General features: G+C 37.5%; 2 protein-coding genes across 3 annotated transcripts; one reads left to right on the top strand and one right to left on the bottom strand.

Annotated features, from left to right (window-relative positions):
- Window positions 1–31,942: 31,942 nt before the first annotated feature.
- UTP23 (UTP23 small subunit processome component) lies at window positions 31,943–39,845 on the bottom strand. The gene is made up of 3 exons (XM_068526167.1): window positions 39,578–39,845; window positions 35,605–35,779; window positions 31,943–34,322 (listed from the first exon to the last, which is right to left on the bottom strand). The coding sequence occupies exons 1-3, from the start codon at window positions 39,763–39,765 to the stop codon at window positions 33,942–33,944; spliced, it is 744 nt and encodes a 247-aa protein (XP_068382268.1). The 5' UTR covers window positions 39,766–39,845; the 3' UTR covers window positions 31,943–33,941.
- A 13,764-nt stretch (window positions 39,846–53,609) lies between these two features.
- Window positions 53,610–140,027, top strand: EIF3H (eukaryotic translation initiation factor 3 subunit H). 2 transcript variants are annotated; one of them, XM_068525864.1, is made up of 8 exons: window positions 53,610–53,776; window positions 72,905–73,061; window positions 125,338–125,505; window positions 127,043–127,142; window positions 128,374–128,523; window positions 135,801–135,918; window positions 137,927–138,059; window positions 139,804–140,027. In XM_068525864.1, the coding sequence occupies exons 1-8, from the start codon at window positions 53,645–53,647 to the stop codon at window positions 139,899–139,901; spliced, it is 1,056 nt and encodes a 351-aa protein (XP_068381965.1). In that variant the 5' UTR covers window positions 53,610–53,644; the 3' UTR covers window positions 139,902–140,027. The 2 variants fall into 2 exon arrangements, with proteins under 2 accessions (XP_068381965.1, XP_068381964.1); XM_068525863.1 differs by having other exon boundaries at window positions 135,798–135,918.
- The last annotated feature ends 4,152 nt before the right edge of the window (window positions 140,028–144,179 follow it).

The following is a 144,179-nucleotide window of genomic DNA, read 5'->3' as shown; positions in this document are numbered from 1 at the left end:
AATATATTAAGCAAATACTAACAGATCTGAAGGGAAAAAATAGACAATAATAGCAGGGAACTTCAATACCCCACCCTCAACAATGGACAGATCATCCTGACAGAAAATCAACAAGGAAATGTTGAATTTGAACCATACATTAGACCAAGTGGACCTAAGAGACATTTATAGAACATTCCATCCCACAGAAGCAGAATACACATTCTTCTCTAGTGCACATGGAACAAGCCCCAGGATATGATATAATAGACCACAAAACAAGTCTCAGCAAATTTAAGAAGACTGAAATCATACCAAGTATCTTTTCTGACCACAATAGTATAAAACTTGAAATAAGTAACAAGAGAAAATCTGAAAAATCTACAAAAATGTAGAGATTAAATAACACACTATTGAACAACCAATGGGTCAAAAAAGAAATCAAAGGGAAATCAAAAACTATCTCAAAGCAAATGAAAATGAAAACACAATATACCAAAACCTATGGGATGCTGCAAAAGCAGTTCTGAAAGTTTATAGCAATAAATGCATGTATTAAGAAAATGGAAATCTCAAACAACCTAACTTTACATCATAAGGAACTAGAAAAAGAAAAAAAAACTAAGTCCAAAGTAAGCAGAAGGAAGAAAATAACTAAAATAACTAATATCTGAGCAGAAATAAATGAAATAGAGACCAGCAAGACAAGTTTAAAAAATCAACAAAACCAAGAGCTGTTTTTTCAAAAAAGAAAAATGGACAAACCTTTACCTACTCTTCCTAAGAAAAAGACTCAAATAAAACGAGAAATGAAAAAGGAGACACTACAACTGATACTACACAAATACAAAGGATCATAAGAGACTACTGTGAATAATTAAATGCCAACAAATCAGATAACCCAGTGAAATGGATAAATTTCTAGAAACATACAACTTATGAAGCCTAAATCATGAAGAAATAGAAAATCTGAAGAGACAATAACCAGTAAGGAGATTAAATCTGTAATCAAAACCCCCCAATACAGAAAACCCCAGGACCAGATGGTTTCACTGGTGAATTCTATTAAACATTTAAAGAAGAATTAATGGCAATCATTCACAAACTCTTTCAAAAAACAGAAGAGAAGGGAACATTGCAAACTCATTTTAGGAGGACAGCACTTGAGATAAGGACAGCACAAGAAAACTATAGTCTAAAATCTCTGATGAATATAGTGTCAATGAAAAATTAATCAGCCAACTGATGAAAGAAATAAAAAATGTTATTCGAGCCAAATTGAGGATTATAACCTGGGAACAGCCTCTCAGAAAGCTCTGAGAACTCTTCTGTCCATTAGAAGTCAAAGCACAGTTATATAAGTTTTTTGAGACAGAGGGCTGTACATTAAATAATGTATTATTGACAGTTTACACAAGTACAAAGTGGTGGGTCATGTGACCCCTTACAAGATTAAAAAGGAATGTTATCTTTTAAGGAGTTGTCTTGTTGATGCTAGGAAAATGTTCTTCTTTATGGTTGAGAAGGTATTGCCAACGGGGAGGTTTGGTTGATGCACGATGCAGATACACAATGCAAAGTAGGGGAAGAGAGGAGGCCAGAGGGCAGAGAAAATTTTTTATGTTTAAATTTTTCTTGTCTTGCCATAAAATAAAAATTTTATTTCACAATAGGTACAAAAATTCTCAACAAAATATTAGCAAACTGAATTCAACAACACACGGAAAAAATTATACATCATGACCAAGTGAGATTTATCCATGGGATGAAAATAATTCAACATACATGAATCAATAAATGTGATGTACCACATTAATAGAATGAAAGATGAAAATTACACGAACATCTCAATATGCATAAAAAGCATGATAAAATACAATATACTTTTATGATAAAAACACTCAACAAATTGGGCATATAAGGCACATACCTCAACATAATAAAGGTCATATATGACAAGCTCACAGCCAGCATCATACTCAACAGTGAAAGGTCGAAAAACTTTCCTCCAGGATCAGGAAGACAAGAGTGCCCACTCTCACCACTCTTATTCAACACAGTACCTGAAGTCATAGCTAGAGCAATTAAGCAAGATAAAGAAATAAAAGGCACCCAAATCAGAAAGGAAGAAGTAATATTGTGTAATATTGTGTTCATGAATCAGAGGAATGAATACTGTTCAAATGTATATACTACCCAAAGCCATCTACAGATTCAGTGCAATCTGTGTAAAAATTCCCATAGCATTTTTCACAGAAATAGAAAAAGCAATCCTAAAATTTGTATGGAAACACAGAAGACCCCAAATAGGCAACTCAATCATGAAAAAGAATAACAAAGCTAAAGGTATCACACTTCCTTATTTCAAACCAGATTACAAAAATGTATCAAAATAGTATGGTATTGGCTAATAGACACATAGACCAATGTAACAGAGTCAAAAGCACAGAAATAAACCCTTGAATTTACAGTCAACTAATATTTGACAAGGAAGCTAAGAATGGGGAAAGGATAGTCTCTTCAATAGTTGTGTTGGGAAAACTGGATAAGCACATGCAGGAGAATGAAATCCAACCCCTGTCTTATACCACTCACAAAATTAACTCAAAATGTATTAAAGACACAAACAAAGACCTGATACTGCAAAACACCTACAAGAAAAATAGGAAAGAAGTTCTTTGACATTGGTCTTGGCAGTTATTTTTTTAGATACAACACTGAAAGCACAAGCAACAAAAGCATAAATTAGTAAGTGGTATACATCAAACTAAAAAGCTTCTGCACAGTAAAAGAAACAACCAAAAAATGAAAAGGCAATGTACAAAATGAGAGAAAATATTTGCTAACCATTTCGGAGCAGGTGTTAATATCCAAAATACATAAAGAATTCACACCCTTAGCAAAAATAATATGATTTAAAAATTGGCAAAGGAAATAGACATTTTTCCAAAGACAATATCCAAATGGCCATGAGGTACATAAAAAGGTGCTCAACATCACTAACTATCAAAGAAATGCAAATCTAAACCACAATGAGATATCACCTCACACCTGTTAGAATGGCTATCATCACGAAGACAAAAGGTAACAAGTGTTGAGCAAGGGTGTAGAGAAAAGGGAACCCTTGTGTACTGTTGATGGAAATGCAAGTTGGTTCAGCCATCGTGGAACACATTATGGATGTTCCTCAAAAAATTAAATATAGAACTACCATATGATCCAGCAATTCCACTTATGGGTACGTATTCAAAGAAAATGAGAACAGGATATCAAAGAGATATCTGCACTCCCATGTTTAGTGCAGCATTACTCAAAATAGCCAAGATATGCAAACAACCTAAGCATCTGTCAATGTCAGATGACAGATGAATAGGTAAGGGAGATGAGAAACATATATGACATATACAGACACACACACACAGTTGACCCTTGAACAATGAAAGGGTTTAGGGGCACTAACACACCACCCCCAGGTCAAAAATCCATGTATAGGGGCTTCCCTGGTGGCGCAGTGGTTGAGAGTCTGCCTGCTAATGCAGGGGACACGGGTTCGAGCCCTGGTCTGGGAAGATCCCACATGCCGCGGAGCAACTAGGCCCGTGAGCCACAATTACTGAGCCTGCGTGTCTGGAGCTTGTGCTCCGCAACAAGAGAGGCCGCGATAGTGAGAGGCCTGCGCAGCGTGATGAAGAGTGGCCCCCACTTGCCGCAACTAGAGAAAGCCCTCGCACAGAAACGAAGACCCAACACAGCCACAAATAAATTAATTAATTAAAAAAAAAATCCATGTATAACTTTACAGTCATCCCTCCGTAGCCATAATTCTGCATCTACGAATTCAACCAACTACAGACTGTGTAGTACTGTAGTATATATTTATTGGAAAAAAACCTTGTATAAGTGGACCCATGTAGGTCAAATCCATCTTGTTCAAGGGTCAACTATACATGGAATATTGTTCAGCCACGAGAAAGAAGGAAATCCTACCATTTGTGACAACGTGGATGGACCTGAAGGCATTATGCTAAGGGAGATAAGTCAGACAGAGAAAGACAAATACTATATGATATCACTTATCTATGGAATCCAAAAAAGCCAAACTCATAGAAGCAGAGAGTAGAATGGTGTTACCAGGGATTAGGGATATGGGAACTGGGGAGATGTTGGTCAATGGGTACAAACTTCCAGTTAGAAGATGAATAAGTCTCGGAGATCTAATGCACAGCATTGTGATTATAGTTAACAATAATGTATTATGTACCTAAAATTCCCCATATTATATAATCATTTCTAATAATAAAACCACATCAGAGTTCCTTGTTTGGGGTTTTTTATTAAAAAAAATTAATACCTACATGTTTAAAATTCTTTGCAATAGACTTTCTTAAAAGGACTGGAAAGAAAGTGAATTTTCAAGATTTTTTTCTATAATGTAATCCTAAAGAAAAGCATCTGTCATCGTAATTCCCCAAATTATACACATGTCCTACAATTTTACCGAGGGATCAAAGGAAGGAAAAGAGAATGAGCAGCAGTGAGTGAAGTTGCAAAGTTCTTAATTTTGATGGTGAGTATGGTCTTCACATGATGATGATAATACAAGACCCAGTTGATCATACTGTGGGTTGACAGTAAGTTATACCATATTTTTATGCAAACTCTGATGAGAATTAAAAAATTAAATAATCCTAGTAAAGATTCAATTAAACTCTAACGCGCAGATAGCAGTAGTGGCCATTTGTTCCTTACGTGTCAGCATTCACTCATCCCTTTTTTTTTTTTTTAAATAAATAAATAAAAACATCACTCACCCTTCTTCTGATAGCAGTGCTGCAGTTTTCCTAGGGGAAACAACGCTTAGATATTCTCTGTCCATGTGATTCAGATGGAGTTCATTCCCAGAGCCAGAGCTGGGCATGTAACCAAGAGGTAGTCATCAACTGTGTACTCTCGGGCTCCACTATTGGTTCAGGGATGTGCACATTCTTGGATCTTTTGCTGGAGCACGTAAGAGAGAGGTGATTTCTTTTCTGCTCCAGCTGAAGATTCTGGGAAGCCACCAGGTAGAGAACACTTTCCTGAGAGTAAAACCAAAACAAAGAAAAGAAGAAGTGAAAGATGGAGTAGGAGAGTGGTCTGAACGAAGTCAAGTACCTGGATCCAGCTGAGACAAGCTAAATGTATCCCTGGACTTTTCAGTTGTGTGACCCAATAAACTTTGTCTTTTTTTTTTTTGGCCACGCCACGTGGCTTGTGGGATCTTAGTTACCCAACCAGGGATCGAACCTGGGCCCTCGGCAGTGAAAGCACGGAGTCCTAACCACTGGACCATCAAGAAATTCCCAAACTCTGCCTTTTAAAAGTCAGTTTTCTGTTACTTGCAACCATAAGTATCCAGCCTAGTGTAACTTACATTTTTCACCAGCTCTAAGTCTGTGGATTGCTCCTCTTCTAGGACCAGTCATCCTAAACCTAGTTTTTTCTTTTTCAACCTAAACACAAACTATGACTAAAATGATGGTATGCTCCTAAATTACATGGCTTCATTCCCCGCCGTCATGGGAATAGAATTTATTTATACAGTTACAGGATTTCATCAGACTGAGGTTCACCCAGGTTGTCCCAACTTAGTAATTGACAATATAATTCTTTTAATTCTTCAGGTTAAAAACCTTGAAGTTGTCCTTGCCTCCCCTCTTTCCTTCACCTTACATCAAGCCCTTCAGCAAATTCTGTTAGCTCTTCTTCCAAATATGTTCAGAATCTCACCACCTCTAACTTACTGCAACCTATGATTGGCTCTTGCTTGTATTGTTCCAATATCTTCTCAAATGCTCCCCCATCTTCCATTTTGTATTGTTAGGGTTGTTTTCCACACAAGTCTCCAGAGAGATCCTTCTAATGTGCAGTTAAATCACTTTATTATTCTATCCTAAAACTCATAAGGGTTTCCTATCCCCCTTAGTTCATCCACATGGCTTCATTTTTAATAAGATTAGTACATTTTAAAGTACTAAATTCATGATTAGCTGAATAAACTTCACTTCCGCTAACTAGACGTTTTATGGGCAAATCAAATGGCAGACTACCCTGAAGTGAAATTCAATTTGACCTCTGAATAGATGGTAGATAGAACATGATAAGATGCATAAACTTGCAACTGATGGTTATTATGGATGCTTAAAAAAGGGAGAAATTTTGCAATATGAACAAGAATACCCAACGATAATTGGGTTTGGACGCAGCACAGGGTCATAAAATGATACCACAAAGACATCAGATTTCTTCTTTGATGATGTGAAAGAGCTCTGGACATTTTGGAGAGTTTTGGTGCTGGAAATATGGGAACTAGTCATTGAAACAGTTTCCAAATAGCCACAGAAGATGATTATCAGTAAAGCACTGGTATGTCTGCCTTTCTTTCTTCTTTGACAAACAAATATTTATTGTGTGTCTACTACACGCAATAGGGACAAGTGCTTAGGCAGTAGGGATTCGGCAGGGAACAGAACAGAGAAAATCTCTTGAATTTAAAGAGTTCACAGATCCTAAATTCAAAAAAAAAATAAGAGTATTATAGTGAGATAACTGAATAATTTAATGGAAATATAGCCAATGCACGCTGTGGGATATTGAAAGGAATGATCAACTCTGCTTAAGGGGATGGATGCTCATAGAAGTCTTTATAAGGGTTGGCCTTGAAGGATTTTAGAAAAGACCTTTAGGAAAATTCACTGTAATGGGCCTGGGACCCTCCTCCACCCCGCCTTTATCACCACTACCACCCCCTCAATACATCAAAATTTTTCCTTCTACTGGAAATTAGATGTGATTTTCAGACCACAACTACTGTGTGGTCTCTTGGAATTCCCTACCATCACCATCACTTCTGGTACCTTCAAAATGATGTAATTTAGTGGTTAAGACCATGGCTCTAGGTTCAGATCCTGGTTTCACCATCTGCTAGCTAAAAGAGCTTGGGGAAGATACTGAAGCAAAGTGTCTAACTCTAACGGTTGATGCACTCTTTTCAAAAGGATAAGTTGTATATCTGGAGAGAGAAGATTTTGTAATTCCCACCAATCCTCTGCTTGAAGCCCTTTGATTAAAAAATCTTGCTTGCTTATTCATTTGAAATATATATTTCCTTAAGTCAGAGTGCCTGTCATCTTGCATCCAAATAGGCTGATGAAAGTTGAGACTGGGATTCTCCATGGACCTATCATTTATGTACCAGGAAAGGCACTAAAAGTAGTTCAAAACCCCAACCATCATCATCACCAGGAATGCCTTAGAGAACATGTAATGATGTAGTGATTGTTCCATAGACTCTAGGTACAAATCCTGGCTCACCACTTGCAGTTGAGAGACCTTAATCAAGTCACCCAACCTCTCTGCTAAGTTTTCTCATCTGTAAAGTGAGGACCTTCTCCATGGACTTGTAAGGAATAAATGAGATAACAGACATAAAGGGCTTAAACCACTGCAAAGCAACATTGTAAACTATCAGAATAATAGCTGTTATTGTTGATTATTTGATGGAACAACCACAAGGTTGGCTAAACAGAGGTTTAACTGTAGAATGGAACATACCCTGCCCTGTACCTACTCCCATCACAAAGAACTCTATATCAGCTGGGACAGAATGGGACAAATGATTTTAAAGTCTCACCTTCTGGCAAAGAGATGAAAGCAGTATATTGCTTGGCTTTTGATAGGGAGTAAAGGGAAAGTGAATCCCTTTACTTGCAATTGCAATCAAAAGAATCAAAGTATTGATATGATCTAGTGCAGAAAGATGTGACATCTCTGTTTTTGGCAGATCCCCAAATGGGATATTGCTTTTAGGATGCCTGTCCACCTTTCTCTAACACCAACCTATTCTCAGATCTACACAGGGTGAAATGCAAGCACTTTTTCACAGGACCAGTGGATTTTAAGCTCTATTGAGATTGGAGAGTTTGGTCCCTACAGTATCCAGATAGCCTATAAGAGCAAGTGGCATGTGATAACTCTCAATCAGCATTTGTTTAATGAGTGAATATAAACATTTCCCTCCTACACAGCTGATTAGACCAAGAGTGAATTATTTCAGACCCTGGGGCCAATCAGATTCCCTCTTGCAAAAATTGCATTCAGGTTCTGGAGAATATGGATTTATGAGCAGTCAGCTCTGGCTTTATGATGTGATATAAACTCTTTGAGGCTAAAGGCACCATTGAATGAAGGAGGAGGTGGGCAAAGCAGGAAAGAGGCAACTGGCCATCTTGGAAGGGAAGAAAGCAAAGCAAATGCACAGAGAAGATCCAGAGACAAGAGACCTTACCACCCTAGAGGGAAAGAGATGGAGCTGGAGAGAGTAGCTACCTTGGATTTGTATTGCTGATTCTGATTGCTGATTTCTGGTCTTCATGAAACTCAACTTCACACCCTTCTCTAGGTTTGGGGACATATTCCTGTGTCCTTCCACTGAATCCACCCTTGTTTTCATCATTTTGAACTGGTTTCAGTTTGTACAATCAATCCCTAAAACAACAGTAACTTACCAAGGTGTGCAAAGAAAGATGAAAATGTTTGACACTATCTCAAAGCCAGGAACATTCAGTAACTTTCAACTGAAATATTATAATGGCTTGGGTTCCTACACCTAATTTACACAATGAGGTAAATGTTTATATAGATTCATCCCTTAAGAGTCATCTCTGCCTTTCCAAAGGCTTCAGAAGCCTTTTATAGATTTTCAGAGTTTTTTCTCCCCTGTGTCTAAACTACCTGTGCACTAAAGGTGAATTTGCAAAAAAAAAATGCTTCTGACAAAAGTGAAATGCAACATTTCAAACTTCCAATTAACTTAAATAATTTAAAAGTTTTTATTCGGGGGGCTGAGTAACTTTTCTGAATCCATAATGTGATGTTCCTACGAGACCAGTTACTCTCAGGGTTATTTTGCTGTCATCTGTATACATTTACATGAAGGCAGTTCTCCTCTCTTTTCAGCTGTGGGACAGTAAGATGACTGACTATATGGGTATGACTTGGAATACTTCGGAAATATTGACCTTCTACCCAAAACCTGCTCCATCTGCAGCCTTCCCCATTTAGCCCGATGGCAACTGTACCCCTCCAGTTGCTCAGGTCAAAACCCTTAGTTATTTTCAACCCTACTCTTTTTCTTCCACTTTGGGTGAATCATGGGTTGAATCATGTTCCCCCAAAAGATGTGTTGAAGTCCTAACCCCCCAGTACCTCAGAATGTGACACTATTTGGAAACAGGGTCATAACAGCTGTAGTGAGTTAAACTGAGATGAGGTCATACTGCAGTAGGGTGGGCCCTTAATCTAATATGACTGGTTTCCTTATAAGAAGAGGAAAAGAGACACAGGCACATGAGGAGAGAGCACTGTGTGACGATGGAGGGCTGCAGCCGCAAGCCAAGGATCACCAAGGATTGCTTGCTGGCAAACCATCAGAAGCTAGGAATGGGCAAGGAAGAATTACCCCCTACAGGTTTCAGAGGAAACATGGTCCTGCCAACGCCTTGATTTCAGACTTCTAACCTCCAGAACTCTGAGATAACACATTTCTGTTGTTTTAAACTACCCAGTTTGTAGTACATTTTTGTGGCCACTCTAGCAGACTGATGCAACCTTACTTCCAACTGGTGAGCAAATCTTCTTGGCTCTACCTTCAGCATACATCCAGAATGAGACACTTCTCACCACATCCAAACTGGTCTCCCAGCTGGAGTCTATTCACAACATGGAAGCCAGGGTGATATTACTTTAACACCTAAATCAAATGATGTCACTTTCTGCTCTGCCTGCAGTGGCTCTCCATTTCCTCTGAGTAAAATCCGGAATCCTCACAATATTCTATGAGGTCTGTCTTCCCTTGTTTTGCCAACACTCTCCTGTGACCTCTCCTTCTACCTAGAGTCAGTCAGTCTCTCTCCTCCCTCTCCCCTCCCCCATCTTCCCCGCCTCCCTTTCTCCCTCCTCCCTCCCCCTCCCTCCCTCTCCTTAGCTCTCCCACCCTCTCTCCCTCTCCCATTTAGCCACACTGACCTCCCTGCAGTTCCTTGAACTAGCCATGCGGCCTCACACCTCAGAGCCTTTGCACCAGCTGCCCCCTCTATCTAGAACACTCCTGCCCTAGATATCCAGAAGTCTTGCTTCCCTTCACCTCCTTCAAATCTCTGCTCAAACGTCATCTTCTCAGAGCGGTCCACTCTGACCATCTCATCTAAAATTACAACCTCTCCTACATTCTCAACGGCCCTTATCCTTGTATATTTCTATTTTTTGTAGCACTTATCAGCTTCTAGTATATTATATAATTCATTTGTTATATGTTTATTTTTTATCTTCTATCTCCACCCTCCCCAAAGAATTTGTCCCACAAGCATAGGAATCTTCGTCTTTTTTTTCCTCTAATGTATCCCAAGCACCAAAACAGTAGGTGCTCAATAAATACCTGTCTGTTGGATGAATTAATATCAAAAGGAGCTGTCAGCTACAGGCTCGGGTCAGTTCTGCACCAGTGGTATGCTGGAGCCTGTTCACACCACCTTGCAGCTCCTCCCAGGTTCTTGTTTGGTGACATCACATTGGTAGTTTGGAACCAGCCATGGTGGGAGTATTCATACCACAGAAATTGGCAAGGTCTACAAATCAGGGCTTTTTTTTCCAGGAGAGCTGGATGGTAAACATTTACCAGCATGCCACCTCTGCCTAACATTATGAAAGACATTACAAGAATAGCTAAGTTTTAGCTGTGAGACCAACTGATAAATCAGAACTTAGCTCATCTGGCCTGCTTTGCTCCTCAGAAGCTAAATACCACTGAACATAAATGCCGTGCTCTGGTCAGGGTTGATGTGACAGTGTTTATCCATTATGATCACTACCAAGAAGAGCAGTGGATAAAACATGGTCACAATCTAACAATGCATGTGGTCTGCTGCTCAATCTATATTGAGGATACAAACAAACATGGGTAGGTTCTCCACTCAAATAATTCCTCAGTTTAACTCTATTGCTGAATTTTGTAGCATAATCGTTAACTTGGTATTAGGCTTCAGTGTAACTGAAGAAATGCTTGACAAGGCTCAAGCACTGTGATAAGAAATGATGATACTAAGGTTAATAAGACCTGTCCTTTGTCCTCAAGGTGCCCACAGTCTAGTGGAGAGAATGACACAGATAATGCTAGGATACTTCAAGATACAGAGACACACAATTATTAAAATGATTTATTCTTGCCACCATCTGCAATTTTTTTGCTTTAAAAAAAAATCAACATAAGACAGTAAAACACAAGCCTGATGATGACCATTTGGATATAATGCAAATGGTCATTGGATACTGCCTTTTGCCCATCCCCTGAAAGGGGTCAGGCTAATATTCATATCGTCTGGTGGTGATGGAGGAATGGAGGGGAAGAAAAAGTAGGGAAGGACCAGGAAGTAGAACCACCCCACCTCAGGTGGCAAGGAGGCAGAAGATGGATCCTCATGACTCTGGCTCCATGTTTCAGAATTAGACCAAAGGAAGCAAGCATCAACTAACCAGGAGATTCCTGGAAGTTCAGCCAAATGCAGGACACAGAATGAGAGTGACCATATGCTCCAGTTTGCTTGGGACCATCCTGGTTTATCCCTGTCACCCTAGTATTGGTGTAGTTTAGCATTTGTCCCAGATAAAAGTCAGTCAGTTTAGATAACAACTGTCCTGAGAGATATTAGGACAGAGCAGACATAAACCATCACGTGGCACCACATGATGAAATAGCACCCTGGGACGCCAAGCCAGCTAGCCTAGTCATTTCTTTAACTCTGCAGCAACATGATGCTATGTTTTATACCATTTTATGCTGATCCAAAGCCTCATCTATTGTGGAAATTTGGGACGTATAACAGAGGTCCTTTTTTGGTAATTTGTGTTTTCCTGCCAAGTCTCTTTCATCCTTCTCTTGATAATAACACCTCTCTTCTGTGTGAGAAATACATTCACGCATGCCCACTGTGAACCCAGCCCCAGAAGTGGCACCTGACCGAGGACTGGCCAGCATCCTCAACTCTAGGTCTTTTTTCCATAAGCCTGAAAATGCTGGACCATTTTTCTGGCCTTATCTGGAGACCCTGCCTGAGAATGAAGCCAATAAAAAGCTATGAGGCAGGATGCAAGGTCATGAAACAAAGAGACAGTGGTGATGAATGAACTACAGAAGTAAGCTGGAGCCAGCTGACAATTTAGCTTTTAAATCATGTTTTTTTAAAAAAATGAACCTTATCCAAGGTCCTACATCCTCCTCAGAATTTTATCCTGAGGAAATTACTACATAGCTCTCATAATTGTCCCTCGCATCCCCATGGCTACTGCCTCTCATTTCAGGCCACCATTATATCTCAACCAGACTTTTGCAACAGTTTCCTAAATGGTCTACGCTTCCCCACTGTCCACCCCCTACCTCTTACCCTACATGCCCCACCCCCCTCAGAGTTACCAAAGTGATTTACTCAAAATTCAGATACAGATCTTCCTTGACTTATAATAGAGTTACATCCTGATAAATGCATCATAAATTGAAAATATCATTAAGTCAAAAATGGATTTAGGGACGTCCCTGGGGGCACAGTGGTTAAGAATCTGCTTGCCAATGCAGGGGACACAGGTTCAATCCCTGGTCCAGGGAGATCCCACATGCTGTGGAACAACTAAGCCCGTGCGCCACAACTACTGAGCCTGTGCTCTAGAGCCCACGAGCCACAACTACTGAGCCCATGCGCCACAACTACTGAAGCCCATGTGCTCTAGGGCACACGTGCCACAACTACTGAGCCCACGTGCCACAACAACTGAAGCCCACGAGCCTAGAGCCTATGCTCCGCAACAAGAGAAGCCATCGCATGAGAACCCGGCGCACTGCAACTAGAGAAAGCCCGCGTACAGCAACAAAGACCCGATGCAGCCAAAAATAAATAAATAAATTTATTTTTAAAATAAATTAATTAATTTAAAAAATAAAGTTAAAAAAATGCATTTAATAGGGAACTATACTCAATATTTTGTAATAACCTATAAAGGAAATAATCTGAAAAGAAATATATATATGTATGTATAACTGAATCACTGTACTGTACACCTGAAACTAACACAATATTGTAAATCAACTATACTTCAATAAAAAAAAATAAAAAATTTAAAAATGCATTTAATACACCTAACCTTCCAAACATCATAGCTTAGCCCAGCCTACCTTAACATGCTCAGAATACTTATATTAGCCGACAGTTGGACAAAATCATCTAACACAAAGCCTATTTTATAATAAAATGTTGAATATCTCGTGTAATTTATTGAGTACAGTACTGAAAGTGAAAAACAGAATGGTCGTATGGGTACAGAATGGTTGTAAGTGCATGGGTTGTTTACCCCTGTGATCACATGGATGACTGGGGGCCTCTGCTCAATGCCACTGCCCAGCATCACAACAGAGTATCAGAATGCATACTGCTTGCTTGGGAAAAGATCAAAATTCAAAGGACGGTTTCTATGTAATGTGTATTGCTTTTGAACTATTACAGAGTCGAAAAATCATTAGGTTGAGCCATCATAAGTTGGGGGCCATCTGTATATACCACTTTCCACACTGGCTCTCCATTGCCTGTAGGAGAAAGTGGAGGTGAAAATCTACAGGGACTCACAGAGCTGCCTCCTGCCCATCTCCCCAAATACACCAACCTCTTCTATAGCCACACCCCACCTGTTCTCCAAACCTCAACCCCACACAACTGTCTACCCTGGAGCCTTCCCTACTTCCCCACCCTGCTCAACTACTTCAGCTACAAGGAACACTCACTCCTCTCTCTATTTCTTGCCTCAGTTTTAGAATTTCCTCTTCACATAAGCCATGTGACCTCCAAGGCCCCCTGAGATGGAATTTGAGATGTCTGTCTGGGACTTCCCTGGTGATGCAGTGGTTAAGACTCCGCCTGCCAATGCAGGGGACACAGGTTCGAGCCCTGGCCTGGGAAGATCCCACATGCCGTGGAGCAACTAAGCCCATGCACCACAACTACCGAGCCCACATGCCGCAACTACTGAAGCCCATGCACGCGCCTAGAGCCCACGCTCCACAACGAGAAGCCACCACAAGGAGAAGCCCACGCACCACAACGAAGAGTAGCCCCCGCTCGCCACAACTAGAGAAAGCCCACAGACAGCAACAAAGACCCAACGCAGCCAAAAATAAATAATAATAATAAAAAGATATCTGTTCACTTGTTACACTTTATTGCCTTATTTGTCAGTGTGTCTTTCTCTAGAGTTAGACCTCAGCCTTTTGAGGATATGCCCCTCCCTGAGACGAACTTTCTTCCTTTACCTCCTTCATCCCCTCAGCCCACCCTTAACATCTCTTATCTCCACTCAGGTGGATCTATTTCTTCACACCATGGTGTCCTCAGCCCTCCCTCAGGAAAATCTTTGGTTCTCATATTTAGTAAGCCTAGGTGGTAATGAAAGTAAAGCATAGCATCTTCAGTCTGTGAGAGAGCTATTATTAATCTTTTCTTTTACCAGAACAGAACAATTACTCTTGTAGAATTTTCTCATATCATTTCCATTGCCCCAGGATATGCCATTTTACATTAAGAAAACAATTCCTTTTAGCCCTTCAATACCCAGTGTACTGTAACCTGAGTCACTATTAAACAAGGCTGAGAGAGAAGCATTTTCCTAAATGGGTTTATCTGTTTCGCGCTGAGCAACTGCAGATATGGGACTAAAATTAAAAATGTAAAAGTAATTAATTATTTGAAGCTAGATTTAATTCTAGGCTATTTATGAATTTTTGACTAGAAATAACTGACTTTGCTATTTTCTTAATAATAGATAGTTTCAAACACCAATTTAAATCAATCACTTTTTCCTCCTGAGTTTTATCAAATTTGTATTGCTTATTTTTTGATAAAAGAAACAGTATTTTTCACAGGCATAGAAAACAAACTTATGGTTACCAAAGGGGAAAGTAGAGGCAGGGGGGGAGGGATAAATTGGGAATTTGGGATGAACTGATACACACTACTATATATAAAATAGATAAACAACAAGGACCTACTGTATAGCACAGGGAACTATACTCAATATTTTGTAATACTCTATAAGGGAAAAGAAATCTGAAAAAGAATATATATATATATATATAACTGAATCACTGTGCTGTACACCTGAAACTAACACGATATTGTAAATCAACTATACTTCAATTTTAAAAAAAGATTTAAAAAAGGAATTTTTTGGGGGGTCAGGTTTGTTGAGATGTAATTTATATACTGTATAATTCACCACATTTAGGTGTACAGTTCTGTGAAAGATGACAATGAATACAATTCTGTAACTACTACCACAATCAAGATAAAGAATATTTCCCTTATTTCAAAATGTTCCCTTATGCTCTTTTACCATTGATCTTCTTCTCTCCCTCCAAGCCCCCTATCAACGACTAATTGGTTTCTGTCCCTATAATTTTGCTTTTTCCAAAATGTCATATAAATGAAATTTCATAGCTTGTAGCCTTTTGATTCTTTTTTCACTCAGCATAATTATTCTGAGATTTATTCATCTTGCTGCATGTTCTTCAGTAATTCCTTTCTTTTTGTCGTTGAGTAGTATTCCATTGTATGGCTATAACAGAATTTCTTCATCCGTTCTCCTATAGATGGACACTTTGATTGTTTTCAGTTTTTAGTGACTATGAATAAAGATGCTATAAATATTTGCATACAGGTTTTCGTGTGGACATATGCCTGCATTTCTCCTTGGTAAACACTTAAGAGTGGGATTACTGAGTTTTATGGTAAGTGAATGTTTACAGGCAACTGCCAAACTGTTTTCCAAAGTTGCTGTACCATTTTGCATTTCCACCAGCAATCTACGAGAGTTCCAATTGTGCTATATCCTTGCTACCATTTGTCTGTTTGTTTTTTCAATCTGATCATTTTAATAGGCTCATAGTGGTACCTCGTTGTGGTTTTGAATTTTATTAGTTTTAATCCCTTGATTTGAATACTATTGAAGTCAATGAGTCAAGTCTAGAGATTTAGAGAGAATACTGCTATTTATACAAAAAAAATGTTTCTCAGTCAGTTGTAATTGTGGGACCTGCAATAAGCACTTACAATGCCAAGCAAAGTTGAATCTCTGAATTTTAAAAAACACATTTTTCTTATTTTATTATTGAGAATAGCTACTCTTTTCTCCCATAAAAAATTAAGAACCACTGTTTCACGGCATGTAAAAAATTTAAAATAAAAGTAACAAATATTTATTGCATCCATACTCTGAACAAGGCTATATGTACAAATTATTGTCTTGTCCCGAATATCCATTCTTCTTCTTTAGTAACAGTTGCCCTGATTTACCTGGGTATGTGGCTAATTGGAATAAAGTTATATTTTCAGTCTCCCCTGCAACCAACAGTGGCCACATGTTGTAGAAGTGTCATGTGACAACTTCTAGGAACCTCCCTTAAATGATGGTTGGCCTGTGCCCTTTGTTCCCGTTCTTCTTTGTCCCTTCCTCCTACCTGATACAGAGCTAAAGAAGCCACCTTAATCCATGAGTTAACCTTGACAATGAGGCCATGCTCAGAGGAGCAATAAGACAGAAGCAGGAAATTCCCTGGTGGTTCAGTGGTTGGGACTCCATGCTTCCACTGCCGGGAGCCTGGGTTTGATCCCTGGTTGGGGAGCTAAGCTCCTGCAAGCCCCGCGGCCAAAAAAAAAGATAGAAGCAGCCTGAGTTCCTGAGAATTTTGCCAACCTTTGGATTTTTAGATAAAAGAAATAAATTTGTCTTGTTGTGGTAGATTAAACAATTACCCCTAATTCTTCACTCCTCCTTATACGCACATCCTTTCCATGGCCTCATCATGGGCAGAGAGTATTCTCCACCCTCTGACTGTGGGCTCAACATGTGATTTCTTCGTAGGTAGAAAAAACAGTGTGCTGGTTCTCAGACTGGGCCTTATGGGGCCTGCTTGCTACCTTGTGCCTCTTCTTTTACCAGAAGAATAGCCCTGGTTAGCCTGGCCCCCCACCCCAATCCAAGGATGAAGGAGGCCATCCCAGTGAAACCACAGACCTCAGTGAGGAGCAGAGTTGCCTCAGCTGCCACAACCTGAGAACTATCCAGTCAAGTTCAGCCTAGATCGGCCAAACCACAGCCAACAGCTGTAGAGGATTACTGGTTTAAGCCAGTGAGTTTGGCATGGTTTGTTATTTAGGAACACCTAATTGATACACTTATTCAAACTACTGTCATTTTTGCCTCGCTATTATTCAGAGCCAAGCCAAATCCTAATTAATTCAGATACAAAAGAGTATAAGACAAAGTCCAAGTCTTCCAGGAGTGTGCAATCAAAAAGGAAAATAGGCAATCCCTAACAAAATACCAGTGGCAGTTTTCACAGAACTAGAACAATTTGTAAAATTTGTGTGGAAACACAAGAGACTCCAAACTGCCAAAGCAATCTTGAGAAAGAACAGAGCTGGATGTACCACACTTCCTGACTTCAGACTATGCCAAAGCTACAGTAATCAAAACAGTATGGTGCTGGCACTAAAACAGACACATAGATCAATGGAACAGAATAGAGAATCCAGAAATAAACACACACACTCACAGTCAGTTAATCTACAACACAGGAGGTAAGAATATACAGTGGGGAAAAGACAGTCTATTCAATCAGTGGTGCTGGGAAAACTGGACAGCTACCTATAAAAGAATGAAATTAGAACATTCTCTAACACCTTATACAAAAATAAACTCAAAATGGAATAAAGACCTAAATGTAAGACCTGAAACCATAAAAAAAAAACCATAAAGAAAACAGAGACAGAACACTTTTTGAAATAAATTGTAGCAATATTTTTTTGATCTCCTAAGGCAAAGGAAACAAAAGCAAAAATAAACAAATGAGACCTAGTTACACTTAAAAGCTTTTGCACAGCAAAGGAATCCATCAACAAAACAAAAAGACAACCTACTGAATGGGAGAAAATATTCATAAATGATGTGCCTGATAAGGGGTTAATATCCAAAATATATAAACAGCTCATACAACTCTATCAAAAAAAAACCAAACAACCTGACTTTAAAATGGGCAGAAGACCCGAATAGACATTTTTTCCAAAGAAACCACAATGAGCTATCACCTCACACCTGTCAGAATGCCTATCATCAAAAAGACCACAAATAACAAACCTTGGTGAGGATGTGAAGAAAAGAGAACCTCTGTACACTGTTGGCGGGAATGTAAACTGGTGCAGCCATTATGGAAAACAGTATGGATATGCTCAAAAAATTAAAAACAGAATTACCATATGATCCAGCAATTCCAGTCCTGGGTATATATATCCAAAGAAAATGAAAATACTAATTCAAAAAGATACATGCACCCCAAAAAGATACATACAGCATTATTTACAACATCTAAGACATGGAAGAAACCTAAGTGTCCATCAACAGACGAATGGATAAGTAAGATGTGGTGCATATATATACAGCACTCAGCCATAAAAAAGAATGAAATTTTGCCATTTGCAACAACATGGATGGGTATTATGCTTAGTGAAATAAGTCAGACAGAGAAAGACAAATACTGTATATTACCATTTATATGTGGAATCTAAAAAGTACAGACAAACGAGTGAATTTAATAACAAAACAAACAGATTCACAGATACAGAGAACAAACTAGTGGTTACTGGTGGGGAGAGGGAAGGGAGGAGGGGTAAAATAGGGGTAGGAGATTAAGAGGTACAAACTACTAGATATAAAATAAATAAAATACAAGGAAATATTGTACAGCACAGGGAATATAGCAAATATTTTACAATAATTTTAAACGGAGTATAATCTATAAAAGCTTTGAATCACTATGTTATATACCTGAAACTAATATAATATGGTAAATCAACTATACCTCAATAAAAGGAAAAACTGCTAACTGAAAAAAAAAATGGGAAAATAGCAGTCAAGTTAATTTAATGAGGAAAGTCTTTTTTTAAAAGGCTGCTTTCTAGGGCATGAGCTTTGATGTAACCTGGCCAATGGGGCCTGAGGGGAAGTCTGCTGGGGATTTTGAGGAAAGTTTTCTCCCTGATTAAAAAAATAAAATACACATGCACAAGAAGGACCCTCTTTCCCCCTACTTTTTGTTTTTGGATAAGGCCTTATAGTGATGTGATACCTGGAGCAGTCACAGCCTTCTTGAGACTATGAGGACACAAACCTGAGGATGAAGTTGAATACTCTAAAACACTCTAAAAATGGTTAAAAGGAAAAGTGGTCCTTAATGACATCTTTGAACTTCTGCACCTCAAGACTTAGAACAGTGCCTGGTTCATATTAGGCACTTAACAAACATCTATTGAATGAATAAATGAATTATTTTAACTTTTCAAAATTTGTCTTCATAAAAAATACAAGAAATATCTACCAAAGCTTAATCTTCATCTACCTCTGACCCAGCAATTCCACTCCTGGATATATATATAAAAGTGTTGTGTGTCCACAATAGACATGTGAAACAGTGTTCATGGTAGCTCCAAACTGGAAACAACTCAAATGTCTATCAACAGGAGAACAGACAAATAAATGTTGTAATATTCATGCTTTGGAATACTATACAGCAACATAAAAGAGCAAACTGTTAATACAATGGCATGAATGAATCTCACGGACACACTACTGAGCAAAAGACAATATACACACAAGTACATACTATGTGCTTGCATTAAATAAAGTTCAAGAACAGAAAAAACTAATCCACAGTGATAGAACTATCAGTGGTTACCTCTGGGAAGGGTGGATAATTACTGAGGAGCAGGGACATAAGAGAATCTCTTGAGGTGATGGAAATGTTCTACATCTTGATCTGAATTGTGGTTATATGAGTTTATACACATAAAAAATTAATCTGTACACTTAAAATGTGTATACCTTACTGTATATGTTATACCTCAGTTTTTTTAAAGGGCAAAAGAAGTTTTTGTTTTTGTTTTTTTTTTAAAGGAGGTATAGGAAACATTTTTTACTCAGTCTTTATTTAGGGAAGGTATTAAGTGCCTTACAAAATAATCTTCATAATCACACTATCAAGTAGGCATTGCTATCTTGCAGATGTGAGACTCAGAGAGATTAAGTTATTTTCCAAGGTCACACAGCTAATCAGTGTCAAAGCTGAGATTTGAATACAAATTTATCAGACTCCGCAACCCATGATCCTTTCTCTGTGTTACTATAAAACAGGTAGGCACCTGCATAGCCTACTTTACCAAGGTCATGGAAAGAATGATCACTGTGACCCAGGAATATTCTTCCGGAGTGTGGATTTTTCTATAGAAATTGCCTAAGTAGAACAGAAAAGGCTTTATGTACAAAGATAGTCATTGCAGAATTTATAATAAAAACTGGAAACAACCTAATTATTCAACAGCATATAATTAAGCAAATTATAATGCATATATTCAATAAAATATTATGCAGCCATTAAAAATTATGCTCAAGAAAGCTTATGCTATAATGTTCATTGGGGTAAACCGGAATAGAAATTGCATTTACCTTAAGAATACAACCATGAAAAACAAAAAAATTTAAACTTATGCCTATAGAGGAAAAAGCCTGCGAGTGTTTGCATGAAAAGAGCATAAACAATGTCTGTCTCTGAAGAATATGATTTGGCAAGGTGGTTGTAGGAGTTGGGGTGGGGGACGGTTAGGGAGAGGACAGGAACTTTCATTTTTTACTTTATAAACTCTGTATTTGATTTTTTTTTTTTTTTTTTTTTACAATGAAGATGCATTTTATGACAAAATTTTAATTCAGTAAAAACAACTGGAAGGGTCTTCCCTCGTGGCGCAGTGGTTGAGAATCTGCCTGCCAATGCAGGGGACACGGGTTCGAGCCCTGGTCTGCGAAGATCCCACATGCCGCGGAGCGACTGGGCCCGTGAGCCACAACTACTGAGCATGCGCGTCTGGAGCCTGTGCTCCGCAACGAGAGGCCGCGATAGTGAGAGGCCCGCGCACCGCGATGAAGAGTGGCCCCCGCTTGCCGCAACTAGAGAAAGCCCTCGCACAGAAATGAAGACCCAACACAGCCAAAAATAAATAATAATTAAAAAAAAAAAAAAAACAACAACTGGAAGGAAATTTGTAAAAAAAAAAAAAAAAGGCTGCTTTAACAACTACATGTACCTACATAGAAAAAAAATAAAATTTGATCCATAAGTCATTCCAAACACAAAAATTAACTTGAGATGGCCAGTATACCTGAGACAGGCTGGGACCTGGGCCCTTTTGCTGCAGTGCTTGCACCTGGGTACACGTCGAGCAACAAAATACAAGGAAACTATGTGGGACTAAAAATAACTGCATGCATGCAGCAGTTAGGGCAAATTCTGGACAAAAGATAGAAAGAGACCAAAAAACCCAACTGCTACTTTTCAAGAGCTCGGAGCAAAACACGAGGTCAGCAGCAAAAGCAGGGTCCTGCGCATGCCCCCTGCACACACCACCACCTAAGGGGTGGGCAAAGCCCCTGAGCCACCCTCCAGCCCGACCCCTGGACACACCCCTACCCTCACCGCATATAAGGAACAAGCTTGCCCCCCCTCGGGGAGCAAGCAAGCAAGAGAACCTATTGTTTGATCTCGCTCCCCGCTGCTGCAGCAGGGGTCCCAATAAAGCCTTGCCTGAATTTCTCGTCTGGCCTCTGATCAATTTCTATTGCCTAAGGAGGCAAAGAACCCTGGTCAGTAACACACCTAACCATAAAACCCAGTGTTGAAATAAATTTCTAGGCCCAAGATGGAGTGGCTCCTCCCCAGGGTGCCACGTCAGCAAACCAAAGCTTAGATAATTTTTGTGTCCCTGTAAATGCTCTGCTTGACCAGAAACGCAGTATATCCAATCAGCCAAACCGCAACTCCAAGCCAACTCTGGGCTCTATACGTATTTCCTTGTTCCTTCTCACCCCAAACAAGGTCGACTAAGCGGTCCCAGCCAATCAGATGTTTTCTATTTTTTTCTTCCTTGTTCCTTATTCTTTATCCTATAAATGTTTTCTGCCTTTCACCCCATTTTGCAGTTCTCCAAAAGGGGACTGTCCACTTCATGAGGTGTTAAAGTTTGTATCACCTAAATTATTTTCTTTAAACGTTTAACACCAGAAACATAAAGCACAAAGGTTATATTTCCTAATATAATTAAACTGATTGCCCCAATGCTACTTAAATAAAAAATAATTCATATAACTCACTAAATACTCATGTGCCAGACACTCACTGAAGAACACTTGTGCCTGCATCATTTTGTTTCATCCTCAAAAACAAACGCCATAATTCCATATTCCCCTCCATATTTGTAGGGGATGGCTATGTTTTTATCTAACATTTGTTCCCCTTGGTTTGGCAATGTCACCAGAGTTTCCTTAGAAGACCCACTTCTCCCTTATACTTACTCCTTGTGCTTTCTCTGGCTCTAGCCTCAGACTCCGGTTCCCAGGTTGGACATTTGAAGTCTTGGTGACCTTCCCAGATTCCTGGTGGAGACCTTCGTCTTGCTTTGGCATCCTCTCCTCATCTAATGCGTGGTTCCTAAAGTTTACCATGGGTTAGGATCACCTGGAGAGCTTGTTACAGAGATTCTTAGACCCCACCCCCAGAGATTCTGATTGGTAGTTCTGGGGTAGGGCTCTTCAATTTTCATTTCTAACAAGCTCCCAGCTGATGCTGATTCTCCTGGTCTTAGGAGTCGAGAGTTTGTTTAAAATGCAGATTCTGAGCCCTACCCCAGACCTACTGAATCAGACTCTCTGAGATTAAGACCCAGAAATCTGAGTTCTAGTAAAATCTCCAAATGAGTCTTATGCACACCAGAGTTTGAGATCCACTGTTCCATTAAGTGCTTTTGAACCCTGATTTCATATTAGAATCACTTGGGGAGCTTTTAAAATATTCAGAAGCCCAGGCACCTCCCTTAGAGATTCTCATTTGATTTTCTGAAAGATCTCATGAGAAAACAATTTGCAACCAAGAGATGAGAAAGACTGCTCTGAATTGTGTTGTCCTTAGGAGGGAAGGTAGGACCTAGGCATGTACCTGCAGAAGTTGGCAGTGCAGGGAAAGAGAGAGGATGGGGGCAAGGGAACAAACATTTGTTTTCTTGGATCATTAAGTAGCCGTCGAAAATACGAGTTTTATTGGCTGCATGGTATTCCATTGTAAGCTGTGCACTGTTTATCGAACATATACTTAGGGCCAGACACTATCTTATTTACAATCCATATTTACCCTATTTTACCCATTAAAAAAACTGAGGCTGAGAGAAGCCCCATTTGATTGGACCTAGAATTGCCTGACTCCCAAACCCAAGTTCTTTTTTATGCCAGAGGTTCTCAATCTGGCTGCACATTAGAAACACGTGAGGAACATTTAATTTACACAAATGCTTGGATCTCTCACCTGACTAAAGGAATCTAAATCTCTCGGGTGGGATTTGGGCATCTTTCATTGTTTTTACTATTCCCCATGATTCTGATGCACAGTCAGAGCTAAGAACCACTGCCCCGCAGCATTCTGCTTCTCGTCCTGATTGTGTATATACATATTTCTGAATTCCCTTTTCCTTTTCCAGTTTTAGCGAAGTCACTTTCTTCTGCTCCTTTTGTTACTTCTCCAATGTCACCCCCAAAATCTCAGGTGGTCCAGAGTGTGTTTAGCCAGAACATGGTAGGGACCAGGTAACAATACATGATGAAAGGACATTACATCCAAAGAGACTAAAGTACTTTCTCACTGCAGTGAGAAATAATGAGGGATGGTACGAAATTGTCTTTTCAGGATGTCAGAGCAGAGTGTGTTTCAGTGCAAAAGATAATGACAGAGTAGGAAGGACACTGAATCAGACAGCACCTTTGAATGCGGTTAGATGAATGCTCCCTTACAATCGGCTTTTCTTTTGGTTGACAGAGATGGAAAAGAAAGATATAGTGTATCTCTGTCCTCTGGGAATTAGCGATGTCCTCTAAGAAACAGAGCTTCAGAATCGATGAATGGGCCCCATAGGTAGCCGTGCACTATAACTGCACTTGTTCTAACAAAGAATGTGTCTTATGTGCAACAAAGTGCGCACACTCAATGCGCCCCAGACACATACATTGTCACTTTAGAATAATTCATAACAGAGTGATGGGAAAAGTAGTCAATAACTTTTAGAGTTATATGAAATTAACAATATTTCAGTTAGGATACACGATATTTTGCCAAACATATTTCTAAATATTTCTTCCTTTTCACCAAAATGTTAGATTCTTTATTCTAACTACTGGTTATTTCCAAATACCAAAGTGCTCAATGGAGCACTGTATGTGCTATATTGGCAAGTAAAGGTAGATGGGCCCTATTTTGTCACATGTAAAAGAAACAACGTGATACTGACAGTCATGAGTCAGGAAGGCTAGAGACCCTGGAATACAGGTGATAATAATAGAATTCATTTCATCCAATTCGATTCATTCATTCATTCACTCACTCACTCATTCAACATTTAGTAAGCACCTAGGTGCCAGAAATGACATCAAGTACTGCTAGAAAACAAGGGTAAAATACGATCATTTTCTTTGAACTTCAACCAAAGAAAAGCCTAGGGATAGCTCTACGTGTCTAAATGTATTGTTTGAGGGAATGATGATGAGACGTAAGAACCTGGAATTCTTCAGGATCAGGGATGCTATCTACCTGCCCAGCTGTTTGGGCTCACCACCATTTTAAGGGACACCATTGGGGACAGTACATGCTAACAACAAACATGGCTCTTCTAAACGTCCATGCCACTCCTGGACAGTTTCCTTTCATGCCCTGCTCTTTCTGAATGTAGAAAACTCTCTTAAGTGCCATTATGAACATTATTACATCATACAGCTAAACGGCACCATGCCCGTGTTGCTCACCATGTAAAATACTGACATTTGCTAATTCAGTTTTGGAGATTAAAAATATTTCATTACATGGGGATTGTCATTTTCACATCAAGTTGAACTAAATATCTTTGTACAATAATGTGCAAAGTGATGAGCATTTGGAAGATGTACCTTTTCAGCATTTACTACCTGTGGAAAGGTTTAGATAATCTGTAACATCTTGGCAACTAAAGGGCACGATGGCATCTTTCTGAATACGTCAGGGAGTGGACAGTGGGCATGAGCAAGCTGGCAGAGAGCCACTAGGGGTTAATTCACCGGAGAAAAAGAAATGAAATATCAGCACCCAGAGAGCTTGTCAGTAATTTTTTTTTCCTTTAAAGAAATTGGAAACAATTCGTACATTTTCTTTTTTTCTTTAACTGCCCCTTAAAAACATCTAGAGTGCAGAAGTATATTTTGTTCAATCCACTTGGTTGTATGACTAATTCATGAATAAGTATGTATTGTATACCTACGGTGTATATATACTTTAACAGCTTTATTGAGATATAATTTACATAACACAATTCACCCATTTAAAGTGTACAGATTCAATCGTTTAATATATTCACATTATTGTACACCTAATCACCATAGTCAACTGTAGAATATTTCATTACTCTAAAAGAAACCTTGCACCCCTCACCCCCTATCCGCCTGTCATCTCTTCTAGCCCCTAGGTATCCACTTTCTGTCTCTATAGATTTGCCCATTTTAAACATTTCATATAAATGGAATCACACAATATATGATACTTTGTGACTGGTTTCTTTCACTTAGCATATTTCCAAGATTCATTCATGTCGTAGTATGTATTGGTATTTCATTTCTTTTTATTGCCAGATAAATTATATGGGTATACCACATTTTATTTATCCATTCATCACTTAATGGATATTTGGATTGTCTCCACTTTTTGGTATTATAAATAATGCTGCTATGAATTTTTGTGTTCAGATTTTGTGTGGACATATGCTTTCATTTCTCTTGGGTATATACCTAGGAAAGGAATTGCTGGATAATACAGTAATTTTATGTTTAAGCATTTGAGGAACTGCCAGACTGTTTACCAAAGCAGCTGCACCATTTTACACTCCCACCAGCAATGTATGTGGGTTCCAATTTCTCTGCATCCTTGACAACACTTGTTATTTCTTGTCTATTTAATTATAACCCATCCTAGTGGGTATGAAATGGCATGTAATTTCCATTTGTCTTTTCACCTTCACAATAATTTTATTTGGGCGGTTTTTGTAGGGGAGAAAAAGGTTGTGAAAACTTCTTCTTTTATAATCTTTAAAGATTATGTTAATGCTTAGATGTGATTTTTTTGCCTGATCCCTTCTCACCTCTCTTTATAATAGTACCCCATTTTTTTCTTTGATAAGGACTATCCCTTATCCACTCTCAGTCTATATAATTTGAGTAGAGCTGACCTCCTCCCCCCTAGTGCCAGAATGAACACCTGAATCAGGCCTGGCTAATTGGAAACGTTGTATTAGAACAGGGCCTAGTCGGGGGCGGAAAACCACACCAGTCATGTGAAAGAGATAATGTAATATAAACATGTATTAATTAAGTATCAAGTTGTTAACCAGGACCCTAAATAGCTAGAAAGAGAACCCTAAAGCTCCTGGAGGTATAGCAACTGCAGGAAGCAGCTTCTGCCCTTAAAGCAAGGGGATAAAATGGAAGAGGTGAGAATTACTAAAACAGAAGTGTGGAGAAGCAGCCCTTGGAGTTGAAACCTCGGAGAAGGCAAACTCCAATCCATTGGTGCAGACGTCTCTCAGCTCAGAGGAGGGGCCCCATGCATCTGGTACCCACACACATCTCAGCAGAATGGGCTCCAGCCCCTTAGTGCTGGTGTCTGGCTCTCTGGTGGGGGGACAGGGGTGGATGCAATAAAGCTGTTTCTGCAAGTGTTGCAAATTGGATTCAGGGACCGTGTTAGTAAGAAACTGCAGCTGCTAGAGTGAAGAAGTGACACTCGCAAGAACCCCAAGCAGTCAGGGAGTCTACAGTAAGCTCACAAGAAGAAGCATGTCCTTTCTTCTTCCCTCCTCTTTCCAGGTCCTGCCTTAGTGCCCCTCAGTGGCAGAATCTACAAAAAAGCTGCCACCAGAGAATTGTGGTTTGCAGAGTTCCAGCTCCAGTGCCACAACATAGAGCAGAGAAAGGTGGGCTTGGAGCTGGCACAGTCCACCCCTTTGGCTACTCAGCATCCGTATGCACCCTTCTTTACACATTTAAACTTTCAAACAATTAACTCCCTGTTTCACCTAACATGATGCAACTGTCCTTCATACAAATGAAGGTATTCTCACACTCTTCACAAAATGAGAAGATGCAAAATCCTAATGGTCATTGTAGCTGTCTTTAGGTTATGTTAATTACCCCTCAATTTCAATCTCAGTGCCAGCTGAAATTCTGTTTCTGAAGACCAAATGGTAAAGTTAACCGCAGATAAAAAACACTTGTAGGCGGTGGGGGAGGGATGGACTGGGAGTTTGGGATTAGTAGATGCAAACTGTTATGTATAGAATGATAAACAACAAGGTCCTACTGTATAGCACAGGGAACTATATTCAATATACTGGGATAAACCATAGTGGAAAAGAATATAAAAAAGAATGTATATGTGTGTATAACAGAGTCACTTTGCTATACAGCAGGAATTAATACAACATTGTAAATCAACTATACTTCAAAAAAAAAAAAATTAAAAAAACACTTGGGGCTTCCCTGGTGGCACAGTGGTTAAGAATCCGCCTGCCAATGCAGGGGACATGGGTTCGAGCCCTGGTCCGGGAAGATCCCACATGCCGTGGAGCAGCTAAGCCTGTGAGCCACAACTACTGAGCCCATGTGCTACAACTACTGAAGCCCGCGCACCTAGAGCCTGCACTCCACAACAAGAGAAGCCACTGCAATGAGAAGCCCGCGCACCGCAAGGAAGAGTAGTCCCCGCTCGCCGCAACTACAGAAAGCCTGCACGCAGCAACGAAGACCCAATGCAGCCAAAAAGAAAACAAAAAAAAAAAACCTCTTGTATAAAATAATTAGGGAAAGGAGGAGAAAAAAAGAAAATAGTATATATGTGTGAGTGTATGATTCTTTTATACATAATATATATTGTATATGTACATATAATGTATATGCACATATATTTATATATGTATAACATTTACATAATATATGTGTACATATGTATACTATATATACATATATGCATATAGCTATAGATACATATACACATAACTAGGAAGAAAATATTCATAGCTGTTAGAGGCATAATTTATGTAATTGGTCACAAGGTCATATTTGATATTTTAAACTTTTCCATTATTGTATTAGTGGTATTGCTGCATAACAAATTACTGCAAAACTTAGTTGCTTACAACAACAAACATTTATCTCACATGGTTTCCATGGGTCAGGAATTCAGGAGTGACTTACCTGAGTGGTTCTGCCTCCCACGAAATCACAGTCAAGATGTTGGCTGGGTTGCAGTCATCAGAAGGCTTGAGCAGGGTTAGCGGATCCACTTCCAAGATGGCTCACTCACATTGCAAGTAAGATGATGTGGGCTGTTGGCAGTAGGCTTCCTTTCCTCTCCACGTGGAATTCTTCATAGAGCTACTTAAATAGCCTCATGACATGGGAGCTGGCTTCCCCCAAGAACAAGTGATCCAAAAGAGAGCAAGATGGAAGCTCCTTTTTTTTAGGACCTAGCTTCAGAAGGTACATGCCATCATTTCCATAGTATTAGTATTCTATTTGTTATATGGACCTAGCTTCAGAAGGTACATGCCATCATTTCCATAGTATTAGTATTCTATTTGTTATATGGACCTAGCTTCAGAAGGTACATGCCATCATTTCCATAGTATTAGTATTCTATTTGTTATATGGACCTAGCTTCAGAAGGTACATGCCATCATTTCCATAGTATTAGTATTCTATTTGTTATATGGGTCAGCTCGATCAAGTGTGGAAGAGGACACACAAACTTATGAATACCAGGAGGTGAGAATTTGGGGGCACCATCTTGGAGGCTGGCTATTGCAACTATGTGTTCCATGTTTCTTTTGACATCAGCCAGAACCTCAATTTGTTCTTTAATTGGTGAGGCAACACAAACCTTCATTCCTGAAGTGTTTGAATACACCGTGGTTCTGCCTCTCTTTGTTTGTAGTAGTTTTTAATTAACATTTACTATCAGATATAGAAGTAATAAGAGGTATCTTAGAGACTCTCCTCAGTTCCAGAAATAGTCCTCCCTACTCTCATCCTGTAGCAGGAATCCAATTTGCTCTTTGAAATTGGGATCAATTATCCCAGCCAGTAGAGTAACTCTCTTCTTTGCCTGTTGGTTCAGAGGCATGAGAAAAAACCCCCAAATGACCTGGTGGCAGTCTCATCTTCGAAATGAATGGAATTATTGTTGCACCCTTGGTAGGAGCATTTCACCCTTAGAAACAAGACCTCCAAGCCAGCAGAGCTCAAAGTTGTGTGGGGAGGAAGCAAAAATTCTCTGAGTGGGTAACAAAATGTAATAGTGAGAGGAGCTCCTCCCATTTCTATCCTTTAATTCCTGGACCCATGTATTCTAGGTACGGAAGAGACACACCATATATTGACCTCTGGTTTAAAGTTTATATTGCATCTTGTAAGAGAATATCCATCCTTTCAAGGTGTTGTCTCCAAACTGGCATTACTTACATAATGATGTATTATAGCAAGACCATTTAATACCACAAATTCCTTGATTAGAAGCAGTATTGGCAGAATACCATGATGGCAAACAGGCATTTTGTTAAGTGATACTGACAGAAGCATTATGGGAAAGAAAAGAAAACTCATATACAGAATAGGCTCTGTTCCATTAAGGATAAATTTCTATTCCCTCCGTGATGGAAAGGATCCAGTGTAATCAACCTGCCAGCAGGTGGCTGATGGGTTCCTTTCCCCTCCCCACCAGAATGGTGCCATACTGTGGGCTCAGTGTTGTTCTCAGCAGTAGTGATAACTAGGTCAGGTATGCTGTTGAAGCCCATACATAGTCTCCATTCTGTCACCATAGCCACTTTTTTCATGGGCCCAGTGAACAAGCACTCAGCGGCGGGAAAAGACATCTAACTGACATCTATAGAAAGTGCCATTCTGTTCACCTGATTTTTGAGAGCCTCCTCTGCAGTGAATGCCTATTGATGGATTTTCACATGGGACACAATTATCTTCATACTTTGTGCCCATTCTAAAAGATCCATCTATATACTTCTTCACCAGACATCTTTCTCACAAATCTTCCAATCCTATTCTTTCCAAGTCCCTAACTTGACTAACATGGTTGTAGTACTTGCACCTTCCTGCTCATCAGATTCAACCTGCGAAATCCCATCATTGTAGTGGGTCAGTGTGACATTGTGTGGAATATCAAGATGCTCATGATCTCCACATACTATACTATGGCTGAAGGCAAATGAGCTGACTTAGCATGAAACAAGACTGTAAAGGTATACTATTGACCCTGTCAAGGAAAAGCAAACTGATTTTTGGTGGTGGTCCTAGCAAATTGTTAAAAATTGAAGGAGAAAAAAAAAAAAAGGATTTTCCACATGAGGTGCCAGGAGCTGTGTTGATTTGTTCCAGCAAAGATATTACACCTGGAAGAGGTCCTGCAAATGAGTTACCCTCTGATTAACATTAAAATAATCTAGTCATGCTTCAAGATCCATCTGCCTTCTGCACAGACCAAATAGATGTGTTAAATGGAGATGAAATAAGAATCAACATTTCTGCATCATTCAAGTATTTGGTGATGGTAGTAATCCCTGCAATTCCTCCAAAGATGTCTTATTCTTTTGGTTTACTATCCTGGCAGGGAGGAGAAATTCCAATAGCTTCCCTTTGACCCTTCATACCCTAATGACCCTTAGTTCATAAATGAGAGCGCTAATACAGGGACACAATCAGTTGCCTAGTATGTCTTTAAGTTACACATTCTGGAACTGGAGAAAAAACACAGGGTGGGCTCATGGACCTACTGTGATTCAAACTTGGCATGTAACTCAATTTATCACCTGACCACCATAAACCTCCATTTTGAATGTTGGACCAGTTGCATTTTGAAACCCTAGCAGTCAGCATCAATTCAGAGTCAGGGTGTAGTAATCTCCAAAAGTTCTAGATATTTTTATTCCCCAAAGCACATTCACTCTAGAAAAAGGCCACAGGTCCCTTTGGGGAAGGCTTCATGCGGACTTCAGTAGTTGTGGCTCACGGGCTCTAGAGCGCAGGCTTAGTAGTTGTGGCGCACAGGCCTATTTGCTCCGCGGCATGTGGGATCTTCCTGCACCAGGGCTCAAGCCCATGTCCCGTGCATTCTTAACCACTGCGCCACCAGGAAAGTCCTTGAATTTTATTTTTTATATTTTAACTTAAAAATTACTATTTTATAAAAGTGAGTTGACTTTTCCAGCTCTCCAGTTTGGACTCTAATAATAGGCAATCAGATGGCACTGAATAAACATAAACCTTGTTAAAAATACCTAAAATTTGTGCATTTGAGGATATTGAAACAAGTATCATCAGTGTACATTTCATTTGCTTTATCACTTCATCTACATTTGATTTGCTAATCTTAACTCTTGTCATTATTGACAAATGTTACTTCTCCTCACAAGAACTACAGAACTATATTCACTTTTTTCCAGTACCTTTGCTTTCCTTTTAAAAAAGTATTCCTACCATTAAGAATTTAAACCAGAATCATGAAATGACAATAGAAAACACTCATCTGGCTTGACAGGTAATATAGCCTTTGTGGTCCTCCTGGTGTAAAGCTAAAATTCCACTTTCCACCAAAAAAGCACCTCTGAATTCAACTGAGAATGACATTTCTATAGGAATAAATTTGAATTTTCTCATATTTAAGAAAAGTTATTTATTTTAGCCTAAATAAGAACTTATTCATGAAGTACTTCATACATGATCATGATATTCTAAGGATACAGATTAGAACAACTATTTGAAGGTATCACAGGCAGCTCAAAGTCAGGAGCTACTGATCAATCTGACAACTTTATACTTCAAACTTACAGTGCAAAAATACTTTAATTTTGAATGGGAACATATTGTATAGGTATAACTGATTCACTTTGTTATAAAGCAGAAGCTAACACACCATTGTAAGGCAATTATACTTCAATAAAGATGTTTAAAAAGAAAAAACTTTAATTTTCGCCTGAAGGATGATTAAACAATTGGGGAGGGGGCCGAAAAAGCAAAGCTTGATTATTCAATTCCTAATTGAATTAACCCTTTAGACATTTTTTTAAATTTTTATTTTATTTATTTTTGGCTGCGTTGGGTCTTCGTTGCTGTGTGCAGGCTTTCTCTAGTTGCGGCGAGGGGGGCTACTCTTCATTGCAGTGTGCGGGCTTCTCATTGCAGTGGCTTCTCTCATTGCGGAGCATGAGCTCTAGGCGAGCAAGCTTCAGTAGTTGTGGCACGTGGGCTCAGCAGGTGTTGCTCACGAGCTCTAGAGCGCAGGCTCAGTAGTTGTGGTGCATGGGCTTAGTTGCTCCGCAGCATGTGGGATCTTCCCTCACCAGGGATCGAACCCGTGTCCCCTACGTTGGCAGGTGGATTCTTAACCACTGTGCCACCAGGTAAGCCACCCTTTAGACATTTTTAAAGTAACATTTAAAGCCAACCTGAAAGAGTATTATTTTGGAATTTTTGCCATTTAAGATAACATTTACATCTAAAAGAAAATCATCTTCCAGAACTCAAAAAAAGTAAAGGGATGTTTTTTCCCCCCTAGGATCTTATAAAAAATTAAGAAGTTCTCAAGAAAAACTGAGAGAAATGATTTTTCAACAAAGAATTCTTTATCTTGCTAGATTATCAGTGCAACAAATATAGGTTTAGACACACTGGTTGAGCCTCAAAAAATGTACCTCCTACACACTCTACGCTCCACCACAGCAGAAGAGGAAATCAAGAACGAGCAGAATGAAGAATCTAGGCTACAGAAGTGACAAAGTAGATTCTCTGGATAAGGACAGGAAATGCCTGGGTGATAGCTGAGCAACATGCTTGGCAGAAAACCTTTCCACATTGGAGGACAGAGGGCTGGCTCCAGAAGTATTCCAGGGGTAAGAAATGACCCGATATTATATTGAAAATTATGAGATCCTTTCCAGAGTTACTGGAGAATATGGCAAGATCAAGTCAGATGCTAGAAGAAAATGAGGCCATTATTAACTTCTAGAATAACAAAAAAGTAACATAAAAACCAAATTCAACCATAGCATGCTACTTGGTTTAGTAGTAAACAGAGTTTGTAGTCATCAAAATGAAAATACTGAATTTGGGATGTATAAAGATTGAAATATTAATATATTAGAAAAATGGTGGAGTAAAATAAGTAAGCAAAATTTCTACTCTTTCTAGTAGGAAGTCAATAAATAATGGGCAGATCCAAAGGTAGCAGCAGATTCATATTATTTGGAAATATACAGGTAAATTCTACAACCACTACATGAGTTGAAAGAGAAAGTTTCCTCTGTGAATGTGAAAAAGGGATTATCTCTTTTTTGTCACAAGTGTTTTGGTACTATACGATTTTTTTAAACTATCTGCATATAATGTTGGAGGGTGGGGGACAGCAGTAAGACAGAAAGAGACAACAGTTTACATTAAAAAACAACCTCCAAATTCTCTAAGAAAAGTGAACATGATCACACCTAAATCCATCCACTCTGTTTTTTTTTTTTTTTTAAACAAATAATTTTAAACAAAGGCTTGTGGGTCAATATTCATTTACAAAAATAAGTTTAGTCTTTTAACAAAAGTACTTCCACAGTTTCAAAAAGAAATTCATTTTCATATTTGCATGTCTTTAAAAGTATCCAAAGGACTCATTATCCTGCATTCTGCTTTTCAGAAAGTACTTTTGAGGTAGATCTGTTTCGGATTCTTTTTCTTTTTCTTTTCTTTTCAGAGGCAGATGAGTTTGTATCCTGTGTTTTTTTCTTTTTCTTCAAACAGCTAAGAGGATTAGGGCCACTTATTTTCCTGCGCTTTTTTTTTCTTCTCTGTTCAGGGTCTTTTACTAAACCCTGTTCCTCTTTGAGTTGCTTGATACTTTGTTTCTCTTGCCCTGAGACAAGCTGACCTGACTCTACTGCTTTAGCAAATGCAATTGTTTTTGGAGAAGGTTTGTCCAAGACTATAGTGTTCTGAATAATGAACATGAGAGGAATTCCAGGCTTTTTCTTTACTTTCATAGACAAATTCTGATCCTATTAAAAACAAAAATAGAATTATTTAGTTCAAATATATCAATTAAATCAGATGCCTTAAAGAGATTCTAAGAACTTAAAGAGGGCTATACTGAAAATTAAAGAGATCACAGGTTTTACTTTTCAAATCAGTATGTCTTACTAATGGGAGTATATTTCATGATAAAGAAAGGAAGAGGGCTTCCCTGGTGGCGCAGTGGTTGAGAGTCTGCCTGCCAATGCAGGGGACACGGATTCGAGCCCTGGTCTGGGAGGATCCCACATGCCACGGAGCAGCTGGGCCCATGAGCCACAATTACTGAGCCTGCGCGTCTGGAGCCCGTGCTCCGCAACAAGAGAGGCCGCGATAGTGAGAGGTCTGCGCACCGCGATGAAGAGTGGCCCCCGCTTTCCACAACTAGAGAAGGCCCTCACACAGAAACAAAGACCCAACACAGCCATAAATAAATAAATAAATATTTAAAAAAAAAAAAAAGAAAGGAAGAAAAACATAAAAACTGAGCACAGTTAAGTGGCAACAATGTGAACTGGATTTATCAATATTTTATATTGATCAATATTCTAAGACCACAAATTTTCTAGGACCCCGAATTACAAACTAATACAAAGGTAAATATACTAGATGATGTCCCTCATTTCTACTCTGAGATATGTTTCAGAAAGGGTCAAGAATGCTCACAGAGATTGAAAGAATAGAAATAAAGTAGGAATTAGCTGACTCAGGTTCTAGACTCAGCTCTGCTTCTAATTGTGTAATTTTATAATCCTACAAGCAAATTTAAGGAAATCTGTATGTATGCAAGCTTATTCATTAATATCGACCCCGAGAGTCTCTCCTCCCCTGCTTCCCAGTCTTTAAAAGCCTGAAACAGTTCCATACTGGTGGTATAGTCTCAAACAATATGAAACACGACTTTCCAAGAAATAATATGAAATACGGGAACATGAAAAAACATGCATAAACATAAAATGTAAAATGTTTGCTCTACTTCCCTTCCCTTCAAGAGCCCTAAAACATATCATCACATCTGTCAATAACTTTTATTTTACAAAAGGAAACTTCAGTACTTTAGAAGAAAATCATTATGCTTAAGGTTCTCTCCTCAAATTCTCAAATGACAATTGCTTTTGTTGACTACAAATTAACTTGAAAGTGTGCATTTTTTTAAAAAGTTGAAACACTTAAACCACTTCCACCTAATTTTTTCTAATGATAAATAGCTCCATATGGAGTATAAATAGAAATGATTAAGATTGACTCTGGTCTTAAAAGTGGTATCACCTGTGTTGCCACAAAATAATGGTGAGGATTCCCATCTTCAACCATGGAAAGCAGACATTCTGATCCACTCACTGAATTCTTGAAATGGGGACAGTTTCGAACCTGGCATTTTTGTGCAATCAGCTTTGCCCCATATAAGTCCTTTCCCAATGTTTCCAACTCTTTTAACACACACCTGAAAAAAAAAAAGTTATTAGCAGCTCACAATTATAATAGACGCATATCTGTTGTTCACATAAATTATAAAAAAAAATACTCAATTCTTCTTTTTAAGCTACAAACCATACATTAAGCATTTCACTATTAAAAGACCCGAAAAATGCATACACGAAGTAGAAGGAAAATAATAAAAAGTTAACATGTACTGAGCATTTATGATGTGCAGGCAGCATACTAACTGCCTTTACATAAATTCTCGCTTATCTCACAACAGCCCTACAAAGTTGGGCAGCTTACTTTATTTATTTTTTTTCTACTTTTATTCTATTTATTTTTATTAATTTTTCTTGGAGTATGGTTGCTTTACAATGTTGTGTTAGCTCCCACTGCACAACAAAAGGAATCAGCCACACACATACAGATATCCCCTCCCTTCTGGACTTCCCTCCCATTTAGGTTAGCACAGTGCATAAGGTAGAGTTCCCTGTGCTATACAGTATGAGGGCAGCTTACTGTAAAATTATCCTTATTTACAACACCTCATTCTGAGAGATTTCAAGTAACAGGCCCAAATTCAAACAACTAACAAGAGGTAGAGTTGAAATGTGAATCTAAGTAGTTTGACGATAGATGCTTTGCACCAACCACAGTGCTACAGGCTTCTTCTTCAAGTGCAAATCGGTGCACCTTCAGAATATTTTCAGCTTAGAAAAGTAAACATTCTCAAGTCACCAGCGTGTTTAAAAACAATCACAACTTTCTTTCACTTTGCATTTTCATATTAATATCAGGCAATGTTTTTCAAAGTGTCATCTATAAACTACCCCTATTGGAATGACACAGTGATATTAATTTCTAGCTCCTTTCTCATCCCCAAATCTGAACCTCTTGTGGAGTCAAACATTAGCATCTTAATAAGCTCCCCAGGTACTTCCTCTGTCCCACTTAAAAATTATGAGAACTACTGAGTCAAAGATTTCTTCAACCCTAGCCAGCCCTTGCCTGACTCTACCTTGCCTCACCGGCTTTATCACACCATTCGTTTTTGCTTTTTTTAAGAGATTTTGCTTTCTAAAGTCATCCATTTTGAACTCCATTTTGAGTTTCAGGCCTAAATTGCCAACTACTTATTGAATATTTCCTGTGGATGGCCCGCCATCAGCTCTTCGTCAAATTCACGATGTCTAAAATCAAACTACTTTCCTGCCTCCAGACTTCTCCAGGACTTGCTATCTTTTTGAATTTATTATCTTCTCAGATACTGTTTCGAAATCAGAAATCCTATTTAACCTTTGCTTCCTCACTCCTACCCCTGCCCCTACCCCATCAGTGGTAGTCCTATCTCAGCTGTTGGTATCTACCTCTGTAACGTCTCCTTGTGGAAGTTTCCACTTCTCCTCTCTTAGGTTCAGGCTCCCATTGTTTCTTGACTAGACAACCACAGAACGGGTTTGCCTGTCTTCATTCTCTTGCTTCTCCAACTTACCCCTCACATAGCTGCAGTTATCTTTTCTAGAAGATACTTATCAGGTCTGATAGCATTTATCTCTTGATACACACCAAGAATTGACAATCATATGCTTTAAAATAAACTAGCAGTAACTTATTCTTAAATGAATAAGAATGGCCATGTCGGGACTTCCCTGGCGGTCCAGTGGTTAAGAATCACTTACAATGCAGGGGATGCAGGTTCGATCCCTGGTCAGGGAACTAAGATCCCACATGCCGCGGAGCAGCTAAGCCCACGAGCCACAACTAGAGAGAAGCCTGCGCGCTTCAACGAAAGATCCCACGTGCCGCAACTAAGACCCACCCGAGGGAGCCAAGAAAAAAAAAAAAGAATGGCCATGTCAATAATTGCAAAAACTGGGTGATAGACATTTCGTTATACTATTCTATTTTTGTGTATGTATGAAATATTCCAGAAGTTAAAATAAATTCTCCAGGCGGAAAAATGCTGCAGAATATAATTTCATGCAGTACTTCTCAACCTTCTTTATATTACAGCCCTGTATTAAAAATGTTAGTATTTCTATGGCAGACAGGGGTAAGTGGACAAGGCTTGTAGCCAGAAGCAATCAACTCTGGGGCACAGACCATCTGAGGACTTGTCTGGTGGCTCTGAAGGAGATGGGGATCAAAACTTAGGGGGTGGGCTTCCCTGGTGGCACAGTGGTTGAGAATCTGCCTGCCAATGCAGGGGACACGGGTTCGAGCCCTGGTCTGGGAGGATCTCACATGACGCGGAGCAACTAGGCCCGTGAGCCACAATTACTGAGCCTGCGCGTCTGGAGCTTGTGCTCCGCAACAAGAGAGGCCGCGATAGTGAGAGGCCCGCGCACCGCGATGAAGAGTGGCCCCCGCTTGCCACAACTAGAGAAAGCCCTCGCACAGAAACGAAGACCCAACACAGCCAAAAAAATAAAATAAATAAATAAATAAGTCAGGAGCTCTTTAAAAAAAAACCTAACCCATGAAGGATTAAAAAAAAAAAACAAAAAACTTAGGGGGCATCTATGACCCATTTGAGGCTCTGCTTGAATGAAACCCACATGAAGTTCTGAAGATAGAAAGCTGTTCATGGAGTAGTGTTATGTGAGAAATGCAGGCCATTAATATCACATGCAGAGTAAGAGCCCATTCGTGTGTGTGTGTGTGTGTAAAGAACTGGATGATACACCACATGCTAACAGTGGTAAGTCACTGGTGTGGTATTATGGGTCATTTAAATCTTCTCTGTTCACTTTTTAAAGGAAATATTCTACAAAGGAAAAAACAAAACAAAACTAAGTTTATGAATAGTAGTTCTTCATTATGCAGCCTCAACTTATCTTCTTCCCAGCTTATTTCCCAAATATACGCTGTGCTCTAATCTCTTTCCCTGGCATTTCACAACTCCACTCCACTCCTTTGTTCAAGAGGTCCCTACAAGTCACTTCCCTTTTCTTTCACTCAAAAAATGTCCTTCCCCTCAGAACTGAACCGTGACTGGGCTCATAAGTTATCTCCTCTGTGGAACCTTCCTTGATTCCATCCTTCCTCCAATCAACCCCCCAAGATTCCATCTTAGGTGTTCCCACACTTTGAAGAAGTGAGGAAACTAGGGGTCAAAACACACCAATTAGAGGTTGATTTACACACTTTGCTGGCCATACGGTCTGGGAGATCATCCTGTTCATCAAGTTATCCTCTGGCTAGAGCAGTGCTCGGCGTATGGCTGGTGCTCAATAAACACAGTTGAATAAACAAATGACCTTGCACAAAGTTCTTGAAACATCGAGTCCTGACTTATCTTTCTGGGAATCGAAGATATTACATCATGGGGCAGTTGTGAAGCTTGAAAAATTCTTAAACTGGGAAAAAATATGCAAACAACAAGCAATCACTTAGAGGATATAGGTCTGAGATACCAATAAATGCTCTACATATACTATACCTCGTGCGACTTCTAGCAAGTTTGTAAGTAGTTACGAGCTTTTTTCTACAAATGAGTAATCCAAGGCTCAGAGAGGTTAAGTAACTTGCCCGAAATCACAAAGCTGGTAGAACCGGGCCCAATACTGGAAACCAGGTCGAACGGCAAAGCACGTGTTCTTATCCTCCAGGATAAGATGGATACTCGCCGGACCTTATACTGTCTATCCACTTGGTAGATACTCGCCCACCCTCCTTAGCGGCCCCACTGAACTGTCAACTCCTCGTGGGCGGCACGCTTTGCCCCTCGAGGGCTCCCAATGGATGCCTGCGAGCAGCGGCCTCCCCGCTACCGCACCCGCGGGGCCCCCGCGCCTCCACCCGGACCAGCCAAGCCCACCTGGTGGTGCACAGCTGAGTCTCCCCCATGAGGTAGCGGGGCAGCTGCTCCCGCAGCTGGATGCGGCCCCGCAAAGCCGCCTGACAGAAGGTGCCGTCCAGCAGGATCTGGTACGGCTCGCGGACCCCAAAATTGTTGCGGAAGAAGCCAAGATGCTTCTTGGCGTGTTTCTGCCTCGTGATCTTCATGCCTGGCTTTCCCGGAGCGAGCCACCGGACCAGAAAGCAGCAGCGAACTTCCCCCAACACAACCCGCTATTGGCAAGACAGGCTTCTCCCGGAAATGAAGAACCCTTGGCCCCGGAAGCAAACGCCCCCATCTGTGGGCCTGGTTTACGTCACTCCCAAACGAGAGCGCGCTTTACCCGGTGCCCGCGCTTTAAGGGGCACGCCCTCGGGGGCGGAGCTTGCGCGCAAGTGGGAAAACGACTAAGTGCGCGATTAGAGGCGCACATGCGCAGTCATGGGCCAGGTTAAAAGAAATACACACTGCCTCTTGCACGTTACCTGGCACAGCATCTGAAAAATCCGCGGTATAATAATAGTGAAAATATTGAGCCTTAATATGTCCTAGACACTGTTCTAGGTAATATACCTTATATTTTTCCCTTTAATGTTAATAATTCTCAAATGAGGGAAGAAAGCGACCAAAGTATATTGGGCGACTATGATTGGGCAGGTTTGTAGTGATTGCCTTCCTATAAAGAAGTTAAGTACGTTTACTAAGGGCACGTGGTTCTTTAGTGTCAGAACTATCATCGGAACTCAGGTCCCCTGCCTGAAGTTCAAATATTCTTGCACTCCCCTCACCTCCCGCACACTTTCCCGCCATAGGACCCCTCCCACCGAAAAGCCAAATGTCAGGGCAAAAAGTCCCCATCGTTTTGCATTTCCTCTTCTCCTGGAGACCATCCTAAATCACTCGCAAGCAGTGTTTCCGGAGGACTTATTCAAGAGCTTCGTTTTCCAAGAGTCAGTGTCCCTAAATTAGAGTGCTAATTCTGCCCCTCACCCAAGCCATTTGACCTTGAGCAACTCCCCAAGAAACCTGGGTTCAGCTTCCTCACTGTCAAATAGGTTGGCAGGACTAGATGACTTTTAAGAACGCTTTTTATGTCTATAGTCTCTGAGGTAGGAGAACGGCATACTGGGCTACTAACAGGGAGGTACAAAGCTGACCGAAAGTTTAGAAATTACTTGGTCAACTTGATTAATGAAGAGAGTAAATCTGAAAATTTTGAGTTCACCCGTGGCTAACTGCCACATATCCACTTCAATTCTAGGCAAAATAATCAAAGAATGGGGAGTATGGAATTTTGCATTTTTTCTTCTGGCCTGGAATCTGTCCCAGATCTTGTTTTAGCTAAAGATTGAGAGAAAGAACCAATGCAGAAAAATAACTTACAAAGTGATCGAGGTGTGTTATTTGCATTTGGGATTTTATTTGAAGATATAGGTTTATGAAATTGGAACCAAAATCTTCTATAATGTTAACCCTGTCTTGATTCACAGCACGACATCACTTAGATGACTGCTTTCATTTAACTGAAAATAAATTTAGGAATTGGAAGCCATGAAGAGTTATTGTAGGATTGGATTCATGGTTCTTGAGTATAATTGCTCATGACCTTCCAATCTGAATACTCTCTTTATCCCTGTGTGCCAACACCCCACTCTGACTATAATCCCACCAAAGACAGAAAATATACTATCCCAGCCTTGCAAAACAGTTTTAAAAACAGGCTCACAGATTTATCTACCAGCTCCATCCTGTTAGCCACATTTCACTACTAAGAAAAATGAGGTTCAGGGCTAGGGATTTGAGTCATACTCTAGTTTTGTTTTGTTTTTTTAATTTACTAGACTGTAGCATTTTTTTCAAACTCTATGTATATGACAGTGCTATTTACACAACTGACCCTTATTTCACCAATAAGAAGACAGTCTATACTGCTGATTATCAAGTTTAAAACAGAATTTTCTGTTACAGCAGTGTTTCTCAAAACATGATCCTGGGACATGCAGAAAAGTTCTTAGTGTGCTTGTTTAATATGCCCATTTCTGATGCAAAACAAGTACTGAGGGAGAGGAATACTAATCAGAGAGGAAGTGACATTTATTACAATATCCCCAAGTCATTTATTATGCATATTGGTGTTCCAGAAGGACTGTCTGCAGTAAAGCATCACTGTTTACCCAATGGGACATTTTCATTAAATGGTCCACTGAATACGTTTTGGCCTGATGCCAAATGACCTAGTATTGGAAAATCAATATTTGGCCACAACAAAGGCAGAAGCCAAATATTGCCATTATTGGAGAAACTATTTGGATATAAGTTTAAATCTGAAATTTTACTTTGAAAATTATTATAATATTGTTAAAAATTTTTAATAGTCATTGAAAATTTTTTTGACCTTAGAGTACAGGAACAGTAATGTCTCAGTATTGCTAGCTGCTATTTTTTTCCTCAGGTCAGTACACTGGATATTTTCCAGGCCAAATAGACATTCAGTTGAGGTAGGGGATTAATTTATTTTTCTTTATTTTTTCATACTCTTCATATTCTTTATTACATCTGGATCAAATATAATTTATAATATGATGTTGTTGTACATGATTTTGAAGTTCTTTCTTCATGAAATTTTGATGAAGCCAAGTTGACCTGAAAATGATTTATTCCTGCAAGGTATGACTAATTCCCAAACAAGAATTTTCATGAAAGATTCATGTCCTAAATGGAATTAAATAGGTAAATATTAAATACAATTCATAAAGGTTATTTTGTTTAATTTCATAAATACTAGTATACCAAATAATTCAGCAAAGATATCTATTGTGATATTATTCTGCCTTATATTCATATTTAAATATTTATATTTGTTAACATCCATTAGCTCCAAAGGAATACAACGTTTTCCCTAACATTATCCAGCTAACATATTATTTAAATAAATAATTTCCTTAAATAAATAATTTAAAACAACTTAGGTAAACTGGTTTGTATTGAGGGCTTATTAGTCCTTCACTAAGATCCCCTAGGATAAACTCCATCTGGGACTTGCTTACTGTGAGTTTTTATATATAGGGGAAGGTGTTATGAAGGTTGGTTCTGGAGGCTGCCACATTTTTAAAAAACATCCTTATGGTTTTCAAATTACAAAAATAACACATGCCTGTTATAACAAGAGGAACAATGGAACAACACAGGACATTCATCCCTTCTTCCTTTCCCAAATAACACATGTTAATCTACCGTGTAACTTCTGTAATTTTTTTAATATTCATATACTTATTTGCCTACATATATGCATACATATGTAGAGATTTTTGTCACTCTATGTTATTCAAAGATGGAATCATATGTTATCACTTCTGTACATTTTGCTTTTCTTACCCAACAATCCTTGTGGAAATCCTCTCCACACATACTCCAAGTCAATTGGCATAGTTCTTATTCATTATTTTTAATGGCTGCATGAAATTTCGCACAAAATCACCACATTTAACATAATGACTGTGACACAGACTGTAAATTGACGCTCAATATCTCTTCTCTTTAGTAATACGATCCTAATTTTATTCTGGACAATAGTGTGCCCAGAAAAGAGAATCCATTTCCCAGCCTTCTGTGCAGTGAAGTACAGTCATACGATTAAGTTTTAGCCAAGTGTATGTAAGTATAAGTGTTACAAGGGACTTCTGGGAAAGCTGCTTAAAGGAACTTGACTTAACTTGGTGACGGGCACTTTTGTTTTTTTCCATTGTCTTTCTAACCACTCCCTGGAATTTGGATGTGACGAAGGGAACCCTAGCAACGTACTTTAGACCAAGAAGTAAACTTGAGGATGGAGGCCGTGTGCTAAGCTAGCAAAGTAGATAAGAGAAGCAGCCTGGGCCATCAATGACTATGAAACTACCTTCCAAATCTAGACTTTCTACCTCTGGCCTTGTTTTACATGAGAAGAAAAATAAACGTCTATTTTAGTTTAAAAAAATTATTTTCTTTTCATTTTTTGAGACTGTATTTTTTTTAGAGCGGTATTAGGTTTACAACAAAATTGAAGAGAAGATATGAGACTCCCCATGTAGCCCCTGACTCCACACATGCATAGCCTCCCCCATTATCAACATCACTCAGGACTTCCCTGGTGGTGCAGTGGTTAAGAATCCGCCTGCCAATGCAGGGGACGTGGGTCCGAGCCCTGGTCCGGGAAGATCCCATATGCCGTGGAGCTACTGAGCCCACATGCCACAATTACTGAAGCCCCTGCGCCTAGAGCCCATGCTCTGCAACAAGAGAAGCCACCACAATGAGAAGCCCGCGCACCGCAATGAAGAGTAGCCCCCCGCTCTCTGCAACTAGAGTAAGCCCGTGTGCAGCAACGAAGACCCAATGCAGCCATAAATAAATAAATCTATAAAAAAAAAAAAATCACTCACCAGAATGGTGAGTTCCTTCAAACAAGAAGGAACCTACATTGATAAATTGTTTCTTCTATACGCAGCCAAACCCAATCTTAATTGACAGAGTTTGTTAAAACTACTTGCCAGAATTAGAGAATTTTATATTGGCAGAGGTTTTTGATAAAAGTTTGATGTTGGTTAGTATTTGCCAATACAATTACCCTTTCTTTGAACAGGTTCAAAATCCTAGTTTATAAGTTTTCTGTGAAAGGTAAAAGACTTTTTCAAAGTAAAATAAACTAAATCCTTTTTACATACTATAGAAGTTATCTTGACATTTGTTTCTTTTGAACGTATAAACAATTTGATTTGAACTGAGAATGTCAGTGGGATATATCTCCTGTTTGGAAAAGTTAGTTAAATATGAAGAACCCCAGCTGCTTGGGCAAGAAACATCAAGGAAATGTTAGTGTCACCCAGTTGTCAATCAAAGAAAGCGAGCAGAATTTCTGTCTGTCTGTCGGCCCAGCTAGTTAGTACCAGTGGGCTCTTCCTTAAATGACAAAGGAGAAACTGCCTATTGGAAAAAAATTTCAAGGGATTGCTCTTTGTCAAGGATATTTCTAAACAAGACAGTGATCAGGAAGTAGTTCACCATTGGTTATCAGATGACTGTCGTCAGATGGCTGTAAAATGAGACTAGCAAATTTGCTTGCTAAATAGTTTATTTGAATGAAATGATACAGAGAACAAATACTGCCATGTGAGGTAAGTTGAAAGGAATTCATTATTTCACAATAGATCTGAATAGTGCTCTCCATTGGGATTTTACTACAAAATGTTCAGTGGCATTAATTGAAGTAGTAAAAACATACAATGGTAGAGAAAAAAGAAAAGTTAAGAAGTGGTAGCAATGTGCAAAATGTTTTACTTTGATACGTACATAACAAACTGCCCTTTGAAATTTAATTAAATCATAACTGAAACGGGTAGAGAAGTTCATACTGTATGGGGTCATTCATTTTTAACCTATCAAAGCATTTTTAGAAGATTAATGAATCCTTATAAAATTACTCTAAGTAAGCAAATATTATTACTGTTACTTAAAGGAGTTTAAAGATTGAGAATTATGTCAGATTATGGCATTAAACGAGTTCCTAAAAACACTATTTATTTATATTGAACAAAATGTTGAAGACAATCCTTTCACTCATGGTTTCGTATATATTTTTAAGCAGCAGGAGGACTTCAGGGCAGAAACTGAACTTCTGGTGGCAAGAAATTAAACAGGCTTTCAATAATTCAGTAGAATATTATTTCAAAGTCTTGTATTTATAATTGAATTACACCAATACAAGGTATTAGTTACATGATATTATACCAAATAAAAGTCTCTCTTAGAATCTGTGCAAATGTTTTCAATGTGAGATCACTTTCTTTTAATATTAGTTGGTAAGTCATACATCAAAATACTGGGATGAGAAGATCAAATGTCATTTTAAAAATTATTATTATTTTAGCAAACATATAGAAAATACCCACATGCTGAGTCATAGGTATAAATGAATATTATTTTCTTTTTATTGGCTCTCTCTTTACCCTCTCTATTGTGACTTTTCATAATTTTGAACAAATCACTTAGTTCTTCAAAGTATAACCTCACATAGTATGTACGTACACAGAAGAAGACATATGACTTAAATTGATCCCAGACTAAAGAGAAAGACTTTTTCCCCATGGTTAGGGGGAGAGGTTTTCTTTTTCTTACAATAAACATGAAAAAAGAAGCACATTGTGTTCTTTGCTACTGGCAGCTATTTTGAGGTTATAGGGGTAGCCAGTCAGTTTGTGGACAGAACCAAAACACGGTAAAAGACAGAGTCAAGAACCAGAGTCTTTATGCTGCTTCATTTGGAGTCTGCCCCCTTCTAGACATTTAGTTATGTGATAAATACATTTTCTTCTGTTTAAAATAACTTAAATTGTTTTTTGTTTACTTTTTTTTTGGTTGCTTGTAGCCCAAATCATCCTAACTAATGGAATATTTGTTAAATCTATGCAACAAAATGTACTTTTAAAGGGAAAATGATAATATTACCTGTATAATATTTTGCCTTATAGAAGTTTAAGATGTTCTGCATATGTTCTTGTTTTATCCTAGACACCATTGTGAAGAGGCTGGGATGCAAAGTTAAGTGTTGCTGTTAGCTGCTTTCAACTATCTCCCAAAGGCATCTTTTCCATTCTAGTTAAATATTAAGGAAAGCGTTTAGTGTTTTAAGCCAAATGATTTCTTTTGGCCAAATGAATATTTGTGGACTTCTGAAGAGTTTATGAACTTAATTCAGAACTTTAGTTTTGCCCTATTTATATGTTGTTTCTTCTGGCTTTGCTTATGTCTAATTTTTGTGTCCCAGGCCTTGTTCATGAATTGTGATGGCACAGCATATTCTTTTGGAGGGGAGGGGATAGGACGGCTTTTGCCCTTTCCTCCCGTTTCTATAGAGTAGGGAGTTTCTGATCCCCTCCTTATGAGTGAATAGTATTGGAAGGTAGGCTTCCTGTTTCTCTCTATACCTGGTTACTTATGACTCCCTAAAAATGGAGTGACTAATCTGATGTTTGGGGAGATCCTGTCACCATGCCATAATGGTATCTCTTTCTCAAGGGGAAAAAAAGATCTTTGTGTTCCTTTCCTAGAAAATGATCTACAAAGAAGAGATAAGAACATACACCCCTTACAGGCTTTCATTGAAAATTTGATTGAAAATGGTGCTTCCTTGATTCCTTTGTTTCTAATGGGTACTAAAGCAGAACCATTCCTCGGTTGTATGTCATGAATGTGTGGTTACTTTCCAGATGGACAGTAAATATAAAGGTCAGATGACTTTCTACCCTCTTCCTTCATACCAAGGCTAGAACCGATGCTAAGTTGGTCCTATAGAGGTTGCCTGCCAACCCTGAGCTCAACTTAGACTGTCAAGATGTCCAAAGGAACCTTGCCTTCCATAGAGGTCTGGAAGAAGGCAACAACTGAATAGGAATAAACTGACATTAAAAAAAAAAATCCTTTGGCTCATCTGAATACTGAATAGGAATAAAGTGACATTTTAAGAAATCCTTTGGCTCATCTTTGGTGTCTTGACTCTTCTATTTTATTGCATTGAAAGGGATTTAGGTAAATCTTAGCCAAGTGAGGGAAAACAGCTCTAGTACTGGCTGGGTCTAAGGCATGGACTGGTCACAGTCTGACATTCACTGGGCTGTGTTTTCCGAATGGGTTGAGTTACGATGCCACAAAAGCAGAACTAGTCAGACTGTTTATTTTTTCATTTTTTCGCTCAGGCATGGCAGGCTATCCTTTGCTTCCTGTCCTTACGCGGTAATCACCGTGGACAGGGCCCACAGCTTGCTTTGGAAGGCCTTTACCATCCTCTCTCTTTTTGCCTCTGACTAAATTTGAAATATTTCCAGCAAATATAGAAGTATGCTAAAATCTTTAGTTCCAGTGACAGAGAGAATGAAGAACATATTATTGGGAATACAGGATAAATTTATTTTATCCAGTATATGAATATCCACAGTGAAATTAATAACCACAACATCAAAACTGCCTTTTGGAGGGTGACTAAAGTACAATATAATGGTTGTGAGCAATCTTCTTTGGGTGATCAAATGTATTCAGTATTCTGTTATTTAATTTCTTCTGCATGTTTGCATGCTTACTTTGCTCTAGGATCTTGAAGAGGAAGTTTAGTTTATTGATTTGAGATATATCCTCTTTTATAATGTATACATTCAGCTATAAACTTTCCTCTCAGTACTAACGCAGCTGTGCCCCACAAATTTTGACATTTTATATTTTCATATTCATTCAGTTTACTGTGTGTGTTTTAAAATTTCTCTTAAGACTTCCTGTTTGATCCACGGGCTATTGGAAGCATGTTGTATAGTTTCCAAGTATTTGGAAAATGTTCTGTTACTTTTATATTTTGATTTCTAGTTTGAATCCATTGTGGTTGGTGAACATACTCTGAATGATTTCAGTTACTTTAAATTTGTCAAGGTTGGTTTATGACTCAGGATATGATCTCTGTGTTCCATGGGGATTGGACAAGAATGTGTATTTTGTTGCTGTTGGGTGGAATGTTTTATAAATATTGATTAGATCCTGTTGATTGATGGCATTGCTAAATTCCTTTATATCCTTGCTGATTTTCTCTCTAGTTGTTCTATCAATTGTTAAGAGAGGAGAGTTGACATCTCTAATTATGACTGTGGGTGTGTCTATTTGTCCTTTGAGCTCTATGAGTTTTTTCTCAACATAAGTTCAGCTTTGTTGCTAGGACATACACATTTTGAATTGCTGTGTGTTTTTGGTGATAGATCATTTTATCATTATATATTTCCCACTGTCTCTGGTGATTATCTTAGCTCTGAATTCTCTTTTATCTGATATTAATACAGCCAGTCCTTCTTCTTTTGATTGATGTTTGCATGATACATTTTTCCATCATTTTACGTCAATGTGCCTATATCATTACATTTGAAATCAGTTTCTTTCAGACAGCCTATGGTTAGGTTGTTTTAATCCATTCTTCCAATAGTTGTATTTTAATAGGTGTATTTAGAACAGTTATATTAATCTAGTTATTGATATATTTAGGCTTAAGACTGCCATTTAATTTTTTTCCCCTATAATTCTGTTTTTATTTCTGTTTTCTTTTTATTGCATTCTTGTGGGTTATTTGAACATTCTTTAGAATTTCATATTGATTTATCTATGGTGTTTTTGAGTGTCTCCCTTTGTAAAGCATTTTTAGTGGTTCCTCTACGTATTATATTAGATAAAAATAACATCACAGTTTACTGTTAAGTCATTTAACTAGTTCAAGTGACTTGTAGAAACCTGACCTTCCTATATGTCCCTTAAGCAGCCCTTACTTGCTTTAAGTGTTTCTTCTACGTATATTTAGAGGCACACTAGGTAATGCTATAATTTTTGCTTTAACTCTCAAAAATAATGTAGAAAATTCAAGAGGAGAAGGAAAGTCTATTGTAATTACTCATATTTTTGTTTACTGTGTTCTTTCTTCCTTATGATGTTCCAAGGTTTATTCTTTTATTGCTTCTTTTCTTTTTAAAGAACTTCTTTCAGTCATTCTTTTAGGGTAGGTCTGCTAGTAACAAATTGTTTTAGTTTCTCTTCATCCAAGAATGTTTTGATTTCCTTTTTATTCCTGAAGGATATTTTGGCTGGATATAGGTTTCTGGGTTGGTAATTCTTTCTTTTACTAGTTTGAAAATATTATGCAACTTCCTCTGGTCTCTGTGGTTTCTGATGAGAAATCCACTCTAATCTAATTGTTTTTCTCTTATATCAATATAAGGCGCTTTTTTTTTTTTTTTTGCTTTCAAGATTTTTCTTTGGTTTTCAGAAGTTTGACTGTAATATGTCTTGGTGTGAATTTCTTTGGATGTATCCTGTTTGGCATTCACTCAAGCTTCTTGAAACTGTAGGTTATGGCTTTTCCCCTATTTGGGAAGTTTTTATTCATTATTTCTTCGAATACCTTTTAACCCCTGCTCTCTTTCTTTTGTCTTTGTGAGACGTCAATGACAGGATTGTTAGATATGTATTTTTTATAGTTCCAAAGACCTCTGAGTCTCTGTTCATTTTTTGTTCCAGTCTCCTTTTTTTAAGTTGTGGTAAAATATACATAACATAAAAATTTATATTTAAAACCCTTTTTTGAGTGAACAATTCAGTGCCATTAAGTATGTTCACATTGTTGTGCAACAATTACCACTGTCCATCTCCAGAACTGTTCCATTATCCCAAATTGAAACTCTGCATCCATTAAACAGTAACACCCTATTCCTCCCTCTTTCCAAGTCCTGGTAATTGCTATTCTACTTTTTTTTCTCTACAGATTTCACTATTCTAGGTGCCTGATATAAATGGAATCATACAATATTTGTTCTTTTGTGTCTGGCTTATTTCATTTAGCATACTGTTTTCAGGGTTCATCCTTGTTGAAAAGGTTCAGCATGTCTCTGACTTTCATTTCTTTTTAAGGCTGAATTATATACCCTTGTATGTAAATACCACATTTTATTTATTCATTCATCTGTTGAAGAACATTTGAGTTGCTTCCACCTTTTGGCTATTATGAATAATGCTGCTATGACACTGGTGTACAAATATCTGTCTGAGTCCTTGCTTTCAATACTTTTGGGTGTATTCCTAGAAGTGAAATTGGTAATTCTATGATAATTGTTCGAGGAACTGCCGTACTCTTTCTCACAGTGGCTGTACCATTTTATATTCTGTTATGTACAGACTGGGTGATTTTTATCATTCTATCTCCAGTCCTCTGATTTTTTCCATTGTCCTTTCTTTTCTGCTGTTAAGCCCATCCATTGAGTTTTTTTATTTTTGGTTATTGTATTTTTTAAGTTCTAAATTTATGCTTCATTCTTATTTATATCTTTTATATCTTGGCTGAGACTTTGAATTTCTTTTCTGACACTTTTCATTTGTTTCAAGTGTGTTCGTAATTGTTTGTTGAAACATTATATGGTGACTACTTTAAAATCCTTGTTGGATAATTCTAACATCTCTGTAATTCCAGTGCTGGCATCTATTTGTCTTTTTTCATTCAGTTTGAGATCTTCCTGGTTCTTGATGTGATGATGAGTGATTTTTTTTAATTGAGACATAGACTTTTGGGTATTTTGTTACAGAACTCTGGATCTTCTTTTTTTATTTTTTAAACTTTAAAAAAGTTGAAGTATAGTTGCTGTACAATATTATATAGGTTACAGGTATATAGTGATTCACAATTTTTAAAGGCTATACTCCATATATAGTATTATAAAATATTAGCTGTATTCCCCATGTTGTACAATATATCCTTGTAGCTTATTTAATAACTAATAGTTTGTACCTCTAATTCCCCCACCCCTATTGCTCCTTTCCCCTTCCCTCTCCACACTGGTAACCATTTGCCCTTGAAGTCCATCCATTTTGCTGCAAATGGCAAAATTTCACTCTTTTTTATGGTCAAGTAGTACTCCATTATACATACATACCACTCTTCCTTATCCATTCATCTGTTCTTGGACACTTAGGCTGCTTCCATATCTTGGCAGCTGTAAATAATGCTGCTGTGAATATTGGGTTGCATGTATCTTTTTGAATTAGTGTTTTTGTTTTTTTTGGGTATATACCCAGGAGTGGAATTGCTGCATCATATGGTAGCTCTATTTTTAGTTTTTTGAGAAGTCTTCATACTGTTTTCCACAGTGGCTGCACCAATTTACATTCCCACCAACAGTGTGTGCGGGTTCCCTTTTCTCCACATTCTTGCCAACATTTGTTATTTGTGCAGAACAATGGATCTTGAGACATATGTTTTAGCTGGTTTCCTCTGACACAGCTCTGGCAATGGAAGGAGGAGGGAGTCCTTCTTATCACTGCCCTAGGAGGGTACAAATAGAAGTTTCACGTTCAGCCTCCATTGATTCCCTTGGGGGTAGGACTAGTTCCTTGCTACTGCTGGAGGATGGGAGTTCCAGCTCCCACTACACGTGAAGTTATACCTCCTGGATGGGAGGGGTAGTAATGCTTCATTACTGCTCTTCTTGTTTCCTTCACTGGCATTAGGAGTGGGTGGCCTCATTACCAGCTGTGGTGAAATCCTTAGTCTCCACTAGGCCTTCTTTGACATCACTCCATTGGGGGATGGAGTGGGTGCCTTATTACTGTCTGGTGGGGGTGAAAGTTCAAGCTCCCCACATGGTCTCTACTGGCAGTGTGCAGAGAACAGACTTTTGTTGGAGTTTTTAAATCTGTGCCTGTTGATATTTTCAGGTGACTGGATTTCAGCTCCAAGTCTGGGATATATGTGGCAAATAGAAACTGGGAAATCACCACTGTGTTGCTCCTTGGGTCCCCATGTCCCTAACCAGTCTTTCTCCTTCTCTTCACCTTGCAGAGTCTTCTTATGTTTCTTTTATATATAATAGCCTGGGATTTTGTTGTACTTATAGGGAGGAATAGGAAAAAATATTTCTACTTCATCTTCCCAAAAGAAGTCTGGATTTTGAATACATTTTTAATATGGAGCCTACAGAAGTTTCCAATGAATCAGGGGTAGGGTGTGAAGGAAACAGAGGAGTCAAAGATGGCCCCAAGGGCTTTGCTCTTATCAACTAGAAGAATAACACTGTCATCAAATGACAGGGGGAAGACTGTGGGAAGAACATTTTTTTCGAGGGGAGGTGGTATTTGGAGCTCAATTTTTGAAAGGTTAAGTTGGAGGTGCTTGTGGGACATTTAAGTGGAGATGTTGAATAGACAGATGGATATGCTGGTGTGGAGTTCAGTGGAGAGGTCTGGGGAAATATAAATTTGGGAATCATCAGCATTGCATGATGAGCCTTGAGATAGGGAGTAAAGATAAGGGAATGAAGATGTACAAGGACTGAACACTGCTGCTGTTCTTAAATTAAATTAATTAAAATAAATTAAAATTTAATTTTAATTTTAAAATTAGGGAAGGGTAAAGAAATCAGCAATGGTGACTGAAAAGAAAGGATCAGTCAGTGAGATAGGAAGGAAACTAGGAACCCAAGTGAAGGAATGTCATTGCTTCTAGACCCTTTCTAGTTAGGGTGATCATATTGATTTCCTATTTAAAATTCTACTTCATTCTCGCTCTCTTTCTCTCTCTCTGTATTTGTATCTTTTAGCTCTGGGCTATTTCATGCAGAGGGCCCACATACACTGTCTTTGTTCAGATTACAAGAACCCATGTAGTGTGTTTAGCATACATGACTGGAAAATCTTAGTGGGATATTTAAAAGGACAAAAATTGCAAAGAAATTTTAAACAAACTGCAACATGGCTCACCACTAATTAACAGAATGACGTTAGACAAATCACGTCTCAATTTCCTAACATGGGAGTTTGTATAGCTCTTCATAGTTTCCAAGATTGGAAATGGGGATTAATTTAAAAAATTATAAGTGAAAGCATTTTTTACGAATGGGACGCTACATAAATGCGAGCTATAATGCAGTTATGATCAACTGCCTTGTGGAGACGGACTAAACATAAAGTGCAAAACATTTTTAAAAGTCCATTTTTGGGGCTTCCCTGGTGGCGCAGTGGTTGAGAATCTGCCTGCCAATGCAGGGAACACGGGTTCGAGCCCTGGTCTGGGAGGATCCCACATGCCGCGGAGCAACTGGGCCCAGCGAGCCACAACTACTGAGCCTGCGCGTCTGGAGCCTGTGCTCCGCAACAAGAGAGGCCGCGATAGTGAGAGGCCCGCGCACCGCGATGAAGAGTGGCCCCCGCTTGCCGCAACTAGAGAAAGGCCTCGCACAGAAACGAAGACCCAACACAGCTAATAAAAAAAGTCCATTTTTGCCTTTCTGAAAGCTTTCTGTAAGTCGCAAACGCAAAACGCGCATGTGCAGAGAATTCTATTGCTGAAGAAGGTGACTGGACGTGAGGAAGGAGGCGGGGCCTCCCCCGGCCTTTCCTAAGAGCTCCGCCTCTCGAACGCCAGACTGCGTCTGACGTTACGTGAAGCTTGTACTTCCGCTTCCGGTTACTCACGTTTCTCTCTTTTCCTGTCCGGCTGGAAAGATGGCGTCCCGCAAAGAAGGCACCGGCTCTGCTGCCACCTCTTCCAGCTCCACCACCGGCGCTGCAGGGAAAGGCAAAGGCAAAGGGGGGTCCGGAGATTCAGCCGTGAAGCAAGTGCAGATAGATGGCTTGGTGAGTGGGGTTCCGTCTCCCCAGGCCCACGTGGGGAGCTCAGTTCCCAGCCCGGTTCCGCCAGACGTGCTTCCCGGCAGCCTCCCCTCTGGGCTTGCTGAGGCTGGGCCAAGGTTTTTCCCTAAAACCTTTCTTTATCTTCACTTTCTGCTCGGGAGACGCGGCCGCCTTCTCTGCCATCTGATGGGGGAGGTGAGGGCTGAGAAAGGGGACCTAGGCTAGGGTGTGTGTGTGACAGATTCTTGGGGTCTTGTTTTGAGATGCCTGGGAGAGGGTATTTGGAGAATGACTCTTCTGGGAGACAAGTAGGTGACGGAGGTGTCGAAAAGGATCTAGGACTCTAGGGCTTTTGGAAGGGTAGAGTAAACTTTATTGCTTCCCTGCTGGGATCTGACATCTGTAACTTCACAAGTGGAGATTTACTTTGTAGCCACTTTCGAGCCTGTGGTTCAGCGCTTACCTGAAACCGCGTAGTTGGAATAAATATCTTTTATGTTGGCTTCTCCTTTCCCTATCTGTGAACATTGGAGTGCCTCAGGATTTGGGTTTAGGCTTCCTTGCACCTGGTCTCTGTTTGACAAAGTAGATGAAAGCACAACTCTGGAGTCAGACTGCTTGGGTTGGAATCCAGCTCTAAAATTACCTGAATGACATTGGGCATGTTACTTAATCTCTTTGTGCTTGGTAAATTAAATGATAAAACGTGTTACCATTTAATTTTAGCTGCTGCTGTTATGATTTGTAGAAGTTACAGTGGTAGACTTTCTTTAAGGCCCCTTTTCAAAGCTTTAAATATTATTTGTATTTTGATAACTCCTAGATTTATATTTCTTGCCAGACTTGGTTCTTGAATGCCACTCTTATATATCCAACTGCCTGCTTGCTATCACTGTTTGGATATCTCATAGATACTTCAAGCTTAACGTGTCCAAAATAAAATTATTGACTCTCCCTCTCCTCCTTCTCTCCCACTCATTAATCTTACCTCAGTCTCTCCCATCTTAATAAATGGAACTACTATCTCTCCATTTGAAAAAGTCAAAACCTAGGGATTAACGTATGCATGTTCTTTTTTATATCCTCAGCATACAGTCCCTCAGCAAATTCTGTTTGTTTCACCTTCAAAATATATCAAATTCATCTGCTTCTCATCTCTATGCCTCCAACCACATCTACTTAAAATAAAATACAGACTTCTTATACAGACTTCTTATACAGATTTCAGGGCCCTGCTACTCTTGTTTCTTTCTTCAAACTCACCTCATACTTTCTTCTAGGCTTCAGTCACAATGAGCTTTCAGAGTTTTGTTTTCTCGGCCTGAAATACTCAAATATTTTTCCTTCTCCGTGGCTTCTTTTGAGCCTTTAGGTATTGGCTTAAATGTCAGCATCTCAAGAAAGGCCTTGCCTAACAACCCGGTAAAAAATAGCCCCATCCCCATCACTCTTCATACATCACCTTTATTTCCTTCGTAGTATTTTCTACTGCCTGTAATTGTCTTGTTTGCTTTCTTGTTTGTCTCCCCCACTAGAATGTAAGCTACTGAGGGCAGGCAGGGATTATGGTTTTTCACCTGTTCCCAAAACTGAACAGGTTAATTGACATAGATAGGATAAACTGATGAATTTTGTACTGCTCCTGTTTCATGTCCCGATATCTTCTCTTATAAAGATTATATTAATGGCATCTTGACTTGTTTTCTTAGCCTGCATACTTTTATTAAAACATTCACTTAATGTGAACGTTCAGACCTTGTTAACTTTCCTCTTGAAATGGTTTTTTTTTTTTTCCCTCCTGGCCGCGTTGCACAGCATGTGGGATCTTAGTTCCCCCGACCAGGGATTGAACCTGTGCCCCCTGCAGTGGGAGCTCAGAGTCTTAACCACTGGACTGCCAGGGAAGTCCCTTGAAATGTTTTTAGTGACTTTGCAATGAATTCAAGGCCCACCAAGATGTTGTCCTTGCTTTTGTGTTCACATTTATTTGCTACTATTTCCAAGCTTCTACGTAGGAACGGTTCATTCCAGCCACACAGGACAAATTTGGTTAGCCTCATGTTTAATCACATTTGTTTCCAGTGTCTTGGTAATGGCCAAGGCCAATTTTTCTTCTTTTTTTCTTGAGCCTTTCCTTTCTAAGCTTTAGTCCTGTTTCATCAATTTTTTCTGTATCTTTAATGTTACCTTTCTCTTAACATGTGACCATTGTCAGACTTTCCCATATTAAAATGTTCAGCCCTGTCTCCTTTTGCTTAGTACTTTGTGTTCATTTTTAGTCCCCACTTTTTTCCTTGAAGTCAGTGGTTAAAGAATTTGTCTATATTCGTGGTCTTCCATTCTTTTTTTAACTCACTGCTGCTAGAATCTGCCATCACCAAGTCCCTGACTTAGTTTTTAAAAAGGTCATTGATAACATTATCAAAGAACTGTAAAAAAAAAAAAAAAAAAATCAGGATATATTATACATGCAAAATAGTGTCTGTAGTACATAATTTAAATAATCACAAAGTAAACATCCACTTACCTGGCATTTAACTTGAGAAATAGAACATTATGAGTATCTTTGAAGCCCCTTCCCCTGTTTCATCCTTTTCTCCCATCCCTTCTTCGAAACCTATAATCACTGTTGTGAGCTTTGTTTCAGTGATTTCTTAGTTTTCTCTATAGCTTCGCCACACAGAGTATTCCCAGTTTGTTTAGTTTGTTCTGTTTATATTAATAAAAAATGAAATATTAATTAAATCATAGTATATGTTCACCTGTGTCTTGAATCATATGTATGCGTATCTCATACCATGATTTTGAGATTATTCTGTTCTAGAGTGAGGAGCTATATAATTCATTCATTTTCATTACTATATAGCATTTCATTGTATGACTAGAACATAATTTTCCTCATCTAAATGTTAATGTACAGTTAGATGGCTTGTTTTCGTTGTGTGAAATGATAACTCTCAATAATCTTAATTGTGCATTTCAGTAGGCTTGTCAGTGTGTCTTTAGTTGTACGTTGTGCAGAATCAGTGCTCAGTATATGCTTGTAGAACGGATGAGTGAGTCTTCATTGTAGTCAAGTGGTCTCATTGTTCCTAGAGAAGATCAAGCTAATTCTTCCTATTGGACTTTTCATGTAAAACCCACCTTGTTCCCCCCAAACCAGGCTGAATCTTACCTTTCTTATGTACATTATACTTCTGATACTCAAAGGATGGTCCAAGGACCAGCAAGACAAGCAGAATTGGCCTCGCCTGGTAGCTTGTTAGAAATGCAGAAATACAGTATTTCAGAATTTTTCCTGATCTACTGTTGCAGGTAATTTATAGCATTAATGGTTGAGTAGTACTGCTCTGGGCCACATCAGTCTCTTCCTTTCTCTGAACTTCTTGTGGTGACAGCTTGTGTTGCTCATCTTGGCGTGTAATCATATGCTGTGAATGAAAGGTTTACTGTATATTAAGGAGAGTCAAGAGGAGTACTAGTAGGTATCCCTAAGTAAGGTAGTTTACCTGCCTTAGGTAGGCAAACCTAAGTCCATCTGACTTTTTCATCTCAGGTTGCTTCCAAGGTTTGGATAACCCTGCAGACATCCTGGGCATTGTTTCTTTCCCTTAAGGCGAGAAAGCTTGTTGAAATCCATTTCCTTTTTTAAAAAAACTTCATGACAGTGCTTGCTTCCTGTGTTTATGGCATATACACCACTGGTGACGAGCTATATTAGTGTTGTTCCTTGTAGCTTTGTGGGGATGATTGAAGGAGCTTAGCATACGTGGTGTTTCACTTGGAGATGATTTAATAAATAGCATTTCTGGGCCTTAGTTTCTTCTGCTTTAATGTGAGGATAAGGCATGGCCTTCCTACTGTAATAAATAAAAGCTTAACATATAAAATTTCCTAATGATGTTTAATCATTGTCAATAACAGTTTTAGTAGCTGGGATTGATTTTAGTAGTTGGTATTAGTTACAGTGGGATTCCAAACTGGATGCCTGACCAAGTAAATGGAATATAATGAGAAATTTAAACTGTAGTTGTTGCAGTCTAGATGAAATGGCATGTATCACTTCGCAAATGCCTGCTTCGACATTAAAAGGTGTGGGCACAGTAAGTCTTTTACATCAGATTACTGGTTTTTTATCTTTTGCTTTCTTGTCACCTTTGGCTTCAACTACCTCCTGTATAATTAGAAGTTCTGATCTTATTATCCAGGATTTCATAAGTTTATCCAGATATTTTAAGCCTTGGCAACCTTTTTCTGGGCCTTTAGCACCAATATTGGGGAGAAAAGCCTCTATAAATCATTAGGCTTTGAAGAGGGTGTTTGCCAGTTCTTATTTTTGTGGTCGGATACTCTCACTTTTACTTTACCAAGTCTCTTTTAGATGGTTTTTTAGATAAAAGTTCCTGATTTCAGCACTACATGAAAACTTGGTTGCATTTGCTTTTCTCTGGGAAATTAGTTCATAATTTTGTTTTTGTAAAATATTTAAATTACGGTACTTGGATATTATTTCATTTGGCAGGATATGGGAAAATATACTTAAAGAGAAAATAACTTTATCTTTTCCCCCTGCAAACTACTGTTTGTAGAAGATTGTTCTATAAAATGGTTATCTCCTGTAAAGATTAGACTTGATAGCAAAGTATAGTATAATTTACATATCCATCTATTTGATGACAAACTGTACTTGTTTCATCAAAACTGAAGGGCTGAAGTGCGTACTGGTATATACCAGAGCCGTATTCTGGAGTTTTATTGATGTTGGTACCAAGCCCAAGCATACAAGAAAAAAAAAATGGATTTAGCAAAATAGTGGTAACTCAGTATTAACTTACTCAAAATATAAAACTTTTTTACTCTTTGAGTCTGCATATCAACTGTATTTTAGCATAAAATTTTAAGGATTTATTTTCCTCGCAAATAGTACCTAAATGCCACAGGTATTCATTGAATCTTGATGATTAATACGAAACATTTTTTTTTCTCAATACCTTTACCTTCTATCTCTGTCCCCAACTAGTTTCATTCGATATAAGTAGCAAATGTTTATCTCTGGGATAGCAGTAATGTGCTAAAATTGGATGTTTTAGAAAACAAAAAATGGTATACATTCATAGTAAGAAAACTTTGGAGAAATATAAAAAACACAAAGGAAATTAGTTTATAAGCTCATAACTTGAGGGTGGGTACACTATTAAGAGTTCGGAATTTTCTCTTCTAGCGTTTCTCCAATGCTTTAATAAATATCTATAGTTGAAGTTAATGGGTTAAAGGTGGTTGTGCACATTTTTAAGCATATTAAGCATGTTGTCAAACTGCTCTCCAGAACAGTTGTATAGTTCAGTGTGCTTTCCCACTTACAGAGTATAGAGTGCTGTTTCTTGATACCATTGCCACCTGAAAGTTATGGTTTCTAAAAATCTTAGCCTTTATTTTTAAAATTAAGTATGCCTGTTAGTATGCTTGTTACAGTGATTTCATCAATTCAGTAAACATTTCCTGTCTGATAGTGATAACACTCACAGATCTGCCCAAGTCACCCAGTCTTCTGGTATTATCTTTGATTGTTCCTTAGCGTTTCCCTTGGATTCTCTTAAAGTCACTTACTTAGTAGCTGTGGTCCTAGAATGCAGAAACTCCTTGGAAAAATTCTCATTACACAAAATAAAATCAAACTTTACAGCCTGACTTTTAAGATCCTCTTTACCTTTTGTTTGTAGCCTGCAAATGAGAGCTTGTAGATATACTGTTTTCAAGTTTGGTTTAAGGGTAGCCTTTAAAACAAAACCAACATCTTTTTCTTTTGGGTAGAAGAAAACCCATTTTAGATTTTGTACAGAAATGCATAACCTTCAGTTTTGTTCTGAAGGACCTCTTGAGGATAAAGAAGGTGAATAATCACCTCCTCCTGGGATTATTGTGGTATAGTTTTTATGCTGGAAAGTTCAAGTGCTTTTAATTTATTAAACCTGTTTAATTAAACACAGCCATTTCTCTGGGTACGCATGGTACACAAATCAAAACGCAAAAAAGAGTAGGTAGTGAAAAGAAACTGTCACTTTCATTCCTATCTTCAACCACCCTCTTCTCAGGGGCAGTCATAGTTACTCTTTTTGAATGTTTCCTTCTGGACCTATTTTGGCAAGTATTGCCTCCTGTTAAGGAAGCAGAAACAAACTGTAATCGAAGCACCTAAAAATCACCTTAAGGCCTTCTAATTAAGCAGTGGTTCATGCTGCTGAATATAATAAACTGTGTTGGGAAGCAGACAGCTCATAACAGCTTTGAAATTTTGTTCGTTTTGTGTTAGAGGGGAAATGAATTTTGTTCCAGCTAAGCCTTTTACTTTAGGAAAATTATCTTCTAGCTATATGTGGGAAAATTTGCTTATTGGTTATGTATATTGAGTTGGTAAAGTAAAAATTTAATATTATAAGTTAAATATCCTTTTCAGTTAACATTTAATTGAAATTATACATTTGTATGTTTGACTGCATCATTGTACTTTCTGATGACTAATTTTTATGATGAGAGCAGAGCTATTCTGTTGAATTTCTTGAGGCTGCGTTGTCCTTCTTCCCCTTTCCCCAACAATTAATAGTTGATTTAACTTTAAAACTGTGGACCATCAGTGAGCATTAGATTCAAGAGAATAATTATGAAATACGGTCTTTCAACTGCAATATTATAGAAGCAATATTGGTTAAGTGTATTGGAACATTGTAACTAATCCCATATGTGTCAGGAGCAAAATATCTTTTTTTTTTTTTTTTTTATTGAAGTTACTTGAATTTCTTTCACATCAAAACTTAACAGCAGTGATTGAAATCCTATTTATAATTTGACTCAGCCAGTTATGAAATGGAACCCCATCCCACTTGAGCCATAAAATGTGTTAAATTTAAGACTAATGCTGCTTTCTGTTTTTTGAATTTACATTTTGGCAGTAACTACCTTCTTTGTTCAGTGTTAGAAAAAATGATCCAGGCTTAAGCAAATAAGAAAACTGCCAAGTTCACAGATCAGTCAGTGAGAGAAGCCAGAATTAAATGAAAGTCTAGATATTGACTTTACAGAATATGCTAAGGGGAGAGTCTGTGGCATTACAGGTTCTTTGAGACTAAAATTCTTCTACAGTAATAGCTGTTCTTTGACTGTGATTGATGTGAGAAGTTAAGGCTGTGGACCTTACTTCCCAGAATCTACAAAACTGGAATAAAGCCAGCTAGGAATCATGCATCCTGTCTGACCTCTTCTGTCTGGCTAGCAACTGGTGCAGTTTGGGCTTTACCTTTTTATTTCAGACTTTTAAGAAACTCTTGTAGTGGATCTAGTCTTTATTTTTAGCAAGGATAATGATGTTTTTACGGAAACTTACATCCATCCATCCATACACATATACACAATATTTTGAATAAATCAGTTAATCAATTTACTCACACTCTTGACTTTTTAATGCAGATTAAAAAAATCTTGTCTTGAAACCCTGTGGTACTGGTTGTTATAAGAGATAGCTCTAGGTACAGATGCCTGATAAGTCTTAACAAAAATGGAAATTTGGCGTTAGGTGGCTGATTTTTAATAAGTCATATTTATATCTTATAAGACTGAAAAAAATCTCTGAGGAATAGACTCTGAACATTCTGAGGAGACAAGGGTAAGTGCCATGAGGGTATCTGGCATAGTCTAGTCACTCCCTAAATTTTTGTGGGATAGATAGATGGATGGATGAATGAAAGAGATTAGGTAAAATATTTATTGTAAAATAGTAGTTGTAATAGTAGCTAACGTTTATTGAGGCTTTACTAGGCACAGTGTGATAGGTACTTTGGGTGGGTTATTTTTTAATCCTTGTTAACTATGCTGTGAGAATAGGTACTGACTGATTTATCTCCATAGGAGATAGGTGGTAAGGTAACCTGCTTAAGCTGGCGCTCAAGCTTAATTTTGAATTCTAGTGCCCAGACTAAACTATGCTATATGGTTTTCCTGTTTGTACAGACCAGAGGTTCACATTTGTGTGTACTTGTAAGAATTAATTTTAAGCTTTTACTAAAGTTTTCTCTCTCACTTGAACATTATTTTTTTTCCACAAAAATAAAGATTAATTCTAGAGTTACTGTGTACTAGACAACAAATGGAAGACAGCAAATCAAGGTTTGCATGTTGGGGCTTCAGCTGGGCTCACTCATTCGATACATGATTTACTGTCTTACCTCTGTCTTACAGAGCATGTGATTCAAAGTGGAGTTCTGCTGCTAGAATGAGTTTGTTTTTACCCTTCCTAAAAATACAGAGTTCAGAATAGAATCAAAACTAAGAGAATAGTGGTCTGAGCCCAGCAAGTGCCTGTCCTCTCCTGTAGCAAGTGGGGGTTGGGGGGAAGCTATGGGTTTGATAGCTACACAGTTTAGAGTTCACATCTATTGAGATAATGTTATATTTTGAGAGACTTAGTTATCAGTGACATAAATTAGGAAGTGTTTGATTATAAACTCTCAATGTTCCACTCCTGGAGTTGGGAGAGAACGGTACCTGCCTAACGTTACAGGTTCTATAAACCAGTGCTGATTAAGTGTGAACTGTTATTGGTCTGCCTGAGACAAGCACGGGATTCAGACTGAGTCTTTAGAAACTTTGACAGCAGTTTAATATTGCTTTGTAGCCAAGCGTGTGACCTCTGGGCTTGTGTTCTCTATGTCTTTAAAAATATGTTTTCACTTTCTAGTAAGTAATTTTTATTCTTTGACTAAAATATTGGTCTGTGGTGGGCGGGAGGAAAATGAGTTCTTTGCTGCTTGTAGTTTGAGAAGTACTGTTGTAAGTGATTTTTATGCCTATTTTAGATAATAGCATCTTCCTATAACCAGAGTCTAATCATATTTAGTAGAACCTACCTAAAATAATATTGTGGTCACTAAATACCACTAATTTTACTTTTTTTATTATCAGGTTTAATGGTAAAACATTTTAATAATGTCAACATTTCTTATCTGTGAACTCTAACAAGATGAACAAATAGATTCAGTGTTTGTTTTCCCTAGGTGCACAGTGCAGGTTGCAACCTCAGAGCAGTCCTTACGAGCTCAGCTTTATAAAAGAAGGTTAAAAATGATAGATGGTATAGTTCTAACAATTTGGAACTACTTAGGTCCCAAATCATTTAAACTGGGCTTTCAACAGATCCTTTTTATGTGTAGTACAGAGACAGTGGGAAACCTGCTGCTTTTCCTGGTGAAGATTTATTGCCATAAGTTTGCACAAAGTTTGAATTGATATTTTGCTGATTTATAATTGGCTTAGGTTAGGCTTCTCTTAAACAGATCTCTCTGCTTGTTGAAAACCAGTCTATGTATCTAGAAGTTACCTCTTTCACCGTAATGGTGTGTACATATGCATATTTTCTGGTAATTTTTGTATGTGTGCAGCGACATCTGTGAATTGAGTTGAAGAGCGACCGTATCAACAAGAGATTAGAATTTAAAGTCAGCAGGTGCCCAGGCTTATAGTGTGTGGATTTTTTCTTTTTCTTTTCCTTTCAGAGCCACTTAACCATGCTTCATTCAGTCCATATTTTTTTTTAATGTACCCCAAAGAACATGCTAAAATCAAGATATAGTATGTCCACACCATTCTGTCAACTCAGGAGCACTGTCAAAAAAGGAATTTAAATTAGTTTGTTCTTCTTTGTGCAACTCCATACAGTAAATTGCAGTGATTGCTGTATTTTAAAATAATTTCCCTTAATTTTTTCTTTATTTGATGTTTTTTGAATTAAAAGCAAATACATGCTTATTAAGACTAAGTAAATAATACAAAGATTTATAGAAGAAAAGGTATGTCCTTCCACACCATTCTTGTTCATGCAAACATAAATGCATAACTGCACGTATGTAATACATTTTTATTAGTACTTTTTAAAACTCTTTCTAACCCTTTGTGTGTCATGGGCCTCTGGGAATCTGGCAAATGCCATGGACCTTTTTTCCAAGAAAATGCCCTTAAGTATGTAGACACAAAATATTGCATTTGATTTTAAGAGGTTCTTAGATCTCTTCAAGTTCATTTGTGACCTTCAGGTTTGAATGTTTGCTTTAAGGGTTTATAGACTTGGAGAAGTATACTTGTTAATGTAGAATTTTGGGTAGTGTGGATTCTTTTTTTAGCCATGTCTTTTTTTTGGGGGTGTGTGTTTGTTTGTAAACATGTAAACATCCAATTTCTGGTGAATTAGTTTTACATAAATAGATTTTTCTAGGTAACTGAAATTGTCTATTTAATTACCTAATTAATCTGATTAAATTCTAAAGTACTTTAAAAGAAAAATTCTGAATGTTATACTTTGACTTCTAAAATAATACAGATTTGTTTTTGATTTATTTTGATTTATTTTTGATTACTTAGGCTTATTATAAACTTGAGTTATTTTGAACTTGAGTTTATATATACACATATAAAATATAAATAATGTCAGAATATAGCAGTGGTTCTTAATCTAGTTCCTTGGGCCTTATAGCATTTCAGGGGATCTTTGAACTCTGAAATTGGGGATAAAATTTGGAGTGGGTACATATGAATTGTTTCTTCATCATACAGACATTTTAAAAGTACATACAGTTTTTTTAAAGTTAAGGTATTATTTATACACAAAAAAACCCACTCATTTTAAATGTACAGTTTGATGAACTTTAGTAGTTGTAAATAATTATATAATGGGAACCACAATTATACAGTTATTTGTGACCTTCTGCTCTCGGTATCCTCCCCCTCACCTTGGCCCCAAGGCAACCACTTATCAGCTGTGGTTTTGCCTTTTCTAGAATTCCATATAAAGGAAGTCATATAGTACATAGCATTTTGTTGACTTCTTTCACTCAGTATAATGTTTTTGAGATTCCCTGTTGTTGTATTGATACTTTGTTCCTTTTTAGTGCTGAGTAGTATTCCATAGAATGGATGGCCTATTGCAGTTGTTTATCCACCTGTGTTTGGTAGACTTTTGGGTTGCTTCCAGGTTTTGGCTCTTATGAATAGTGCTACTGTGAACATTTGTGAACATATTTTTGTGTGAATATGTTTTTATTCTTCTTGGGTAAATTCTGAGGAGTAGGAATTTGGATCATGTAGTAAGTTTATATTTAACTCTACGATATTGCAATTACTGTTTTCTCTCTTTCCACCAACAATTTTCATGGAGCTCTAGCTTTTTGGAAAGGTCTTAGTTTCCACTTCCTTGAGTCAAACAAGTCAAGACCCCATCTGCTGACCCAGGACAGAGACTGGGCTGCAGACCAGTTCCTTACCCTTGGGGATTGTATCTAGGTCTGATGTACCTTTGGATACTGCTGTGTTAACTCACAGGGTTAATGCTGTGGTCTGTGAGTTTTCTCTGCTAGCTTGGTTGACTGTCTAGTTAAGCTTTTCAGAAATGCAGCTTATTCATCATTTCTCCATGCACACAGGAGTAGAGGGGGTTGAGGTACTTCGTATTCGTATATTGCAAGGCCTGAAAGTTCCAGATTCAGTTCTTAAATTACTTTTTAACTTTGAACTTCATTAGAGTTGCTACCTTGATTAGAAGAATTTTGGGTGGTAACTTCGTAGATGTATGTTTACCAGGTAAAGATTAACCTTGACAGTGGTATTAGAAATATTGCTGATTATAAAAGCCATGGCAAACGTTTCCTGAAAGGATTTTATTAACATATTGTTTCATAATTCATCAACAAAAATGATATGAAATTGTTAGTTTTGAATTATGTAGTAGTATCTTAGGATGTAACTGAGTCTGCTAGGAGATTGGGTTTATTGTTTATATACCAGAGCTTTTGGTAAAAACATGAACGTGTACTACTACTCCCATCCTACTGTTCATCCCTCTTTAGGCCTTTTTGTTCCCTTAAAATACAACTTGTATATTTTATGAAAAGCAAATATTAGTATTTTTTTGAACTAGTGTTTAAAACCCATAGTTGGCAGATATTCACTTCACCCAGCTCTTCGTAGGGCTGACTGCTTGTTCTTCAGCTCTCTGCTCAGGGGTCATCTCAGAGAGAGGCCTTTTCCAGATCAACCTAGCTAACAGCACATTTCTCTCTTTTCTTCATGGTGCTTTTAACAATGTATAAGCACGTTAATTAATTGTCATTCTGGAATAGTGGTTCTTAAACTGTGAGAATCCCCAACACTCTTTTAGAGGGTGTCCGAGATCTAAACTATTTTCGTAATAATAACTATAAACATTATTTGTCACTTTTACCCTCATTCTTTCATGAGTGTTTAATGGAGGTATTCAGATGCTACATGATGTGTTATGTAAAAGACTGAATGCAGAAGCAGATAGGGGAATCCAGTTGTCTTTTATTAAGCTAGACATTAATAGGATTTACAAAACTATAAAACAGTGTCATTCTCCTATCCTGGTTAAAATTTATTTTTGAAAACGTAAATGTTTTACAGAAATGTGAAACAATGTCATTTTTGTATCCTGATTAAGTTTTTTGTTTTGGAAAGTAGTTATTTTTCATAAAAATGTAATTTAAGTTAGTTTGTGATGCATTTATTGTTTTAAGTGAATAAGGTATTTTGAACATTTTTTGGTTTGAATTTTCATATGTAAATATCAATATAAAAGTTCTTTGAGGTCCACAGTAGTTTTTTTTTTTTTTTTAAACCCAGATTTATAGAATTGCCATTACATGATGCTTTTTTTTTTAAATTTAATTTAATTTTATTTATTTATGTTTGTCTGTGTTGGGTCTTCGTTTCTGTGCGAGGGCTTTCTCTAGTTGCGGCAAGCGGGGGCCACTCTTCATCGCGGTGCGCGGGCCTCTCACTATCGCGGCCTCTCTTGTTGCGGAGCACAGGCTCCAGACACGCAGGCTCAGTAATTGTGGCTCATGGGCCCAGTTGCTCTGTGGCATGTGGGATCTTCCCAGACCAGGGCTCGAACCCGTGTCCCCTGCATTAGCAGGCAGATTCTCAACCACTGCGCCACCAGGGAAGCCCCACAGTAGTTTTTAAGAGTGTTAAAAGGGCCCTTTGATTAAAATATGTGAGAACTGATGTTCTAAAATATAAGCCCCATGAAAGTAAAGGCCTTATGTATTTGATTTAGTTTCATATTCACAGGGCCTGGCATTGCTATAACTGGCCTGTAGAAGTCACTCAGCAAATATCTGGGTGAATGGATTAATGAGTGAATGAAAGAAGCTGAAAATAACAGAATTCTGGTGATTCTGTGCAGGACTTCCAAGTTTTTCTGTAGTAACGGGTCTTTGTAGACATCATATTTGATAGAAAATTACTCCAATTCATCAGAAAGCATAATCTTTATTTTGGTCAGATTTAAATTGTTCCCTGGTAGGGAACTGGAAGTTTCTGATGTGATTTTTTTTTTTATTTTTTATATTTTATTTATTTATTTTTATTTATTTATTTATTTATTTATTTATTTATTTATTTATTTATTTATTTATTTATTTATTTATTTATTTATTTTGATGTGATTTTGATTAGAGATTCTGCTAAGTGTTCCTTTCCAGGAAGGATGGAAGATTTAACCCATCATGCTTATTAATTAACTCGAAGTTTAGGTTGATTGACTTCTGGTATAATTAATTTTTTTAGATATTTTAGATTATTATTCATATTTTATCCTGTAGTATTGAGAATACTTTCTGTCTTGGAAGTTAAATTCTTTGTTGCTTTTAGCCTTTTGGGCAAAGTTAGGTTTTCATTTTTTTTTTTAAATGCCAGACACTTAAAGAAATAGTATTTTGTTCATTAGAGATTAGAAACAGTCTGCTTTGCTTTTTCAAATTGTCTGCACTGAATAGTAAACAATAGTAGGAAAAAATGGTTCCTCTAGGGTACTTTCAGCAGACAGGAAGTCTGTTTACTGTCTTGCAGGTTGGGATTCTTTGGCAAGATTTGCCCATCCTGAGAACATGCAAACTTCAGAAAACTAGGGGATGGTTCTAGAGACTGCTGACCTAGTCCAAGAGCAGTACTTACTGTGCAGGGCATATCAAGGAGGTTAATAAGCATTTAGACTCAGAGTATGACAATGTTAGGGAGGTGTAGAAGAATATGGTAATTTCAGATTCTGCTGGCCAGTTTGTTTCTGTCCCGTAAGGCATAATTTGTAGAAGAATCTTCACTTACCTGCTAATTTATAGGATAAAGGAACCTGGTTGGCACTAGTTCATAAGTAGTCATAAATATGGGGTCAAGCTATAAAGAGTAAGTTTTACTCTGCTGTAGACATGTGAATACTTCTCAGATGAACTGCTCACATTACCATTCCTCTCATTTTTTTATTGTAGGGATCCTTCCAAGTAGGGCTTGAGCTTCTCTTTATGCTTTTATAAATAAAAGGTTCATTCTTGGGTCTGTATTTCTCAGTGTACTCACTTTTTAGCAACACAGGGAGTCTTAAAACAGGAAAGAAAACTTGTGGTTTAACCAGCTGAGTGCATTGCAATCACCTGAGAAGTCAGAACAAAAGGACTTCCCTGGTGGCGCAGTGGTTGAGAGTCCGCCTGCCAGTGCAGGGGACACGGGTTCAAGCCCTGGTCTGGGAAGGTCCCACATGCCGCGGAGCAACTAAGCCCATGTACCACAACCACTGAGCCCTTATGCCACAACTACTGAGCCCGTGTGCCTAGAGCCCACGCTCCGCGACAAGAGAAGCCACCTCAATGAGAAGCCCGTGCACTGCAACAAAGAGTAGCCCCTGCTCCCCGCAACTACAGAAAGCCTGCGCACAGCAACGAAGACCCAACACAGCCAAAAAAACAAAAACAAAAAAACCCACCTCATTAAAAAAAAAACAACAAAAAACAGAACAAAAAAGGAAGGCTGGTCCATACCACCTCATTAAAAGTTAGAATGAAGTAGGATGTTAGAATCACCTGGAGAATCTAAAAACAAAAATAGAAACCCAAACCAAAAAAAAAAAAAAGCCCACAAAACCCCAAACCCAAAAAACCAGTATAGGAACCCCAACCCAGGTTAACTAACTCTGATTTTCAGGGATTGGGTTTCAGGCATCAGTATTTTAAAAATATTGATGGCTGTCATATGTAGCCGGGGTGAAGACCTCTCTTCATTTATTTAAAAAAGCTCCCCAGGTCATTTTGATACGCTAAGAACATTTGTGATGCTTATAAACAAAATATAATAGAGGGGTATGTTTTTGTTTTGGGGAGCTATGAAGCTTTCCATGTACCTTGCTTTCAAGAGTCAGGACAGGTAGCATGACATCAATAAACAGGATTAATTAAGAGTATATCAGCACTGTTTTATGGACAGAAACATATGATTGGTTGGAGGGAGAGAAAAATGAAAGGCCAGTGAGCATGACTGAAACAGGACATGTGTGGCGGAACGTTCCCATCTTGTGGCTTGTGAGGATAGTGCTGCTACAAGCAGTGGCAGTTTCCTGTTAATGCTACTTCTTGTTGTCAGGGCACAAAAAATGTGACCACCAGTACCATTCCCTCAGTCTTTTTGCTGCAGGTCCCTGTAAATCCTTCACTGAACTTTTCTTAACTCCATGCAGAAACCCTGCGTCTACAACTTAGTTACAGAGACTTCTTCCAGAGCTGTTGCCCCTGCATTCTGTTTCAGCCTTGTTATGAAAGACATATTTGGAGCCTAAAGTTACTCAGTTACTGTGAAGTAAGTAATTAAACGTACCTTGGTGTCAGAAGTCAATCTCCCTTTCCTGATTTAATAAATCTCTGTCAGATTATCTGTTTCCTCCTCTGTAAAATGGGAAAATAATATTACTGACTTTGTAGAGTGATTGTGAGGATTAAATGAGTAATTGCATGTGAGGCACTTGGTGGAGTGCTTGACATAAGTGATTGATAAATGTTTACCATTCATTCCTTTAGCAAATATATTTTGAGTATTTTTTATGTGCTAGTACCTGTGTTGGGTGTTGAAGATGCGGTGAGTAAAAGCATCCCTTCATTTTTACGAGGACATTTAAGAGGGGAGGCCATGAGCAGTACATGGATTCTTACTTATAAATACCAATAATATGTGGAATATTTTTCTATGTACAGTAACTTCTTGGTTATTTGGGTAGAATATCAGAAGGCTGTATGTCAGTAGGTTCCCTCTGCTCAGGAGTTTCCTTTTGACATCTAGATGAGCCTACTCTGAAGTTTGTAATGCAATTCTAGTACATTATTTTTTGAACTAAAGAATTGAGATTTTAATGTGTATATAGGAAATAGGAAGGCTATAAAATGTCAAAGTGAAGAATGAGTTTGCTTAGTTTTGATAAAGTTGTTTTTTTTCTGAATGTTTTATTTCATCAGATTTTATTTAATTGGTAAGATCATTTTAGTGATCACCAGGCCTTTTCTAAAGGCTTCTATTTTGGACAGCCATAAATGCTAGAGAGAATTCATCTTTAAAATTGAAATACTCTTTCCTGAAACTGTCACCTGTGGTCCTTAGTTTGCCTTTCAAAGTAAGACGCATCCTCTAGTGCTTCACTATTTGGAAAGTGCTCTTTGTGAGTGTCCCTAGCGTGGAGAGAGATCTGAATTCATTGAACTGGTTCTCATCACAGAGTTTTAAACTCTCTCTCTCTTATAATTAGCCCTTTTGGGGTATACTTATTCATGTTGATGGTGTTTAGCCGATGGTTAAACCGCTGTGCTTTTCCCGTTGCTCGGTTGAATACTGTTACTGGTAAATTTTCTCTTCATTGTCATAGAGAACTGGCTGTAACAGGTCAGCGATGCTAGAAGAAGGAGTGAGATAATCATTTCTTTTGCTTGGAGCGCTGTGCTTCTGTGGAGCTGTATAAGTTGCGTTGATTCTTGGGGCAAGCATATGAGGCTGCTATGCTGTTTGGTTACATTGCTCCCAATCCCTTTACAGTTCACTTTGGTAAAAGTGAAGACAGTGTTTCAATATAAGATATTTTTACACTATGCTAATTTGTTTTTAAACATAATAATTATTTTTTCTCACCTCTATTTTCTTTATAAAAGGAAATAAGGTTATTTTGGCCTGGCTTTTTGTGAAACTATGCTGGGCCCTAGTCATCGATACTCCTTTTTGCACACACAGGAACCAGCTGTTAGGAATCAGTTCTAGGATTTGTGCAAAGATCTACGTTAAGTTCAGATACCTTCTAGCATCTCTCATTTACTTTGATTTCAACTGTGGTTCAGTGATCTCATTAATAGGGTTAAGTATCCAGGAAACTAGGTAAACTACACAAGTTGGTAGGTGTATTTGTGATAACTCTTTATCAGTTTTATTTATCCCTTCTTAGTCATTCATGTTTCTTCTGTTCTTTAAGTGTGTGAAATGATTGTTCTTGGCAGAGAGTCAAGTTGAATAGGAATTAAACAGTTCTGTTTTCTTTTTATTGATAAAGTCAGTAATATTGATGATTTATTGAGCATTTATTACATGGCAGACCCTGTGTGAAGTATTTACTGTACATTTTCTCATTTTTAATAGTGTCAATAATGCTATGAAGTAGCTCCATTTTGCAAGTCAGAAGTCTAAGACTTAGGAAGATTAAATAGCTTTCCCAAGGTCACAGCTAATAAATGCTAGAGCTGTAAATCATTCCTATTCCTGCATGACCCCTTAAGCCCATTTTGTGCCTTTCAAGAAGTGGAGAGGTCTTTTATACAGGAATGTGTAAGGTTTGTACACTCTCGCCACTTCACAGCATTGAAGTAGTACACCAGCTAGTACTGCCAGTCCTATATTAAGCTCTTTTCCCTGCTGACAGCTTGCTGTTCTTAGGAGGTCTGGATCTTACACTGGTGTAAAGTCTTTTTGGGTCTGTTCATCACAGAGTCTTTGCTTCATATCTGTTCCTAACTCATGGTTTTAATTATTAAGTTACTGATATGAAAGTCATCTCCTTGTTAAAGTATGCACATGAGCTTTGGAGTTTGACTTGGTTTAAATCTTGGTTCTACCATTTCCTGGATGTGTGATCTTTAGTCATTTGCTCCTCTCTGCTTCAGTTTTCTTATTTGTAAAATGAGTATAATAATGCCTTTTCCCTAAGGTAGTTGTGAGAATTACGTGATTGATAATACATGTAAAATAATTAGAATACTGCCTGGCACATGATGTTCAATAATTGTAACCTGTGTTACTAACTGGTTACCAATGATTTATTTCTGTCAATAATATACTTGTTTTAAATGAAACGCTAATCAGTAAGATACTCATTATCATTTTGTTGTTAGACTTATTTTTTCCCTCTGAGGACTTTCCGTTATATTTTAGACTGTATTGCCCTTTAGTCTTCAGGCCATGGGCTTGTACTGAATAATAGACTACTATTAACAAATACTATGTGCCAAGCACTATTCAAAGCCCATTAATGTATTACCAATCTCATGTTGTAGGAATTATTATTAATCATTACTGTTACTGTGAACTTTTAAATTAATTGCCTGTTCAATGATGTTACCTCTTTATCTTTATGGAAATATTAAAGGAGAGAGTAATAGTAAGAGCTGACTAATCCATTAGAGATTATTTGGTGTATCCTTCTGGTTGAGAAAAATGAGGTAGTGCTAGAGACTGGGTTCTCTTTGTGTTCTCTGTTACCAAGCAGATTCTTCTTAGATACATGTTCCCATTGTCGCTTCCTCTGATTAATTAGATGCTCTGTTCAGGAACCATCCTGAGGTGTTGAGAATTTGTCAGAGGGTTCTGCTTTTAGGTGTTCAGATAATTGAGGTCTTTATCTCTGTGTTTTAATGATACTTTTATCATCTGTGGCAGGAAATTATCTTACTATTAACAAAGGTTAACAGGATCACTTTGTAATGATCTCAGGTTGAGGTGATGTTGTTTGATTTGACTGAAGGAACTCTTGGATGGCAGACCTTTAGGGAGCCTTGACTTGAAGGTTGTGAGTGCTATACATGGACATTTTTGACATGTCTTCAAATTCCAAGAGTTTCAGATGTACATTTAGACTATGTAAGACTCTATTATTTATGTAAGGGTAAAGGAAATGATTTGTAAGGAATTTGGTTAGGCAAGTTTTATTTTTTCTTTGAAATAAAGGAAGTGTAAACTATAAGATGGTATTTAAGCTTCTTTCTGTTTTTTTTCTTTTAGGTGGTATTAAAGATTATCAAACATTACCAAGAAGAAGGACAGGGAACTGAGGTGGTTCAAGGAGTGCTTTTGGGCCTTGTTGTAGAAGATCGGCTTGAAATTACCAACTGCTTTCCTTTCCCCCAGCACACTGAAGATGATGCTGACTTTGATGAAGGTAAGGGTACTCGTCTTACTGTGTCTTTGCAGTGCGCACAAATGGTTATTAATCCAATGTTCACCATAACCTTGGATAATCTCTTATTGGGAGTCTATCAGGGTAGCCTAGTTCTGAGTTTCTTGAAAAAAAAAATTATACAAATTCTCGGAAATGAAGATTTATTATCAAAAACTTCACTAGTTTGGCCTTTACTTATTTGGAATTTGTGATTCTGATCATTTGGATAGGAGCTGTGCTGATGTTAACTTTCCCATTATGAAATCAGCTTGCCAAATACATTGTGAAGGACAGGGATTGTCATTGTGTCCAACACCCATTTCCTGCTATAGTATTTGGCTTACTGTTTAAGAAAAGATGAGTTGAGCTATCTACTTCAGAAAGACGGCACTCCTTAAGCATTTCAGGAGCATTTTATTTTTGTGCTACAGGTATAATTGCTTTGTTAGCAAAGGCTAATAGTAGTTAAAAGCTCATCCCAAACGCCAAGGTCAGCATCCTAAAGGATTTAAAAAAAAATGTAGTTGAAGATAATTTCTCACTTGTCTGAACTCTCAGAACTCATTTTGTACATACCTTTTTTTTTTAATGGCAGTTAAGACAAATAACATTTATCAGCTTAATTATTTTTAAGTGTACAATAGTGTTAACTTTATGCCACTTGTTGTGCAGCAGATCTCTAGAACTTCCATTTTGCAAAAACTTAAACTCCATATCCATTGACCACTCCTCCCCTTTTTGCCCTCCCCGAACCCCTAGCAGCCACCATTCTACTTTCTGTTTCTAAGAGGTTGACTGCTTTAGATACCACTTATAAGTGGAATCGTGCGGTATTTGTCTTTTTGTGACTGGCTTATTTCACTTAGCTTAAGGTCCTTAAAGCTCATTCATGTTGTAGCATATGGCAGGATTTCCTTCATTTTTAAGGCTGAATAATACTCCCTTGTATGTATATACTATACTTTCTTTTTCCATTCATTCATTGATGGATATTTAGATGTTTTTTACCTCTTGGCTACTGTGAATAATGCTGCAAGTGTCTCTTCAAGATCTTATTTTCAGTTCTCTTGGATATATAATCTTGTCAGAAGTGGGATTTGCTGGATCGTGTGAAAATTCTGTATGTAATTTTTTTTGTAGAACTTTCATAGTGTTTTCCACAGTGACTACACCAGTTGACATTCTCACCAACAGTGCGTGAGGGGTCCTTTTTCTCGATCTTCTTGCCAACACTTGTTATTTGTTGTCTTATTGATGATAGCCATTCCGACAGGTGTGAGGCGATCTTTCATTGTGGTTTTGATTTACATTTCCTTGATATTAGTGATGTTGAGCATCTCTTCATATGCTTGTTGGCCATTTTTATGGTTTCTTTAGAAGGAGAAATATCTCTTCAAGTCCTTTGCTAATTTTTTAGGATTTCTTTTGTTGTTGTTGCTCAGCTGAAGGAGTTCTTTATATATTCTGGATATTAACTCATTCTCGTATATATGGTTTATAGATGTTTTGTTCCTTTCACTCTTTTGTTTCCTTTGTTGCGCAGAAGCTTTAATATAATTTGACTTATCTATTTTTGGTTTTGTTGCCTTTGCTTTTGGTGTAACATCCAAGAAACCATTGCCAAGACCAATGTTATGACGGTTCTTCCCTGTATTTTCTTCTAGGAGTTTTATGCCAGTGCCGTACTCTTTTGATTATTGTTGCTTTGTAATATGTTTTGGAATCAAGAAGTGTGAGGTCTCCAGCTTTATTTTTCTTTCTCAAGATTATTTTGGCTATTTAGGGTCCTTTGGGATTCCATACAAATTTTAGATGGTTTTTTCCTATTTCTGCAAAAAAAAAAATGCCATTGGGATTTTGATAGGGATTGCATTGAATCTGTAGATCACATTGGGTAGTATGGACATTTTAACAATATTAAATCTTCTAGTCCATGAATACAGGCTGGATGTCTTTCCATTTATGTGTGTCGTCTTTACTTTTGTTCAGCAGTGTTTTGTAGTTTTCAGTGTACAAGTGTTGTGCCGCATTGGTTGAGTTTGTTCCTAAGTATTTCATTCTTTTTGGTGCTATTGTAAAAGAGATTGTCTTTTAAGTTTCTTTTTATCATTCATTTTCTATATAACTTTTAATTGATCAACTTTAACTTAGATAAAATGTTATCTCATTTGACTTCACATCCTTATAGTACCTTGAACATTTAATAACACAAAGTATATTCTTACTGAGGTTAATACCTTGATATTTCAGTTTGGTCTGCACATCTTTTTTGCGTTAAGATAATACTTCTAGAAACTAACCAAGGCTGTTTTATTTTAGGCACTTAAGTATTTGCATTATTAAAAAATTTTCGTGCAATATGCATTTTATTTTGTTTTATTTTAAGCCAGTCAGGGTCTCCTTGTTTCATTTGAACTACTGTAATATTAATATTAAATGTGTGTAATACTCACATAGGATTATGGTTGGGATTTCTCTTCAGTCTGTTTTGGCAGTATTAAGTTATCTCTATTCCCATATTCACCAGCCTATCTGGAGATACTTAATTATAATTCAGTAATAACTATTTTAGATCTGGAAGACAAGGGAGAAGACCAGGGATTGTTAGCACAATTTCTTTGATTTACAAGTTAGGAGCCTGAGAGGTTCATTTGAAGTGACTTACTCAGTTTCCTTGTTAGTGGCACAGTTGGGAGCAGAATCCATTCCTGAACAGTTTGCGTTGTCACGTGGCTTTCTCGGGTAATTAATTTTGTTTTATAAAATTCTCAATTTAGAATATGAGCAAGAAATAGCTGTTCAGTGCAAATATGGTAGATGAACAAAGCAAAATGTCTGACTAATTTTAGATCTTGATCATTGGAAGCTAACTTTTTTTTCCTGCTTTTTAAAAAAAAAATTTTTTTTATTATTAGTCATCCATTTTATACATATCAGTGTATACATGTCAATCCCAATCGCCCAATTCATCACAACACCACCCCCCCCCCCCCCCCCCGCTGCCGCTTTCCCCCCTTGGTGTCCATATGTTTGTTCTCTACATCTGTGTCTCAATTTCTGCCCTGCAAACCGGTTCATCTATACCATTTTTCTAGGTTCCACATATATGCGTTAATATACGATATTTGTTTTTCTCTTTCTGACTTAGTTTACTCTGTTTGATAGTCTCTAGATCCATCCACATCTCTACAAATGACGCAATTTCGTTCCTTTTTATGGCTGAGTAATATTCCATTGTGTATATGTACCACATCTTCTTTATCCATTCGTCTGTCGATGGGCATTTTGGTTGCTTCCATGACCTGGCTATTGTAAATAGTGCTGCAATGAACATTTGGGTGCATGTGTCTTTTGGAATTATGGTTTTCTCTGGGTATATGCCCAGTAGTGGGATTGCTGGGTCATATGGTAATTCTATTTTTAGTTTTTTAAGGAACCTCCATACTGTTCTCCATGGAAGCTGACTTCTTTTATGGACTTGAGATAATTGGCCTTTGTACCTTTTCATTAACATGTGCTTTAAGAAGCTCATTAAAAAATGGTTTAATAACACCAAGATTAGAACAGACTTCAATTTAATGTTAAATAATAAAAAAAAATTACGGGGCATTGTTTGCTGTATATTATATGTGCATTTCCTATAATCATTTACTCTACATAGTTGAAGGTTTTATCAGTCCCATTTTCCAGATTAGGAAACTGAGGCCAACTTGTCCAGAATCATTTAACTGGCAATTGGTAGAATAGGGATTGAGATCTTTGGGTTCCTGGTCCCAAATCCCATGATTTTCCCACTAAAATGGTGTTGATTTTAGAAATTTAATGAAGTAGAAGCCAGTGATTAAAGGGTGTTGAGTGCAGAGCATCATTATTCTATATCATAAATTTGTTTGTGGGAAAAACAACTGAATTTGAATTAGATTTTCTTGGTTTGCCTTTGGAAGCTAGTAGGTTTTGCCATTTTTCTTATGTATGTGAATAATCTTAAGACAATGCTCTATATTTCTTCATAGCCTCCTGTAGTAGTCTTAAATTTTAGGTTCTCTCACTTAATCCATTTATTTAAGTTTTTTTCGATGTGAACCATTTTTTAAAGTCTTTATTGAATTTGTTACAATATTGCTTCTGTTTTATGTTTCGGTGTTTTGGTGGAGAGGCATTTGGGATCTTAGCTCCCCGACCAGGGATTGAACCCGCACCCCCTGTATTGGAAGGCGAAGTCTTAACCTCTGGACCGCCAGGGAAGTCCCCATTTATTTATCTTAATGGGCATTGGTATGCAGTCACCATTAGATGTTTATCAAACCTTGATAAAAGCTAAATTTTCCCATTATAGTCCTGCATGTTGATTATTTTAAATCATGCTAAAGTAAAGGCCTGTTGTTTTGCTTACTGCTATTCTGGTATTATATGCTTGCTAAAACTAGTATTTATTCAGGGAAGGATCTTTTCCTCTGCTTTTCACCCTATGGAAGTAAAATACTCACCGAACATTTAATAAGTTTAGTGATTATGTATTTCGAGTTGTGTTAGGTTGGTTTTTTTTGGTTTGTGTGTTTTTGTGCCTCGTGTAAAGTTGAGATTTCTAATCTGTGGTCCAAAAGAGAGATGTTTTAAATTAGGGCCTGGCAAATTTTGATCTGTGGGCCTGCTTTTGCATATAAAGTTTTATTGAAACACTCTCATGCCCATTCACTTATGTATTTTCTGTGGCTGTGTTCCTGCTACAGTGGCTTAGTTGAGTAGTTGTGACAGAGACCATATGGGCACCGAGCCTGAATTTTTTTTTTATTTTTTTACTGTCTGGTTCTTTAAGAAAGTTTGACTACTTCTTTTTTATATATAACTTTTTCTTGTTATTTTCCTGCTCTCAAAAGTTAAAGATAGCTCCTTCTTTTCATCATAAATTGATGGCTTTTTGTTTGTTACTTATTTCTTCTAGATGTTGCCCTTGACATTGACTCTCATCCAGAATGTATTATGGGCACTGTAATGAAAATGCTGGTATTATCAGGTGTTTGTTTCTCTGATGCACCTGGAAGGTATCAGAATGGTATTCACTTTAATTTTAATGCATTTTTCTTTTCAAAAAAATCCCACATATTATTGGTATTTGTGGGAACTGTCTGTGGATAACAGGGAAGAAAGGCTTTCAATTAATGGTTGTAGACTTGTGACCAGGTATTGTGGAAAGGTAGTGGTATGAGGCCTGAAAACCCGGGTGGAAATTTCAGCTCTATACTTAGGATCTGTGTGACGCCGAATAATTCACTTCTGAACCTGTTTTTATCTGACTCGCTAATGTTTTTCATCAAGCACGTATTAATTGCTTATATACTGAACATTGGGAACATAGCTGAAGGATAATTTCCTTATGAGATTAACTTTCTGAGTAGTGCTACCATGGATGATGTTACAATAAGCTGATACAGAAAACAAGAAACAGTTGTGGCATGAAGTTTCTCTTGTTTCTTTCCATGAATTGACATTTTTTTTTTTGCATATGTGATAACTTCTCCTTTGAGTGGTTTAAATCTCGATAAACTTTTATGTTACAGAATTTACTTTCTAGAGAGATAATATGCTCATATTAGAGAATATATGATATTTAAAAAATTAAGTAGAAAAACTCATATTAAAATTCCCATTAGGGGGCACTATTATCAAGCTTAGGAGAACTGGAGACTAATTTGTTTTCTCAGACATGCAACCCGAGGCTTGCTGAAAGGGAAAAATATTTTCACCCGATAAGATTCAGATACTGTTTTATACAACTGAATTCCTTAAATATGTTATAAAGTGCAGTGAATTAAACACAGATCCAATAACTCACTGTCTTGTTTTTCAGCAGACTAAATCAATATAATATTGTAGGTGATACAAGAAGCTTACTTTATTCTGCATCAGAGCCAAATCCATAATTTTCATATTTGGAATAGACAATTTTTTAAATTTTGCTCCTTTAAGTCGGTCACAAAGGATGATCCTTGGCCTTCAAATAAGTTTCTTTCAGAAGTGAAGCATGAAGACTGTATTGTGCTACTAAAATGCAGTTAGGGGAATGAAGTGATGCCTAACTGAGACAGTATTGACGTGTGCAGCATGTGTAATTACTGAAGTAATTCCACACAGTGAAGTGATATGTACACACACATAGCTCTTAACCTCTGTTTATTTTCAGGTACTTGAAAATTATTTTCTTAGACTCAAGTTTAGTGTTAGAGCAGGAAACACTACTAAAGACTGTGTTATACGCTATCATTTTATCATTAAGCTACCAACAGAAGAGCAGTAAGTAGTATCGTCTTAAACAGACTCTTCAAAGGCTAAAATAAGAATTGGCAAAAATGTAATTAAAATAAATGTAATCACAGTAATTTTTCATGGCATAGGTGTTATTTTTCTGTCACTGGGTTCGGAGAGAGTGGGTTTGTATAGTTATATTACTTGCAATACTTTCTGCATAGGTAAGCTATATTTTACACTGGAGAAAGTCTCTGCTTAATTACTTGCTTCCTGAAGTCTCGCCTTCCTTCTCCTTAGTTTGCTTGCAGCCCACACCGAGTGCAAAACTGCTTTAACCCTAGCTGATGATCACTATTTCGGCTTTGTATTGCTTTTGAGTTCAGGGAAGGGTTGAGTCAGAATGGAGAAAGCTTTTCATGTTTTTTCAGACAGATGGGGACATTTTGTAAAAAGACATGATGTTTACTTATTATTTTGTATTATCTTCCATCTGTATGAACAGTCATTGATCACTGTGGTCTGTTTGACAGATTTCGTTTTTCTAAAAATCCTGTTTTATTGCTTTTTTCCCCCCCAAAGAGCTTTTCTTGGTGGAAATATTGGAAATATTATATATAGATAGTTTTGAAGTGTGTTTTGAAACTTACTGGAGAAGTAGGAGCATGTATACTTTGTGACCTCGGATCATCAAGTGGAGGTATGATAATGTTTCAGATATCAGAAAAAAAATTCCTTTTCAGCTTTTATCCAGCAAATTGCATTGAGTAGGTGGTGAAAAAAAAATTACATTGAGTGGGTGGTGAAAAAGATACAGATATGAAATCCTAGTTACTGCTTTGAAAGATTTTAAGTGGGAGAGACAAGTGTGTAAATAAAGAATTGTGAAACAGAATTAATCTAGGTCTAATGTGAGGAAGGGAAAAAATGATGGCAACACTCAGATATGAGCTACTAATTCCTTTTGGAGGATGACGTCACAGGGGAGGTAAAGTTTGAGTTTGTAGGTGGTTATTAGTTGCATTTTAAGTAATTTTTAAGGAAGTTATGTCTTGTGAGTTTGTTCCAATTATTCACATTTCTGGGCCCTCATAAATACCACAAGCATCTCTAGAATTTAATATATATTCATTTTGGCATATTTATTGTTCAGAGCTAATTATGTTCCTTGATAATAGTTTTCAGATTTTGTTGCTGATTTTATATTAGGTGGAGAAGTTGTTTTTGACATCTAGGCTCTTTCGATACGTAAAAAGATGCGTGACAATAATAATTGAGTGCCTTGTTTATAGAAACTCAGGACCCATGCTGCAGTTAGCTCTATTTAAAATATTTAATAAATGTTTAAATAGGATACTTAATAAATTTTAAATATTTATTAACCTATTTCATATATATTTCATTTTAAATGAAACATTTTATAGTCAGGTAACTAGAGAGAATCTGTACACTGAATTATGGCACAGTTCTCCAGGGTACTGATGTCTTTGTTGTTTTTCATGGTAGTATTTTGAAAATGTTAAACCATTCACATTGAGTGAGTTATCACTGAATATTCAGGGTAATGAACTTTAAATTATTGCTTAAATTATTTTGCTCACTCAGAAAGCTATAGTTTGAGATTTGAAGCTAACTTAAAAACCTTAACCTTACTTTATATGTTTAGTTTTTGGCTTATTAGGGTGATTAGAATATGAGAAGTAGAATCCAGATATAAAGCATCAGTCCTGATTATTTTTATGCCTTTTTTGTTCTCTCAGTTTGGGCGTCTCAAGATTTTAAATACAAGAGTAGGAACAAAGTCTGACTTCATTTTAAAAGCTTGAAAAATATTTTTGTGTTTATTGCATGTTTTAAAATTTAGGGTTTTTTCCCCCTTTTAAATGAGAAACTCCTGTGCATGGAAGGATATACTATTGAAAATGTGGTCAAGGTAAAAGATTTTTCTGCTTTAAGAAATTAAAGTGCTTTACACTGTACCCTCCCTCGGTCCCTAAAGCGTAAGTGCTATGGTTTGGAAAGAAGCCAAGTAAAACCTGTTCAAATTTTGTCCAGACTTAAAGTAATACTTTAAGATTTGAAAATTACAGGTGGATACAATACTTAAATAGTATTTAAAATTCCTAAGTTTCCCAGGTCTAAAAATGTAATCCTTAAATTACTATTCCCAGTGGTTTAAATTTTAATTAATTAAAAATTGCCTTACTTTTGAACCACAGCGACATTAGGTATAGATATTTGAATTTATTACTAAACTTTAAGGTAATAACCATTAGAAATGAACTGTTTTGGCACTAATTAAAATGTCAGAAAGCCACAGCTACAGTGTGTAATCAAAGATCCTTGCTATTTCTGTTTTTCCAAAAATGGTCCTAACCATCACAGTTCAAGCTAGCTTCCTGTCTTGCCCTGGAGAAATGCTACCTGGCTTCACCCCCCCAATTAAATACATTACCTGATCTGCAAGTTTTATAGATTGATAGATTACTTACAGTTAGATTTGATGTTTTGGTACTAATACTGAGTTTTGCAAACTGCCCTTTAATATAGAGTGATATCTTAGTCATGCCAGTGAAGCGTTCTGTTTGTTTTGTTTTCATCTCTCTAGGTGAAATTTTCATAGCTCTTGAAACTTTTATCTGTTTGAGGTTACTCTTCAAGGCTTACCTATTATCCGTTTCAGACAGGTGTTTTCATACCTTTATCCCTTTTCAACATGAGGATTATTTGCTGCCTTTTTTTTAAATTGGTAATTTTTACTCAGTACATTTTGGATGCTTTCTGATACATTTGAGAACAAAGACAATATTTATTTTGACTTAAGTAACAATATAACGGCATAGGTTTATAATGCAACCCTACATCTCCCCCCTTCTTCACCCCGTACATCTTCACCCTTTGTTTTCTCTAATATGTAACCTACAGACATTTTAATATACAGACAGCCTTTCTTCCCTCCTTGATCGGTGAGAGGATCACAAAATTACTCCAGTGGTCTTTGCAGAAATGTATCTGTCTTGTTGCTGTTTTGTAGAATTGGATAGGTGAGGACCTTGTGGACATGGTTTTTGGCGGCAGGCTACTAGTCCCACAAGCAACAAAAGTGGTTGTTAAGAGTCAGGCAGCAGAGTCCTAGTTAGGGAACTTTGGACTTGGGGCACATGTCAGCAACCCCAGCAGGCAGCAAAGGCAGCAGTCACTCCACAAATAACAGTTGTCCTCACGCTACTGTAGCTTCCAGGCTCCTCTGTTCTCACTTTACCTTCTCCTTTTCTTTTCTTTCTTTATTCCTTTGTTATTCATTCATCAAGTCAGTATTTCAGTGGGAACTTTGTGCCAGGCATTTCCACTGGCCATTTTGTGCCTGTATCTGCTAAGGATATGTTCTGAAGTGTTCGTTGAAGAACTTAGCTGTTCTGAGCAATGTGTTTGACTTGAAGCATGGGGAGATTTGTTAGCACATTACGTTAGTGAAACCAGATTATTGTATAAAGTGAAGATTATGTTGCTATTCAGGTGCAAGTGTCTAGAAAAATTTTTGTGTAGTTGGAGAATGACTTGGGTTTATAAACATGTGTCTGCAAGCCTACACATCTCCAAGTTTGCGATTCAGAGTGATTCCATTATTTCGTAACTTAATTTGGTTCCTAAAGATTTGTAAACTCATCATGTTTTTCATTTTCATATTAGAAATATTTTATTTTTATTTTTGATCTCACTTGGTAGGGACTCCCGAACCTTTAGATGAAAATTTCTCTGTCAGTAATTTAATCTGTAATCAAATGTACTCAGTTTTAAAAGTCTATTAGCAAGACTTTTTTGGTGAGGTGAATTATTTCTTCTTAATTTTGAAATTTCTTGTTTTCCTCTTCATAACACTCTTATCACCACTCCTACCTTGAAAACACAGATAAAACAAAACATTAAAAAGATTCATTACTAGAAGAGAGTGAAGGGTTGTATGAAGAGTGGTGATATAACACCTTTATGGGTATTAGCCATTTTCCCTGGTGAATGAATGAGGAATGGGATGGTATAGACATACTGTGAAATGTTAAAATCACGGTAGGCACGTCTGGGTTACTTCCCTGCTCCTTTAGGAGATGTTTTACATGATGAACCGTGAGAATGATGTTTTGCTATAATCCAGATTTGTATTTCGTTCTTGTCTCCTCATCCTATGGGCAGCCTGATAAAAAATAAGTAGTAGCCAATTCCATATTTATGGAAATGGTGTATGTACACATTTACCATTATAGCTGTTAGTTGAGAAAAAATTTTAAATCATTTTTATACAGCTCTTGCAAACTTTCTGAAAGGCATAAAAGGAAGGGAATTTAGATTGAGTTCTGGTAAAGTTCTGGTTTATTACTGATTGTAATCATTTGTCTCTAGCCTCAATTTTCACATTTGCAGAGTAGATCACAGTAGGAACTTTTGTGATTCTTTTTGCACGTGGGAAACTGAAGCCCAAAGAGGCCCAAGTTTAAAATGAGTGGCTAATCCAGAACTAGAAATTCCAACGTGCCCATCTAATATGTAATTCACCACAGTTTAGGAGAGTTGTCAGTAATGCCAGTATTTTGTTGAAAGCACTGTGAGTGATATAGATGCATGCAATTGTGACTTGTAGGCATGATGTATTTACTTAAAAGTGACTTCTTGTTGTTATCATTTACTGTCAGCACAGCTGGAATCAAATGTTTGTTCAATTGAACACTAGATTCAAAAAGTTTCTTAAGTTTCTGCCTGTATACTAGGTATTAAATTAAAATGAAGGGCAATTCTAACCTTTAGGTCAACAGAAAATTAGTGGTAGTTGAATATATACAGTCACCTCCGGCACTCTAAGACCATTTCAGTGCTGAAAGAATGGAGAAACTAATTGAAAGTATAAATTGATCTGGGTGGGTTAAGGGAGGAAAAACATGTTCTTATTAAATGCTGTTGAATGCAATTACAAACAATAGGTTGAATAGATGGTTTAATTTGACTTAGGAGATCAGCCTCTGACTGATGACACAGGAAGACTTTCTAGAATACATTGCTTTGCAGATGACTTAGACAATACTGATAAAGCTTGTCATGTGAATTTCCTTCTTTACTGAGTACACAGTATGCTTAAGTGATACGTTGTGCAATGCTTCCAATCTGCTGTGACTGCCATCTGCGCAAGCAGAGTGAGAGAGAAGAGAACGTGGAAAGGAAATGGATCAGTTAGTAAGTTGTAAGGAATCTATGTGAACACTGGGTGCCACTCATGAAACACGAAGCAGTGAGTGATTTTCCTTTGTAACCAGTACAACCAGCTGTCTGTAAACTGGAGGCTTGCGATGCATTCAGCTCTCAACTTCCCCTTTTGGATGTTGTGGTACCTATGCTTGAGACCAACTAGAAAATCCAGGGATAGCAACCATTATCATGCCAGCCTCTTATTATTTTTCTCTATTTTTTTTTATTTTGATAAAATCTTTTTGCTGCTTCAGTGTTTGACACCATTGTTGAGGTAGATTTAATAATGCTAGCTAGCATTTTTATGTTGCCTAAATGGAATCTTTTTGGAAACAAATTATGCCATAAAACAAGTTTCCTGAGAAACAATTAAGTACTTTAAAAAAGGTCAGTAAGACCTATAGATGGGAAAATTGCTTCAAAATCTTAAAAGTTGTAACCAACAGGGAACCAACCATATGAATGATGGAGAAGTTGTGTATGGGTAAGAGGAGTTGACTGGCAGAATCTATCCTGTATACCTTTGTCAGTGAGTAAATCTCTTATTTGACTTTGAGGCTTATAACTTGTAAAACAGTTCTTTGTGTGTGCATATGGTTACCTTTTTGATGTAAACATATGCGCTCTTATGAAACTGTTAATCATGAGTCATCTGGTACCTCCTTAGGAATTAACATAACCTTATATAGATGACTAATAATACAAAGCCACTGTGGTTTCTGTGGTTTTACCAACCATGGCTCTAGTTCTAAAACATTTAAAATGAGACTTGCTCCCTCTTTAAAAATTTTTTTGGACAAAGAGATGTCTTATCAGAAAACTGCAGTAACTTAAGCAGATCCATAACTGGAGGGAATTAATAACAGAAAGTTTTTGTTGACACCAGGAAGTAGATTAAATAGTGCAATTGTGGTAATGAGTACCGTATATGATAAGCTTGAGCCACCTGGGTTTTATTAGGCTGCTTGATACTTTGATCACAATATTATTTCAAGGCTTGTCTATTTAAATTGCTAAGGTTTCTTGTCATCTTTGTGATTTAGACCATAATTTCTTTCACTGCAAAGAGATTTTTTTAAAAGAAAGGCTCTGGCCAAGCTGAGATTCTGGGGAGGTGCAAGTTCAACAGCTAAGCGAACCTTAGAACGAGAAAACCTTTTAAACAAAATTAAAAGCTTGAAAGTGCAGCAGTTGAGTATCAAGTTCATCCGACCTTGCTTCTCTTTAGTTTTTTGCTTGGATCATAATTACGCTTTTGTTTATCCTGTGGTAGTGGAGCACTATAATGCTGTTTGGTGTAATTCAATTAATTATTGTTTGATATAAATACATCCATTTAAAATATATATTTCATGTCTTGAGAATGTAGTAACTAACTGCTATCGGTTTCCCTTCAGTTGGTATTAAGTGGTTTTGATGAGCATCTTTGAGAATTTATGGAAAGATTTTTAACTACTTCACCCATAATGAATGAATTATACTAATCACAGAATTTAATTTGTTTGATAAATTGTCGTGCTTTGTCTTTGAACTTGAAATTTTAAACTTTAGCTAGTCTATTAATATAGATCAATGAAATTTTTAGTCATCAAAATCAACAGACTTTCCTTCCACTAATTTTAGAAATAGTCTTTCACAGGTATTTAATAGTATCTTTGTTGTGGAGTTAAGCAAATGTTTCGGCTTAGGAAAATAAATATTCATTTGGACTAGTAAATGGAGGACAGGGAAGATTTTAATAACTTAAGATATTGTTGTCCTTAGCATGATAGTAATAATAATCATTATTAAAAGTGCTGTTTTGAAATTTTACATGTAAAATGCTTTGTACATTTATTGATGTGCTGATTAATTTTCACTGTCTTGATTTTTGAGCACTCTTACAACTATTGTAGTTTGGCTTGAAGTTTCCATGTCCCAGTGTAACTTTTAAGCCTGGTGAAGGGCACTTAAAAATATAATGGTCTTCTTTTAATATACCTGATTTGCCCTTGGTACTGAAAGACGTATGGAAGTGATAATCAACAGCCTTTTTGTTTTCCCTGATAAGACAAAGGACAAAAGTGTTAAAAATAGGAAGAGATTCGAGCATTGGAAAGATTGCTTACCAAGAGTTTGTAACTTTCTGTTTTTAGAAAGTAGGGTAGTACTTTTAAGTTTTAGAGGTTTGTGACTCAATGAGGAAAGGTGAACTCATACAAAATGAAGAGGCATAGATTTAGGGACAAGCATGTGATACAAACATAGGAAAGTGAGGTCTGTCACTTAGAGCAAAGACTTAGTTTGGGGAAATGGTCTGAAATAATAATAGATAGGGTCAGATTATGGAAGACAGAGTGCTTGAAAACGAGGCTTAGACTTGAAACAGTTGTGTTTCATTCTGGGTTCCCCAGCAGAGGTGTAAGGGTATAAAATCAATATTTTTTCGTCTAGAGGCAGGAAAAACAGATGGATAATGAAGGTTTGAATGAAATGTGAGCAGTAGCATTAAGAATGAAAAGGTGAATACTAGAGAGATGGAAGAAACTGTAAAAGGTTGAGCTCAAGGTTATACGCATATTTTGAGGGCTTGACTTCATGTATCAAATAGCTTTAATACCTGACATATTCTAGAAGAATTAAATCCTGTTTGTCATCCCTTTTCCTCTTGAATAATTTGTAAAAAGCACCCCCGTTCTGTGATAATGGTATGTATGACAGAGCAGGTGGGTACAGTAAATGTGAGCCGTTGATAAACGGCAGGGCAATACGAGCTTTACTAAAATATTAAATATTTAAGATTTTTCAATTCAGGGAGCTTTCGGGGCCATTTTGAAAAGTACATGCATTGTTTGGAATAGTCAATATGATATAGATGTGGATTGATATTTTTAGGGCTGTCTTAAGGAGAGAGGATTGATCTTTATTATAAAGCTCCAAAGGGCAGAACTAAGATCTTCTAAAAATAGAAATAAAGAGTAAAGTAGATTTACTTCACTCTTCCAACAGAACTGTCCATTCATGGGATGGAATTCTTTAGACAGTTGTGTCCTGTCTTGAGAAGAGTTTTTACAAGTTGGTGAATTCATTCATTCATTTAAAAGATATTTACTGAGTGCCAGCTACCGCAGGAACTTTGCCAGATATTGAGGGATAACATAATGAACACGTTGAGGAGAGAGACATAAGACAGTTAACCAGATAAAATAATTACAAATTGTGTTAAGTAGTGTGGAAGAAATAAACAGATGCTTTAGCGGGTGGTGCCCCACCTTAAATGGGTCCCTTCAGAGTCCCTGATACTGAGGTGTATTCAGCTGTGTGAGAGCCAGGAGTAGAGGAAAACGAAGTGTGAAGGCCCTCCCTGAGGTGGGAATGAGCTTGCTGTTGTTAGGCAACTTTTAGAAAGCTAGGCCGTCTGAATAAATCCTTCTGAGTGAGAAACAAGGGGCTGTGTCATTCAGAGCCTTATAGGAATTTAGGTTTTGTTTAGTAAGCAGCAAGAGCCTACTGAACTGAAGGGTTTTAAGTTAAATGGTTGAGTTAATGACTGTCATGTTCTTTATAATTCTGTGACTTAATCTAAGACTTATTTTTCTTCTTGGTGGTGTATTTGAAATATTTATGAAAACTCAGCTTGGTGATTGAATGCATTGGTGATAGTGTTTATTCCAAGGAAGTTTATCTGTGGCTACTAGATAACTTTTATAAACAAATTTGTCTGGAGTTTTTATTTTTTATTAACTTTTTTATTTTGGAAAAATTTGGGGTGTACTGAAAAGTTGCGAAGATAGTTTAGAGAGTTTTCCTATAGCCCTCAACCCGGCTTCCTCTAATGTTATCATCTTACATTCCTGTGGTACATAAGTGTAACTAAGAAACCAACCAAGGTACTGTTAACTAAACTCCAGACTTTATCCAGATTTCACCAGTTTTTCCGTTAATGTCCTTTGCTTTTCTGGGATCCAGTCCAGGATACCACATCACATTGCTTTTAGTTGTTGTGTCCCCCTAGTCCCCTCTGGTCTGTGGCCATTTCTCAGTCTTTCCTTGTTTTTCATGATATGGGTAGTTTTGAGGAGTACTGATTAAGTGTTTTGTAGAATGTCCCTCAGTTTGGGTTTGTCAGATATTTTTTCATGATTAGACTGGAGTTTTGAAGGGTAAACCCACAACGGTGAGTGCTCTTCTTACTACATCCTGTTGGAGGGTAGAATGTTATCCACATGACATCACTAGTGATGCTAACTTTGGTCACATGGGTAAGGTGGTGTCTGATATCCTTTTTGAATTATCACTCTGTCTTGGAAGTCTTTATAATTTACGGAAACATTAGGACATTGATGTTTTGGTTGAAAAAGTAGAGTTTCTCTCTTGGAAGAAACAACTCAACTTTTCTCCTTATGCTGTCTATTCCTAATAGTGTAATAGCTAAACAACATGGGTAGAGTTATGTCTTATGTGCCTTAATATGTAACTTTTCACAGTTTAGATGAACTTTTTTTTTTACTTTTATGCTATACCATCTCAGACATACTATTGGGTATCTAAATTCATTCAGGCCAGTTGGGATTGACAGAATATGAATTAGATGTTGGAGAACATTCATTGTAGCTCATCAGCACTTCAATATCAGGAATATTTGATGCAGGAATTAACATTTCCCCTGTGTGATCCTACGCAGTGTCATTGGCAATAGTTTGTATCCACTTCAAAATGCCTTTTGTACAAAGGAACTCGCCAAACTTTTACATTTGGTGTGAACACAACTTTGTCCACTGACATAGAGAGATGTCACAAGAGCTGACATAGAATATACTACCACTGTGAGAGCTACACAGTGTTATACAGTCTATGAAATTATTTGAGAGATGAAGAAAAAAGGCTTGAAATAATTAAAAACCAGCCTTAAATAGCTTGTGTTTTCTTTGGGATGTTTGAAACATATCCGCTTTTAAACTACTAAATTTTGAGCTTTCCAGTTAAGAAAATAAGAAAGGATGTACAGCCATCCCTTGGTATCCACGGGGGATTGGTGCTAGGGCCTCCACAGTGAATACCAAAATCCACGGATGCTCAAGTTTTTTATCTCATATATTCTTATTTTGGAACCTTCTGGAATTTTTTCCCCCCTTCCCTGAATACTGTCAATCTGTAGTTGATCGAATCCACAGATGTGGAACACGGGGGATATGGAAGCCTGCCTGTATTGAAATTTTAGGGACATTCCTTTGATTTCCGTTTTCTGCAGTTCTTAAACTTTTGTTTGATTATTGACTCCAAGTATCTCTTCATATTTGTTGACTAACCTTATTACTCTTCTGTGTATGGGGAAAAAAGCAATTGTACATCAAGATTTTACTATTATTAGTAAAATAGGTATTTCCCCTAGCTATTAGTAGGAAGAAATTGTCTTTTTTCTCTTTTTAACTGGGAAAGATCACTAGAAAGTAAAAATCTTGAAAGTTAGCCATGGGGAGGCAGTAGTCTTTGAATGTTGTCACCATCATCACCATCATCATTATTGTTGTATTGGTAATGATAACATTACAACCTCAGTTGTAATGGCTAACATTTATTGAGCACCTATCAAGTGCCAAAAATTGTGTTGAGCATTTGGTATGCATTAAATATAATCCCCATGGCTACTTTATGAAGTCAGTACTGTACTATTCCCAGGCAATACTTGGTTATATACAAATGGCTCGTATAGGAAATGATTTCAGCAGAGGAAGTCACTTCAGCACTAGGTTGGAACTAGTGGAATTTGCACTAGATCTTGAAGATGTGTGGTTCCTGCTTCTCTCTCCGACATGTCCTTCGACATTACCCTCAATTTTCCCCCTAATATGCCAGCTGTGCTAAACCACTTGTTTTCTACCCAAACCAAGATCTGTCTTGTTCCTGGTTAGTGGATTATTCTGTTCTCTTAATTTGAAATAATTTTAGATTTACAGAAATTGCAGAGAGTTCTGGTATACCCTTCACCAGGTTTCCCTTACTGTTAACATCTTATATAACCATAACATCTTACATAACCATGATGTTGTCAAAACTAAGAATTGGGGCCATTAACTAAAGTACAGATTTTATCTAGATTTCTCCAGTTTTCCTACTTATGTTCTTTTTCTGTTCCAAGGTTCAGTCCAGGATACCATGTTGTATTTAGTTGTCATGTTTCTTTAGTCTCCTGCAGTCTGTGCCTTTTCCTTGTTTTTCCTGACTGTGACATTTTGAAAAGTACTAGTATCAGGTCTTTTGTCCGCTGTCTGTCAGTTTGGGTTTGTCTGATGCTTTCTCGTGGTTAGATTGAGGTTGTGGAATTTGGGGAAGAATACAAAAGAAGTGCCTTTCTCATCACATCATACAGGGGGTACATCATCTCAACATGTTTTAGTACTGGTGATACTAACCTTGGCCGCTCAGTTTAGGGCGTGACTGCCAGGTTTCTCCACTGAATATTTACTATTTTTCCCTAGAAGTGAGTTACTACTCAAGAGGAGGGGAGTTAAGTTCCACCTCCTGGTGGGAGAAGTAGCAAAGAATTTTTGGAGGTAAGTGAAAAACACCCCAGTAATTAATAAATATTATGAAGACTATCAGGATTAATCTTAATTATCTTTTTCAATTATTCACTTTTATTAGACTGGATGTTTATTGAGCTCAGGAACTAAGACTGATGTATTGTTTCTCTTGTATGTAGAACAGTGGCATATGGTAAATGCTCAATAAAATAGTTGTTGAATGGCTAGAACCAAAAAAAGGAGATTGTAAAGTGCACACAAAGCTAAATTAGTTAAACTTGATCCTTTAGGTAGCGGAATAGTATTAACAGTGTTTGAATAATGTGACAAAAAATTTTACTGTTTTAGTTTCCTTCGTTTTAATTTTGTTTGTGATTGAAGAATAGATTCTTCCCTAATTTTAACATATTTAGAAAAAGTATTTTTTTTTCTTAGCTTTGAAGGAGAACTGATTAGAATAAAGAAATTTAACAAAATAAATTTAGGCCAGAAATCTTATTATATGATAGTTGGTTGAATGTTTTGAGCATACTCTATATTTAGAAGGGTGGATTTAACTTGGGAAAGCATATAATTTCTAAGTAAATTAGCAGTGATAGAAAAATCCCATCCCATTTCTCAAAAAAGGTGTTTAAAAGTTACAAATGTTATGTTTAACCTAGCTTTTGCAATATAAATGGACTCTCTGAACCCCAAGCATGCTAAATTTAACTTCCATATTGGATGCCGGTTTTACTTACGGATGCTTCTGGCTTCCCTTCAAACTGTATAAATCTTTTTTTTTTTTTAAAGAGTGTCAGTTGATCCACTAAAAACAGGAACAATAAACCATACTTGCACTTGACCATTGGTGTTTTTTCTAAGTAGTGACTAAAAAGTGAAGAGGAGTTTTCTTTAAGATGTTGACGACTTCAGGAGATTGATGATTGGTTAATCAGTTGGATAATCTTTTGTTTCAGCTGCTGTTGCCACCATCCCACTAAGGATGAGTTTTGTTACCTGCTTTTTTCCGTAGATGGTTAAGCAGTCTTGCTCCAATGCCAGATTATCATTGGCTACTTGAGACTGTTAAAATACTGTCTTCTCTTTCATTATTTCCATTAAAAAAAAACTACACTGTCATTTGCCATTGATCTTAAGGGCCCTTGCCATTCGAAGAGAATAATCAGAGCACCTATGTGTTCATTTAAATAAACTGTTAAGGAAAAAGTTTGTTGAGCTTAGAGGAGTCAAATGTCAAGTGTTTTACTGATGACGAAAATTGTTGGGAAATTGAATTATGAAATGGATGGAAATGTAAGCAAATGTTATCAAATCAATTTTTTTAATTAACTTATTTATTTTTGGCTGTGTTGGGTCTTCGTTTCTGTGTGAGGGCTTTCTCTAGTTGCGGCAAGCGGGGGCCACTCTTCATTGCGGTGCGCGGGTCACTCACTATCGCGGCCTCTCTTGTTGCCGAGCACAGGCTCAGTAGTTGTGGCTCACGGGCCCAGTTGCTCCAGAGGCATGTGGGATCTTCCCAGACCAGGTCTCGAACCCGTGTCCCCTGCATTGGCAGGCAGATTCTCAACCACTGCGCCACCAGGGAAGCCCTGTCAAATCAATTTTAATTAATAAAATGGGACCTATAACTCAGTGAGTTTTGGCATACACATGCAAATAAATGTATATATGTCTGTGTGTAAAATTTATATGTATAAATTCCTAACAGCCCCATTGCTGTCCCTTGTTAAGATGAGCCACTGATATTAACAATGTCTTGCATCTCAGTAGAAAAAAATCATAAACAATGAAATTTAGGGGTTGGCAGCATTAAAGAATTGGCGTTCACATGAGAGATTAGGATTTCTAAGAATGGAGAAAGAGGTTGATTGCGGGGAGAGGTTTTAAAATAGAGGCTGTTACATGAGCAAGGTACTGATAGATAGATGCGGAGTATGGTAAAAGTCCTTCAGCTTCAGTTTCCTCATCTGTAAAATGGAGACAGTCGATACCTACAACATAGATTTATATTAGATTTGATCATTCTGTTCAAGAGTTTGGCCTTTGTACCATTGACAGTGGGCAACTATGAAAGCTTTTTGTATTATGACAGTGTTCAGATCTGTTTTAAGACCAGTCTGAGCACTGGTGGTGGGAATGAGAGAAGGGGTAGAAACGAGAAATTTGATGTCTTCTGAGTAAAGGAGTGATTCGCATTAGTGAGTGACAGCTAACTTGACTTGTAGACTAGACTTAATATGATGATCTAGAAAATTGCAGCTTAAATTCTGTTTTGCATTAAATGTATAAGAAATGTATAGGTTTACTTTTTTGAATATTCAGCCATGTCAAATTTATTTTATATCACATTGATCAACTTGTTAACGCTAAATGTAAAAATTCCTGCAGTTATAATTATTTTGCATGTGAAACAATAGCTACCTAATAGCCAAGCCATGATAATAGCTCTCTAGTGTAGTGGTCCAGGGGTGGGCTCTTGCTGCGATTGAATGTGATCTGATCTGTACCATGGTGATAGCATCTACCTGTAGGGTTGTTCTGGGGATTAAGTAAGAATGCCTGTAAAACATTAAAACAGTACCTGGCTCACGGTAAACACTTAACGAGTGTTAGGTATTGTTATTTTTCACAAAAGCATAACTTTGGGTACATTTGGGGTAAAATTTTGAGTTCATTGTAGCTTGGAGGCATATGAAATATGTAGGGTCTGTCTTCTACTGGAGCATAATTTAACTTAATCAGTTGAGATTATGTTTATCACATTTCAAGATCAAGCCTTATTGAGTAGTCTAATTTGCATTGTATAATTCAAACTAATCAGGGCAAGTTGAAATTTAGAAGATTTTTAAACAGTGTGATATTTAATAGGAACAAATAAAGGTTTAGGCCCTGAGGGAAGAAACATAAACCTTTAGTACTAATTCAGTGTGAGGAGGACAGGCTCAGCTAGAGGTTCCTGGTAAAGTGGGTAAAAAAATGTTGTAACATAATGCAGAGGGAGCCTCACCTCTTGGTAGTGGCTTTAAGCAGTAGGGAAAGTGGCTCGAGTACAGACTCAGAGGGCTGTGGTCATCCTAATTCCATTTTAATTCACAAGCTCACTGGTGGAGTGAACTCCACTTTGTTCCCAGTCTGTAGCAGAACAGAGGAGGAAAGTGAGCAAATTTGCCAGCCTTTGGGTTGGTGAAGGCAACAATAGGTCTTCAGTGTCCATATGTATGCAAATAGGCATGCATTAAAACAAAACAAAAAAAAAATTTTCTAAAATCCTAAAACTCAATCCTTTTTTTATTTTTTCTTTTAAAAAAATTTCATCCAGGCCCAGTATTTCCTTAGGGGTGATCTGGAACCCCTTGGAAAAGCCACAGTGAGACTATTATGTCTGTGCCCTTATTGTAATGATCGTAGTGTAATACCGGCAGGCTTGGTGTCCTAGCCTTTTTTATTTGACTGCATGTACTGCCTTAACTGTTTTCATTTTATTTTGTTTTCTTAAAAAAATTTTTTTTTTGGTTTTTGTGCTTTTCATTCTGTTTTTGGAGCAAGGGTGTTCTGCCTTACATATTTTGTAGTCAGATTTACACTTCATCAATTTTACCCTCGAATTATTTTGATTTTTTTTTTCTCAAGGAGACTAAGCATGATACAAGGATTAAAAATATATGAGTATGTAGTAGAAGTTCAATATCATGCTAACAGCACCTCCCCCCTCACCCGTATTGTAAGTATTCTGAAGCCCTAGTCATTGAACCCTGTGTTTTAGGCAGAAATAACAAATTATTTCAGAAACAATTTGTGTAGTGCTTTGGGATCTGATTCTTGATGTAGTCATGAAATATGCTTATCTTTTATCAAGCCTTAATTATTATTCATGATTATTAATTTTAGGGCTAGAAAAATTTGAGTAGTATGAGGAAAAATCTTATTTCCAAGTATTTTGGGGGATTTTCCAAGCATTTAGGGATACTCTGAAAGTATGCTATTTAAAAAAATTTTCAGTTTATTCATATATCCTTACATGTCTATATATTCCATGGTTTCCTGTTTTATTCAACGGGTTACTATATGTTGCTATCACTTTATTTTGATGTTCATTTTATCCCGTTTGATCAGTAGGTTATCATTCAAGGTAGCTGTGTCCTTCAGCAATGTCTCCATCAATTAGTTGAGCATTTTATTGCTTTGTGGCATAATATGATGTTCGAGGCTCATTTTGTACTTTCCCTGTCACAGGTCTGGAATCAGTCATTTCTCAAAGGAGCCCCATATCCTCGTAGAGAAGAATGGTATCTAGAAGAGAGAACTGGGCATTGAGTGTGTACTCATTGCTATTGGAGTATAGCAATGGGCCTTTTGAGGCTGACAGATCTAGGGAATGTATGTATTTAAGTACACAAATAACACACAGAAAACACATTCACATCTGTACTTCTATATTTATCTATATTGAAAACCATGAGTTCACACTGAAATGGCCAACTCCAGTGTACTGCAACAGTTTATTTTAGGTTTCTCCCTTTCCATATTTATAACTCCCTTCTCTGACAGTAAAAACACTGGCCTTTGCTATTCTTTTTTTTTTTTTTTGCTATTCTTAATATGTTTACTTATTTGGTTAATTTCTCCCTCGTGTAACTCAGCTATCTCTGCTGTCACACCTTTTCCCATGCCCATGTCCTCCTTACCTTGCTCAGGCTCTGACTCCACCTTCCATCCCCTTCTCCCATGTGACCTTCTTCACCCCGCTTGGGCTCTGATACCCTATGCCAGACCACGTGTCCCTGGGTTGCCCTGCATTCCTCACCCTGCTTAGATGCTGACCCTCTTTACTTTGCTCCCCGCGCCCCCAACTTTACTGAGTCTCTGACTCCCCATGCCACCTACTGCCTTGTGAGGTCGCCTTTCTTACTCTGTTTAGTATTGGACACCTGCTCACCTGCTTGGGCTGTGACACTCTGCTCTGGACCGTTGCATCCTGCCCCCCCTGCCCCCCACTGCCCCTCCAGGCTGTGAACTTTTTTTTTTTTAATTAATTACCTGTGCACAGTAAGGTTGACCCTAGTTTTTAAGACCTTTGCATTAGATGGGATTTTCTTATTGCTGTTTTGTATTTAAAGACAGTATGGGCATGGATATGGGATAAATAGAGGATGCATGGAGAGAAACTTTTGTTTTCTTATTCCCTGTTACTGTGTTGCAATACACCTTCATGAGTCAGTTTTATCTCATGCTTCCTTCTTTGAAGGGTTAAACTAACTATCAGCATCACATAGTATCTCTGTCTGATCTGAACATGATTTAGTTTTAGGGGAATTTTTAAGGAGAGGTTGTAGAACTACTTCTCAAGAATAATTTATATATAGGTCAAAGATTTCAACAAAAAAAAAAAATGAAATCATGAAAGAACTAAAAGAAAATGTAAGTGAATTATTTAATATGCAGTCTTAGATTAGGTAAGACCTTTCTGTGTATGTTACAGAACCCAGAAGGCATAAAATGAATGTTTGATAATTCAAAGAATAAAAATGCAAACATATATATGGCAAAGCGAAAGAAAGTATTTGCACTTCAGCACTGACAAAAGGCTAATTTCTTAATTATATAAAAATTGTTTTTACAGATCGAATGGGAGGAGAAAAGAAAACAAACAGACCACTAGAAAAAGTGGACCAAAGGTGCCAGGCAGTTCATAGGAAGAGATAAACAAATCAACCTTTCATAATGAAAGAAATGCAATTTAAAATGTGTAAGAAAATACTAGTTTTCAGCCTTCAGATTTGGAAAGATTAAAAAATTTTATCGCACACTGCACCAAATTTGATAGACACCGTATAGGGAAGCAGATACGCTCATGTATTACTGACGAGAGTTTAACCTGGCACAAACTGTACGAAGAGAAGTTTGGCGGTATCAAAAATGGAAATGTTTGCTCACAGTTCCTTACCTTGCAGTTTCACTTACAGGAATTTGATTTGCACATCTCCTTACCATGTATGTGAAGTGATGTATGTACAAGGATATTTATTACAGGATGTTTAATATCAAAAGATTGAAATAACTTAATGCCTGCCAGTAAGGGAATGATTAAAATATGGTGCATCCATTCAGTGGGATGCCACACGTTTGTACAAAAATATGAAAAGCTTTATGAACAAGTGTGGAGAGCCCCTCAGATATATTTTTAAGGGAGTACGTTTTTCAGTTGTTTATTTTTTGAGCATGCTACTATTTTGTTGAAAATACGTGAATTTATGTATTTTTATGTGTAACAGACTTGTGTACGCTAAGACTACCTCTTTAAGGATGCGTCTATAAACCAGAAAGAGTGGTGATGTCAGAGGGCGTAGGAGTGAGAGGGAGACCTTCTTTTCAACTCATTAAGCATATTATTATGAAGAGTGTTTGTAAATAAACATCTCAGTGCCACTATATAAGATGAATATACAGTGAGGGTAGGGTAGCAGGAAAAGGATTTCTTTTTTGAAAGACAGATAATACTTTTCCTGAGTCTTCCGTAATTGTGGTGTGGAATCCTGTCTTGATTCTTAGTCATTTATTACGCCAATACATTCTCTAAATGTTTTGCCTAAGTTCCACTTAGGTTTGATTTTAAGGCAATACTTACTTTTAGTAGAACATAATAAGCGTGGTGGTCTTTTCTGTAAACCAAAATTTAATTGGTCTTTACTGCATTGATGATTTTTTTTTTTTTTTGGTATAATCGAGGTCCTGAAAAAATACATAGTTTATATGTTTGTAAATCTAACAGTCTTTTCAAATGCACTGAGAATTTGCCATTAAGAGGAAGCTTGGGTGAGTTTTATAAAGCGAGTGGTTCTTTCCTCTAGTTTCTTTCAGTTTGTTTCATATTATTGACGTCATGGTAAACTTTTACTGGATTTTGAGAGCCTTTCAGAGTGCTTGCGAAATTATGTGTATATCCTTCTGTGCTTATCCCTGTAGTCTATTAGATTTAGTTCAGTCCAGTCAGTAAAGGGGGTGGTGCCGCCATGGGCTGCTAGGGAGTATTTCTTAGGAGGTTGTTAACTTGGAACACAAGACCTTATCTGCCAGTGTAAAAAAGTGAGCATTGGGAAGCGGGAATTTCATATTTGTGATTTCACTAGCTATGAGAAAAACCCCTGTTCCAAGAGGAATACTATAAAAAGTAATTTTGTCTAATCTACCAAACCTTAAAATTGAAAATAGGGACTTTGTACATCCCCCTCCTCATTTTTTTTTTAAATAGAAGGGCATTTCTTTTGTAGGCTTTAAAAAATTTATTTCTTTTTAATAGAGGTTCCTGTGGTGGTGTTTTGAAACAAAGTTAAAATTTAAATGACTGAAGAGTACATATAGAGTGACAGGCAAGAATTGCAAGATTATTTAGTGCATGTTAAACAACCAAGACAAAGAACACTTGAGTACATTATTTGGAGTGTCCTTGGGGCTTTATAAGTGCACCCCTTCCCCCTCCCCCCCCAAATGCTAGGTTTGTAGGGGGTGGGGGAGTGATGGTCAAACCCAAAAGGTGCCATTTGGCCTTGAACTGGAGTCTGCTCTTAGCACTGTTAGCAGCATTTTTTTCAAAGTGTAGAGTATGTATGTGTATCGTGGATGCAGTGGACACATGGGTTGTTATTTATAAATGGAAAATGAAGGTTTTTCTTGGATTTCTTAATAGTTTAAGCAGTGTTTGCTGTCATTAGGAGCTGCCATCAGGCTTAGTAATGTAATAAACTATGTTTGCACTAAGGCTGTTTATTAAATGCACCTTTGATCTAAGAACACTAGGAAACAATGTTTACCAGAACAGTGAGCATTGGGGTTGAGTGTATTCTCAGAGATACAACACTGTCACTGATTTTGGTGAAAATTCTATGGATTAGCCATGATACATGTTCATGTTGCTCTCACATTTTATTTGATTGTCAGAGCCTTTCATATGTTGAGTATAATGGCTTTCTTCTTAGTCACTTGCTTAATTTAGCAAATATACTTAAAGCATTTTCTTCCTGTGTTTTAAATTTTCTCTTTATTTAAAATGAATACACAGAACAGAACTAATCTTTGAATATTTGCTGTATCAATTAGACATTTTTATTTTACATGCTGAGAATGATAAGCAAAGTAGGTTATAATTAGATCCCAGTGTAAGTCAACCTAGAAATGGTAGTTGGGATCAAAAAGTAATGTTAACAGCAGTCTGAAGGATTAATAAATCCAGTATACCCTTTCCTGGGCTTCAGTGTCTGCACCCTTTCAGTGAGTTGCCTTAGCTCAGCTAGAACTTATTTTCAAATTTCTTAGCCCCCCTCCCGCCCCGCATTTCCAACAAGTGCTATTGTGCTGGGGTTGAGAGAGAAAGGAGGAGAGGAGCTATTTTTCTTTTTAATTTTATTGCCCTCCATCTGATTGTTTCAGGTTGCTGTATTTTCAGAAATAGACAAGTGACTTCGGTAGTTAGTGTTAGTGGTCCATCAGAGAACTGTCAGCTCCAAGTCGTAGGCCAGCTCTTTGCTTTTGCTTAAGGCCAAGTAGTAGGGAAAAAAAACATAAAGAAGCAGGGCCAGTGAGATGAAGGTCCTGGGCTTGGTATCTTCTAAGAACAAGTATGACTGACTTTTAGTAATAACTGTGAAAGTAGAAGTGATTTTCAGCAGTTATTAAAGCGATAGTGATTATTTTGGGTAGAAATATATTCTCATTTGTGGGAGGAGTAGATATGGCATTAAGATATCAGACCCCTTCGATTTTCTGGGATATGTTCATGTTTTTTTTTTAAATAAATTTATTTTATTTATTTATTTTTGGCTGTTTTGGGTCCTCTTTGCTGTGCGCGGGCTTTCTCTAGTTGCGGCGAGCAGGGGCCACTCTTCGCTGCAGTGTGGTGGCTTCTCTTGTTGTGGAGCACGGGCTCTAGGCGCACGGGCTTCAGTAGTTGTGGCATGCAGGCTTCAGTAGTCGTGGCTCGCGGGCTCTAGAGCGCAGGCTCAGTAGTTGTGGTGCAGGGGCTTAGTTGCTCCGTGGCATGTGGGATCTTCCCGGACCAGGGCTCGAACCCGTGTCCCCTGCATTGGCAGGCGGATTCTTAACCACTGCATCACCAGGGAATATATACACTTTCCTATTGGTGAGATTCATTTCACCTGTAATAGTTTAATTAAAATACAGAAAATTTGACTTTTCAATGTGATAGGGCCTCTGACTACATTTGAGTTTTTAAGAATATATACAGTTTTAAAACCCTGTAAAAATGCCCCAGATTAAACAAATGTCTCCTGCCCCTTCTAACTTAAAAAAAAAAAAAAAAAAAATTAAGAGCCAAGTAGAAAATACTTCATAAACCTTATCAAATGGCTGAGTCAGTTTCTCTTGAATTCCTACATCTATTTACAGGAGAAGTAAATAAAACAAACACAATTTGTTGAATAATTATAAAGCAAGCATCCACATAACTGCTACTTTAGTCAAGAAATAGAACATGGATAGCACCACAGAATCTCCCTGATCATAACTCCCCTGCATTCCCCCTAGAAGTAACTAGTATTCTGACTTCTCTGAAGCTTTATCTTTTATAGTTTTACCAGGTATGTTTTTATGCATTATGAATTTAATTTTACCTGTTTTTGAACTTTATAAATGTAATGACAGTATATGTTTTCTTTATGTCTTGCTTGTTTTACTCAGCATTATATTTCTGAGGTTCATCCTCTGTAGTGCATTCATTTTTTTATTGCTGTATTCTATTTGAATATATCACATTTGATTTATTCATTCTGTCCTCAATGGACATTTGAATTGTTTCCAATTTTTATGTGAAATTTCTAGGTTTTTAAAAGTGCTGTATATGTCAAAACATTTTGTATGCTAAAAAGTTGGCCATTTATGACTCCTCCTTAAGTTATGAATACCAGAGAGATTAGACACCATTCTGTGTTTAGCGCTCGTACTTGAGCATATTCAGAAGAAGGCATTTCACTACTGTCTAATATATTTGTGGTGAGTTTGACAGTAGGTGCTTGTTGCAAAGTTTTTGGAACTTTTCCCTTGGTATTCAAATGTTTCTTTAGTTTTTCTGCGTTACATGAATATCATATAGATAAAAGTGAGGGAAATTATGAGTTAAATTGGGCTGACTAAATATGGTATTTATCTTTATTTTTTATTGCTTTGCATTGACAGTAACATTTTGTTGTGTTGCATTTAAGCTGTGGTCGGAATGTGTCTCTTGACCTTCTGAAGTACTATATTTTTAACTAACCTTAGCTTGTATTTTATAAGTATACGTAGGCAGTAGTCGGACCTGATTCATTCTAGCTTAGTGTCTTGGGCATTTTAGGTTTCTTACTTGAATGAATGATTGCTTTTGTGACCAAGTTTTTATTACAAGTATCTTTAAAAGGAATCATGAAGTATATAAATAACTTAGCAGCCCTCATTGTTAGAGGTTTTTGTAAATTTAGGTGGTTTTCAGTATATTCGAAAATTATTCCAGAAATGAAAGCAGTCATGGGAAAAGCAGTTTGGAAATGATGCTGTTTTAAAACCCTGTAAAAATGCCCCCAGATTAAACAAATGTCTCTTGGCCCTTCTCTTAAAAGGAAAAAAAGAAAAAATTAAGAGCCAAGTAGAAAATACTTCATAAGCCTATCAAATGGCTGAATCAGTTTCTCTTGAAGTCCTACATCTATTTTTCTTTAGATAATATAGTAACAAATTATGTAATCATAAATTATCGCAGTTATTTATTTGGAAACTTTCAGGTTGCACTTTTGATTTGTGAATTTTGTTATACCACTTTGTGATGTGTGTTTCTTTTGCTGGAGCACCAAGGTTGGAGCAGGCACGATGTGGATTTCTAGTCCTTTTCTTGAATGTGTAAACTTTGTTGATTCCTACTAATTGAAATTGTTTTGCAGTATTCCTTTAATGTGGTACACAACCTAAAATGCCTTTTGGAATTTTGATGTTTTCTTGGTGGCTCATTTAAGCTTTTTGCACGAGCTAATTTTAAAGTTACCGTGTAAACTTGCTGAGCATATTCCATTTTTCATGTTAACTGCTCAGTCTGTCTACATTACCTAACTTCAGGCTTTCATTATCATCTCTTGCCTGAATTATTGTGGTAGCCTTTTAACAGGTTTCCTTGCCCAAGTCTTTTCCTTTTTAGTCCATTCTCCCCTCCAAAGTGATGCCTTAAAAAAAAAAACAGAAGTCTCAGAGTGTCACTTTCCTACTTAAAGCCCTTTTCTGGCACCTCTGTACCTGCACAGTAAAGTCCACGTCTCCCTGGCCTATGACGCTTTGAGATTTGGCTCAGGCAGATGGTTTCCACCTTCTTTCTTATTCTTTTTCCTGTGCACGTTATATAGTATGAGATTGTTTTATAGAGTTCCCTAAAAATTTGGAGTCTCTTACACTTCTGTGCCTTGCATGGTGGTTTCCTCAGGCTTGACTCCAGCTCTTACTTTTTCTGTCTGGCAAGCTCTTACCCATCCTTCAAAACTTAGCGCAGGTTTTGAACCTCTGTAAAGCCTTTCCTAATGCCCCTATCCCCATAGTCCCCTTTGTGTTAACTCTGCAACCCATATACCTTGAATTTATTGCATGGTATTGCTAATGTGGCTTTCTTACCTACTCTGAACTGCTTGAAGGCAAGGATTATGTCTTGATTCAAGGCTGGCTGTCAACTTTTACCTTAGTGCCTAGAAAAAGAGATAGGTGCTCAGGACATGCTGGCAGAAGTCATCTGGAACTGGAGTTGAGACTCACTCTGTAATGACATTTGAAAATCTTTTCACATCTTCCTATTTTTAGCATAATATGGATGATTTGAGCCCATTTGGTCACTCATCTTTTATTTTCCAGGATATGTAGACTGTATTATCCTTTCTGATTAGTAGGTAGTCAAGATATTTACAGAACCATCACAGATTATATAAAATTCCCTCCATAGGGCTTATCATTGACTTTGAACTTGGTGTAAAATCAATTCCTGATGTGATGCTAAATGTTTTATATTTTAAGTAACACGGTTTTAATTCAGAATATGGAACCCCAGATAAGCTTCATAAATAGCACTTGTGAACTCTTCCCTAAGGCATTTGTGATTAGTTGTTTAGTCCAGTAGAGAAGCGGCAGAAATGGGAAGTTGAGTATTCATTTTCTTCATTGATGACTTCCTGTGTTTAACAGTAGGATTAGTCTGTAATTGTGTTCTCTTTTCTACTGTCAGTAAAGTTTATTGTATTGAAATGCTGTATAAAATCCGTGTCTCTTTCATGGATACTAATGGAAGTAGCTGATAGTGTGAGGTGATGGAAGCATTTGATTTCTAAACACTTTTCAGTTTGCATTTGATTTCTGTTACTCGAGGGGACTGATCCTTCACAGCTGTTAGAAAATGTAAGTGGGTTCCTCTCCTGCTGTACAGATCTTTCCTTGTTTGGGAACCTTTGATGGCACAGTAGGGGCTTTTAAAAGTGTCACAAATGTAAGGCAATTTATACTGTAGTAAGCATAGAATTTTGTTGTTGCTGTTTATGGCAGAAAGTTGAAAGTTAAAAGTAAATGGAGGAGAAAGGTTGCTGAGCATGGTGTGCTTGTGAAAGCAGCCTTTTTTGAATTAATAATGCCATCTCTCCTGGTCACCTGGGCTTTCTCTCAGTTTTCCTCTCCTATTTCTTCTACTCCAGATTCTCTTATTGGTGAATTGAAAAATAAAAGCAGAATAGACTGATGAATCACAGACAAGAAATAGCGTACATTTTGTCTTGATTAATGTCCTAGGTTAATATACTTGGGGGAAGGGACTCAATCAGCCATCCCATGGTAGAAGCAGTCTATTGAATAGGTCCGTGTTTTGAACTGAAGGATTTACTTATTACAGAAATAGTTCTCCAAGTACTCTGTGAGGCCCAGTTGTTAGAACATTGCTGAGAAAAAGAAAGCACTCTGTGGTTGGAGAAGATGCCTCTTTAGTACCTTTTTATTCTCCATTAGGCTTTTACCACTTAGCATGGAGATTACAGCCATCACATTGGAATACTAACCTTAGCAACAGATGTGATCCTGAAGCATGTTACTCATTTCACCAGATGTTCCATTTCTCTTTAGGGCAAACTTCTGGTTAGTTTCTTGTATCAACCACTATAAGAAATCAGAATTTGAAGTTTATTTTAGGCAGACTATGGTTGTTTATAAATAAGAGAAAAGGCACAGTCTTTTATAACCTGAAAGACTGAGTGATTTGCATAATATCAAATAAATTGTGCTGCAGCTACATTTTACATTTTGTAATTGATATTGCCTGTATATTCTGTTTGAAAAGGTTTGGGAAATATGTATTTCAACAATATACTTATTTCTTATGAAATAAACAGTAAAGTAGTAGTCTTTGTTGATTGTGCAACAACTATTTCTGATTTACATACTCCTTCCAAAAAAGCATTTGAAGCAGATATGAGTTTCTTGCTAATTTGACAATTTAAAACATTTTATAATTGAACAAATTGTGGATATTCTTAATCATAACATCTGCAGGATGTTGATTTATAAAAACAATAAAATGTTTTCATGCTATGCATACTTCCTGTAGTGTATGCTTACAGTTCAAAAGAATTATTTTCTTATCTGTTTCCTTCAATCTTTGAATTTTAGCACTAGTCATAATTCTGAGTCTGGAAAAGATTTCACGATATTCCAAATTTCTGTGTTTTTCCTTCCCATCAATAATGGTTTAGCAGTTTTATGTAGCATTAGAAGCATTACTTTGTAAAAGTAGCAGTATCGAGGAATGCATCATCTTGTTTCTTTTGAATAATATGAATATAATAGCTGCAATGTAATTGAAAAATGTGTATTAATTGAAGAAAGGGAGGAATCCTGGCATCTTTTCTTTTGGAAACTGCTTTTTTCGTGTTCATTCTACATCTTCACTGTAGGGGGGGCATCCAGCAAGAACAGTTTTATAGTGCGTTTCAGAAGATACACTCTCCCTTCTTCCTACTTGCAATCAAATATTTTGGTAAAAGCCCTCATGTCTGCAGGACTTCCATCTGGTGAGAACTTGATCCTCTCTGCCCAGTTTCATCTTGGCTCTCTCCAGTGGTTGTAGCATAATAGCTTCTCTTTGAGATTAAAACACAGAACAAAGACAGGCTCTTTTTATTAATAGTCAAATGAAAGGCTGCAGATTTGTGAATAGTCCTTTCTCCAGATAGAGAATTATTAGAGACAGGTCTTATTTTCTTCTTTTAAACTCTGTATTCTAAAATTGTACTACTATAATGGACAGTTCTTACACTTTCCTTGTCTGTAAAATGGGGATAATAGTACCTACACCATAGAACTGTTGGGAGGATTATCATAAATACATGTGAGGTGTGTAGGCTAATAATCAATGTAGGCTATTATTATTCATCTTGTGGCTTAAAAAAATAAAGCTGGCTAAAATTAAAAAGAATTCAATGTATATAACCTGCCTGGGTTCTATAAATCACTGAATACTGCTATGACCAGAGCATTTACAAAACAGCATCTTCATGATAACCAGATTTTTTTTTTTTTTAATTTTTGTGTATTTGTTTATTTATTTTTTGGGTGTGTTTGGTCTTCGTTTCTGTGCGAGGGCTTTCTCTAGTTGCGGCAAGTGGGGGCCACTCTTCATCACGGTGCGCGGGCCTCTCACTGTCATGGCCTCTTGTTGCGGAGCACAGGCTCCATACGCGCAGGCTCAGTAGTTGTGGCTCACGGGCCCATTTGCTCCGTGGCATGTGGGATCTTCCCAGACCAGGGCTCGAACCCGTGTCCCCTGCATTAGCAGGCAGATTCTCAACCACTGCGCCACCAGGGAAGCCCCAGATTTTTTATTTTTGCTTCTGCCCAATTTTGTTATTGTTTTCTTATAGTCCTTTTTATGAATATTAATATCAACCTTTTTTATTCAAAAATTGTTATGATTTAAATAAACAGTTTTAGCTTATGTCATCCATCCCTATGCACACACACCATTGCCAAATTGAGAAATTTAAATAGAAGTTGTTATAGACTGAATGTTTGTGTCCCTCCAAAGTCCGTATGTTGAAACCCTAACCCCCCAATGTGATGGTACTTAGAGATGGGGCCTTTGGGAGGTAACCAGCGTTAGATGAAACCATGAGGATGGGACTTTGGTCTGATAGGATTAGAGTCCTTCTAGGAAGAGATACCAAGAGCTTGCTCGCCTTCTTTCTTCACTATGTGAAGGCATCAGGGAGAAGGCTGGAAAGCCAGGAAGAGAGCTCTCACCAGGAACTGAATGAGCCAGCACTTTGATCTTGGACTTCCCAGCCTTCAGAACTATGAGGAAGTAAACTTCTCTGGTATTTTGTTATGGCAGCCCAAGGGAAGCTCAAAATTGGAGTAGTTAGGTAGGAAGTAAGCTGATCTCTCTCTTACTGAAGGGATACATTCATCATATAGGGCATTGTGACAATGAAAAGGCATTCTGTTTAATGTCTGGGGTATGGCTCTGTCTGTTCTTATTCCTGATACAGCAGATGTCTATTGAAATTTTTGTTTTATGACACCATCTGTAAAATGTTATTGTTTGTGGATGGTAGGTATTCTGAGATGTTTTGACCTTAAACAATCATGTGAGTTTAGTTGATTTTCTCTGGACAGGCACTTAATGTAGTAGTCATAATTCAGCATCAGATGATTATCATCTAAGCAGAGGTCTCAGGAAAAGTTCATGCACCACAACCATAGCAAACAACATATCACAACATTTCATTTTTATATATTCTCTTGATTAGGTTGTTGAATAGAAGTAACAGGCAATTGGAAGCTAAGACTTTTACCTCCAAGAAATCAAATATTTCCTGCTCACTTGGCTTCATACCATCCTACATGTCCTTAATAAAATTCCATTTTAATTTTGTAGGAAAGGTAAATTTATTAGGTACAGACCAAGCACTTAGAATAATTTTTACTTTTTACCTATTGTGAGTAATTTCACCAGAGTATGCATCTTCTTCCCTCTTGAAATGTGACCTGTAAAATGTTTTGTGAGGGCATTTGAACCATGCTGCCTCTGAAGACAGGAATATCTTTTTAAAGAGTTTTTCATTTGGTTTTGAGAAGTCCTGGAGAAAGGACAGTAACATTGCCTAATCTAAAGAAAAGTAAAACAGAAGAGAGATGCTTAGAGAGAGAGGCATTGTGGCACTGAAAGCAAATATCATGGATATTTGCTAATTACTGTTGGTCACTTAACTTTTTATGGCCTCACATGAGACACTGTTCACTTAACTTATGCTTTTGACCTCTTTGTTTTGACCCGATTGCCAAGCTTCCTTTTCCCAGTGAAATGCTTGAGGAAGCAGTCTTCTCATCTTTCCATTGCTTTCTTACTCAACAGCTTTCAACTGATTTTAATTGTGAGTTTTGCTGAGAGCTTAGTGTGGCTTGATCTCTTCAGTGTAATGGACAGTTCTGTAGCAAATGGACCCTACTTTTATGCTCTTTGATCTGAATATAGCCTTTGACATTATGAATTTGTCTCCTGGACCTTCTGCTGCACTTCCATAGGAGCATCTGGTTTACCTCTTGGAATGCTTCTGTTACTGAACTTCTCAATTTCTTGCATCTCTTTTTTGCTTTTTCTCTTCCTATCTTATCTATATCTTTAAACTTAACTATCATTTTTGTGAGCATGTGAATTTTGTTATGAATTAGAGAACAGAATGTACTCTGTTTGAACTTTTAGCCCTTGTTAAGTTTTTCTTTTTTAAGTAAGCTTTTTGAATTATAAAAAATTAATAGAACAATATTTCAGAGAATTTGGAAAAGAGGAAAAATTATCCATCTTGTATCTTTAACATAATGATGGTTAATAATTTGGTATATTTCCTTCTAAGTATGCTTTAACATTTTAAATTTTAGAGTGCTTTTACCTTTTGTATCTGTTTCATATTATGTTGCATATTATTGTGTTTTTGAATGCTTTTCACCATTGTTAAAGCTGTATTGTGAACTTTTGAAGGCATAAATGTATCACAATTAACTTCTTCCTATTGTCAGACGTATTAGACAATTTCTAGTTTTTTGTTATAAACAGTTTTTGATGATCACTTAAAAACATACCCCTCCCTCCAGTTATGAATTATAACCTTTTTGCTGATTTCCAGCAGAGGAATCAGAGTTAAAGGACATAAATGTTTTTATGGTATATTGAAAAGAATGTGGGCTTGGTAGCTGGGAACATCTAGCTTTGAGCCATGGTGGTCACTTACCTATTATGTGGGCAATTTACTCATGTAACAAATGGAAAAAGTAATATCTTCCTTACATATGAAGTATAGGGAGTATCTGATTTATTGATTGAAATATAGGTGCTCAGTAAATAGAAGCTTTTCTTAGAGCCAGCATTTTTCCTTAAAGGTTGTTGCTCTCAGTAGTATATGAGAGTATCATTTAAGTGTGACCATATACTTTACCACACAAATTGGGAAACTTTAGTTCCAAACCAATGCCAAGTAATGTGGGCTTTGGACAAATATAAACTGGAGCCCAGCCACACTTGGAACATATGTCACCCTGCAATTAAACCACATCTTCACCATCATTGTGCATATTTTTTTAAAGTTACATATTTCTCAGGTGAAAATTGACATATTTTGGTTCAAATTTATTTGATTACAAATAATGTTGAATTATAGTCTGCCCAATGGAGTAAAATTCTCCATTTAAACATAATCTTAAATATTATCTTTATTTTCCCACAATATGCTCTTCTGAAAAAGACATAAGTAAATTAGCTACGTAATGTCGATTCATTCTTTCTAAATATAGAGACAGTCTTCTACAGTGCTCATTGAGGTTTCTAATCCAGTGTTTGCAGTGTTCCAGATTGCTTTCAGGATTTTTTTTTCTCTTTCCTTGATATTAATTACTCTGGATAAACTTGCATTTATTATTATTCCTTTTGTATATCATAAGGAAAGCTATCATAGGATTCATCTGAGTTTTTTTTTTTTTTTTTTTTAAGAAGGACTTACTAAAGCACCACTTGTACCAGGCAATGTACTTGGTGCTGAGGACACAGTGGTTTTATTGTGAAAATGTAAACGCAACAAGGTGATTATAGTGTAGTGGAATAATCTTATAAAAGCAGGAGCACGGTACACAAAGTAAGGGCACTTAGCCTGGACTAGGGAACCTGGAAAGTTTCCAGAAAGAAGGGGTTTCTGAGCTAAGACCTGAAAGATGAGTAATACATGTCTAGCCTTTCCCTTGTCTGCCATGTATATTAGTACTGCTGTATTAATTCAGGCTTGTGGTCTACCCACCCTCCAGTTTTTCTATAATTAGTGTTAGTAAATAGTATCGTATCAGGAGACAAGTTATAAGAAAGCATGATCGCCATAATTGGCCCCCAACTTGCAGATCTCAACTGCACATGTATTTGTTAATAGTTTTTCTAAACCAATTGAAAGTCCTTCATGTCCCTGGCATATATCAGAGTTTGATAGTAGTGAATTTTATATTGAAACACTTAAAATATGAACATTAAAAAAATTTATCCTTCACTTTCTGCCTTCAAATTTTGGTGTTTAGAGAGGAAAAGGCATTGAAACAGTTGTGTTCATATACATTTTACATATTGAAGTGTAAGCTTGATTATGACTTTCCTGGAAGACTTCTCTACATTCCTAATAATTGTTAAGTTCTTAAAGCTTGTATGTGTGCTCTAAAGGATAGTGAGTTGGTCAGTGTGTCTCGGATGATAGTTAATATGGTAGTTTGTTTTGGTTACTACTTTTACATCATTTACATATTTTTGTTTGTCGAATTTGGATTTTTCATTCTTATTATTGTATTGTAATTCCATCTCAAAAATGGGGGGGGGGAATGGTTCATTCAATCGTAAAAACAGTAACAAAATCACTGTGTCTCAGAATAATATGTGATAATGGAACAGGGTTCCCGTGCCTACATCAGTGTTCTGAGGAGAGTTGGGGCTTGCTCCTCAGGGAACATTGGCGGTGTTTGGAGACATTCTGTGTGTTATCGCTTTGGGGAGCGCCGCTGGCATCCAGTGTGTGGAAGCCAGTGGTACTGTGCAGTACGCTACAACACACAGGACAGCCACACGACGAAGAACTATCTGGCCCAGAATGTCCGCAGAAACTCTGGCCTCAGTGGAAAGTGGATCTGTATGTGCTGGGAATGAGAATCTAAGAATGTGATGATTTATACAAGCAATAAAAGAAAAGTGAATAAGAATCACTGGCACATGCCTCGAAAGTAGGTTTTATGGACTTCTTGAATAATTTGCCCCTAGTCCCCAAAGTTTTTGGTTATTTAAGAAACTTTGTCAAGTGGTGGCACAGTGCCACCAAAACATTTGTGCGATTTAAAACTACAATGACAATTTTTATAAATCCATGAAGTTTTTCCAGGACAAATGTAATACTTTCCAAAGAACTATTTCCAAAAATAATGAATCTTGTCGCTAAAGATGGACAAGAGTCCCAACTACCAGAGCATCATTCAAAGTAGCACTTTTTTTTTTTTTTTTTAAATAACACAAGTAGAAGTTGCACTATTGCAGATAACCTTGTAAAAGCAGCTGTAAAGTTAGTGACAAATGCTTTGTTTGGAGAGAAAGCAGAGTACCTGTGTCCTTTCCTTTACAAAACTACTGTTAGTTAATATTTCGTAGTTTCAATCACATAGAAGATGCAAAAGCACTTCCTATTAAATGTGCATGTTACTAGCTAACTCAGCTTCACTGTTGATGTGCACAAAAGCATTCATCCTTAGCATATATGTGATTCTTGTATGAAGGAAAAGTGCCAGGCGTTTTTTTGTTCATCATGGAAAATCCATGATTCAAGAGAAGAGTTTTTATTTAACAACTGTTTTGTGAGTTATATAGACTAGAAAAAGTACTGATAGAGTACAATTGTATTTCTGGCAAGAAAAAAAAAAGCATTGCTGCCACAGTGCCTGCCCACACACTACTTTATTTACAGGGAACAGCTTCATTGGCTCTAGAATCCTCCTCCCCTCCTCTCCTTTTTTTTGCACCTGAACATCTGTGAAATTGGGATGTACTTTTTAATCCATGGTGTTTTATGATTAAAGTTGCTAGCTCTCTTTCCTTTCTTACGCTTTAGTGGAGTTTTAGACTTGATGAAATAATGCTATTATGCTTTTCAATCTTAATTTAGTATGGAAGAAAATAGTGAAGATAATAAAATTGAAATTTCGATCTTTCAATACTTATCTTTAGAATATGTTCAATGAAAAATGTGTGGGAAGAGATTAAATCTGACCCTGCTTTTCTACCCTGCCTGTGAGGAGAAAGATACCTGTATGAACCTTTGACGTGAGAGTAGAGGTTACATTTTTATACCTTCTTTATAACACAGTCAATGACAGTAAAAGCTGTTTTCATTCCTTCCTTCAAATAATTTGCTAAAGTGGCATGTTTTAGCTAAACATGTAGTATCTTTGAGTAGCTTTATAGTATTAATTTTGAGTAAAAATACCACAGTTTTTAACATTGCGATTATGATACTGGGATGAGCAAAGTGTCCCCACTTTACTAAGCCTGGATAATTTTAATTTATTGGAGGAAGAAATTGATGAGATTGCTAGGCATATTAAACTACATGTCAATAGTGCAGCAGGATATGAATAGCTCCAGAGCTGAATGAAATCAAGGATTAGAATCTAGTCTGTTTCATTCATATATGTAGCATCGTCTGACAGGAACGAAATGCTGGCTGCTTCTCCTGATGAGACCTACAGGTCTGAGTAAGGAGCTGCTGATTTAGTAGAAATAGAACGAGAAAAGAACCTTCTCCGATATATAACCTGTAATCCAAGTCACCCATCTCCAGGCTGTATATTTAAACCCTGGAGGTAAATGCAAATCATCTCTGTCACTGATACACAGCAGTTTTGTTTCGTTTTTAATTTTATTAAAACTTCTATTTCTATAATTAAAATTAGAATAGCTTTTTAAAAACTTGAAATCAGTGGTTTTCATGAGTGCAAATGTCCATTAAACGTTCTGCAGATGATTCAAGTGTGAGAGAGGTTGTCCCAGTTGCTTGTTTGTCTGAACTAAGGTTGTGTTGGGAGGAAAATCTAGTGATGTTTTTTGAACCTCTGCCCCGTCCTTCAGGGATTAGCCTCAGGCCTGTTTGCTGTGTGAGGAACCCACTTATGCTCCGTGGTCTAGAACTCTTGTCACTTCTTTTTTTTTTTTTTTTTTTAAATTTTATTTATTTATTTATTTATTTATTTATGGCTGTGTTGGGTCTTTGTTTCCGTGCGAGGGCTTTCTCTAGTTGCGGCAAGCGGGGGCCACTCTTCATCGCGGTGCGCAGGCCTCTCACTATCGCGGCCTCTCTTGTTGCGGAGCACAGGCTCCAGACACGCAGGCTCAGTAATTGTGGCTCACGGGCCCAGTTGCTCCGCGGCATGTGGGATCCTCCCAGACCAGGGCTCGAACCCGTGTCCCCTGCATTGGCAGGCAGATTCTCAACCACTGCGCCACCAGGGAAGCCCTCTTGTCACTTCTTAAACTGTGATCCTTGTTATACTTCTCCCCTTCTTCTGACCATTCTTATTGTTAGGGTTCCTAGACCATAGTTTTTAGTGAAACTGACTTTGTCCCCCATTTATCTCTGGAATATTAGCACCTGAAGGCACAATAGAGATAGTTGATTCCAATTTCAAAACCTAGCAAAGAAACACATGAATTTTTATTCGTGGGGGATTTTTATCTGGTCCCTGCCTTAACTCTTTTTTTTTTTTTTAATAAATTTATTTATTTATTTATTTATTTATTTATTTATTTATTTATTTATTTATGGCTGTGTTGGGTCTTCGTTTCCGTGCGAGGGCTTTCTCTAGTTGCGGTGAGCGGGGGCCACTCACTATCGCGGCGTCTCTTGTTGCGGAGCACAGGCTCCAGACGCGCAGGCTCAGTAGTTGTCCTGCCTTAACTCTTTTAAAAAATGTCGGTTTTCTCACAATGGTAATCATTGCCATTTTACTGCTGTTTATTATGATCACCATGACCATGTGATAAGCATTAATCCAAATCATTTTTTCATTTGAGATACATTAAAAATTAGATGATTTTAAAACTGTATTTTTAAGGGCAGTTTGGTTATTTGGAGGTTTTCCTCTGCTTTATTTTATTGTATTTAATGGCAAAGCCAAACATGCCATTCAGGTCTGCTGTTTTCTCAGCCTGCAAGTATTCTTCTGTGCTGTATTATTTTGCAAAGTAAGAAGCCAGGCCTTTGATTCCCAAGCTTGATTTCCTGGTTGTTATTAAGAGATAGTTTGTTCATTTTAAAGGCCCAGAGAACTATATGTGATTATCCAGATATTTTCTTTAGGGAACATTAAGCATTTGAGTAGACCCAGGAATGCTGGCTGTCACCCTGCTCCTCTCTACTAGAATGTCAGCTGCAGGAACCTTTTCTGTCTTTGCCCTGTTGCTGGACAGCACCTAAAAGTCCTGCACATTATAGCTTGAAATAAATACTTGCTGTGTGAATGTATGAAGGGGTGAATGTATGAAGGGATGAATGTATGAATTTGCTGTTCAAGATTTTTCTTCCCCAGAATATAAGGGGGAAGCCTCTGTAAGCTGTTTGTATTGCCTTTATCTGACCATCAAAATCTGTTCTGCAAGGAAGAGATATATATCCTTTGGGGATAAAAGAGGGTTTTTTGTTGTTGTTAAGGTGATATTACCTGGTTTGAAAATGCTTTGAAAGATTGCAAATGGCACCTTTTTTCAAGGCTTGGCATACCCAGCTCGCTCTGTATCTGGACACTGCATTGAGGGACAGTTTTTTTTGGCGGTTTGAGTGGGGGGTGAGCAATCTGAAACAAGTTCAGGGAAAGTAAAACAACGATAGCCTTTTCCTAGATAGTTATTTATGCTTCCCTAGATATTTATTTATTTATAGTTGTGCAGTGTATTTCTGTCAGTGCAGCCCATAGAGGTTAATTCTATTTCAAACATCTGGCAGGATCCTGCCTGCCAATTGCGGAAGAGAATTATTTGGTCTGTTTTGTAGCCTTCCAGCATCTTTCTGTAATACTTTTCTTGCCTTTCAATGATTTTTACTTCTTGTCTGTACGCTGTTTCATCTTCCTCTCTAATCCAAGAGGTCCGCCATAGAAAAGCAGCCTTAGGAACCTCAGATTACATAATGACAACTGATTAGACAAGTCTCAGTAATGGCTTCTAGAGATCTCTGTGTAAAAACTCCAAAAGATAACAGGCTTACTGAGTTGCTTGAAGATGGTTTTTAGTGTGTGACTATAGAACTGTATTTCAAGGAACGTTTGTAACATAGCAGGATAAAATTTGTGCTAAGTGTATTTTTATAACATAACATTTTTGCTAGAGCTTTCCCCCAAAATGTGTATTCTTGTCAAATGGAGAAAGGTTACCTCTCTGTTGGGATCACCACTCCTTGCCTTTAGAACAGTCTTAGCTTACTAGCTCCGGTCATATCACCTGGTGGGTAAAGGAGTGTATTTTCTCTTGGGAATTACTAATCTAAATCACAGAGTTGTTTAGATGAAGCCTCCATCCAGCTTCCCACATGATGGACTTCCTGGTCCTGGTAGGACAAGGGTAAAAGTGACAATCTGTTGGGTGTCCTGCTGGGGTTTCCTTGGGACCTTCGGCCTGTCATTTTTACTCTCCCTGAATGGTGTGTCTTTGGTGATCTCAGTGCTGTCTGTGCTACTGTTTGGCTGCCCCTGAACTGAATTGATTACTGCTTCACATCTTGCCTCCTTTCCACCTTCCCCCTGCATGTGCACAGAGGAGTGGAAGTTCCCTGAGAGCCAAGACCACATTTGGCTTGTTCTCCATTGCATCTCAGTGCTTGTTACTCTTTTTTGGATCTTAGCCCCTTTGAGGATTTAGTGAAAGCTTTACACCCTCTCTCCACAAAAGTGCATATTTGTATGGTTTTGGGAAAAAGAGATTGTAACAGGAAAAGTAACACGGCCTCATTAAAAACAAGCCACAAGGATCAAGCCTCAGATTTATTGTGGTGGCTATGAGGGCTTCTGCTTGTCCATTTTCTCAGCATAGACCTCTTTATTCCTTACCCCATAAAAATAAGTTTGCGTGAAGCTGAGTGTGTAGGGGAAGAGATGGGGGCAAGAAAGGGTTGGATGGAGAGTGTGGTTACAAGTACTTCTGTTTCTATGATATAAATAATCCATGGGAAATTATTTGCTCTTCCTCACCTTTTCTTTTCTTTAACTCCTGTCACTTTCCATTCTTGCCAGCTTTCCCTTCTTTGCGTTGCAGTTAAGGATACTCTTAAAAGATTCGTGTCCTTCAAGCTTTCTTCTTATAGCATCTTTAATACTGATTTTCTAATCCAAATTGTCCTGATGTTTGAAGGTAAAGGGCACTGTCTTTGGACAGTTGAGGCTGCAGGAGTGGATCACCCTACTAAGTGATAGGTGGCACGTTAGAAAGCTGTTTGCTGTATTGAACTGAGCTGAGCTCCGTCACTTGCGTGGGCAGTATTTCCAGTAACCTTTACTGAGTCAGTGCCTTGTGTAAGGTGGCACTGCTGCTCACTCTTCCTTCCCATTTCCCCCCGTATTCTCAGCACGGTTTCTAAAGTCACCTGTTGGGGAGGGGGCAGGGAGCTTATTTCCTTTATTTGGAAGAGTTACAAATGCAATCAGGAGATAGAAACTTATATAGCACAATGCAATTATATTGTTATATACCCAGTAATAATAGAACACCCAAGATTACCTTTTCTCGAAATCTAATTTCTGTAGCTTGTCTCTTTATTGACTCTGTTCTTTATTGTACTGAAAATAATTAGTTTATAGTTTTAGTATCTAAGAAGTATTTTTTCCTTTTGTAATCCTTTTTCATGGTAGACTGTTTTTTGATCATATTCATATTTGTACATAAACTTTCCTTTGACTCAGATAAATACCATAACCTCTAGATTATAAATAGCATTTCTGAATGATAGGTGATGGTGGAAACCCACTGAGCTCTTCTTGAGGTCATTCAGTGCACCAAGCTCTTGTTGCTAAGGCTTTCATTTATCCTCTTTACTACTTCATGAAGTCGATACTGTTTTTATTCCCATCTTACAATGGCAGACACCTAGGCTGAGACAATTTGTCATAGGTCACACAACTAATATATGTTAAAGATGGTGTCTTAGTCAGCTTGGGCTGCCCTGACAAAATACCATAGACTGGATGGTTTAAACAACTGGATGGTTTAAACAACAGGAACTTATTTTTCAGTTTTGGAGACTGGAAGTTCAAGATCAAGGTGCCAGCAGGGTTGATGTCTAGTGAAGGCCGTCTCCTTGGGTTGTGGCTACCTTCTCACTGTGCCTTCACACAGCCTGATGACCCAGTACTGCCTATGGATGGAGAGAGGAAGCAAGCTCTGAGGTGTCTCTACTTATAAAGGCACATACTCCATTGTGAGGGCCCTACTCTCATGACCTCAACTAAAACTAATTACTTCCCAAAGACCCTGTCCCCAGATACCATCACATTGAGGGTCAAGCTTTTAACCTATGAATTTGGGGTGGGTCACAGTTCAGTCCATAGCAGATGGTATTCAGACCAGGTTGGCTACTTCAGATTCTGAATAGTCTGGTACCATATTCTGTTCTCTGCTCCCACAGTTTAGGAGCTCTGGTATCCAGATTATTTGGTGACCATGTTAAATGTAATAATTTGGCCAGCAAAAGAAAATGCTGTTGATACTTGTGTACGTACTCCTTTAATATTGTATGTATTGCACACTTCTTTTGCCGAAAACCATGGAAAATAAAGGTAAGAGTAAATAAGAAAACAAAAATCATCTATGATCCCACTCCCCGGAGAACTGTTGCCATTACCATTTTAGCATATTTCTTTCTAGTTTTCCTCTTTCGGAGGAGGGCGCAACCTAGGTTACTCACATATTCTGCTTTTTTTCCTCCTCTTGGCATCTCACGAGCATTTTCCCAGTTAAAATTTTTAGAAACATTCTAAATGATTTTTGCCTTGGAGAAAACAGATTTGAGAGCTACTAAGAAAGTAGAGGACTATATGAGCTGAGTGTGGGAGAAGGTGGACAAGATTGATGACTCAGGGCCTCTCACTGAGGGAGAAAACATAGAATTAGTAGGCATGGAGGGTGGGATTGATAAAGTCAGTGTATAATTTTACCGAAAAATGCTCGTTAAGCAAACAGCCATCTGGACTGGAGGTAAGTTTTTTAAGTTGCCATCATCATATGGTTGGAAGTTGAAACCACCATTTTCTAGGTGGGGAAGTTAAGGTTCAGAGAGAGAAGTAAATGTGTTAATTGACCACCAGCTCCTATTGAAGAGGGGGTACCTTTAAAGCTCATGTCACTGTAACTTTTATCAGGCTCCCAGCACAGGTGATACTCAGTAAATGGTTTCAGAATGAACAGTATTGCTTGTATACTGCAAACAGTACTTCCAAAAAATGATCATTTGTTCTGTATTTTGAATATTTAGTGCTCACTACTGATGCATCCCATTCTGTGTTTTGAACAGCCTGAGTTTGATAGGTAGTTTCTTACAGGATGAAGCTATTAATTCATTTTCGTAGCCCTTTCTTCTTTTATTCCCCTGCTGCTGCTTCTGCTGCTGCTTGTAACTTGTACAAACTGTTTTCTGTGTTATGACTCATGAGCCATTCTCTCCTTGTTTTACTTTAAAAACCTAGATTTATAAAAAAGGTAAATCAGTTGTGATTGTTCTATTAGAGAAATGCTTTTGCTTCTCAAAACACTGTACAATAGTTTTCCTTTGAAACCCCACATGAAAATTTCATTTTAGGCTTAAGAACGAGATAAAAGTCTTACCTACTTTGGGATCTTATGTTTTTCTCCCTTTGGATAATATAAATTACCATGTTTCCCTTTTTGATTTGACTGCCAGAGCCCAGAACTAAATTTGTGTGTTTTAACCAAAATATCTATGGCTTGCTTCACTTTGTTCAGGTCTCTGCCTCACCTTCAGTTTCCACCTTCTTTAATCTAATTTGTAATTTCCCTAGATGTGATTTTACTGGTTATGCTTTTTAATGCAAGCTACTTCATGTCCTTTGTGAACATGGTAAGATGGAGATGGATTGATTTATCTATCTATAATTTCCTAATAATTGTGACCCTTCTCTAGTACATTAACAACAATTAGGTTTTTGAAATATTTCTTTTAGTACCTAACTTTGTGCCAGCATTAAACAAGTACTTGATATATAGCTGTAAATATGACAGGGGCGTTACCTGTCCTCATGAAAGAGCATGAAATACATATTTTTCTAAACCCAGAGATTCTCATTTGGTCTTCTAACATACTGTGCTCCTAAGTGTAGCAAGTGGTAGCAGTGGTCAGTAGGTTATTCTTTAAGTGAGAATTCTTCATGGTGATAGGTAAGGAAAGGGGGTCTATATCCCCTTGCTCCCATCAAAGTGAATTTACTTTGTTTGTGTAAACAGATCTCAAATGACATACAATTAACTTAGTTGCTGTTCTGTGTCATTCACTTACGTGCATCTGTTTTCATGACCAAGGACATAAATGTATATATATTTTAAAAATTCTCGTAACCTCAGAGAAATAGGATTTCTTGGCTGTGTTTCATGATTTGGTTAAGAAGATACAATATGAATTTGTTGCAGCATATACACAGTATTTTCTGTGAAGAATCCAGTTTATTTCATAGGAGACTTCTTGAGATACATTAAAACCTCTAAAAAACCCTGATTTCCAGTAATTTTCAAAGCTCTTACTAGTTTTAAAAGATAAGGTAGCACACACATCCTCTTCCTTTATTCCCAGCTTGGCATACAGAAGAAATTACTTGTCAGAATTCATAAACACTTTAAAGAAGAAATTAAACCACCCAGGACAAATGAACACTTTAAAAAATATTTCTGGTAAGATTAAGAAAGGCAGTATTTTTGTTATTTCTTTTTAAATAGAACAGGTTAATATCTAGGTAGAGTAGAGTTTATATTGGACTCTATATTTCTCTATATTGTGAGAAATTGAACTCTTACCATAGTTCTTAAGCAGTCCCAGCGTGGCCTTAATAACAGGTGTATTAATTGCGGGGGGTGGGGGGGAAAGGATGAATACGTAATGCAGACTGGGTGAAGAGAATATGGAAGTTTTAAGAAATACGTACTCTGTAGTTCTCTCTACCCAAAGTAGACTCTTATTTAATTCTTTTTTCAAATGCACATTCTGTTTGCTTAAATCTACATCTGCTCCTAGCTTTGAGCATTGCCTGAAACGTATGTGTGGCTTGGCAGAAAATCTGATATGAAGAGGAAAGCACAGAATAGTTTGTCTTATTAAATGATGAGGCAGAGCCTTCACAGTTCATAGCCTGTCCGCGCTCACTGTGTCTCATGGTGCTGCTGGGAAAGAGGGTTGTGATAATTTTCTTAAAAGCCCTCCTTAGATTAGCCCTAATGCTAGAACAGATATATTTTGATGTATTCCACTTTCCTGTCATGTTTGTTGTTACCATTGATTTGTTTCAGAGTTGTGGGGTTTTGTTTGTTTGTTTGCTTTTAAAACTGTTTGCATCTCTTGGTTGAGCTTAGTTTGTTTCTTTGTTTCAAAGAGCATGTACAACTACATCTGGTCTCTCTTTGTTCCTTTTCTTGATCTGTTTGTGCAGGTCATCTTTGATCTGGTCCAGTGCTTACTTTCAAATAGTAACATAGAATGCAGTGTTTTAGGAGTTTGATTACATGTTTGTGATAATTTCAACTTTGACATTTAAAAATCTTTGAAGGTGGTTTTATCACTTAAAATCTTACTGGTAGTGCTAAATTACTAGTTAATTTAGTGATCAAACATGCACAAGCTGTGGTTTCTGAAAACCTAGAAATTGTGTATTTCTGCTGTATCTCTATTATGCTTTATTGATTCAGAAATAATTCACTCTACACTTTACTAATAAAGAAGAGATGAGATTCTGTAAATGGATGGTTGCCTGGGCTTCGGAGTCAGAAAGTCTAAAGTCCAGTTGAGTCCTGCCACTTTACAAGCTGTGGTAAACAGCTTTTCTAAAAGGATTTCAATAATCGTGATTAGCTCATTAGAGTTATTGTGAGGAATAAAGTCAGATAACATATGTAGACCACTTAGCAGGAAGTGTGACATAATAAGTGCTCACTAAGTGCTAGTTTCTTTCCTGGTGCTTAGTCTTGTCCTTTTCCTCCAGGCTATATCTATGTATATTTTTAATAAGATTTTATTATAATATATTTTTAAATTATTTGGATTTATTTGATACAATATTAAGTAGTCAAATAAGACAATAGATCCATTGAATTGTTTTTAATTTTTAAAATTTAAATTAGTTGATGACTTGGTCCTTTAATTGTTCCCCAATAAGACATCTATAACCACCCCTTCCCCCCCCCCCCGCCCCCACCCGCCCAACAGTCTGCCAGACAGATAGTTTTGGAGTATGCTTCAGCTTCAGTTTTCTACTTTCAGCTCATCCCAGCCTGGCCAACTGTGGTAATTCTTTGTTCCAGTTTTTTGGCAATAAATTGCATTTCATGAGGGCTCAATTAAAATAATAAAATAAAGATGGTTTTTAAAATGAAGGTGAGGAATTGGAGGTGAAAGGAATGCTGATTAATTATTGTGCTGAACTGAAAAGCTTTGAATTCATTGTCCTTCCCGGTGATCTTAAGGGGAACTCATATCTCAAACTCTTGTTCGGTTGTTTGCCAGTGTGTGAGTCCAGATACAGCATTTAAATATAAGGCAGCATATTATTTTCAGTGTTTTCATATTTGGAGATAAAACGAGAGAAAGCCCAACAAATGTGGTGGATTTTTGTAAGGAATAGTTATTGGGCAGCCTGCCTCAGTTAAGACTGTTTAGCTCTAGGCAGTTTAAAATGGACTGTTTTGCAAAGAGGGTATCTGGAAAAAGTGAATGTGAATACACTGGTGCCAGATTGCGGGCAGTTACTCGGTGTTGTAAACCAGGCTCTCCTTTGCTTGCGAGCGGCTTAAGCAATGAAGGCAATTGTAGAGGTTGAAGAGATTTATAAAACTTCACCTCATTTTTATAATCCTTCCAGATTTTGTAGCACCACCTCAATTGCATCTAAGTGTAGCTTTTGTATTAGTAATTTGAGTTGGCTTGGTAGTAACTACCAATTTGTCTTTGAAATTCATTTGCTGTGCACTGTTTCTCCTCAGTCAGTCGGCAGGGGGTTTGCTTTTTAAACTAACAATGTTTAAAATGTTCTTTCCTAAACTTCTCACTACACAATTCTGAGCCTTTCTATTGAATATTATCATATTTTAAAGTAATCCCCCTCTCCCCAAAAGTTTTCCCTTACTATTCATCTTTGGAAAGTTCTCCAGAAATATTTAGCCATTAACTCAGAAGTTAATATCGTTGGTTGAAATTGCCACCTGGGCTTCTGTTAAATACGAGAACTTTAGAACAAAAATGAAAGTGTCTCTAACCCTGAGCCAACTCGGCAGAGTTGCCAATAAATGCTTGTCTCTTATTTCATTGATCTGCATTAACTCAACTATAGGGAGGTGTGGCACTTTATATCAAGGAACTTTGGTTTTCTTTTCCTTCTCCTTTCTCTTTTGTTTCTTTTGCTGTAATTCTCTTCCTTCTGAGAGATAGGAGTGAACCTTATCTGTCTAGCCACATCTTTTCTACCCTTCTTTTTAAAACTCCAGTGGCGGGTGGTGGCGGGGAGAGGGTAAGTGAGGATGGCTGGGAATGAGAAGGAAATAGCACCAGCCCCTACTCACCAGAGCCTGCGGGCTGGGACACACGTCCTCACAGTCCTTTCCAGATAGCACGAGCCCTTCCCCTTTCTGTTTACCCAGTGTCCTAGCTAAACTGGGTCTCTTGTTTGTGCCTCACCTGCCCACCCCCGGTATCCCTCCCCTCCACCTCCAGCATAACTCCTGAGAGGGACTAGACTAGCAGAGCCACTAAAGCAGTGGCATTTGCCTGGGAGATTAGAATCTGGAATGATCGTTCCTTATTTCCTGTGTAAAGTTTACTGGCATGTCACTGTATCGCGACTTTTTTTTCCTTGTCAGAGGGTAAATGGGTGTCAGCTGGTGTGGCAGCTCAACTCAGTTGATTAATGGGTGTGTTGGGAGCACAGTTTTGAGACAGTTTAGTGGGACAGTCTGCTGTGCATTTCTTATCCCCACTTAGGTTTACCGGGAAGCTTTTGTAGGGTTTGATTTTGTACTTTTTGAGAACTTGGATTGGAGGAGGAGGAAAAACTGTGAAAGGAGACAAGGGTCACATGTCTGTGTTAACATAAGAACAAGGACATAGACCTAAAAGACTGCAGAGATCAAAATTCACTTGGCTGTTTCTGAGTTGTCTCTTGCTTGCATATAATAGAACAAATATGACTTCTTTAAAAAAATTTTTTTTTATTACATCGAAGTAACCTCTTTAAACTGTGCATTTATTGGAGCCTCATATGTGTAGTTCCAGCGAGGACTGGACCTCAGTGCACCCCAACTTCACTTTGGAGCTCTAGCACCCTTACCCTCACCTTTTCAAGGATCACTTGTAGTCTTTTTAGATCCTTTCTTGCTCTGATACCTCCAAGAGGACATTCATTAAAAAAAAAAAAAAAAAAAAAAAAAAGTTGTGTTTCTTAATTTAAAAAATTGGGGTGGTAAGTCTAAACCTAGATGAAGAATGACCTGAAATTTCACATATGTTTTTTGTGTGTAATAGTGAAATTCCAGTTCATTGTAGATTTTCAAAAGCAATTTTATTAACTCACCTGTCATTGCTCTTAACCCTTAAATTTGTATTTTCATCCTATGAAAACTCTTATGACCTTAAAAATAAATTTTTATTAAAGCCTCGTAAAATCTTGTATGTCATGATTTTCTAAGCTGTGGAAGAGGAAAATAGAAGTGCTCCCCCCACCTCCAACCTCGCCCATAATATAGAGGTTTATTTCTTCATCCCTCAATCCCCAGAAATAAATACATTGGCAATTATTACAATGGTAACTCCGAGGGCGACAGGCTTCATTCATAGGCTTAGTATTTAGTCTCTTCTCTAGCTGAGAGAAACACTTCATTTTCCTCCTTATCGTTAACCAAGGGGCTGTAAGATGGGTAAGACTCTGGATGAAGAAGGAATCTGGAGGTTTGCTACTGATTGTAAAGTTTTCTACTTCATGCATCCTGAAAATGCTATTATAAAATCTGTTGTATTCAGGCTGTTTGACTTAGTAAGATTACAGAATATTTTTCATAGGAAAGCACTTTTATTTTAATTATTAATGCATGCTACCTGCTTTAGTTTATAGAAAAATCATTACTTGTAATTAGCATATCCAGTGAACAGTGTGGAATCGTAGCATTTTGACTGGGATGAGCTCTCAGATCTTTTTGGAGATGGGAAAACTGAGCATCAGAGAAGGACAGCAAGATTCCCCACGGCAGAAATCTCAGAGCCGACATGAGAACCTAGATCCGGGTCTAGGATTCCGGGTCTTTTCTTCTTTTCTACTATTGCCAGTTGGTAGAATCTGTCTTCTGCTTATATTACAGCTAAATTGTACATTGACAGATGTTTTAGAAGTACCAATTTTAAAAAACTCATCCTATAAAATCGTGTTTGTACTGTCAGTTGCTTGGTAATTGCTCCCCGTCTCCTCTTTCCTATCCCTTTAAAATAAATATTAAATTTAGTTCTGGCTCCTGTTTTACTGGTGATATTAGAATTTTTCATTCATAAGTTACATTTGATTAAATTTTACTAGCCAAATCAGTGATTTTACTTTAAAAGAGTTACGAAATTTTAAAGCAGAAAGAGACAATAGCGATGGTTCTATCCCAGTTTTATGTGGTTGATAGGAATCTGTTAAACTGGCTAGGAAGGGGGGTATCTTATATGCTAGAGAGCGAAAAAATTAAGATAAGAGATAATTGATTCAAGATTACCGTGTTAATTTTATACTGCTTCTTCTTGAGGCCATCATATTGTATATAAAAAGAAAACTTCAAAAAACACATAATTCTTGAGTAGTTGATGAGTTGGCTGCCATCTTTTATCATAAGAAATATAACCTTCCTTGGAATAAGCAGATTTATACTTTCTTTACCTAGTAACACGTGTTGGAAAAGACCGTGTCCATCTGGGGAAGTTTCTTTTATACTTTATGATCCTGAATTTTGTTTGCTTTGTAAAACCGTAGTGCTATAACCAAGGAAATGACAGACATTTAACTTTACTCTTGCTAAAACCTGATTAAGAGTTTTGAAAATGAAATGGTTAGATTTTGAGTTAAGCAAATATGTTTACTAAACACAGTCATGCGTTTTTATTATAATAGAAATAGCTTGAATATTATGTCAACTATAAAATTTTCTCCTGTTTTACATATTTGCTACTCATTATTGGCCTATATTGCTTTTTAGAATACATTATTTATTATAGTGTCTGCACCCATTTTTCTAGTAATACGGCTTTGAGTTAATAATATACATTATAGTCATTAATTTGACATGTAAAAGTCATCCAACTGTTTCATTCTATACATGGCGATTAAAATACATCTATTCTAATGAAAAAAAAATACTGGTGATTACTTAACACAAAGGAACACACAGACAAGAAAAAAGAATTCTTTTCTAAATTTAGCACATGCAGCAGGGGGCACCAGTTGAAGGCAAAAATGAATTCTTATATTTTTAATCAGCTACAGCTTGTATCCTGTTCATACTTAAATAATGTGGTAGTTAATTGTTTTCCTGTTGGTTTTCTTGATGGTTTTAACTTCTCAGTTCTAAAAGCTGTGTTGAAGACATCGATAACTACTCTCAACTTATTTATTCAAACATAACTTCTTAAAACCAACCAATTTAGTAATCACACAAATTTTTTCCTTAAAAGTGGAGACACATTTAATAAATAATTACTTGTTTGGAATAAGGCATTATTATTACATTTTTAATACTGTTTCTACAAAATGTGCTTTTGTTGATGAGAAAAGGAATGCCCTAATGATTTGAAAGCTTAATTTGTTTTCTTTACATGTGAAGCGAATGAATTTAAAATCTGGAAACCTGTTCCCTTTAGCTAATAAATAGTTGTGTAGAAATTTGTTTCCAGAAGGGCTTGTTTTTAATCTGGGTAATGTAATTACATAGTTTTTCTTTTGTCCCCCTCGTCCCCATCCTCTAGTCCAATATCAGATGGAAATGATGCGGAGCCTTCGCCACGTAAACATCGACCATCTCCACGTGGGCTGGTACCAGTCCACATACTACGGCTCGTTCGTCACCCGGGCGCTTCTGGATTCTCAGTTCAGTTACCAGCATGCCATTGAAGAATCTGTCGTTCTCATTTACGGTTAGTAGGAGTTTCCTTTATTATTCTTTTCTTCCCTTAATATTATTACTACTACTACTATTTTTGCTTTCTGTCTTTTCGCCTCTAAGAGCAGCCTGGCAGGCCTTCTCAAGTAAATACCAAGCCTGTTTCTGCAGCAGCCTCAGCAGCAGCTAAGTCTAGACAGGGTTTCCTTCTTTCTGTTTATTTTTCTTGCTATCAGAGCCCTGATGTGTACATTTTGGAATGCTGGAGTAGCTGCTTCATTTTTATTCCTCCATCTCCCCTCCCTCATTTGAAGGGGCTGGTGGAACTAGACCAGATGTCTAACAAACCCCGATTGCTAGAGTGTCTGGCTCTGTACGTGACTGACCAATCATAACACAGTGTGCCAAGTTTTTTTTATACCTCTGACAGCAGCGTACAAAACCTGGACTGTTTCTTAGCACAAAGATTTTTTTCTTTTCGGCCTATTTAATGGTGTTTCCTCAAGCTCTCCAGACCAGATGTTCTGTGCTGTATCAGAACTGTAGGCAATTTAACAGCTTTATAGCCTTCCCCCTCCCCAAACACTCACAGTTTGCCATATCTGGCAGACTTGCATATAGTTTCCAGCTGAGAAGTAAATGTAACGTCCTGAGTATCTGTCAGAAAAAATACTAATGAATACGATCAATCTTATGAGCTGCCCCCAAATTGTTTCAGTATGTTAACAATTGGATTACAGTAAAGAACAAGTTGTTAAAGTGTACTTATACTGGCTGGAAACATTGCATCATCAGACCTTGATGAATTTTCCACTTGTTTCAATCTATTTTGGTTTTCATTTTATCACCTATCGCTAAAAGTTTCACTGTGTTAAGTTTCAGGCAACATGAATGTTAACACAGGTTTTAGGCGAATATTGGCATGCCGGAGCCGTTATCATGCAGCAAGTGCTAAGCTCCCTTACTCACGGAGTGTTTAAGCAGTTAGCTTTGACAAAATTAGTTTCTCTAAAACTAAAGAGACACTTGTGATTGCACTTTGACTTTAGTGGTTTTGTTTTTAGAATCTGCTTTAACTAAAAAATTTGAACAGTGATTGTTAGGATGGATAAATTTTGGAAGGGCTGTTCATTTAAATTAGTGGACTAAGAACTACACAATGCGTCCAGTGAATTTTCATGTTTAATATGCATTAGGATTTTCCTTCTAATTATACAATTAATTCTAATTATATGTAAGATGTATAGAACATATGCTATATTTAATTCTTGTCAAGATTGCTGGTTCTAGCTGAGGAACAGATTTGAAAATAACTGTGTTTTGTATCTTCTGTTTATACTTTCGGGAGGAAGTTATTCTGCCTATTAAAAGTAGGATGATAGGTTCCTGCATTTTCACTTACTGTTTGCTATGCTGGTTTGAATCTGCTTCAAACTGTGTTCTGATTATTTATTTTGATCTTCGTTTTGCAAAGACTATGATAATTAACAGAATGTGCCCAGAACCAGTGTCATTTGGGCACTGGTAGCGACAGAATTCTTAGTAATTTCTTTTTCTTTTCCTTATTTGAGATCCCATAAAAACTGCCCAAGGGTCTCTCTCACTAAAGGCATACAGACTGACTCCTAAACTGATGGAAGTTTGTAAAGAGAAGGATTTTTCTCCCGAAGCGTAAGTGTTTGGGGGCCTATAAGGCATGTGTTAAGGATCGGGTGTTTTTCTTTTAAGATATTAGTTTGCCACATGTATTGAATCCTCGGTGGTGGTGTGGTAATGCTTTTGCCATGTGGACGGTAGAAGTTTCTGCATGGCTGAGTGCCACTTGATTTCTCCCTTTCCATGTTTAAACTGTTCTTTATGGAATGTCTCATCTGTTGTTCTCAGCATGGGTGAATTCAGTTAGAGTGGGGATTAATTAGCTACTGGATTTGAAGAAATATATGATTAAATAAAGGGAGATGGGATGAGTGAGTGTTCAGTGGCTGTCAGATTGTAAGTTCTGTGTCAGAACAGTTGTGAGCTGTTTGTCTTATTTTCTGACCTCCTGTTTCATGGGGGGGGGTGGTGTGTGGAAAGATACAAATATTTTTTAGGGTTCAGTAAGGAATGTGGATTTTTTGGATATTTTATGGGTGACAGGTATGCAAAGAATTAATTGAAAAAGCTGTTTTGTGATCCTACATAATGGCATTGGAATATTTACATTAAAATTTTAAAAATTCAGAATTCTTTCATTTTCTGTTAATTATAGGAATTTTTATTTCTTATTAAAGTTAGTGCTTTTGACTTCATGTAGGACAGACAGTTCATTACTAGTTTACCATTTGGCTCCTAAAGAAATTAAGATGCAAAGAATTTAAAAAGAAAAGCTAACTCATGAACAATTCCTGGGCATGGTAGTTATAACTAAACTATGAGGAGTTGCGTTCTTGCTGTGTTCTCAGCCACTGCGTGTGGAGTAACGTGTGAGTGTCCTGCTACTTGTTAATCTCTCGAGTTCAGTTGGCTTTTAAAGTGAACTTTCCAAAAACTAGAGTATTTCTCTTTTCTAGCTATTTTAAATGTTTTAGATGTAGATTATATAGCATGATTTCCTATGGCATTTACATTTTCGTATCTGAAATTTTGAAGATACCTGATTGTGAAGAAACAATAGTTTCTTTTGCTAAGAGTCTTATTTTCTAGTCTTAGAGCTCCAACTTGGATCATTTTCAGAGTTGTTCAAATCACTCGACTTATGCTTGACTCGGTAAAACTCTAGTTTCTCTCCCTTTTTAAAAGAGTGCTAATGAGACAAACAAAAATCCTGAAGAGGGCCTGTAATTAGGGAAAATGTATGAAATAATCACTTTAACACTTACTTCTGACCACCAGACTAACGTATTTTTAACATGCTTCACAGATTGAAAAAGGGAAATATCACCTTTGAGCACATGTTTGAAGAAGTGCCGATTGTAATTAAAAATTCACATCTGATCAACGTCCTAATGTGGGAGCTTGAGAAGAAGTCAGCTGTAGCAGATAAACATGAATTGCTCAGTCTTGCTAGCAGGTAAGCGGCCCTGTCTAATGAAAAGTCCCTTTTTTAATCACTTTCTGCAAAAGAGCCTTTTACTTAGACTTTAACCTGTGAAACAAGAAGAAAATTACTTAAGCACATTTTGAGGTTCTTAAGACATAGTAACAACATGTAGAACTTGTCCAGCTCTGCCAAAATCCCAGGAAAAACACCGTGGTTATTGATAAAGTGAGATGGTGTTTGAATACTAATAGCTCCTGTTATTGTAGGAACCCTCTGCTGCCTTTTCTGTGTCATTTTTGCTTTGAGATGGTACATGCCCACAGGGGAGGGGTGTTTTGATTTGGCTCAGCTTCATTTATTGTACAGTGTCCTTAGAGGCTATGGTATTATGTCTGGATGTTTAATAATGCTTGGGAGCAAACCAAAAATGCTTCTCTGTTTTACTGTGGCATTTGCCCTTGTTCAGATGTAGACTCTTTTAGCAGTAAACTTTCCATTTGAATTTTCAACCAAAATTAGAATTTTCTGAACCTGACACTGGCTTTTGCTATCTTAGACAGTGGTGACATCATTTGCTTCATCGTGACTGCTTTAGCTATCTAGTTGCTAAGATATTATTTATTATATTGATAAAATGCTGACTGAGGTGGTCTAAAACAGATTATTTCCTTTATGGAATTAATGTTTCATTTCCCCTCATTTATTGCTTTTAACAGAAATATGAAGAGAGTCATGTGTATAGCTCCTCTTAAATTCCCTTTAAGCTTGATGTTAGTGATTGTTTTGTGGCAGGAGAAGGCTAATAGCAAGTAGGTAATCTATCAGTATGCATTTGCTGAATGGCTTAGAAAAACAAGGTGTGTTTTCATAAAGCAACCAGTTTGGAACAGAAGCTCAGTTATTTATCAGGTTTCTAGTTATCCCAGATAGAAGCTAGTACAAAAGAATACGCAGGCTTTGTACTTCTTCAATATAAGACAAGTAGGGATAAACCCAGAAGGACCAGTGTACCCAGTGTTCTTCTCCATGCACTGGGATGGGTGGGACTGTGGTTGAAGTGCCACCTTCATTGCATGAATTCATCACAGAGGCCACTAGAAAGTCTTAACAGGGGAAGGAGATGGAAACTGGATGGTAAATGGAGTGCTCAGTAATACAGCAAGGTTGCAAGGGTCATTTGGCACTAAAGAGTGAGTGTACTGTTTGACTGCAAACGTATGTTCACAATAGTCCTTTAATTTGTCTCTTTTAGAAGGTCATATTTTTCTTCATTGCTTTCACAAACACACTGGGCACACCTGTATTTAAAGCATTGAGCTAAGAACCTTTTTCAGCATGCAATTTGATGTATTAAGTATATAGTTATATAATAATTTTAAATTTACTATGTGAAAGCTTTCGCTTACATATTATTTATGTCTTCACCTTTCCCCAAGCTTCCTTTATTGAGGATACAAAACAAATACAGACCTTCTCTGCTTTCCCATTACCAATGAGCTGGTCTGTAATGTCTGTTTGTCCAAAGCAGCATTTAGAATAGCCAAGAAAATGTTCCCAGTTTGCCATAGCAACTAAGATCTGGACAGATATTTTATTATAGTTTTTATCTTCTGTATTTTATGTGAAATAGGAAGAGAAGACGTTTGCTTTCCATGTGAAGTTATTTAAAAGGGTAAATTGGTGTTCCTGTTGGGAGGAAAAAAAAAAAAAAAAGAAGCAACCTTGAAGCCGTGCTTATACTAATGGACTGTTACATTGGCACAAATTGATAGTACTAATTTAAAAGACTGAAGTGTAACCTTTGTACCTCTCAAATTTTAATTTCTAACATTAGTAGCATGATGATGCTAATCATCATTTGCCGTAAAATTTTTTTCTAAGAAACCGCATCAGAAATCATTCTGAAGTAGCTCCTTAAACATTTTGCTTGGTCTTGCTTATCACAACCCATATGCGTGTTCCAGTTCTTTGATTTACCTGATAAATTTGCTTTATGCTATGAATAAAACATATTGTATTCCCTTTCATTTAAAAAATTCTAATTCTTAATTTTAATTTTATTAGATGGAAGTTCTGGTAATGGTTATTTCATAACAGCCTTTATTAATTTTTAAAAATCTGTTACACAAGCCTTTGGCTTTTCACACATGCAAAAACAATTCTGTTCTTATTTCCTCTTTAAAAAAGTAAACTAAGGGTGGGCATCATACATGAAGGAAAATAAGGACAAATTGATACTGTAGCCAGAGCAGACTTATCACTGCACCTCTCGGTTCACATCTGTTTAAGTTATCTGTTTTCAGTTCTTTGTTTCCTTGGCAGTAAAAGAAAAGACTATATTATTGAAACTGCCAACAATAACTCCCTGTTTCACTCTTCTCGTTGAACTGGTACTGAAAAGATCCCCATAAAGTTGCTCTTGGTAGTGGACCTGATTTCCTATGAGTGTTATCTGTGAAACAGTTCTGTATTATTGTTACTTCCTTTTGCCCTTCAAGACCCGTACTGTGCAGATTTTCACGTATTTCGTATTGGTTAGATTTCTGAAGAGCACTGTAGCAACAGAAATGTTATGAAATGTTTAAAGTCCGCACACCTGCGCTTGTGCTCTTTCACTATAATTACATATACCTACAACACGTAATGTTAGTACTTTCCATTAAAGACGCTTTTTAGTAGAGAGGGAAGTTCTCTTCTAGTAGCACCTTTCTCATTGCTAAAATCAGTGTAGTCAGTCTCCAAGATGTAAGGTCTGGAAAAAATAATAGATCTTTCTCTGCAATGGCAGTTAACTCTTCTTAATGGCTTTCTCCAGTGTCACTGCTCTCTCCTCGATCACCCAGTCAAGGATTGGTGGTGATCTTTCCCTTCTGTGAATTTCTTCTGCACTTAAGAACATAAATGACTTATTTAACAAGTAATCATGTAGTTAATTACAGTATTTCTTGTATTTAATATAGTTCTTTGGGCCTCAGTTCTTCCACTGGTGAAAATGAGGGATCAGGGTCTCCCCTGAGGCCTCATCCGGGTCTCTCTTTTTCTGCACCCTCTCTCCTTGGGTATCTCCAGTTCCTCTCTGTACTGGTTCTTTTCTGTTACGTTTATTGACTGGATTTTCCCATTAATTTTTTTTTTTTTTTTAATGCTCGACAGTTGAGAAAAATTGAAAGGATAGTAAGTAATACAGTGAACACCCATAAACATTTACCTGTATTCACCAGGTGTATGTGTTGCTACATTTGCACCTGTTCTCGTTCTCTCTCCAGACGTAAATGGGTACTTTCTTTCCTGAACCATTTGAAAGTAAATTGCAGACGTGGCACTTAACCCCTAAATACTTGAACATGCATCTCCTAAGAGTAAGTAAGGACATTTAAACTTGTGTAAAGTCACCGTCATCTTAAACAACAAAGTTACAAAAAAAACACCTTTAGACCTCGTGCCGTTATCATCCATCTCCTTTAACCTTTTACTTCATTGTCTCCCTTTTTTTTTTTTTTTTTTTTTCAGTCAGACTTCTTCATAGGATTTTCTGTATGTCGCTGTCTGTATTTACTCACTTTCCACTTATCCTAAACACTTAGCATTCCATCTGTTCTGTGTTGTTAAGAGTTCTCGCTGAAGTTGCAAAAGATGACTTTATCACGATACTGCTGGATGTTATAGAGTGTTGAAAACTTAATATGTTGATAATACCTTCTTCCTGAAATAATACTTCCTTTGTAGTTTAGGATACTACCACTGGGTTACTTCTGGGTTACTTCTCATTCTCCCCAGTCAACCTTCTTCTGCTCATCCCTAAATATCAGTGTTCCTTGGGGTCTGTCTTCCTGTGTGTGATTCCTGGGGTGATTTCATCTTATTCCTTGTCTTTTGCTACCTTAGGTCAGGGCCTCATTATTTCTTTTCCTGATTACTTTCACAGTCTCCTAACTTCCTGCTTCTAACCTTTTCCTCTCTCATTGCAGTGATCTTGCTAAATGCAAATTGTATGATCATATTACTCCTTTGCTTAAAATTTTTGGCTGAGTCCCCATTGCCCTTGGAGTAGCATCCAAACTCATAGCCCAGCTTCCAAGAGCCTTTGCACTGTGGCTGTTTGCCTCTTCAGTTTCATTGCTCCCTTTTTTCCCCGTCTTGCCCTTCTCCCGTGCTTCTGATGGACTGAGTTACTTGCAGTGCTTCAGATGTATCATGCTTTTCATGCCAGTGTCTCTGACCGTGCTACCTACACACAGTATCTGCAGTGTCCCTCTGCATCTTCCTTGTCTCCAACTCCCATCTTCAGCTCCTTCAGAAACTCAAAATTCAGCTGTCACGGTAATCTGGAAAGTCTCATCTGATCCTACCAAACTATCTTTTATGCTTCTGTTCTGTTATAGAATCTACTGCCACTGTGTTGCATCTCTTTTTGTGTTCCTTGCTTCTCACTAGAATGCTTTGAGTGCAACAATGTCTTATATAGTATCTTATAACAGAGTGACTGGAAAAGTAAGTATGGACTCAGTAATGTGTGTTGAAAGAATGCATGTGAGAGGACACAGTATTGTTAAATTTCAGCCCTGAAGTTACTTGGAAAGCATTGTCACTAAATAATCAGTGGATCTGGACATTTGATTAGCTATTGGGGAAAATAAAAATCGTTTTAATTCCCGATCTTGCACCATCAGCTCAAATTATGGATGAATTAAAATCAGACCATTAAGAAATTGGAAAAGAACAGAGAAGTGAATACTTAATCTGATGTCCAAAGAAGAAATATTTAAAAGTGAAAAATGGTTCACAAAATTACAATGGAATAAGATAAATATGAAATAAAATTTAATTTGAAAAAAGCACTTGATTCTTCAGTTAAGCCATTAGACCAAGCTGCTGGATCGAGGTAAGTTAGATAGTGCCAGACCTGGGATTAAAAGATAAATTTATCTACACACACACACACACACGCACACGCGCGCGCACGCACGCACGCACGCACGCACGCACACACACACACACACACACACCAGATCTATGCTCTGTCTGTTATTTAAGATAAAGAGCCAAAGCTTCAGGTTACAGATGGAATCCATGTTTTAACTGGATTTACTTTTAGTCATTCCCAATATTCCCAGTCTGTTTCTTCCTCAGCCTTTTCTTTCTCTGTAAGTGCCGTAACCAACTGTTCAGCTGCTCAAGCCAGGAAACTGGGAGTCGCCCTTGATTCCTCTCTCAGTTCTGCCCACTTTTCTCCATGTTCACTGCCACTGGGCTGTTCCAAGCCGCCACTACTTCTCTCTGCAATGCCACAGTAGATGGTGTGTGTGTGTGTGTGTGTGTGTTTGTGCGTGCGCGTGCAGTTTTAAAATAAAATTCATGTAAAATAAAATCTACCATTTTAACCATTTTTAAAGAATACAGTTCAGTGGTTTTTAATACATTTGCAATATTGTGCAATCATTACCACTAATTTTGAAACATTTTCATCACCCCAAGCAGAAACCCCATGCCTCTAAGTAGTCACTTCTCCTCCCCTCATCCCCTTGCAGCCAGTAGTTACTTTCTGTCTCTGGGGATTTGTCTCTTCTGGACGTTTCCTATAAATGGAACCATGTTGTAAGTGGCCTTTTGTGTCTGGCTTCTTTCACTTAGTATAATGTCTTTAAGTTTCATTCATATATCAGTACTTTGTTCTTTTTATAACTCAGTAGTATTTCATTGTATGGACAAATCACAGTTTGTTTATCCATTCATCCTTTTCGGGTTTTTCCCCCAATTTCTGTCTGTTTTGAATAACGCAGCTATTAACATACATGTACAAGTTTTTTTGTGTAAGCATAAGTTTTCAGTTCTCTTGAGTATATACCTAGGAGTAGAATTGCTGGGTTTTATGGTAACCCTATGTTTAACTTTTTGAGGAACCACCAAACTTCTCCACAGTGGCCGCACCATTTTACATTCTCCCCACAGTGCACGAGTATTCTAATTTCTCCACATTCTTGCCAGCACTCCACAGTGGACTCTTAACCGTCTCCTAGTTGCTACCCTCCGGTGTATTCTCTGCATAACAGCCAGGCTAAATCGTTTTAAAATTTAAGGCAAAACATGTCACCAGGGTTCATGTCAGAGTCGCGGGTTCTCATTCACACTAAGTGACCGTGTGGTTGGGGTGTTGTGTGAGGCAGCTAATGGCTTCTCGTACGTGCTTGTCTGGCCTCCCTAGCCTGTCTCTGTGCTCCTCCCATGCCAGGCCTCCTCTTTTTACCTGTCTAGTTCTTACCCACCTCAGGCCTTCAGCACTTGGGCTTTCTTTCACCTAGAATACTTTCTGCATGGCTGATTCCTTCTAATCTTGTGCTTTCAGCCTGTCACCTTTTAAAAGAGATATTCTGACCACACTATCTAAGTGTCTTATCTCCCCTCTTCCCTCCTCCCCTCTCCCCATCAATTGTAAGCTCAGTGAAGACCGAGACCAGGAATGTCTCATCCACTAGTGTCTCCTTATTTGCTAACACTGAGGCTGGAACATAATAGGTGTTTAGTAGATACCTGTGTGGAATGAATGAGTGAGTACTATTTGTCAGCTAGTTATTTTTAGAGTACGTATATGTGTAGTGGGCCTTAACATGGTAGGAGATAGTTGTGGGCAGAAATCAGTGAATATGGTGGGTGTCGTACTAACCATTAGCATCACTTTGTAAGAAGATTTTGGTAAGTAAGCTGCAGTAGAAATTTATGGAGAGGAAAAGAAAGATGAATGACTGTACTTCAGATTCTGGGAAGGGCAGAGGGGAAGGAGCCCTCTTTCTTCCTTTGGCCTTGCAGAATAAATACTATTGTTACTCTTTCAGAACCTGCTGGGTAGAGAAATCATGTGCCAGAAGTCTCAGTCTGTTTGCCGGTTCTTCCTTTCTGTGGCTACTGATTTCAATGCTCTGGAGCACAACTGGGGAGAGCGGAGGTGGGGCTCAGGAAACGGATTCAGGAGTACTGAGCCTAGGTTAAACTTGATAGTTCAGAAAGTACCCATTTTAGATACCCTGCTAGATATGTTTAACTCTTTCTACTCTGACATGTGTATGCTCTGACACTAAGAAATTGACCTATTTCAGATACCCTTGTAGTTAATAGTTGTGGGTTCGATATGGAAAGTTTAATAACAAGCTGACTACCTTTCTCTCCTCTGCCTTTGCTTTCCTGTATGTGTGTGCTTTCATTTTTTTTAGCAAATGGCAGATCAGTTTAATATCTCAAAACTACTTAGAGCAGTGGCAGAGCTATAACTTTCAAGTATGACATGTCAGTATACTTACTTTATATTTCAGCAGTCATTTGGGGAAGACCCTCCAGTTGCTGATGGACAGAGTGGATGAAATGAGCCAAGATATAGTTAAATATAACACATACATGAGGAACACGAGTAAACAGCAGCAGCAGAAACATCAGGTTGGTATTATGGGAAAATTCAACAAACATAGAATTCCTTTCGAAGTATGTTGCTTCAAGAGTCATCTTCAAAATGATCTAAATTATCTTTGATAAAGCATTGACCCTTAGCTAGTAACTCTATCATGTTTTAAAAGATTATTCTTTATATAGTATGTTCCTAATATATTATTTACAAGTTGTACTTAAAAATACCTATCTTGAAGAGAGCTGGTAGATTAAGCTCAGATTGTAATGCCAAGGTTATGCAAAAAAGAGATACATTTATTGAGAAAATCAGAGGCAGAGAGATTCTAGAGGGTCACAGCTCATTTCTTTACTAACTGTAATTGGTTTGCTAGTGGCTCATTGCAGTACGGTTATCAGTCTCAGTTCATTTAAAAAACTGAGCAGTTGTGATTAAGAGCAAGCAATTTTGATAGGAAATAATAGACCAACTGCTGTGAAATAGATAGTATAATACAGATTTACCTGGAATTACCTGGATATTCTCATATGCACATCCACACTGCTCTGGCCATTTAATCTTAATCTTTATTAGTGTTGCCTGAAGGCCACATGATTTTCACAGTTCCTGGAATACTGTTTTGGACTATATTGCTCTGAAATGTTCTTAGCATTTGATTCATAGATAAGTTGATTCCAGAATGTACATACATGTGAGTGTTTGATTACTCTGTTCATTAAAATGTACTTTAAACTAGATGTTGGTAACTGTAGGATTTTAAGCACAACTAAGTGGTTCTGAGAATATCATATTTAAAAAATTAATTTAATACCAATGTTCATATGTTTAGTGAAATTTAAAATACTGCGTTTCTACACACATAGAATTTTTAAAACACATATAAATCTATAAAGTATCTTATTTTTAAATGAAAAGATGGTGGTGAAGATGGTGATGGTGAAAATCTCTTATAAACTGGGGAGAATAAAACCAGCTTGATTCCATTCCCCTGCTGGTTCTTCCTGTAGGTAAAAGACCCAACTGGAGGATCAAATTGAAAATCTGTCACCAATGAAACAGTTGATTCTGGAAACCAATCTTAGGAGATATTTTTTAGAATTCTAGTATGTCATAAATTTTTGCATTTGACATTTATTTCTACTTGGCACCATTCATAACCCTTTTTAGATTTGTCTTACTTCTACTCTCATACCCCATAATGAGTAGAAATTTTTGCAAAGCAAGTTACTTCCCTTATCTAAGGGCTTAAAATTTTTACTAGCCTACCCTGGTTTCCCATTACCTGACCTTTTAAGGCTGTGTGTGGGATATTATTTCCTCTGATATCGTAAGCAATCCACAGCTATTAGCGTCTTGATTGTAGTTTGAACTATAAGTTTATAGTTGATATATACCTTTATATATAACCCCACTTTCTCTGCATTGAGTCGTAAGAATCCAGAGTTTGAAAGTTTTTGAAGCATTATCTGAGCTAATATTCATTCTTCGGTGTAGAGCTAAAGCACAGATGATTATCTGTTGTTAGGAATTGGTAGTATTTACTGTTATAATAATAACAGGAATGGTGACGTTATAATAGTAACATCATCAGTATTATTGTTACTTTGGTCAAGAAGGATAAAGCTGAAAAAATTCCCCAATACGGTATTTCATTACTTAGTTTTTCAAGTTAAGATGAATCATACTTGTAGTGCTGTTTACCCAGTTGTCATAGTTGGTCAAGTTACTCCCTTTCGCTCATGAATCTTGAGCTTCTTTGTCTGTAAGCCCCATGTTTCTCACATAACCAGTTTTGTTTTTCTAAATCATTAGCTATATAATCTTAGAGCTCAGAGTGACACTAGAGTTTACAACAAGGAAGTTTTCTTTGACTGTTACCATATTTAGCCTCTTAGAAAGCAAGAGTTATGAAGGGTTACATTTATAAAACCGAGATTGGAGTTCAAAGCAGTGGAATTTTGCTGATCACATAAGTGAGGGAGGTCTTTTTTCTCCCCAGGTAGAGAAAAATAACCCAATCATTTCCTCTCTGAATTTTAGTATCAGCAGCGTCGCCAGCAGGAGAATATGCAGCGCCAGAGTCGAGGAGAACCCCCGCTCCCCGAGGAGGATCTGTCCAAACTCTTCAAACCACATCAACCCCCTGCCAGGATGGATTCTCTGCTCATTGCAGGTATTGTTAGCCAGTGCAGAGCATGGCTGGTTTTCTTTATTCTTTAGGAAGCAGAAGACAGTGAGAGATGCACAGGGTAAGACATCTAAAAGTTAGTGTATTTTAAATGGTTAAATGATGAACTTGAATCTAGCACCTGTAATTTCTGAAATTTAAGAATTTGTCAGTCTTTGTTATTTCTAAGGTCCTTTCAGTGCTTCACTCTGTGTTTATCTAAACAAACACTTTGGAGATGGGATTATATAAACTTTCTAAAATGGGAAGGTTTTGTGTGAGTCATCTTTCATGGAAACCAAGAAAAAGTGTTTATCATCTCATAATGAAAAAGGCCATTGAGTTCAAACCCCTTACTTTTGATGTTCTAGCCTAGCCTTGAGCCCAGTGTGTAAGTGGGTGTTTGAATTGAACTGAAGTTTTTGATTCAAAGAGGTATTTCCCTTACTTTGACTTGTATTGTAGCAACATGAATGTAACTCTCCATGGACTTTCTCTGGGGATAAACATTTAACACTGCCTTAAGGTAGTAGAGCCGTTGTGTCCTATGCTAGGACTTGATTTTGAATATATAACATTCATGCCCTTATTTAGCTATAATCACCTTATTTCTGTATGAATGTTGTTGAATACTGTTTGATTCAGTCAGCCAGTTGTCTGAGAGATTTGTTAGAATGAAAATCCAACTCAGAGAAAAGCTGGTCTTCTGCAGTTTCTCAATTCTGTTGATATATTTTTAGTGTGGGGGAAATTCCAAATTCCTTAAAGCTTTCTGGTACCTGTATAAATGAGATTCGGGAAACTGAGACACATTACTTACTTAAGGGCCACTTCAAGCAGAATTGTATTTCTTATACTCTCAAGAAATGTGTAACTGTTGCATCAGATTAGATCATTTGTTTTAAGACTAATGCAGTGGTGGAGCCCTTTCCTCACATGGGCTCCTTGCTCATGCTCTGTCTGGGCTCTGGGGGTGCAGGAGGAGGCTATTGATATTTCTGGAGCACAGACTGAAAACTACTGTAGTTAACGTCCGGGTCAGGTGGGTCTGGTTAGTTTACAGTTCTGTGATTTGGTGTCTCCTTTCTACCTGGCTAAGAAGAGCCAGTGCTGTTTTCTCACTTGTCTTAGTTACAGTGTTGGTCTGGTCTGCACAGTCAGTACGTTTTGATTGACAGCTAATATGTGCTTAACTGCTGGTAATCTTTTTAAAAGTTGTTGTTTTTCTTCATTATCCATGTAACCAAGAGTGGAAGATAGCTTATTTTAAAAAAAAACAAACAACAAAACTTATATTCTTTATTATTCCTTATGAACGAATAGAATTCTTAATTCTTTTAAAAAAATTTTTATTGAAGTATAGTTGCCATACAATATTATATGTTACAGGGTTACAATTTAGTGAATCACAGTTTTTCAAGGTTATACTCCATTTATAGCTATTATAAAATACTGGCTATATTCCCTGTGTTGTACAATGTAGCCTTGTAGCTTATTTTATACCTAATAGTTCGTGCCTCTTATTATTCCCTACCCCCATATTACCCCTCCCCCCTTCCCTCTCCCCACTGGTAACCACTAGTTTGTTCTCTATATCTGTGTCTGCTTCGTTTTTGTTTTTGATTCAAAACATAAAATAAAATTCTGATGATGCTGTATTATGCTGATTTTCTTGTTTGACTAGTATTCTGGGTCATTTTACAGTTTGTGGAACATTATGACTCTCTTTCTCACTTTCCCAAATGCACAGGCCAGATTAACACTTACTGCCAGAACATCAAGGAGTTCACTGCTCAAAACTTAGGCAAACTCTTCATGGCCCAGGCTCTTCAAGAATACAACAACTAAGAAAAGGAAGTTTCCAGAAAAGGAGTTAACATGGACTCTTGAGATCACATTGGGGCAGTTCTCGGAAGAAACACACTTGCATATTGAAAAGTCTTTCTAGCAAATAATAAAATAATAATAAAACAATCTCGACTGCTTGCTCATTTGGTTTTAGACATATTATATTTAGCTTCTTATTTTTGTTTAGCTTATACCTAGTATTTCCAAAGATAAAGCAGGCTTGACCAGAAGCATCCCCAGGCTCAGACCTCCAGGCTCCGTCACCTTTGTCACACCTCTGTGGTGCCACATTTCAGCCACCAGATCCAGTGCCGCTTGTCCCGATGCCTGGCCCAGAGGCCCTGGTGCCTACTGTGAGTTCTGGTACTTCTTCGCTCCCAGGTGAGCGCCCCTGAAGCCCCAGGCTTTCTGTGCTTGCCCTGGCACCCCTGGTCCCCAGGCCTAGAACCGCTTGGCGTGCTTCCCGTGGGTCCGCCTTTTCATTTCTTCAGGTGATGGTTGCCCAGTCCCCATGCTCATAGGCCATTCATCGGGCACAAGAATTAAAAAAAAAAAAAAAAACATTTCACCAAAGGACCATGTTTTTGTATGAAAATGAAATTGATTCTGTGTGTGTGTGTTTTCTTTTTAATTGAGGACTTCATGTTTATTTCTTTTATACCATAAAATATAATTATGCTAATAACAAGTTTTAGGAGTGGGGAAAGAAGAATTGGGAGACAAGTGCTACACTGGGGGGAAAAGACGATTTTAATAATTTTGTATTTGGAAGAAAAAAAAATCCTGCCATTTGTATAACACCAAAATCAGTGAGATTTACCAGCCAGCGGAGGTGTGCCTGTGAGACTCTTATGGATGGTTTTCCCTTTGAAGACATGGCTCCTAGGAAGATGATCAAAGGAATGGGTGGTGGGTAAGAAGAGTTGAGAAATCCTTTTTTTTTGCAGTAACATTGTTTTCGAGGCAAGACTGGGGCTCTGGGATCAGTCAGCTGGATCGCACCCCGGCTCTTTTCCCTTTAGTGGGCCCCGAGACATGTTGTGCCTCCCTGTCCTCGTGCAGAGGAGGTGAGAGAAGGAGACCAGTGTAGGGTGCTGTGGGCGCTAACAGGGTCCACGGGGAGCAGTGGTTGGTGTCGAGCAGCCTCAGAGTGAGCTGTGACGAAGGGCGCGCCCTGGGCCCTCCGTTCAGGATATCGGGTTGTTAGCAGGTTTTTGCTTTTAAAAAGATCTGGCCCTCGAACATCCTAGAATTCAAGTCTTTGCTCACATGTAATTAATTTTCCTAGGATAAATTCCTAGAAGCGGACGTACTGGTCAAAGGGTATTTATAATTCTAAGGCTTTTAATTGCTATATTGCCTTCAAGAAAGGTGATACTGATTTGCACTCCCGCCCATGGTGATTCCTTATTAGAGTGAACACATTTGAGTGTGATTGTGTTAGGCAGAGGGGCTATATTCATAAACAAAGCTGGTCATGGTCCCTGCCTTTGTGGATGGTATACTCTTGGTTCATTTCCCTGCATTCTAGTTGCCTAGATTTGGAATTTTGTTGTGGATAAACAAAGCGCCCTTGAAGTATCAAAGAGCAAACTAAAAAGGAAGGAAAGTCAGTTCAAACATAATCTTATATATTGTTTTCCTCATGGTATATGTTTAATTTAACAGGATTCAATTGTATTTTAAAAGATGTGGCTCTTTCTGAATTCTGTGTGACTGTTTAGGTCCTCATAACTCAGTAATATGTGAGTACACACTTAACAGAAGATTTCAGTAGTTTTTGAGTTAGGAATTACTGTAGTGGGAAAAACTGTTTAGGAAAACATGTCAATGGAAATTAAATCTCCACAGTATGTAGTGTTAGGGAATAGCTTCTGTTCGGCATTTGATTTGAGTGCTATATTCTGACAGTCTTCAGGAACAAATACGTGTGGTTCATCTTCTGTAAATATTTGCAGTTTCTTCAAGTTGAAATGAGAAAAGCTCATAAACTGAGTACCAAGTCTGATAAGTCATTCACTTACCCAAGAACAAAAAGAACAGAGAAAACTAGCATGTTAACCTAATGGAAAATTAAATGTTACAAAGTAAGAAAAGTAAAACCTAATTGATATTTAACCCCACAATCATGGATAATACTTTATAAGTTTCTAGATAATATAACATTATTTTTAATTGAAAATACCTGAGAGAATGAATCTTTAGCCTCCCCAAAATACCTTATTCTTTTAATATGGAGGTAAACTAAAGGAACCTTTTTCTCCATTTTTTGAAGCTTGGAAATGGAGATGTGGTTATCTAAAATGTTAACGTCATTAATGGAGCTCAGTGTAATTTCTCATTTACAGCATCTAAATATTTAAGTTTTAGTGTCTTCTAAAATGTTACTACACTGTTCACAGTATGTTTTTACAACATTCTTTGGAAAACCTATGTCAGCTTTACTTTCAAACAATGCAGGCATTGAGCTCTGGTGTGGATATCAGAATGTTACGAAAGAATTTTTTATATAAGTTGTAAATTCCATCTTATAGTAAACATTTCTCATTCAAATTAAATATATAATATACCATTTATCAGTTTTCTCTTTTCATTAGGCATCTTTTTCTTTGATAGTTCTGTCATAGAGATGGGCTGATAATACTCAAATTGGGTCAAACCAAATGCCTATAAGGGCTTATTTTAGCAAATGACTCATGTGCCCATCTATAGAAAGCACGATCAAGTCGTCATTGGCAACAGAGGATTCCTTCTTTATTTGGCATGTATGGAAGTGGGGGGGGGGGACAGTGGTTAGTAGATAAGTAATGAAGGGAAGGATGAAGATCTGAGTCTGTTAATATTGACAAAGATGAGAGAAAAGCAGTAGATGGTTTCTGCATCCCACAGCCTAAGAATGTGCAGTGGAGGAGAGTTCAAACCTGCTTGTTGGGCAGTGACTCCCAAATTGGAGTCTGAACCTCTTTGAATGGATTGGAACAGGGGTTGATCTGACTCCAAGTTACTTGAGATAGGGAAGGAGGAATGGGGAGCCAGGGCTATTGGGAAATTACCGTTTGCTGGAGCAAACAGCTGTGGCCTAATACCCGTTGCCTTCAGCTTCCTTTTTACATAGATGCACACTCCCTATAATGCACCTTAAGCCTGCTTGGCTCTGCAGCATAACCCAGAATGGCTATACTGAAGCCTCAGTAGTGATTTTTAGGAATACAGTTCCCGCATGCGGAATGGTTTCCAAGAGCCACCACCCCCAGCTTGGGGAGTTTGGGTCATTCTGTAGGGGCTTGGTCTGTCCTAGATATTTCTTTAAATACCTATATCCTCCTTGTTCTCAGAGGCTAAGTTCTCATATGAATTGTCGTATGATCAGTTTATTAGAATCACAATTTGATTTGGTGGGATTGATTTTGAGGTCAATTGCATTTTCTTAAAACTATGAGTTAGGCAACCCATTTTCAATCCTTTCATTGAATCAATGGCTAGCAGACTACCAAAGATTGGATGCAGTCTCAGAGTCTCACTAACTTAAAGTATTCCGTGGAACCTTCAGGAGTTGAGTGGATAGTAGGTGGGGTGCTGAATCCGTGCTCACTCCTAGGACTTGTTGGAAGTCCTTTTCAGTAGGTTGCAGATACACATTTAGTTTCCATGTGCATTCTCCCCTACTCCAAAAAGAAGTCTAGGAGAATTGTAATTGACGGATGCTGTACTGTAAAGAAATGTAAAAATGATTTTTCTCTTCCTTTAATCCAAAAATTACTGTTTTTACATTTGGACAAAAGTGAAGGACTCTAGCACTTCGTTAAGACCCTTAATGCAGGGTGGCCAATTTCCAAGTGTCCTTATTTACAGTCAAGTTGATTGCAGTAGGAAAATATTGCTTCTAGCATTTGTGTCAACCTCAAGACATAAACCCAGGTGTCATTTCTATTTCCTTCAGTCATATTTTTTTTCATTGACCCTTCTCCAGGGCACAGACATTTCTGGCATCTTCCATCTTCCTTTGTGGACGTGGAGGCAAAGGATTTGTTTAACTTTCAGCAGTGTTTACTGCTTCTGACGGTAAATGGTCCTTGCCTTTTCTTCTTGGACTGGAGTCTCTTTTTGCCAATGTTTTACTTTGTATGTATTGGAAACAGTTCTTGTTTTGTCAGATCCCCTGGGTAATCTTTCCCCGCCTTTGTTTATCTTGTCATTTGGCTTTCACTTGCTTAACTCATTCTTAGATTCAGTCTGCTTATGATTCTTTAGTTTTGATTCTTACCCTTCTCCATTTTG

Source organism: Eschrichtius robustus, chromosome 17 (genome assembly GCF_028021215.1).
Source record: "Eschrichtius robustus isolate mEscRob2 chromosome 17, mEscRob2.pri, whole genome shotgun sequence".
Classification (NCBI taxonomy): domain Eukaryota; kingdom Metazoa; phylum Chordata; class Mammalia; order Artiodactyla; family Eschrichtiidae; genus Eschrichtius; species Eschrichtius robustus.
Note: the sequence above shows the minus strand (reverse complement) of the source record. Positions and strands in the feature narration are given on the sequence as shown.

What these genes read in the sequence shown, in the direction of transcription:
- UTP23 (XM_068526167.1), bottom strand. Translation starts at nt 39,765, where the DNA reads ATGAAGATCACGAGGCAGAAACACGCCAAGAAGCATCTTGGCTTCTTC. An exon ending in ACTCAGCTGTGCACCACCAG is followed by an intron (nt 35,780 to 39,577) that starts GTGGGCTTGGCT and finishes TTTTTTTTTCAG; the next exon opens with GTGTGTGTTAAAAGAGTTGG. An exon ending in ATTATTTTGTGGCAACACAG is followed by an intron (nt 34,323 to 35,604) that starts GTGATACCACTT and finishes TGTTTTTAATAG; the next exon opens with GATCAGAATTTGTCTATGAA.
- EIF3H (XM_068525863.1), top strand. Translation starts at nt 53,645, where the DNA reads ATGGCGTCCCGCAAAGAAGGCACCGGCTCTGCTGCCACCTCTTCCAGC. An exon ending in AAGGATTTTTCTCCCGAAGC is followed by an intron (nt 127,143 to 128,373) that starts GTAAGTGTTTGG and finishes CATGCTTCACAG; the next exon opens with ATTGAAAAAGGGAAATATCA. An exon ending in AGCAGCAGCAGAAACATCAG is followed by an intron (nt 135,919 to 137,926) that starts GTTGGTATTATG and finishes TCTGAATTTTAG; the next exon opens with TATCAGCAGCGTCGCCAGCA.